General features: G+C 42.8%; 1 protein-coding gene and 1 pseudogene across 1 annotated transcript; both read left to right on the top strand.

Annotated features, from left to right (window-relative positions):
• The first annotated feature begins 1,638 nt into the window (after nt 1-1,638).
• On the top strand, nt 1,639-91,803 carry CHRDL2 (chordin like 2). The gene is made up of 11 exons (XM_020989570.2): nt 1,639-2,670; nt 18,690-18,802; nt 37,138-37,231; nt 39,439-39,581; nt 54,159-54,252; nt 64,756-64,811; nt 71,507-71,675; nt 73,799-73,993; nt 79,769-79,939; nt 88,420-88,512; nt 91,650-91,803. Exons 1-11 carry the CDS (start codon nt 2,589-2,591, stop codon nt 91,727-91,729), a joined length of 1,290 nt encoding a protein of 429 aa, XP_020845229.1. The 5' UTR covers nt 1,639-2,588; the 3' UTR covers nt 91,730-91,803.
• Nucleotides 82,837-87,495, top strand: LOC144454257 (E3 SUMO-protein ligase KIAA1586-like; annotated as a pseudogene).
• Nucleotides 91,804-121,896: the final 30,093 nt, after the last annotated feature.

The raw sequence follows: 121,896 nt of genomic DNA, 5'->3' as shown, positions 1-121,896 counted from the left end.
GAGCTAGAAGGAATCTTAGAATAAAGAAGAGAAATTGTCAATGTAAAGAGAGACCTTGAGACCACACAGTCCACTCTTTTACTCTACCAAGGCATTTTGTTTTATTTTGTTTTATTTTTAAAAGAGCTTTGGTCTTAGAGTTGGGACACTTGGATTCCATCCCTGGCTCCAAGACTTATTAAATTTCTATTATACTAGACAATCCATTTAGTTGCCATGTGACTCAGTTTCCTCACCTGTAAACTATACTCACACTACCTGCCTCATAAGCTTCTTATAAGGAAAGCAAATCTTAAAATACCATAGAAATGGGAGTTACATTAGGGCACTGGATGTAGACTAAAAGGATCTGGTACTTAGTATGGGTGTGACTTTCCTCAAGTTACTTCACCTCTGGGCCTTAGTTTTCCTGACTGTCAAATTAGAGGGTTGAATTAGATTGCTCCTAAGATTCCTTCTAGCTTTCAATCTATGATACCATTTTTACAGAGAAACTTAGACCCAGAGAGTGGCTTGCTTGCCTAGTGTCCTCATTTTCTCTCTTGTTAGCTTCCTAGACACTGAAAGCTTAAAAAAAAAAGATAACTCACTATGTAGACTACCCCTTTCCTCCCAGTTAGAACAGCATTGCCCTCTAGCCAGAAATCGCCCCTCTTCTTGCCTCAAATGGACTCCTCAGTCCGAAACAGATCACCTCTCCTCCTTCTCACCTACACAGATAGCGATCCTTTTTTAACAAAGATTTAAGAAAGAGACATGAGTAGGAGAGCTCATTACCCTGTGTATTTTCTGGTGTTGTCTAATCTGTAGAATTCCTATATATGGAATATATATATATATATATCCATATTATATATATATATATATGGAGAGAGAGAGATTAGAAAAACAGAGGAAAAAAGAAAAAAGGAAAAGGGGAAAAAGAAAGGAAAGAAGAAGAGAAAAAGAAGGGAAGAGAAAGAAAAAGGGAAGGAAAGAGAAAGAAAGGAAACAAAAGGAAAGAGAAAGGAGTGAAAGAAAGGAAGGACAAAAGTAAAGAGAGAAAAGGAGAAGGGAAGGAAGGAATGAGAGAGAAATGGAGAAAAAAAGGAAGGAAAGAAAATGGGTGAAAGGAAAAAAGAAGTCAAAAAGGAGAGGAAGAGAGAGAAGGAAAGAAAGAAAAGAAAAAAGAAAGGAAAGAGAAAGAAAATGAGTGAGAAAAGAAGGAAGGGAAAAAGAGAAGGGGAGAGATTAAAGGGAGAAAGGGAAGAAAGATCTTTTATTTCAGCAAAACTAACCAATCCATCAACCGTGCTCCGAGGGTATGCCCCTCAACCTTCCTCACTGGAAGTTCTACTCTCTGTCTAACTAGGGGTTACCACTCTCTTGACTATAGGTCAGTTCCCTCGAGGTCTTTCCTTGCTCCCCTCTCTTCTGAGTGTGGGTAGGAAAGGGTTAGCCTCGGTGGGGCTGGGGCGCCCCGCTGTCACTACACACACACACACACACACACACACACACACACACACACACACACACACACTCTCATACATACGCGCGTACACACTCTCTCTCTCTCTCTCTCTCTCCTCTCTCTCTCTCTCTCTCTCTCTCTCTCTCTCTCTCTCTCTCTCTCTCTCGCACACACACGCACGCCCAGGGGGCCGGGTTTGCGGGCGACCAGTCCCCAGAGTTTCTTCGCTTTCCCTGAAGGAGGCGCCTGAGCTGAGATCGCGCCAGGCGGCCGGGAGGGAGCTCCCCGCGGCAAGGTACAAATGAGGCCGAGCCCCGCGCCGGCCGCCCTTGGCAGGCGGACTCCGTGCGCGCTCCGAGCTCCCGCTGCAGCCGCTACCGCCGCCGCCGCTGCCGCAGCTCTGCCCGGCTCGGGAAGAGCTCCCCTGCCTAGGACAGTCTCCTCCTTCTCTCTCTCTCTCTCTCTCTCTCTCTCTTCTCTCTCTCTCTCTCTCTCTCTCTGTGCCCCCTCTCCCTTTCTTTTGCTCGCTCTCTCCTCCGCCTTCTTCTCTCTTCCCTTCTCTCATCTCTCTTTCCCTCCATCTCTCGCCGTATCCTTCCATCTCTTCCCCCGAGAGCTCCCCCCGCTACCCCTCCCCTTCTCCCCTGTCACTCTCTAGCCCTGGCTCTAAGTTAAAAGGGACCTCAGACACCATCTAAGTCTCATTCTTGAGAGCCAGAACAGACCTGAGAGATCGGCTTAAAGTCCCTCTCCTTTCTTTCTCACTTTCTGTCGTCTCTGTTTTTTTCTCTCTTCCTCTCCTCTTTCCACCGTCTCTCCTTCCCTGCATAGCTCTTCCTTTTTCTTTTATCTGTCCCCCTTTACTCCTCTCTCACACTTCTTAGATCTCCCCAGTCTTGTTCTCCCATCTCCCTCCTTTCTGTATCACGGAACTTGAGAACTAGAAGGGTCCTCTGAGATCCTCTAAGTCTCTCTCTCTCTCTCTCTCTCTCTCTCTCTCTCTCTCTCTCTCTCTCTCTCTCTCTCTCTCTCTCTCTCTCTCTCTCTCTCTCTCTCTCCTCACCTCCTCGTGTTCCTGGCCAGCTCTTGCTCTTTCCTCCTTTTTCATCTCTGCCTAGGGTCTGAAGGTGGAAGAATGGTTCCTGAAGTCAGAGTCCTCTCTTCCTTGCTGGGATTTGTCCTTCTCTGGTTCCCCTCGGACACTCATCCCCGGACCCGTGAGTAAAGAGGGGGCATGGCATAAAGAGAAGAGGTTTGGGGGCTGGGAGAGTAGACTGGGCTGGGGGGCAGCCCCATCAGTCTCAGATACTTTCAAGGACAAGGGATGGAAAGACAGCAGAGCTCACTCTCTGATCTCTGTTCTGTCATCTGGGGTTGGGAGGACAAGGGGGATCTAACAGTGGATAGGAGTGTGTGTGTGTGTGTGTGTGTGTGTGTGTGTGTGTGTGTGTGTGTGTGTGAGAGAGAGAGAGAGAGAGAGAGAGAGAGAGAGAGAGAGAGAGAGAGAGAATATGGGGTAGAGGAGAGATGATTCACTGGGAGGACCACTCCAAGGCTCAGAGGCAGGGAGATAGCCTGAAAGTCCTGGACAGGAATAAAGGAAATAACTCCAGGAATTTTGCAAAAGGAAAGCCCACTGTAGGGTTTAGTTGATCAAGGAAGGCTTCCTGGAAGAAGTGGGATAGGGCCCTGGGCTTTGATAGACAGACACAAGTTAGATATAGTAATGGTAATAGTTCTGTTTATTTAGCGTGTTAATGTTTCCAAAACAGTTTTCTCAAAACAGACAGATAACAATAGCCATTATTAGCCCCATTTTACAGATGAGGAAAATAAGGCTCAGTGACTTGCCCAATATCACACAGGTAGGTAGTAGCAGAGCTAACACTTGACTCAAGTCCTCTGTCTGCAGATGCAGACTTCTTCCCTCTCCACTGTGCTGGCGCCTTCCTAGAGGGTAGGAACCATGCCCGGTGCAGAGAGCACAAAAGAGTGGCATTCTGCACATACAAGAAGTAAGACTGAGAAATGATTTTTGGAAGTACTGGAGACATCAATGGAGAGAAGAGTTTATGTTGGAGAAGAGAAAGAGACCACTGTCTCTAGTAATAGAGAGGGCATGAAATGTTTAGTCAAAGGATCTGTGTTCAAGGATTGGCTCTGCTACTTACCATTTCTATGATCATGGGCAAGCCATTTTCCTCACATGTAATGTGAAGGAGGTTTAGATAACATGACCTCTCAGGTCCTTTCCAATCCTCTAAATCTTAAGATACTAGGGAAATGAAACTGGACTGGGAAGGAGTGCTGCTTGCTCTTGTCCTCAGTTTCCCCAAATCCATCCAAGACAGACAGTAAACCCGTGGGTCAAAAGGGAAAAAACAGGTCCACAAACCAATGAAATGTGAGTATGAGAAGAAAGGACCTAGGCTAGACCTAAAGAAGGACTTCCTGACTTTCTGAGGTAGGGGAAAGAGGTCAGTCCTGGAAAGTTGAGGTAGAAAACTAGAGACTCTCTGGTTGGGACTTCAGAAACCCCAAATCACAGGGGCAGCTAGGTGGCGCAATGGATAGACCACCAGCCTGGAAGTCAGGAATACCTGAGTTCAAATGCGGCCTCAGACCAAACACTTGACACTTACTAGCTGTGTAACCCAATTGCCTAAAAAAAAAGAAACCCCAAATCACCCATTTTAGATAGGCACTCTCCCTTTTCTAAACTACTTTTTAGCCCTTCTAGTCAATAAGACTCAGACAGTGCTTAGCATGTATCAGTCAACCAGCATTTACTAAGCTTCTACTATTCACCAGGAATAGTGCTAGGCACTGGAGATGCAAAGACAAAAATGAAAATCTTCACCAGCACCCCAAACTGGGAGTTTATTGATATTTTTAGGAACAAAGTTCAGGCTCTTCTGCTAGATTGTCGGCTCCCTGAGGACAGGGTCTAGAACTTGCTATTGTACTTCCACTCCATCCTGCACGTAAGGTTAGCTCTTCAGGTGGCTCACTTGGAAACTTCCCTGGACCTCAGTCTGTAAAAGGAGAGGGTTTTTCCTACCGTAAGCTTCCAGAATTTTATTATTATCTAAGGCACCTGCCAATGCCTACCTGGGTAACACCACTTGTGTGACCTCAGAAGTGCTAGAGAGGCAGCATAGCTTTGTGAATAGAGCTTTGGACTCTAAGTCAGGATGGATTGGGTTGGACTCCTGGCCAGGATACTTATGTAGCACTATGACTTTGGGCAAGTCATTTGACATCTCTTAGCCTTACTTTCTTTATCTGTAAAAGTGGGGATAACATCTATAACTTTTACTTGGTGGAGTTGAAAAACTCAATGACAGAGATTAAAACATAAAGCTTTTTAGCTACCTCTCTAGGTATTACCTCTCTAGGCCTCTTGCCTGAAAAAATGAAGGAACTGGAGACTGAGAGACACTTTCATTGGAAAATGAAGGAATTGTACAGTGGAAAAGAGAGGATTTGAAGAGGACTTGGGTTCAAATCTATTCATCTAACACTTACATGTCTGTACGACTTTGGACAAGTCGGTTAATCTCCTAAGGGCTCAAGTTCCTCATTTTCAAAATGTGGGGTTGGACCTCTGAGGTCTCTTCCAAATCTAAATCTATGATTCTATGACTTTTATGGTGATTGGCCTAGAGGCAGGGGGCTGGGCCAAGTAACTTCTCCAAACCCTCTGGGCTTCCTGTTGTCCTGTGTTCTTTGTTCCTTAAAAGAGCCTTGTCTAAGAGAGAGACAGAGACAGAAACAGAGAGAGCTTGAGAGAGAGAGACCAAGAGAGAAAGATGAGAGAGAGATCAAGAGAGACATAGAGAGACAGTGACAGAGAGAAACTCAGAGAGAGACAGAGACAGAGACTGGTCACAGTGGTCCATCTTTCTTTCATAAAGGCATTTTCAAGGCAGTTTTGCCAGAAGCCTTTTGGCAAGCTGGGTACTAGCACTGAGATGTGCCCTGGCTTGGCCTTACAGGGTTTATATACATTCCTCAAGATATGCCCCTCATGAGATGCCCCCCTCCTCCGGGTCTACCCAAAGGTGACAGGACTGGTGCTTAGAATGTCAGAACTGAAAGGGACCGTTAGGATCAGTCCTCTCATTTTGCATATGGAGATTGGGAGAGTCACTTGCCCAAGTTGATTAATCAGATTAGTGGCAGGATCTGAACCACAGTAGAGATTTCTTGAGTCAGGCTGCCCCAGGCTTCCCTCCTTTCAAGGCTCAGCTCAAGTCTTAACTCTTCTATGAAGCCTTCCCTGACTGGCTTCCTATACTATGATTTAGGGCTGCCTCTTCTTTCTTGTCACCTCAATTCAGAAAACTATAGCATCACTGTAATTTCATTATTTAAATCTGGCAATGTGGCCATGTGGCGAGGTACTTGGACTAGGAACCAGGAGACCTGAGTTCTAATCCTGGCTCTTCTACAAACTCCCTGTGTGACCTTGAGTGAGTCACCTCCCTTTCTCTACTTTGGATCCCCCAACTGTTCAATGAGAGGTCCTGTCTAACTCTTACATTAACTATTCTAACATGCCATGTTCTAAGGTCTCTTGTTGCTTTAACATTGTACTCTAAGATTCCTCCCAGTTCTACTATTCTATGTTCTAAAGTTCCTTCTAACTCCGACTTGCATTCTATCTTCTAAGGCCCTCCAAGACCTGTAAGTCTAATAAAATTCAAATAAGTGAAACCTTAATGGTAAAATTTCAGATGTTGCTTGATAGGTGATTGTGGAAATAATTTTAGGCAGGGTAGCTTTTTCTTTCCCTTTTAAGATCCCATGACTTAGGCAGCCAACTTCTTTACATTGGCATATTGGTCTTTGTCTGATTGTACAAGGTGCATCCCAGGATGCCAATGGTACAAGACTCCAACAGCACCTATCTCCCTCTGTGGAGAAACTGAGGTTCAAAGAGGCTCTGGCCTCTGAGTCACACAGCAAAGCACTGGGACTAAAGCCAGGGTCCCTTGCTTCGTCATCTTAGGGTAACGAATGAGGAGGACTAAATCACCATGAGTGAATCAGTCTTTCCATTTGTGACATAGGTAACAAGGAATGGAGTGAGGTTGCAAGATAGATCACAGATTGAATTCAATTTCAGTTCAATTCAATTCAATTCCACATAAATCTATGAGGTGCCCATTGTGTTTGGAGCCCAGAGGAGGCCTGAAGTATAGGTAAGATAAGATCCCTTGTTCTCATGTAGAGAAAGAGTCTGTTAGTACAGGGGAGAACCTCTCTAGAAGTCAAGGAATTGTTTTTATTCATTGGTCTTAACTAAAAACCCTCAGCACCTTAACACATGGTTCTTACCAAATGGCGGTGGAAAGAATCCTTAACTTGGAACCAGCCTTGGCTCTGAAACCAACTTGCAGTTGTTTGTGGGCTAGTCCTTTCCCGGTTTGCTTATCTGTAAAATGAGGATTGTTAGCATGATGTTCTCCAAGGACCCTTCTAGCCCTCACAGAAAACCACTTGCTGGCACTTCAGGTATAGGTCCCCTGTAACCTTCAGATGTTATAGCAATGGATGGTCAAGAATGTTGTGCTGTGGGGGTGATACCTCTAGTAGATAGGGGGTAGGTTAGGTTTTTCTTGAGTGTTCTTCCAATCCTTGGTTAGAATGGTGATGAGTGTACCGCCTGTCTCTGTTATTTCAAAGACAAACCCTCACCCCAGGCCCAGCCAAAGCACTGATCCTAGACTCACATGCTACAATGACTCCCTGCCTCCTTCCCCTCCCTACACTCTACCCTTGCATCCCCTTTCCTCCAAGACTGAGGCCAATCCCCTAATCACATCAGGGGTCCTACCAACTTGTACATTTGGTTGCATTAGAGAACCAGGCAGAAGGAGATTGTGAATGTTGTCTCCCTCATTTGAATATGCACTCCTTGAGGGTAGGGACCTTCCTCCCTTTGCCTTTCTTTGTACCTCCAGCACTTGACATAGTACCTGGTGTATAGGAAGTACTTAATGCTTGTTGACTGATTATGTTGGCACAGTCTCTCCTTGCTGTTGGAGAGACAGCTTGGAGCATGAGTAACACAGAGGAGGGAGTTGGGAGTCATGTTTCTGTATCAGTTTTTATTAGAATTCTCTTTCCCTTGAGAGGAAGGAAGGAAGCTCTACCCTGTAGAGGGAAACATGACTGGAGAGGAGACCTCAGTCGCCCCATTTAGGAATGGCTCCCTCCTTGTGAAATGTATGAAGGACCTAAGAGAAAGCTCACTGATTGCTTGGGTGGCTACCTTGGTGGCTGTTCCTTGAAGGAAGAGGGGAGGTTTAGCCTGGAGAATGAAACATTTAGGAGGGCTTTAAGTGGTCATTGGGAAACCTCTTGTCAGACATGTTGTAGATGTCTTCCCATTTAGGTATGGATTCGACCAGATGACTGCTGAGGCACCTTCCAACTCTGAGATTCTATCTGTGATTATCAGGCAGAGGGTGGACATTATGACCTCTCAAAGGCTCTGTAAGCAGAGGGCAATCTCAAGTGATATTGCTTTTCTAGTATCTAGCCTAAAGTCCCCCCCCCCAATTATGTGTCTCCCATTCATTTCCCCACCTTAACAAGGACATTGTGCCTTTGCTCCCCTCCCTGGTGTCTTTTCTCCCCACCCCCACCTCCACAAGGAACCCACTGTTTCTTGCCCAGAGATCCCATGTCCCTTCTGGACACTGTAGTATGAATGTCAGTCACTGGTTTCCCTCTCCAGGAAGCTGCAGGGAACCAAATCCTAGTTCTCACTGTGAAATAAAAGCTTTTGTCTTTTTAACCAACAGTGAGGTACTTGGGGAAATGGTTTTGCAGGCTGGATTGGAGTGGGGCACCAAATCATACCATAGGCAGCTATAGTGGCAAGACCCAAATTTCAGAGTCTGGAGACCTAAATTCCAGCTGTAGCTCTGCCACTAACCAAATGTGAGACCTGAGATGCCACCTCCTTTCTCTGGGCCTCAGTTTCCTCCTTTTGTAAATCAAGTCATCCCATCTTTTTTTTTTTAACATCAGCATTTTCTTGTGATGTCATTGGGCTTCGAGTCACAGAATATAACCAAGGGGATACCCAAACGGTAATGGAGAGGCTTAAGATGAGTGAGCAGGTGATTAAGCAGAAGTTGAACAAAGGGTGTCAGAGGAATGTATGCCTGGAAAAAATGATAGGTAGTAGTGAAGGACGATGGATGAACCTGTCCATGTGTCCCAGTGATATGCCTCCCCCAGCATGAGAAGAATGTGAGGAAGACTCCACCATTTTGAGTGTACTCTGTGGTAAACTTACAGGAGGCAATGATCAAGAGTCTCACTAGAATGGATGATTGTGGTTTGTACTGCTGGAAGGAATACTCACATTGATGAGATCACAGATCCATAGGAATTTTGGATGCAGGGGGTGGGGGGAAGAGTAGGGAAACCAGACTGTCAACTAATGGGCTGACTCTCATAGAGGGATAGAACAGACAGAGGTTGCAGTACAAATTGGGCGGCCTGAACCTGAGCATGGGTAGCAAGAGAGCAGGAGAAGCCTCAGTGTAAAGGAGGGAGCAGAGAAGCCAATTCCTGCCCTGTTGGCTCTCTCTCCCCCGGGCCTCCTAGGGATAGCGCTACTGGTTGACCCACCTCAGTCCCCAGATATATTCGTGAAGCAGTTGGGTGAGTATAGTGCTGACTGGATCTCAGAAATCTTTCCACTCTGAGCCTGACTTCCCCAGATGTCCTTACCAGGCCCAGCATAGGCCTCTCTTTTCTCTGGCCGGTAGAGGTCTCCATTACACACTCTCCAAAATGTGCAGAGCAGGCGCCAGCTGTTCCAGCTGTTGCACCTGTTCCCAGCTGCCTGGGCTCTCAAGTTCCCCCAGCCAGCCGCACTGGCGCCCGCCTGGGCTAGCTGGAGGAAGACTGTCGCTTTGAGGGGGGGCAGCTCGGGGAAAGGCAGGGGGTAGGGGGCTGCCACCCAGAGGGCGGGGGACATGAGACCAGAGATCATCTCAGCCATCCCTTTCTCACCAGGAAAGACCCCGCCCAAATCAGTCGCCCCAACTGAAAAACTGCCCCATATCCAAAAATTCCCACAAAAAGGTGCTTCTGTGGTCTTTCCTTCTTTTCTATGTGCTAGTAAGAGAATGTTCCTCTCAAATCCACCTGAATCTTTAAAGTGATTTCATGCCCTCCCATCCTCAGGAGAATGAGAGGAGAGGCTTCCAGCCAAGAGGCCCCCAGAGACCTAAAGACTAGCATTAGGGCTCAGCCCTGTGTTTGTGGGAATTTATGCATTTGGGTAGATCTAAGATCTAGGGCAAGTTCTTTCTTTCCCTGGGTCTCAGTTTACCTAGTAAAATAAGAGAGTTGGCCAAATGGTCTCCAAGGTTCCTTTTCAGCTCTGGAATTCTGTGTTCTTTCTGCTAAAGTCCTCTTTCCAGCCCTGACATTTGATGTTCTCAGGTCTCCCAGTGGAACTCTACTGTGAGTGCTTGGGAGACATTTGTGTCTGGCTGCTTTTGCGACTTTATTAGGGAAAGGTAGAAAAAAGGAGAGAGAGGAGAAGGAGCAATGAGGAGAGAGAGGAGGTCATCCTCCAGAGGGGCTGGACTACTACCAGGGGAACTATAGCTCAGGTGTAAATGGAACTAGATGGCCTCCAGCTATAAGATTCGATGAGGTGGTGTGGTGGGAGAGAGAAAAGGAGGGAGAGGGGAAAAGGAATAGAGGGCAAGAGGAGAGGGAAATGGGGAGAAAAGTAAGGGAAAAGGAGAAAGGAATAGGAGAGGGGGATTGGAATGAGGGTTGAGAAGGGGAGAGAGGAAAAGAGGAATGCGGATGAGAGTGAGAGAAGGAATGAGGATAGAAAAGGAGAAAGAAGTGAAGGCAGAGGAGAGGGAAGGTGGACAAGGGATAGAAGTAGGGGACAGAAGAGGAAGAAGGGAAGATGGAAGAAATAAGGAGTAGAGGGAGAAGGGAATTGAATGGGGAGAGGAGAAAAGGAGGGGGAGAGCACTGGGTAGAGGAAGGGTGAGAAGGAAGAGTAGGTGTGGGGAGAAAAGATGAGAGGAAGCAGAAAGTAAGCAGAGATACAGGGAAAGGGAAGGAGGAGACAGAAGGAGATGTGAAGAAAAAGGGAGGGCAAGAGAGGATACTGGGAGACAATGGAAGACAAATGGAAAAAGTGGCATAGAGGGAAATAATAGGGGAAGAGAATGGGATTGTGGGAGTTTGCAGGGACCCCAGGAGACAGAAAGTACATGTTCTTTTCAATGTAATCTAATTCTGCTTAGGACGCTGTCTGAGTGGAGATGAGTTTCCTTCATAAACTGAATCTTTTTACCCCTATTTCTGTCCTTAGCCTGAGCTTCCTTTCAGTGGAACCAGTTTCCCATGCTGACTGTAGGTTATGGGGCATCCAGGCAAAGGAAGAGAGTGTGCCTTTGTCTTCCAGGAGCTTCCTTTCAGTCTAGCTGGGGAGGCAGGAGAGTATACATGAGATTGTGCTAATTACACAGTAAAAACTCAAGAGCATCAGAAAAGGAAAAGAATGGTCTCTGGTTTTCAGGGTGAGCTCCCAGAGTAGGTGAGCTAAGGCTGAAAATTGAAGGAATGGGTATGAGGACATGGGCATGTTGTAAAGCTTTTGAGCCAGAAGACCAGGATTGTAATTAACCGTGTTTGATGAGGCAAGTCACTTCACCTTTCTAGGATTCCCTGTTCTCTCCTGTAAAATTAATGTGATCCATCACATTAGATGACTTTAAATCCTTTGATCCAGTTGTGAAGGACTTGGGGGACAGAGTCACCAAACCATACCAGTTGGACTCTCAGTGGAGACAATAGGATTATGTGGAAGGTTCCAACTTTGGTCAGCAGAGGGTGGGGGAGTGAAACTTTTAGATGGGGTCATGATAAATAAGTAGCTTGTTGGAAGTAGAATAGGGATACCATTTTCACCACCTACCTCACAGGGCTCTTTTGAGGAAAGTACTTCATACACGTACAAGTGCTATAGAAATGGGAGATGTTATCCCTATTAAATTGATTTACCCAAAATCCTCCGTGGCTTGGGAGAGAAATAGGAGCAGGAAGGAGATAAGGTAAGAATAGAGGAAGTAGAAGGAGGTCAAAAAAGAGGAGAGGGAGTTGGGGAAAGGAGAGGGAGCTAGAGAAGGAAGAGGAGAAAATGTAGACGACAGAGGAAGAAAAGATGGAGGAGGAAGAGGAGATGATAAAATAGGAGATGAAGGAAGAAGTGAATGAGAAGATGGAGGAACAAAAAGAAGGAAAAGGAGTGGAAGAGTAGAAAAGAAAGAGGAGGGAGTAGAGGAGAATGAGTCTTATGTGTTCTGGAAAGAAGAGGGAAATAGTTTCCAGGTCAGGTTTGGGGATGGAGGAGAGGTTCTGAGCATCTTGTAATGTTTTGTTGTTTAGTTGTTTGAATTGTGTCCAACTCTGAATGATCCTATTTGGGGTTTTCTTGGCAAAGATACTGGAGTGATTTGCCACTTCCTTCTGCAGCTCATTTTACAGATGAAGAAACTGAGGCAAACAGGGTTAAGTGACTTGCCCAGGGTCACACAGCTAGGAAGTATCTGAGGCCAGATTTGAACTCAGGAAGATGAGTCTTCCTGACTTCAAGCCTAGCATTCTATCCCCTGCACCAGCTTTTCTCACTCTACCATAGTGTCTTTTATATATGAATCTGACCCGATTCTTGTCCTCAGGAAAGCAACCATCTAATAGGGATGCACTCATAACTGAGCCCCTCCCTATATTCTATTCTATAAATTCTAAGCAAACTGGACTGTGCTCAGTCCTGTGAGTTCCTGCTTCCATTTCTTTGCTGGTTCTGTTCCCTGTGCCTGAACCTGCCTCATTCTTACCCTTCAACTGTTTAATTATTATTCTGCCTTTAAAGCCTTATTCAAATGCTGTCTCTTCCAGAAAACCTTTCCTGATCCTCTAATGGTGACTATAATCTCCCCCTTCCCCCAGGAACTCAGTTCCTACTTCTCTAATGTACTTATGATCGTGTTATTATTGTGTTTTATAGATACATGTTCTATGATAAACCCATAAGAGAATTATACTGTATTAATGCCTATGCCAGGGGAGCTTTGAAGACATCATGCCCACTCAGTTAACTTTCCTCTCCCCCTCCCAGCCCTGGCACCAACTTGGGTCACTGGCCTCTTTGGAAAGAGAGGTAGTCCTGAGTAAATTCCACACAGCTCCCCCCACCAATGCTTTCCTACTTAGATAGCTTGGGGAGGGGAGGGGAGAGAGACAAAGATTGTGGCAGTGGAGAGGCCTCCCAGGGGTGAGGCTAGTCCCCCCCAGCCCCACCCCCTTCCTCCGTTTCTACTAGTTCCTTCCCTCCTCCCCACCCTGGAGGTGGGGGTGGCCTGACTTGGGCATTGACTGAGGCACTCTCTCTGTCTTCACTTTTATGGAGGAGGAGTTGAGGGGGGGGGGTCCAGTCAAGAGGGCCATGCCAGTTGGCACCAGGGGCAGAGGCCTTGGGCCGAGTAGGGGCCGTCCCAGACGAAGGTGGGACTGTGTTCCTTCAGGCCCAGGCTGAGTCCTCTGCTGTGTTGCAACAGCTCCCTCCTCCACCCCTCCGCCCAAAGGGGGGAAGGCACAGAGAAATAAAGACATTATTCACTCCTTAGAGAGTTAGTCTGGCTTTAAACATGTGAACCTCAGGCCCAGCAGGCGGCCCCTTCCCTGCCAGCAGCCGGGCAGAGATAAACACAGCAAATTTGATACAGCCTCACTGGAAACAGGATCCGCTGCCTCCGCCTGGGCCTCCTCCCATGGGCCAAAGGGGTGAACCTGCAAGTCCCCTCAGTTGCCCCGAAGAAAACAGACTCAAGGGTGGGCAAATTACACTGTCTCCATGTCTCCAAGTGGTCCTCTTGGGCAAACATTGGGCTAGTTAGTGAAAAGAACACTGGACCTCAAATTCGCAGGAGTTTGAGTCCTACCTCCATGGCTTCCAAGTGTGTGTGACCTTGGGCAAGTCAAGCCAATTTCCTATTCAATTTAACAACAATTTATTAAATACAGAGATAAGTATGATACAAGATAAGTAAGGAATATTGGAGGCAAAAGAGAGACTCAGACAAAATGATTTAGAAACTTTAAGAAAGAAAAGAAAGATCACTTTCCTAGTTTATAGATAATATTTGCAAAGTACCTAGCACAGTGCCTGGCAAATAGTAGGCACTTAATACTTGTTTGTTACCTCACCCCAAGCCCAAATGAGGGACCATAATTTTAGAGGTGGATAGCTCCATGCATATTGTCTAGTATAACCCTCTCATTTTAGAGATGAGAAAATGGGCCTCCAAAGAGGTTAAGTGATTTGCCCAATGAGGCATAGTTTATAAGGGGCAGAGTCAAGATGTGAACCCAGGCCCTCTCTCCAAATCCAGCATTCTTTCCGTAGGAGCATGTCTGTCAGCTGGGAGAAGGGATGAGGAAGATGAGATGAGCTCCTAGAACCCTGCTAGCTTGAGTCTTCTGTGGTTCAAACATGGCATTGGAAATCAGGAAATGAGTACTAGACCTGGCTCTACCACAAATTTAATGTGTTTGAGGCCTTGGACAAGTCACTTTCCCTCCTTCTAGGCCTCATTTTTCCCATCTGTAACATAAAGGGGTTGGATTAGATGACCTCTAAAATCTCTTCCCTTACTAACATTCTATGATTCTGTTTGTGTGTCCTTCCCTTGCCCCACCCCCAGGCAGAACTGGGACCCATAAAAGGGGGAGTTAAAAAGAGGCCAGTCTGAGCTCAGTATCAGGAAGTTCTTCATTGATATCTGTGCAATGTCAAGAGGTCTGGAGAAATGCCCACCCACCTCCGCCATTAGAGCTTTTATGAGAGGATCCAGATTACACTGATATAGGATGAGAGCACATGAATGAGCTATAATCGGCATCATTTGAGGGAACTGATAACAGAAGGGGAGCACAGATGTCTTAAAGTGTCTAAATACAAGAAAAGACTTCCTAGCTATGAGAGAGGCAGATAGAGACAGACAGAGACACAGAGACAGAGACAGAAAGAAATAGAGAGCTATCTCATGGGAAAATGGTCTGCCTAAAGAGGCAATGAGATCCCCATTATTTGGGATGTTCAAATGAAGGCCATCGTCTCCTCCAGGATACTACAGCGGTGATGTCTGCATTGAAAGGGAAAACTGAGTTCTTTCTCCTAGTCAAGCGGTATTTGTTTATACCTCGGTTAGAGGTGAAGTGAAAAGCTTATTGGATTAGGAGTTGATAAACCTGTGCTCAGCCATGTGCTAGTAAATGTTTAACAACTGGCACTCCCCCCACCAAAAAAAAGTACACACTACACACTTTTAATTTTAATTTTAAATTTACTCACATTTTCTCCATCTCTTTCCTAAGTCTAGACAATTAACAAACCAATAAATCAAGCCCAGATTCGAAATGAGGTGTAAATACTCACATTGAAAATTTAACAATCAGATATCCAGAGCCTATTGGAGCCAGCTCCAGCATGCCCCTGTTCATCCCACCTTGTGAAGGATGCCTGTTCTAAACAAGGATCAAGGGAAACCCAGGAAATCTCTGAGTTGGAAGGAACCGTGGGAGATCATCTCTTCCAACTCATATCTAAATGGGAATCTTCTCTCCAATTCCCCAACAACCCACCAGAGCTCTCTGCTTCCAAAGCAGTTCAGTCTACTTTGGGGTCACTATAATTGTTGAGACCTTCTTCCTTATTTCTAGCGGACATATGCCTCTCTGTACCTTCCATTCTGTTCTCCTCATTCTGCCAGGTGGGGGCAGGTAGAATATGTTAAATCCATTTTCCACAAGACAACCCTTGGAATACTTGGCCTTGGCCATGTGTCCCTTCTGAGCCTGACACTTTAAGCCAGACCTCCCCAGAGCCTTCCATCTTAAGACACAGTCTCCAGTACCTTTACCATTTTGGTCTCTCTCCTGTAAGCAGTAATAATAAAAGCTAATATTTATATGGTACTTTTTTTTTTTGGTAATGGGGGTTAAGTGACTTGCCCAGAGTCACACAGCTAGTGAGTGTTATGTGTTCGAGGCTGAATTTGAACTCAGGTCCTCTTGATTCCAGGGCCGGCACTCTGTTCACTGCACCGCCTAGCTGCCCCTTATAAAGTTCTTACTATGTGCCAGACAGTGCTAAACTGGAGTATAGAATGTTAAAGCTGGAAAGGATATAAGAATATAATAACTGATAAATATTTGTTGATCAATTGACTGACTTTAGAATACACAATGTCAGAGCTGGAAGGGACCTCAGAATTCAATTCAGCAAATGTTTATTAAGCACCTACTATGTGCAAGGCACCATGTTTGATTCAGGGCATACAAAGATATGATAGTTGCCTTGCTATCAAGGAATTTACTTTCTTATGGTGAAAGAACAAATATACAATTAACTAGGAAAAAAGGGAGAACAATGAACTTAAAAAAGAGATACCCAAAATATTCCTCATTTTTGCTTCTTCTAATAATCCCTGGCTTCTGTCAGGGCTCAGCTCAGGGATCACCTCCTTCTTGGAGCTTTTCCTGGTCTCCATATTTGTAATTTCTCTTTGTCTCTGTCTCTCCCTCTCCTCAAGTTACCTAGAATTGTTAAAGGAGCATTTAGAAATGTACATCTTTCTGTGTGACCCTGGCAAGTCACTTAACCCCAACTGCCTTAGAAAAAAAAAGTGCATCTTTTATTTTTAAATATTTTTCATCTGTTTACATTCATTGTCATGTCCCCTCCCCCATGAGACCATGAGCTCCTTGACATTTTGACTTTGTATCCTTAGAACTCTGTAAGGGATTGGCTGTGTGACCCTGAACAAGTTACTTAATCTCTCTGTGTTCTAGGCAACTCTCTAAGACTCTTAAATTGTAAAGAACATCGTAAAGAACTGCATTGGTCCTTACACTGAAGTTCCCTATACCAATGAAATTATAGGTCTGGTTCCTTTTCCTCTTTCCAGAGCCTAGCTCAGTGCCTGGCATGTAGATGGAGACTTGTGTGTTTTTTTAATTGATGGAAGCAAGGAGATAAGTTAGAAAGCTGTTATAAATCAAAGAATCTACCAACCTGAATGAGAGTTCCACCTATAACATGCCTTACATGTCATCATCTAGTACAAGCAGATATGGAGGCTTCAGTGGTGATGACTACAAAAAAAGACTGATGGATTTGGAGTCAGAAGACCTGGGTTTAAATCCCAGCTCTGCCACTTATTATGTGACCTTGGGAAAATCACTTAACCACTCTGGACCTCAGTTTCCTGATCTGTAAAATGAAGGGATTTGACTAAATTGACTCTAAGGTCCCTTCTAGCTCTGTATCTATGATCCTGTGAACTTCCCTAAATTCACCAAATCGGTCCACATTAAAAGCAGACAGAATTCCCAATAAGAGTAAGGAGACAGATCATCCCCTTACACGTGGAATGATAAGTGATTGCACCAGGTGGTGCATGATCTATATTTGAGGGACCAAGCAAGTGCCAGGAACAGACAGAAAGTGCTATGGCAGTTTCAAGCATGAGAGAGCCCTGGCCTAGGAGCCTGGAGACTTGGATTTGAGTCAGAACTCAGCCAGTGAATTCAGCAGAGGGACCTTGGGCAAGTCATTTCCCCTCTCACCTTGATTCATCTCAGCAATAAATAGAGAGCACTGGGTCAGCTGACTTCACATAAACAGAACAGAACAGCTTTCTTCTGCTTGGTCCCAGAGAACAGAACACAGAGCTAAAGCTAGAAGCTTCAGAGAGACAGTTTTAGGCTTAGTTTAAAGAAAAAGATCTAGCAGTTAGAAATATCCACCGGTGGAGCAGACTGCCCCAAGACATGGAGAGACAGCTGTCTCTGGGAGGTCTTCAGTTGGACACCAGATGGCTAATTGTCCAGGAGAATAGTCTGATTTAGAGTAAGAAAGGGCTCCAAAGACGAGAACGTAGAATGTCAGACCTGGAAAAGACGTGGGAGAGGATCTATTCCAACCCGCTCCTGTTGCCAATGAGTAAAGCCAGTCTCAAAAACGACTTGCCTGTGTCCTCTCACCTCTAATCCAGAGCTCTTTCCCCTTTGAAATTACTTTGTATTTACTTTTTATATTCTTTTATGGGTACACATTGTCTCTCTTGATAGAGGGAAGATACTGTTTCATTTTCATCTCCGTAGCCCTGAAATAATGCCAAGCGCATAACAGGGGAAGGGAAGGGGAAAGAAGTAAGCATATATTAAGTACCTACTATGTGCCAGGCACTGTGCTAAGCACGTTACAAATCTAATCTTATTTGATCCTCACAACAACCCCATGAGGTAGGTACCATTATTGTCCCCATTTTACAATTGTGGAAACTAAAGCATTTCATAAGTGCTTATTGGTTGGTTAATTATATACCATTAAAGAGAGAATTTTTATTCAAGTGCCAGCATTAGTCGATCTCTGAGGTCCCTTCCAACTCTGGGATTCTAGGGTTTTATTATTTCTAAGGGCCCTTCCAATGAGATGCAGGTTGGCATAGTGGATACAGAGCTGACCTTGAAGCCAGGAAGGCTTGGATTTGAGTTCTGCCCCGATGCCCATTGGCCGTGTGACCCTGGGCAAGTCACTTAACCATTCAGTTACTCTGAATGTTCATACTCTGAACAACTCTCTAAGATTACAGGTTGCAGAAGAGGTGCTTACTTGCATTGATGAAGGGTATTCCCTCACCTGGAAGTTCCTTATACCAATGAAATCAAAGGTCTCTAGTTCCTATCCCCAAGGGCCCTTCCAGGAGATCCTGAGTTCTGTGATAAAGATCAGTGTAGACTGAACCAGTCAGGGAGGGCTCCCCAGAATAGGTGGGTCTCAAGCTGGAGACCTCAGGGATGGAGAGATCAAGCGATAAGCATTTATTAAATGCCTACTGTATGCTAGGCTCTAGGTACACAAAGTCAAAAATAAAACAATCCCTGCCCTCATGAAGTTTACGTTCTATTAGGGAGACATATGTATAAAGAAATGGATGCAAAAATATGTGATATATAAATACAAGGGGGGGGGGGAGGTGGGATCAGGAAAGGCTTCATGTAGAAGACTGAATTTTAGCTGAGTTTTGAAGTAAATAAAGAATTCCAAGAGTCTGGGGGAAGACACCATCCTAAGGACTACTAATGTGTGGCTGATTGGTCTTTCCAGGCCCTGACATGTTCTGCCTTTTCCACGGGAAGCGATATGCCCTGGGGGAGAGCTGGCATCCCTACTTGGAGCCACAGGGACTGATGTACTGTCTGCGCTGCACCTGTTCTGAGGTAGGTCAGTCCATTCTCCTCCACTGGGCCTGGAAACATGGCCATGGAGACTACCTAAAATTCCCCACAAAGCAGGAACCTCTAGAGATCCCGAGACCCTGCTCAGTCCTCAGCTGTGCCCATCCTCACAGTAGAAGCTCCTGTTCCTCTCGCCCTTGGAAGTTTGCAAAGTGATTTCTTCCAGTGGACCATAGGAGGTTGCTAGCTGAAATTAATATAATTTACAAAATGCTTTATTTATGTGACTTCATTTGATGAGGGGCAGGGTGCTATAATGGAAAGAGGCCTGTCCTTGTCTGTCACTTAGTATTTGAATGATCTTGCAGGTTACTTCCTCCACTCTGGGACTGAGTTTTCTCATCTGGATAATAAGGGAGCTGCAGCTCTAAATCAGGACAGCTAGATGGCACAGTAGATAGAGCGTCAGGCCTGGAGTCAGGAAGACCTGAGTTCAAATTTAACATCAGACACTTACTAGCTGGGAGACCTTGGGCAAGTCATTTAGCCCTGTTTGCCTCAGTTTCCTCATCTATAAAATGAGCTGAAGAAGGAAATGGCAAACCACTCTAATATCTTTACAAAGAAAACTCCAAGTGAGCTCACAAAGAGTCAGACCAAACAACAACAAACAGCATATAAGTGTTGGAGTTAGCTCTAGACCTGGGATTTTTAATTTCAAGTCAGGTGTTCTTCCCACTGCATCAGTACAGATGTTGTTTGTTATTGTTGTCGGTGTTACTGTTGTTGCTGTTACCGGCCTAGGACTTCAGCAGTCCAAGGAGCTCCCAACAAGGAACCTTCTCTGTAACTTGCACTCTTAGAGTTTGGCCTGGGGCACAGAGAGGTTAAAAGACCTGACTGGGATCACATAGCCAACATGTGTCAAAGGCAGGACTCTAACCCAAATCTTCCTGACTCTAAGGCCAGATCCCTGGCCACCACATACTACCTTTCTCCGAGTATTATTATCACCATTTTACAGACTCATTCAATTCAGTGTGGCATAGTATAAGAAGTGTTAAAGCCGGTCACATCCTACCTCCAACACTATCAGTTGAAACAATGTGCTTTGTAAACCCTAAGGTGTTATATGAATGTTAGACATTATTACTACATTCATTCAAAATATTTTGAGGTTTCATATTTCATTTTTTAAATTGCATGAAAATAATTTTTAACATTCACTTTTTAAAATGTTGAGTTCCAAATTCTCTCTTTCCCTCCCTCCCTTCCCACCTTTTTGAAAAGGCAAGAAATTTGATAAATCCAAACATCAATTAAGCATGTTTCAGGGGCTATACTTGGTTTTGAAGGAGATACCAAATTTAGATGAATCCCACACTCTATTATTGGGGTATGACACACAGAGCTAATGCATGGTAATATAGGAGAAATGCAACAGAGATTTACAAAACAAAGTGTTCTCTCAGGTCTGTGTGGGACTAATACTGACTAGTGGGTGGGAATTAAGCAGGAAAAGAGAAAGGGGGAGTTTAGACTTGGGAGTCATCTGTATAGCAGCAATTGAAGTCATGAGAGTGAATGAGATTGCTTGGGGGAGGAGAGGGCCCAGGATAGATGCTCCAGGAACATTTACTTTTAAGGTCTTGAAAAAGATGAGGATCTAATGAAGGTGACAGAGAAGCAACATTCTAAGAGGCAGAGGGAAAACCCGGGGAATGTAATGTCTCTGAAGCTGAAGGAGGAGAGGGTGTCCAGGAGAAAGTATTGATCAGCAATGTCAGAAGTGGCAGAGAGGTCAAGGAGGTGAAAAAATGAAAAGAAGCCACTGGATTGAATAACTTTTGAAAGAATAATTTTAGTTAAGTGTTGGGGATAGGGACCAGATTGCAAAGACTTGAAGAGACAGTGAGTAGTGAACAAGTAGAGCATGAGGTAGAGATTTTGCCCAAGAAGCTGGACAGTAAAGAAGAGGAAAGAGATGAGATAGGGGCTGGATGGGGTAAAATGGAAGCAGCATGGACGAGTGGCAAAGGGGTTGACTTTAGAATCAGAGGACTTTGGTTCAAATCCTGCCTCTGGCACTTATACCTGTGTGACTTTGAGCAAGCCACTTAATGTATCTGTGCCTCAGTTTCTTTATCTGTAAAATGGCTGGACTTGATGGCCAATCTCTTCCAGATCTAGATCCTGTGAAAGCTCCAAGGGATGGTTCTTTTCAGGGTTAGGGAGACATGTTTGTAAACAAATGGGAAGGAACCAGTAGAAAGGTAGAGATTCAAGCTGCATGAGAGTTAAAACATGATTCTGGAGAACATGGAAGGGAATCAATCAATCAACAAGTATTTATTAAGAACCTACTGTGTGGGGCATCTAGGTGGCATAGTGGATAGAGCACCAGCCCTGAAGTCAGGAGGACCTGAGTTCAAATCCAGCCTCTGACCAAACACCTGACCCACACTAGCTGTGTGACCTTGGGCAAGTCACTTAACCCCGATTACCTCACTTAAATTTTTTTTTTAAAAAAAGAACTTACTGTGTGCGAAGCACTGTGCTAGGTATTGGGGAATATGAAGAATGAAACAATCCATCCTCACAAGGAATTTTTTTTTAATTTTATTAATTTATTTTGATTTATCAGCAATCACTTCCATATGCTTTTGAGTTGAAAATTTTTCTCCCTCTTCCTCCCCCCCACCCTCCCCAAGATGGCGCACAATCTGATATAAGCTTTACATCTAAATTCCTATTTAAACATATTTTCACATTAGTGAAGTTGTAAGTAAAAATTAAAACCAATAGGGAGGAACCATCAGAAAGATGAAACAAAACTCAACAGAAGGTAAAAATAAGTGATAGCGATTCGACTTCCATAGTTCTTTCTTTGGATGTGGATAGCTTTTTCCATCCTGAGGCCTCTGGAGATGTCTTCGATCCTTTTAATGCTGAGAAGGGTTCAGTTTAACAATATTAGTCATCACATAATGTGGCTGTTATTGTGTACAAAGTCCTCTTGGTTCTGCTCACTTCACTCAGCATCAGACCATATAAGTCTTTCCAGTTTTTCTGAAGTCAGCCTGTTCATCATTTCTTATAGCACAATAGAATTCCATTACATTCATATACCACAACTTGCTCAGCCATTCCCCAATTGATGGGCATCCTCTCAATTTCCAATTCTTTGCCACCACAAAAAGAGCTGCTATGACTGTTTTTGTACATGTGGGTCCTTTTCCCATTTGTATGATCTCTTTGGGATATAGCCCTAGAAGTGCTATTGCTGGATCAAAGGGTATGCACATTTTTGTAGCCCTTTGGGCATAGTTCCAAATTGTTCTCCAAAATGGTTGGATCATTTCACAACATCACCAACAATGTATTAATGTTCCAATTTTCCCACATCTTCTCCAACATTTATCATTTTCCTGTTTTGTCATGTTGGCCAATCTGATAGGTGTGATATGATACCTCAAGGAATTTTCATTCTAATGGAGGAGATAATGAATACATATAAAAAATTGCTGTCTAAATGTAAAATTAATTAAAACAAATACATACAAAGAGATTAAATGTGAAGTAATTTGGGAGGAAGGGCAAGGTAAGTTGGGGAAAATCGGGAAAGACTTCATGTAGAAGGTAGTGCCTGAGCTGCATCTTAAAGGAAAAGAGCAACTCTATCAGGCAGAGATGAGGAAGGAATGCAGTCCAACCATCATGAACAGGCACAGAGGTGGGAGATTGAGGGCCATGCATACGGAACAAAGACAAGGCCAGTTTGGATGGACCATAGAGTGTAGGAAGATCCAATGTAGTAATGTAGTAGAGTGTAGTAATATCCAGTGAGGCTGGAATGATAGGTTAGAAATATAATCTAGTGCTTGGGTAAAGGGATTCATGAGAGTGGAGATTATTCTTGCGTGACTGAAATGAAAGGAGAGAGTATTTGAGGAATGGAGGAGGGAAACTAAGCTAGTTTGAGTTACATGGTGGTGACATAGCAATCTAACATTAACAATAATAGTAACTGACATGTACATAGCACTTTAAAGTTTGCCAAGTAGTTTATATATCATCTTGTTTGAGCCTCACCCTAACCCTTCGAGGTAAGTAGTGCAGGTATTATCCTCATTTTGTAGATGAGGAAACTGAGTGTTAGAGATGTTAAATGACTTGCTTGTGGTCACAGCTAATAAGTATTTGCTGTGAATGGGTGAGGAAAGAAGGGGTAGGGATAAGAATGCAGTTGGTGAAGAGAGGAGAGAAGAAAAAATTTGAAACAGCCACCATGTAGAATAAAATGCCAGTCATCATGGATAGGGGTAGGAAAATTTTTGTGAATCGTTGAGAAGCAGCTGAAGTTATGCAGCGTAAATTTATAGTGGGCAAAATCAGCTTGATTTCATCATTTTCTGCAGTGACACTCAATGGATCCTAGAGCAGGAGCCAGGTAAATCAGATGGCGGGAGTTGTCCAAGGATGAGAATTCACCATTGGAGTTTGGTTGGCTGTCAGGGGAGTGGGAAATTTGAGGTTTGTAGCTAGTGAAACACTAAAGCAATCAGCTGTGGAGATCAAGGCTGGGTATGGAAGCAGATGAAGCCAAAGTGGGGAAAATGGATTGGAACAAATAGGAACATTGGGTCCAGGGGGATGAAGGCTATGATAAAAGCACCAAATGGTTGGTTGTTTTTTTGTTTTGTTTTGTTTTGTTTTTGTGAGTGAATGAAAGAGTAGGAGAGTGAAAGGATGGGAAGTTGTGGATGGAGATGGACATTTCAAAGGATGCAATGTTTTTTGACAGTATGAAATAGAAAATTACGTATTAATTATTTGATGTATATACATAACATCAAGCAAGACGGCTCTAAAATATATATTAAACCATTCCTTTATCTCATGAATCTTTCTCCACTGATATAAAAATATTGGTTAGACTCAGTATGCATAAAATTATTGCATACATCAAGGAAAGAAACAGATTGAAGGCTTTCAGCATGAATCCAGAAGTCATGTTGAATCAATCAGCCAGTCAGTCAACAAGTATTTATTAACCTTTCCTAGGGCTTTGTCTCTTTTAATTATTTCCCATTTATCCTGTATATAGCTTATTTTGTAGATATTTGTTTGCTTGTTGTCTCCCCCATTAGATTGTAAGCTCCTTGAGGGCAGGGATTGTCTCTTGCCTCTTTTTTTATCTCCAACACTTAGCATAGTGTCTGGCACATAGGAGGTGCTTAATAAATATTTATTGATTGATTGATTGGTTAAGCATCTATGTGTCAAGCCCTATGTTAGGTACTAGGATATAAGTATAAAGAATAAAACAATCCCTAGTTGCAATGAGCTTACATTCTTTTTTAAAATTAATTAATTGTTTTTAGTTTTCAACATTCACTTCCATAAGCTTTTGAGTTTTCAATTTTCTCCCCCTCCCTCCCCTTCCCCCTACCCAAGATGGCATGCAATTTGATATAGGCTCTATATATACATTCAAATTAAACATATTTTCACATTAGTCATGTTGTAAAGAAGAATTAGAACAAATGGGAGGAACCACAAGAAAGAAGAAACAAAACAAAAAAGAGAGAGAGACAGCAAATAGCATGCTTCAATCTGCCTTCAGACTACATAGTTCTTTCTCTGGATGTGAACAGCATTTTTTGTTGTTGTTGTTGTTGTTGTTTTGGCAAGGCAATCGGGATTAAGTGACTTGTCTAGGGTCACACAGCTAGTAAGTGTCAAGTGTCTGATCTGAGACCAGATTTGAACTCTGGTTCTCCTGACTCCAGGGCTGGTGCTCTATCCACTGTGTCACCTAGCTGTCCCATGGATAGCATTTTCCATCAAGTGTCTTATGGAGTTTTCTTAGATTCTTGCATTGCTGAGAAGAGCTAAGTCTATCAAAGTCAGTCATCGAACAACATGGCTGTTACTGTGTACAACGTTCTCCTGGTTCTGCTCACTTCATTCATCATCAGTTATGTCTTTCCAGGTTTTTCTGAAGTCCACCTGCTCATCATTTCTTATAGCACAACAATATTCCATTACATTCATATACCACAACTTGCTCAGCCATTCCCCAATTGATGGGCATCCTCTCAATTTTCAATTCTTTGCCGTCACAAAAAGAGCTGCTATAAATATTTTTGTACCTATGCTCCTTTCCCCCTTTTTTTTTTTTAGCCAAAGACAAGGTTTGTTAGAACATGTGTTATATTGGGTAGACTCTTAAGGAGTCTGAACATTAGTAAGCTATTGGCTAAATTTTAAGAATCTAAGTCTCTTAATGGAGACAAGGTGGACCTTATGTACAGAAGGATCTAGGAGTGGCCAAGTAGTCTATGAGGTAATACAACTCCAGGGGTGGCCAGGAGAGAATGGAGCCTAGATAGGATTAAGGATGGGACCTTTCCCCTTTTTTATGCTCTGTTTGGGATACAGACCTAGTAGTGGTATTGCTGGATCTAAGGGTGTGTACAGTTTTATAGCCCTTTGGGAATAGGTCCCAGAATGGTTGGATCAGCTCACAACTGCATGAACAGCATATTAGTGTTCCAATTTTCCCACATCTTCTCCAGCATTTATAATTTCCCTGTTTTGCCATGTTAGCCAATCTGATAGGGGTGATGTGGTACCTAAGGCTTGTTTTGATTTGCATTTCTCTAATCAATAGTGATTTAGAGCATTTTTTCATATGGTTATAGATGGCTTTAATTTCTTCATCTGAAAACTGCCTATTCATATCCTGTGACCATTTATCAATTGGAGAATGACTTGTATTCTTACAAATTTGACTCAGTTCTTTATATATTTTAGAAATGAGACCTTTATCAGAGACATTGGTTGTAAAAATTCTTTCAAAGGGGTGCAATTTTAAGAGATGGTGAGGTATTAGGTGTGACAATGTTGGTGTGTGGTTATAATGGGGATGGAGAAGGAGGTGGCTGGACTTAAGAGGGCTGAGGAATTATGACATCAGATGGTTAGGTCAGTTGTCGATATGAATAATGAAATCCCTGGTTATATTGGCAAGTATGATCACGAGCCAGGTATGGAAGTCATTGAGAGGGCTAAGAGAATGAGACCTGGAGACCAGGGTATGACAGCAACAAGGATGGGGAGAGCATATTACAAAGAGGCTGTATGGAATTAAAAAAAAAAGAAAAGTTATTGAAAGCTGAAAGTAGAGGAATGATCCCGAAGCAGAGAATCAGCAGGAAGCAAGGCACATAAGAAAAGCTCAGAGAGCTAGAAGTGACTTGGTTAAACATATTCACCTGGCAAGTCTTAGAGCTAAGACATGACCCTGCTGCCATGTTCAGCACTCTTTCTATTCTACCAGTTGCCTCCAATGCCTACAAGTCACACTTGATGGTGATGATGCTGTTTAGATAGCTAGGTGGCACAGTGGAGAAAGCCTTGGATTTGGAATTAGGAAGACTTGAGTTCAAATCCAGCCTCAGACTCTTACTAGCTGAATGACCCAGGGCTAGTCACTTACCCTCTCTTAAGTTTTCCCACTTTTAAAATAGAGATAATAGCATCTACTTCTCAGGGTTGTTGTAAGGAAAGATAAAATGAACTAACATTTGTAAAGTGCTTTGCCAACTTGAAAGCATCATATAAATTCTGTTATAATGATAGTAGTGATGCTAATTAATACTGATTATTTTCTGTTCCACTTGTGTAGTAACTTGGTACTTTTGAGAGTATTCATTCATTCATCGAATTCCACAGTCATCCTGTGAAGGAGGCAGGTGGGGGATTATCCAGCTCATTTTATAGATGAGTCTCATAATCTGAGGTTGTTGAGTGTGGATTCCCATTGAGAGGCACCATGGTACAGTGGAAAGCTCACTGACTCAGGAGTCAGAGGACCTGAGTTCAAATCCTTTGCTTACTAATGGACCTGTCTGGCAATCAATGATCTGATGCTCACTACTATTGTACTTTGAGAACTTGGACACGTCAGGAATCTCTCTGGCCCTTGGTCTCCTCTAAAAGGAGAGTTAGACCAGATGGGCTCCGAGGTCTCTTCCAGCTCTATTTTCAGGATCCTATGAGTTAACTGAGATTCAGATGGATTGTTAGTTAGCCGAGGTCATATGGTCAATCAATAAACATTTATTAAGACCTTGCTATGTGCAAGGCCCAGCTCAAAGCGCTGAGGATATACAGAAAGACACAAACACAGTTCCTGACCTTCAGGAGCTCACACAGCTCATTAGCGACAGAGCCCCTAGCTTCAGATGTAGGCGTTTTCTTGTTAAAGAATTTTGTAGAAAGTCAAATCGAATCAAATCACACCATACCGTAACCTTTCCCTGGATCTTTTAAGCTCATCAGTGTGGACACTTCCTCCGACCATACAAATTACGACCCTTCCACACCTACTCACCAGCCACCACTTTTGTCCATTTGTTCTCGTTGAGTCATTTCATTAGTGTCCGACTCTTCATGACCCCATTTGAGGTTTTCTTGGCAGAGATGCTAGAGTGTTTTGCCATTTCCTTCTCCAGCTCATTTTATATATGAAGAAACTGAGGCAAACGGTGTTAAGTAACTTGCCCTGGATCACATAGCTAGTCAGTGTTTGAGGCCAGATTTGAATTCAGACCTTCCTGACTCCAGGCCCGGCACTCTATCCACTGCACCACCTAGCTGCCCACTTTTGTCCATATCTTACCACAAATTCACCCTAGGGGGTCCATCCAATGTGCTGAGGAGGGGAGGGGGGAAAGCAGAGGCTTCCTTTAGTTCATAGTTCATAGATTTTAGAGCTGGGAGGAATCTCAGAAGCCATTGAATCCAATTCCCTTATTTTATAGATGAGAAAACTGAGGTCCAGGGAAGTTAAGAGATTTGTCCAAGGTCACACACAGGCATCAGAGGCCAGATTAATTTGAACCCAGATTCCCCAAAGAACCAATATTTTTTGTGGGTAATCATGTACAAGGATTGTCCAACAGCTATTCATTGCCCTCGTGAAATGGTCAGTTCATTTATTTTTCTGATCACACCTTTATTTCTTTTTTTCTTTCTAATTATAGGTCATCTTGACATAGCATTTTAGGGTTTGCAAAGCATTTCACATATATTATCTCATTTGATTCTCATAACAATCTTGTAAAGTAGATATAATCATTATATCCATTCTACAGACAAGGAAACTGAGGCTTAGAAAGGCAAGTGAGCTAGCAAGAAGAGTCTGGGGCAGGATTTGAAATCAGGGCTTCCTGACTCCCAAGTACAGTATTCTAGTAGTCTAGTATACATAGCTGTCTTGTATCACAGACATAAGGTGGTCTAGACAATAGGCATTTTTCATCTACTTTTTTTCCTATGTGGATGGTTAAGCCAATCCAGTCCAATCCAATAAGCATTTATTAAGCTCCTACTTCATGGTAGGCACTGGGGAAAATTCTGGGTAGTGATTAAATATCTCAATTAAGAGACTCTGATCTTTTGAGACATCAGAACAACATTCAAACAAGGACAACTGAAAGCTATCCTCCCTTTTTCTTTTGGACTCCATGTCATCTCTGGGAACCACTTTTGGTTCCCACATTTCTTCCTTGATATTAATAGAGAATCATCAAACAAAGTCTTCTCTTTTTTTATCTTTTAAGGAATTTGGGGGGGATAAATGGGAATGGAGGTAGACCTCATATTTCAAAGATGTAGGCCAAGCTGCCGCTTTCTCAAGGATTTTTTTATGATCTCATCAACATCTCATCCTTCACAAACAGAAGAGAGTTTTTAAGGCTACATCTTGCTCTCCTGATCAAATGTTTGGCTTTTTTTTTTAATAGTCCACAAACAATAAGCGCGGTGGGACTTTGCTTTCTCAGTGCCTTCCTGTCAGGAGTGTATGACAGTAATGATACAGTCTGCTACAGAGGATTAACAAGCAGTAATTAAGCACCTCAAAGGTTCAAGGCAAATCATAGCTGACATTTCTATAATGCATAGAAGTTGGCCAAGTACGTTGTCTCATTTCATCCTCCCAACAACCCCATGAGGACGTTACTCAGATGTTATCCCTGTTTTCCCATTTTAAAGATGAAGACTCTTTAGGTCAGAAAGACTAAGTGAACTTAACCCACAGTCACCCAGCTTCTAAGTGTCAGAAACAAGGTCTGCAGCCTGGTACAGGCTCTCTCTACTCTCGCTTGAAACTACAATGGTAGGGTTCAGAGGGAGACTAAGACGAAGAAAACAAGGTCCCTGCCTTTAAGGAACTTAGGATGCCTTGTGTGCTGTGGCAGCACAAAATCATAGGAATTAGACCTGGATACCGTTAGCGGTTTTCGCATCTGCCCCCTCATTTTATTTTATTTTTCTCATATTTCAGTTTTATGGATGGGTTTTGTTTTTGCATTACACTTATAGATCACTCTTGCCTCCTGAAAGATCTCTTGAACCAAGTAATACAGTTAAGTAAAATTAAAAATACAGTGACCTCATCTGAAAGTTCATGTAATGTTTTATAACTGTAGCACCCCATTGCGGTCTATTTAAAAAAATTAACAGAAATCTATTTTCTCTCCTTTCCATTCCCCACCTTAGAGGACCAATGGTGAAATATATTATCATCCATTGTAGAGAGGTAATGGATTTAGAGTGCGCATGAGACATATGTGGGGGAGGGTAGGGGCACACTGGCTAGAGTGCTAGGCCTGGAGCCAGCAAGAACTGAGTTCAAATTCTTTCTCAGACACTTACAAGCTATGTGAGACTAGACAAGTCTCTTAACCCTGTTGGCCTCAGTTTCCTCATCTTTAAAATCAGCTGGAGAAGGAAATGCCGAATCATTCCAGTGTCTTTGCCAGGAAAATTCCAAATGGGGTCACAAAGAGTCAGGCACAACCAAACAACAGAATTTGTATACGACCATTGGGGGAATTTGTTTTTCTTGACATTCCCTCATTTTACAGAAGAGGAAACTATAGCATAACAAACACTTGGAGTCAGAAGATGTGGGTTCAAATCCTGGCACTGCTACTTACTGCCCATGGGGTATGAGCAAATCCCTTCTCCTCATCTTGTTCTCAGTTTCTTTGTCTGTCAAATGAGGGGATTGGACCAGAGGTTTCTGCTTTCAGTTGCCAGATCTGATGGCCATTTCTCAATCCCTATCTTTCTCGACCTCTCCTCAGCCTCTGACACTTTCAGTCATCCTCTCCTGGTTCCTCTCTCCCCTATTGGTTTTTGCGACGTTGCTCTCTCCTGCTTCTCCTCCAACCTGATGATGGTCTCAGAGGTCCCTTCCAGCTATAAATCTATGATTCTATGAAATGCTATGACCTCGCCACAGTGGCGACTTGCTGGGGGTGGGGAGATGGATACGATGACCTAACAAGATTCCCACCTCCCCCCCTTGCAGCCAGAGCTCTTTGGCCCCCTGCAGGAGGGCTGCTGCACCAAAGCTTGAAATGTCTCTTGGCCATAAGCCAAACCCATTTGTGACATAATTCCTGATGGTGTAATAGGCCCTGCTGTCTCTGTTCTCAGGGAGGAGGGAGTGGGTGGATGGATGGGTGGGTGAGTGGAGGGTGGGGGGTGCTGACGTCATCTCTTCAGACAAACAGCAGGTGTTCCTTAGCTTCGGACATCTGGGGCTGTGTCTCAGCTGGAGCTGGTCCCCTGAGGCACACGCCCCCTCTTCCTCTTGGTGCAACTTTCTCTTCAATTTGCATAAGAGACAGAATCCGGGAGATTCCCACTTATCTCCTACTCTGTTTTTGTCAGGCCAGGAAATAAATTGTTCCAGGAACACCACCACCCTCTCCCCTTTTTCTTTAGTCATGGAAATGGTAAGGTCCGGGAGTCTCCCTGCCCCTAACTTGCTCAGGTTGAATTCTCCACATCATCTTGATCCAGTCAATTGGTCAACAAGCATTTATCAAATGCTTAGTATGTGCCAGGCACAGTGGTAAGTGCTAAGGATACAAAGAAAAGCAAAAGCAGGGTTCCTGCCCTCAAAGAGCTCACATTCTAATGAGAAAGCAACATGCAATCAACTACGCACATGGGAGATCTAAACAAGATAGAGAGATGGAAGGTAATCTCAGAGAGAAGACACTGGATGGAGGCAGGGAGAGACTAGCAAAGGACTTCAGGCAAAGGTAGGATTTGAGGTGATTTTTGAAGGAGGCCAGGGAAGCTTTCTGGGTATGGGAGACAATGGCTAGTGAAGAGGCACTGAGTCAGGAGCTGGAGCACCCTGCTCTGTGAGTAACGGCAAGAACACCAATGCCACCGAACCTTAGAGGGTTGGGAAGGGAGTAAAGTGTAAGGAGAAGGGAAAGGTAAGAGGGGGCCAGGTTGAAAAGGGCTTTAGATACCAAGAAGGGGACTTTATATTTGATAGTAGAGGTAATAGGGAGGAGTTTATTGAATAAGGAGGTGATATGATCTGACTTATACTTTAAGAAGATCACTTTGGGAGCTGAGTAGAGGATGGACTGGAGTGAGGGGAGACTTGAGGCAGGGAAATAAATTAGAAAGCTATTGAAACAGCCTGGGTGTGCATCAGAGTAGTGGCTGTGTGAGTGGAGATGAAAGGACATATGGAAGAGACATAGTAAAATAGAAACAAGACTTGGCAAAGAATTGGCTACATGGGATGAATGGAAGAGAGGAGCTGAGGATGACACCAAGGATGTAAACATGGAGGGCTGGAAAGATGGTGGCAATAGTAGGGAAGTTTGGAAAAGGAGAGGGTTTTGGGGAAGAGTCTTGAGTTCTGTTTTGGACATGTTGAATTTGAGATGCCTATAGGGCATACAATTTGAGATGCATGACTATAGCTTGGGAGAGAGATGAGAGCTAGATATACAGATCTGAAAATCATCTATATAGAACTAGGTGGTACAGTGGGCAGCTAGGTGGCACAAAGGTAGAGCACCAGATCTGAAGTCAGGAAGACTCATCTTCCTGACTTCAAATCTGGCCTCAGACGCTTACTACCTGGGTGACCCTGGGCAAGTCACTTAATCCTGTGTTTCCTCATCTGTCAAATGAGCTGAAGAAATGGCAAACCACTCCAGTATCTTTGCCAAGAAAACTCCAAATGGGGTCAAGAAGAGTTGGGCATGACTGAAATGACTGAACAACAAATAACAATAAAAGAGATGATAATTGAAGCTATAGGACCTGGTGAGATTAACAGGTGAAATATTATAGAGGAAGAAGAGAAGAGGGCCCAAGACAGACCCCTGGGAGTCATTCACAGTTAATGGGCGTGACTGAGATGAACAAACAGCCAAAGAGACTGAGGAGAACCAGCAATGTCACCAAAACCAATAGAGAAGAGATTATCAGAAGAGAGTGATTGACAGAGCCAAAGGCTATAGAGGAGTCAGAAAGGATAAGGATTGAGAAAAGGCCATCAGATTTGGCAATTGAAAGATCACTGGTGACTTTGGAGAAATAGGAAGTGGGCTTAAGTGTCTTAAGGGTCTCACTTCTCCTAGGGTTTTTTCCAGCGCTTTAGATACAGTCCCAGGACTCAGTTTCACCCCCTCCACCTCCCCACCAAACAGGGCAGGTAGATCAGAGAATTAACCTAAGAATGCTCTCTGGAGAAGAGGGAATTTTAAGATGAAGCTGAAGGCCCAAGTGGGGTACAGCCATGAGATCTATGCCTTCATCAGAGGTGTTGATGAAAATATTGAGCAACAGCATAATGCTAAGAACAGAGCCCTGTGGCGCTCCACTAGAGAGCTCCCTCCAAGTTGATGTGGATAAATTAATGGATCAATGTCTTTGAATCTAAAAATCAAATCAGTTCAGAAATTAGCCTCAGTGGCACTATAATCTAGCTCTGGTTTGGCGTCTTCTCTACCAGCATATCACGAGACTTTTTCTACTACAATCCGGCATCAGTCTGCTGCTGTTGTCGAGTCCTTTCAGTCATGGCTGACTCTTTGCGATCCCATTTTTGGGGTGTTCTTGGCAAAGATGTGGGGTGGTTCACCATTTCCTTCTCCAGCTCATTTTACAGTTGAGGAAATGAGGCAAACAGGATTAGGTGACTTGCCCGGATTCATACAGCTAGTAAGTGTCTGAGGCTGGATTTTAACTCAGGAAGATGAATCTTCCTAACTCCAGGCCCAGCACTTTATCCACTGTGCCTCCTATTAGTCTACCTATCAGTCTAATAACTCTATCAGAAAAAGACATAAGCTTAGTCTGGTATAATCTCTTCTTGAAAAAACATGCTGGTTCTTAGCGATTGTTGCTTCGTTTTCTGAAAACACACAAGTGACCCCTTTAATAATGTGTCCTTGGATTTTGCCAAGAAAGTCAAATGCACCAGTCTGTAAGGTGAAGAATCTTTCTTTTTCCCCTTTTCAAAAATTGGACATCCACATGCTGATCCATTGTGTTAAGGGATGGAAACAGGCCTGATTAGTGGGAAGGGAAAAAGGCAAGTTGTCGCAGTCCTGGGAGCAGGAGAAGACGGCAATTGTAAAAGATGAAAATGGTGTTTAGATTAGTCTAGCTAGGACAAGGTATGTGGATAAGCAAGAATCTTGACATCGCTGCTAAGAGAGCTAATGCAGTCTTAGGATACATTAATAGAAGTATATGTTAGATAAGTAAGGGGGAGGGAGTAAACATTTATGTAGTACCTACTATGTGCTGGGCACTCACTTTGCAAATATTATCTCATTTGATCTTCACAACCTTGCTAAGTAAATGCTGTATCATTCCCATTTTACAGTTAAGGAAACAGGCAAACAGAGATTAGGTAAATTGTCCTGGGTCACACAGTGACTAAATAATCTTAGTCCTGTTTTTAAATCTGGGCTTCCCAACTTCAGGTTTGGCACTCTATCCACTCTATCCGCTTAGCTGCCTTGACTACAGGGCAGTTGTGTTGTGGGACCGGGAAAGCAGAAGCTGTTGCCAGCAGATCTAAAGGAAACATCCACCTTCTGAGGCTTGTTGCAAGCTATAGATAGTGTGAGGAATATCTCGGGTCTCTAGGCTGGTGGTCTTTAAAATAGTCATTGTGCCATGACTGCAAAACTGAGTGTGTCTGAAAGAGGGAGAGCAAGAGGCCTGGCTGGGGCAAAGCAATGCAGTTCTGGGGAGTCTGCTTTTTGTTCTATCCCGTGATCTATGTTTCTGGAGGGGTTCTATGTCTTGAACTGCGGTGGAAGGTGTCCGAGGTCTTGGGCACAGAGTCATCATTAATAGGATGAAATAATGATGGCGCTGTGTTACAAAATCAAGGGTGGCTATATCCTTGCTTAACAACACCTTCTGAAGATTTTCCCTTGATTTATATATATATACATTTATTTATTTATTTATTCATTCATTTATTTATTTATTTATTTGTGAGTTTTTTATATATATATATATGAGAGGTGGAGAGGCTCTGGCAGCTTATTGTCCAGGAGGAAGAAGATGACAATCTTCTTGACCTCTCTGAAGGTCACACTACATCTAGCTGACCTCAGTTCCCCCTATTCCATGACCACTGATGCTCACAGTGACACAGACCTACTCATATGTACCCATAAGCACTTCACCACTTGCCACTAGGCCTATGCTCTGGTCTATTGGCTTCTCCCCAGCACTCTCTTTTCTCATATGGAAGCTACTGGGGACTAAAAATTTTTACCATTTAGTTAACTCACCACCTTTTAGGGCTGGGATCACTCAATGAGGAAGGTCGCTAGGACTCAGGTTCATTAGATACCAGCAACCCAGGTAGGGGATTATCTAGCCCTGCCTCTGCCTAGCCCTATAACCTGCTTGCCTAAAAACCTAAAATTTATGAATAGACCACAGGCCTTGGAGTCAGGAAAACCTGAGTTCAAATCTAGCCTCAGACGCTTACTAGCTGTGTGACCCTGGGCCAGTCACTTAACCTTGTTTGCCTCAGTTTCTTCGTTTATAAAATGAACTGGAGAAGGAAATGGCAAACCACTGCAGTATCTTTGCCTAGAAAATCCCAAATGGGGTCACAAAGAGTTAGACATAACTAACAACAAAAAAAGGTGAGATCAGCATCCTGAATGTATTTGTTGAGTGATTATTACTGAGTCAGTGAAACAGAATGGGGATGTGTAAGAAAGAACAAGTATGGGATAGTTATTGAGTGAGGCTGATGTGGGAGTAGAACACTAGTGAGGGTGACAGAGGAAGGGCATTCATGGGCAAACCACAGGAGCTGATTCTTCGGAGTAGAATATGAGGGAATGAGTGCAAGGCAGGAAGAACGTCTAGTTATGGACCCTTGGAACTAGAGCTGATTTTGTATTTAGAATGACTGAATAAATTTTAGGTTTTTTGTTTGTTTGTTTTGGTGAGGCAATTGGGGTTAAGTGACTTGCTCAGAGTCACACAGCTAGTGAGTGTTATGTGTCCCAATGCTCTATCCACTGAGCCACCCCGCTGCCTCCTTGTAGGGAATTAATTAGGGAAGAATAAAAGGACAGCATTGCTACTGTGAGGGCCTAGTTGAAATTGAATGTCGTCATGAACGAATATGTACTTCTATACATATGAATGGATGGATGGGATTCCAGACACTTCAGAGCACAGAATACCAAAATGTCAGTTGAAAAGGATTTCCAGACATAGAATGTAGAATGCTCAAAAAAGAATAAATTTAAAGCTCTTCTAATCCAACTCACTCATTTGGCAAAGACAATGTTAAACCAAGAGAAAGGGAATGACTTGCCCAAGTTTAAATGTCATAAATATAAAAATAGAAACTAGAACCCAGGGCTCCCAGAACATGCGTTTTGGATGAATTAACATCTGGCTGCAGGTTGTAGGAGGGGTTAATGAGGGAGGAAAGAACAATTTAAAGGGAGGTCATTGTGAATTGAGGCAAAATAGGACATTGACCATGGTGACTGAGAAGAAGAGGGTGATGATAGCTGAGCTTGTCCCAGGATGAGAAGATCCCTGTTCACCAGCTCTTTCACTTCCCAGCTATGTAACCTTGGGCAAGTCATGACCCCTCCGAATCTCAATTTCTCCATCTGTAAAATAGGTCTTATAATTTCTGTCCTCTCTCCCTCATAATGCTGTAGAAATGCTAGCTATTATTATTCAGAGTTCCTCATTAGACCTGTCACCGTCCTCTGAGCCTTGGATTTCCCCCGCTTCACATCATAGCCAGGTTCTCCAAATAAGAGTGAATCTTCATCTCAGTGCTAAGCTATCAATAGACAGTAATTATTTATCTCCTTCCCCCTTCCAGGTAAAATATATACATTTTAATGGTAACTTTCTAGAGACAGACAGTGTCTTATCCTCCAGTGGGGACTTGGGCATGTTTATTGTTATTTGTTTTTTAGTCATGTCCGACTCTTCGTGACCCCATTTGGGGTTTTCTTGGCAAAGACACTGCAATGGTTTGCCATTTCCTTCTCCAGCTCATTTTACAGATAAGGAAACAAACAGGCAAAACAGGATGGAGTGACTTGCCCAGGGTCACGCAACCAATAAGTGTCTGAGGTCAGATTTGAACCCAGGAAGATGAGTTTTCCTGACTCTAAACCTAGTGCTCTATCTACTGCGCCACCTAGCTGCCCTGGGCATGTTTGCCCAAGTGGAATTAATGGTGAATTTTAGGAACCCTTATGGGGGAAGAGGTTAAAGGAGTCATACTAGCACTCCTCAGATGATTCCAAGTGGGTGAATCGTTCTCTTCTGCTAGGCCCTGGAGCTTACAAGTTTGGCTAGTTCCTGCCCTGCCACTGTCTACGTGAGTGCTTTTAGGTGAATGGCTTCCCCTCTCTGGCCACAGTTTTGAAATCTTTAAAATGAAAAGACTGGACCAGATAGCTTCTAAGATCTCTTCTAGATTTTACATAATATGTTTTATGGCTCCCATCTCTGACACTGTATTTCTGAGATCCCTTCCGAGCTCTGACATTCTATGTTCTGTGTTCTAAGGTCCCTCTCAGCTCTGACACCATCTGTTCTATCTGTTCCAAGGCTCACAGTTCTAACACTTGAAATTCTAACCTTCTCTCAGCTGAGGTCCCTACTAGCTCCAACATACTACATTCTACGTGGTTCTGAAGTCTTCCCACTTACAGTCTGTATTCTCTGGTAGAAGGCTTCTTTCAGCTCTGACATTGTACATCCCAAGGTCATTCTCAATGCTAACATCTGTGTCCTAAGGTCTCTCCTAGCTCTGATGTTCTAATGCTCAATGATTCTTTGAGTCTTGTTAGGTTTTCTTCCCTCATAATTTTGAACACAATTTCAAGGTCTTATTTTGGTCTGCAGGCCAATTCTTCCCAACCCAAACTGAGAAAGATGTATGTCTCTCCTGCCCTGTCCAGGGCTCTGTGAGGTACCAACCTCCTAAGCCTGCTCTCTCCCCTCCACAGAGTGCCCATGTGAGCTGTTATCGCCTCCACTGCCCCCCGGTGCACTGTCCTCAGCCTGTAACGGAGCCTCAGCAATGCTGCCCCCGGTGTGTTGGTAAGTAGTTTCAGCCAATTCCACATTTCCCCTTCCCTGCTGGCTCTAGGCTTTCCCTCCCCTAAATCAACCCGCCTTCCTTCCTCCTTCCCTTCCCTCTAACTCTATGTCTCTCCAGCCTCTCATTCATCTCCTCTCCCTCTAATCCCATGCTTTTTACCCTAGTCTGTGCCTTTCCCTTTCTCTATTCTGGTTTCCTCTCCCCTCAACTCTATAGTCTCCTCTCCCACATTCCTACAATCTCATCTTTCTCCTAACTTCACTTCTCCCCTCCCCTTTCTGTCTGTGTCTCTCTTTGCTCCTAATTCCCCAACTCCCTTTTCTTCCTCTAATCGACTTCCCCATGTGACCCCAGAGGGCAGAACTGAGCACAATGGGGCTGAGAGGAGCAGTTTCTGGGAGGCCAATTTCAGTCCACCATACGGAAAAATTTCCTGACAATTATAGGTATCCAACAATGGAATGGTCTCCTTGAACAAGGAGGGCTGTCATCAAAAAATATCAAAACAGAGACTGGATGATTCTCTGCTTGGAGGGCTACAGAGGGGGTTCCTATGCTAGGGGAACATGTATATTTATTTTCTCAAGGTCCTTCTAGACATAGATTCTAATAGAGGTGGGGGAGGGGTGGGTCAGAGAGGAGGAAACACCAAAATCTAGCTTGTAGATTCACTTAATTCCCTGTCCTAGTATTAGATAGTTAGGGATATAACTTCAGAGCAATTCTTATGAAAAAGATCTGGAGTGATGTAGTGGACCACAAGCCCAATCTGAGTCAATAACATGATGTGGCAGCCCCCCCCCCCCACACTTTGGCTCTATCAATTAAGTTACAGCATTCAGAACAGAAGTACTGGTCTTGCTCTTCTATGCCATGGTCAGACCACATCTAAAGTTTATTTCTAGACCCATTGTAGGAAAGACATTGATAATATAGAGCATGTCCAGAGCAGATCAAATATGATGAGGAGGAGACTGGAGACCAGGTCATAAGACGCTCAGTTGGGGAACTTGGAATGTTTAGCCACTAGAAAAAAGATCAGTGATATGAGAGATATTTTCAAGTATTTGAAGAGCATAGGAAGAAGGAAGAGAAATGTACATGTGGCCTCAGACTCCAGCAGTCTCAGGGTGGCTACTTTTTGTAGCGGCTGTGTGTTATCACAGAAAGGGTGATGGGATTGTACCCTGGACAAACTTGGGTCCAAGTCATGGCTCTGGCATAGCCAAGTCATGTAACCCCCCCCGAACCTCAGTGTCCTTATCTGTAAAGTAGGGGGGGTGATAATGTATATAATACCTCCCTTTCCATACTGTGGTGAGAAAAGCATTTTGTAAATGTTAAAGTGATATAGAAATGTGAGCCACTGATATAGTAGAAAGGGAGCTGGGTTTGGGGTCAGGGAAAATGAGTTTACATCCTAGCCCTAGTGCTTCTAGAGCTTGGAAAAGTCATTTGACCCATCTGTGTCTTAGTCTATCATCTGTAAAATAAGGGGTAGAACCTGGTGATCTCTAAGGTATCCCACACCTCTAAATCTGTGACTCTGTCAGGCCTAGACACAAGAGTAAAATAAACACTGATTTCCTTTTTCAGACCATCAGGCAGGAATAGATCCTCCCCTGAGTGGGGCTTCTGCAGGTCTCCTAGGTTGAGGAATAAGAAAGTACAGGTTTGTGGGCTCCCTTTCCCATCAAGGTCACCCAGAAAGCTTTAGGGAGGGTCTAATTGAGCTCCCACTCCCTGAAAGACAGGACCTCTTCAGGTCAGTGCTCCAATTATTCAAACCTATTTCATTCAACAAACATTTATTAAGTGCTTGCTGTGTGAAGAACACTTTGCTTGGTCCTAAGGGTGATAGAAGGTTTAGATAAAACATTGTTGCCATCCTCACGGAGGTTTTCATCTAGTACTGGTAGATAAGATATGTACACAGATGTTAGCATCATGGGGGAAAAGGTTCATTTCTGAAAGGGAGTAAGTGCAGCCAGACTGGCTCTGAAGCCAAGAAAGGTGGGACAGGGAAGGGCCAATCCTGATGAATTTAGGCCTCCTGGAAAATATGGGACCACAGAGGCTTGTTGGAACACTGGGAAGGAAGGAGATGCTAGCCAGCAAAAGCTATGGGCTCTCTGGGATGACTCTGGCTAATGTCTCAAATTGGATTTTTCTTTTCTTCCCCTTCTTTCCTGTAATCTTTCTGAAGAACCTCACACACCATCGGGGCTCCGGGCCCCCCTGAAGTCATGCCAATACAATGGAACCACCTACCAGCAAGGGGATACATTCACCACCCAAGAGCTCTTTCCCTCCCGTCAGACCAACCAATGTGTCTTTTGCAGCTGCTCAGTAAGTTTTTCCTTGAATCCTTTCCTATCAATCAGGAAACATTTATGAAGTGCTGACTATGTATTAAGTACTGTACTTAACACTGGTGAGACAGAAAAAGACAAAAGACAGTCCCTGCTCTCAAGGAGCTTATAATATGATGATGGGTGGGGGAGAAACAACAGTTTTCCAGTATGGGCAAATGGGGGGTGGGTTGTATAGGATGGGATTCACCAGGGGTGATATAAAAGGAAGGGGATACTGAGGCCAGAGAAGAGGGGCAACTAGGTGGTGGTACCCCTGAGTTTCAATCTGGCCTCAGATACTTACTAGCTGTATGTGTTCCTGGGCAACTCACTTAATTTCTCTCAGCCTCAGTTTCCTCATTTGTAAAATGGGACTGATAATAGTACCTCTCTCCCAGGGTTGTTGTGAGAAGCAAATGAGGTAACCAATGTACAGCACTTTGAAGACCTTAAAGCACTATATAAATGCTAGTTATTATTATTCACTGGGAAAGCAGAATGGTATGTTTTTTCCTTTCCCCTCCCCACTTAATAGTATTTTATTTTTTCCAATTAAATGTAAAGATAGTTTTCAACACTCATTTTTAATAAGATTTTGAGTTCCAAATTTTTTTCCTCCTTCCCTCTCTTCTCCCCTCCCCAAGACAGTAAGCAATCTGATATAGGTTATACATGTACAATCATGTTAAACATATTTGCACATTAGCCATGTGAAAAAAGAATCAGAACAAAAGGGGAAAACCAAGAGAAAGAAAAAAAGAAAACAAAAAAACAAAAAAAAAGTGAAAATAGTAAGCTTCAATCTGCATTAAGACTCCATAGTTCTTTCTCTGGATGTGAATAATATTTTCCATCATGAGTCTTTTGGAATTGTCTTGAGTCATTGCATTGCTGAGAAGAGCTAAGTCTATCATAGTTGATCAGTGTACAATGTTGCTATTACTGTGTACAATGTTCTCTTAGTTCAGCTCACTTCACTCAGCATCAGCTCATGTAAGTCTTCCCAGGTTTTTCTGAAGTCCACCTGCTCATCATTTCTTACAGCACAATAGTATTCCATTACATTCATATATCACAACTTGTTAAGCCATTCCCCAATTAATGGGCATCCCCTCAATTTCCAATTCTTTGCCACCACAGAAAGAGCTGCTATAAATATTTTTGTACATATGCTCCTTTCCCCTTTTTTATGATCTCTTTGGGATACAGACCTACTAGTGGCATTGTTGGATCTAAAGGTACACACAGTCTTATAGCCCTTTAGGCATGGTTCCAAAGTGCTCTCCAGAATGGTTGGATAAGTTCACAACTCCACCAGCAATGCCATAGTGTTCCAATTTTCCCACACTGATTATAACACTGATCATTTTCTTTTTCTATCATATTAGCCAATCTGATAGGTATGAGGTGGTGCCTCAGAGTTGTTTTAATTTACATTTCTCTAATCAATAGTGATTTAGAACACTTTTTCATATGACTATAGATAGCTTTAATTTCTTTATCTGAAAACTGTCTGTTCATATCCTTTGACCATTTAGCAATTGGGGAATGACTTGTATTTTTATAAATTTGACTCAGTTCTCTATATATTTGAAAAATGAGATTATTATTAAAAACACTGGCTATAAAAATTATTTCCCAGCTTTCTGCTTTCCTTCTCATCTTGGTTGCATTGGTTTTATTTGTGCAAAAACTTTTTAATTTAATGTAATCAAAATTATCCATTTTGTATTTCATAATGTTCTCTATCTGTTTAGTCATAAATTCTTCCCTTCTTCATAGATCTGACAGGTAAACTATTCCTTGCTCTTCTAATTTGCTTATGGTATCACCCTTTATGTCTAAATCATGTGCTCATTTTGATCTTGTCTTGGTATATGGTGTGAAATGTTGTCTATGCCTAGTTTCTGCCATACTATTTTCCAGTTTTCCCAGCAGTTTTTGTCAAATTGTGAGTTCTTATCCCAGAAGCTGGGGTCTTTGGCTTTATCAAACAGTAGAGTACTATAGTCATTGACTATAGTGTCTTGTGTACCTAACCTATTCCACTGATCCACCACTCTATTCCTTAGCCAGTACGAAATAGTTTTGATGATTGCCACTTTATAATTTTATAGTTTTAGATCTGGTATGGCTAGGCCACCTTCCTTTGCATTTTTTTTTCATTAATTCTCTTGATATTCTTGACCTTTTGTTCTTCCAGATGAATCTTGCTATTTTTTCTAGCTCCATAAAATAATCTTTTGGTAGTTTGATTGGTATGGCACTGAATAAGTAAAGTAATTTAGGTAGAATTTTCATTTTTATTATATTAGCTTGACCTACCCATGAGCAATTGATATTTTTCTAATTGTTTAGATCTGACTTTATTTGTGTGAAAAGTGTTTTATAATTGTATTCATATAGCTCCTGGGTTTATTTTGGCAGGTAGACTCCCAAATATTTTCTATTGTCTACAGTTATTTTAAATGGACTTTCTCTTTTTATCTCTTGCTTCTGGACTTTGTTGATAATATATAGAAATCCTGGTTTATGTGGGTTTATTTTTATATTCTGCAACTTTGCTAAAATTGTTCATTGTTTCAAGTAGCTTTTCAGTTGATTCTCTAGGATTCTCTAAGTATACCATCATATCATCTGCAGTTTTGTTTCCTCATTGCCTATTCTAATTCCTTCAATTTCTTTTTCTTCTTATTGCTAAAGCTAACATTTTTAGTACAGTATTGAATAACAGTGGTGATAATAGGCATCCCTGTTTCATCCCTGATCTTATTGGGCAAGCTTCTAGCTTATCCCCAATGCATGTAGTGCCTGCTGATGTTTTTAGATAGGTACTGCTCATTGTTCTAAGGACAACTCCATTTATTTCTATGCTCTCTAGTGTTTTTAATAGGAATGGGTGTTGCATTTTGTCAAAAGCTATTTCTGTATCTATTGAGATAATCATATTATTTCTGTTAATTTTGTCATTAACATGGTCATGTATGCTGATAGTTTTCCTAATATTGACCCAGCCTTGCATTCCTGTTATAAATCCCATGTCATAGCGTATTATCCTCATGATAAATTGTTGTAATCTCTTTGCTAATATTTTATTTAAATTTTTTGTATCAATATTCACTAGGGAAATTGGTCTATAATTTTCTTTCTCTGTTTTGACTTTTCCTCGTTTAGGTATCAGCACCATATTTGTGTATTAAAAGGAATTTGGTAGGATTCCTTCTTCACCTATTTTCCCAAATAGTTTATATAGTATTGGAAGTAATTGTTCTTTAAATGTCTGGTAGAATTCACTTGTAAAATTATCTGGCCTGGAGATTTTTTTCTTAGATAGCTCATTGATGGCTTGTTCAATTTCTTTTTTCTAAAATGGGGTTATTTAAGTATTTTATATCCTCTTCTGTAAATCTGGACAGTTTATATTTTTGTAAATATTCATCCATTTCATTTAGGTTGTCATATTTATTGGAAAAGTTAGGCAAAATAGCTCCTAATTATTGCTTTGATTTCTTCTTCATTGGTGGTGAATTCACCCTTTTTAATTTTGATACTGGTAATTTGGTTTTCTTTCTTTTTTTAATTAAATTAACCAAAGATTTATCTATTTTATTAGTTTTTTCATAAAACCAGCTCTTAGTTTTACTTATTAGTTCAATAATTTTCTCACTTTCAATTTTATTAATCTCTCCTTTGATTTTCAGAATTTCTAATTTGGTATTTAATTGGGGATTTTTAATTTGTTCTTTTTCTAGCTTTTTTAGTCGCATGCCCAATTCATTGTTTTCCTTTTTCTCTATTTTATTCATGTTTGAATTTAGAGTTATAAAATTTCCCCAAAAAACTGCTTTGGCTGCATCCCATAAGTTTTGGTATGTTGTCTCATTATTGTCATTCTCTTGGATGAAGTTATTGATTGTTTTTATGATTTTTTGTTTGACCCACTCATTCTTTAGAATTATATTATTTAGTTTCCAATTAGCTTTTAGTCTATCATTCCATGGGCCTTTGTTACATGGAATTTTTGTTGCATCATGATCTGAAAAGGATGCATTTAATATTTCTGCCTTTCTGCACTGGATTGTGAGGTTTTTATGTCCTAATACATACATAGTCAATTTTTGTGTAGGTACCATGTACCTCTGAGAAAAAGGCATATTCCTTTCTATCCCCATTCAATTTTCTATCTAAGTCTATCACATCTAACTTTTCTAAAATTCTATTCACCTCCTTAACTTCTTTCTTATTTATTTTGTGGTTAGATTTATCTAGTTCTGAGAGGGGGACGTTGAGTTCCCCTACTAGTGTAGCTTTGCTGTCTATTTCCTCCTATAACTCACTTAACTTCTCTAAATATTTGGGTGCTATACCACTTGGTACATAAATGTTTAGTATTGCTATTACTTCATTGTTTATGGTACCTTTTAGCAAGATGTAGTTTCCTTCCTTATCTCTTTTAATTAGATCTATTTTTGTTTTTGCTTTGTCTGAGATCAGGATTGCTACCGTTGCTTTTTTTTTGTCTTTTACTTCAGCTTAAGTGCAATATATTCTGCTCCAGCCTTTTACCTTTACTCTGTGTGTATCTTTCTGCTTCAAATGTGTTTCTTGTAAACAACATATTGCAGGTTTCTGGTTTTTATTTTATTTATTTATTTATTTAGGCAATTGGGGTTAAGTGACTTGCCCAGGGTCACACAGCTAGTAAGTGTCAAGTGTTTGGTCTGAGGCCGGATTTGAACTCAGGTCCTCCTAACTCCAGAGCCAGTGCTCTATCCACTGTGCCACCTAGATGCCCCAGGTTTCTGGTTTTTAATCCACTCTGCTATCCACTTCTGTTTTATGGGAGAGTTCATCCCATTCACATTCATAGTTATGATTACTGTGTATTTCCCTCCATCCTATTTTCCCCATTTATGCTTTTCCCTCTCTTTTCACCCTGTCCATCCTCACCACTGCCTCCCTCAATCTGTCCTTCCTTCCATAAGACCCCCTTCCCTTTTCTTTCCCCTTTTCTTCTTCTACTTCCCTATAGGGTAAGATAAATTTCTATACCCAACTCAGTGTATGTTATTCTCTCTTTGAGCTAAAACCAATAAAAGTAAGGTTCAAACAATGCTCACCCCTCCCTTCTTTCCCTCTACTGTAGTAGATTTTTTGTGCTTCTTCCCTATTCTTTTCCCTATTCTTTCTCTCCCTTCCCTCTTCTCCCAGTACAACCCTTTATTTCACCTCTTAATTTTTTTTTATATCATCATATCAAAGTTAACTTATACCCACACCCTCTGTCTATGTATACTCCTTCTAACTGCCCTAATTGAGAAACAGTTCTCAAGAATTGCAAGTATCATCTTCCCATGAAGGGATGTAAACAGTTTCACCTTATTGAATAACATGGTTTTATTTTTCTTTCCTGTTTATCTTTTTATGCTTCTCTTGGGTCTTTTATTTGAAGATCAAATTTTCTGTTCAGCTCTGGTCTTTTCACCAGGAAAATTTGAAAGTCCCCTATTTCATTGAATGTCCATCTTTCCCCTGAAAGATTATGCTCAGTTTTGCTGGGTAGTTGATTCTTGGTTGTAATCCAAGCTACTTTGCCTTCCAAAATATCATATTCCAAGCCCTGTGATCCTTAATGTAGAAGCTTCTAAGTCCTTTGTAATCCTGACTGTGGTGCCTTGATATTTGAATTGTTTCTTTCTGGCTGCTTGCAGTACTTTCTCCTTGACCTGATAATTCTGGCATTTGACTACAATATTCCTGGAAGGTTTCATTTTGGTATCTCTTTCAGGAGGTGATTGGTGGATTCTTTCAATGAGTATTTTACCCTCTGGTTCTAGGATATCAGGGCAGTTTTCCTTGATAATTTCTTGAGATGCTGTCCAGGCTCACTTTTTGATCATAGCTTTCAGGTTGTCCAGTAATTCTTAAATTATTTCTCCTGGATCTGTTTTCCAGGTGAGTTGTTTTTCTAATAAGGTATTTTACATTTTCTTCTATTTTTCATTCTTTTGATTTTGTTTGACTGATTCTTGATGTCTCATAGAATCATTCACTTTCATTTGCCTAATACTAATTTTTAAAGAATTATTTCTTCAATTAGCTTTTGTACCTCCTTTTCCATTTGGCCAATTCTACTTTTTAAGGAATTGTTTTCTTCAGTGGATTTTTTTTTCCATTTGGCCAGTCATATTCTTTAAGAAATTGTTTCTTGGGGAAGCTAGGTGGCACAGTGGATAGAGTGCTGGCCCTGAAGTCAGGAGGACCTGAGTTCAAATCTGGCCTCAGACCAAACACTTGACACTTACTAGCTGTGTGACTCTGGGCAAGTCACTTAACCCCAATTGCCAAAAAAAAAAAAATTGTTTTCTTCAGCCAATTTTTGTCCTTCCTTTTCTAAGCTGTTGACTCTCTCTTTTATAATTCTCATTTCTTTTCACATTTTTTCTTCTCCCTCTATTTGATCTTAAAAATCCTTTTTAAGCTCTTCCAAGAAGGCTTTTTGGGCTTGAGACCAATTTATATTTGTCTTTGAGGCTTTACTTGGAGGTATTTTGACACTGTTGTCCTCTTCTGAGGTTGTATTTTGATCTTTCTTGTTGCCGTAGTAGCTTTCTATGGGCTCTTTTCTACTTTTTGCTCATTTTTAGTCTATTTTGTGACTTTTAAAGTTGAGCTCTGCTCCTGTGGTCCAGGGGGCACTGTCCCAAGTTTCTTGTGCTAGGGACTAGGGGCCTGGTCACTAGTGGGATTTCTGTGCTGGGGTGTCAGGTGCTGGTGGTTTGCCCACTGCACTGAGGTGGCCTGGCCTAGTCGTCCCTATTGTGCCAGGGTTCCAGGGTTGGCAGTTTGCCTTCTGCAATGGAGTTGGAGGCCTCACAGCTGGCCTACCAAGCTGCTGGCCTGCTGAGTCAGGACTGTGGAGCCTCAGCTGATGATCTGTGCTGTGGCTAAGAGCCTCCTGCTGGCTTGTCTAGACACCACCTATGCCGGGCTGCTCTCCCTTTTTACTCAAGTGAGACAGATCTTTCCTGAAGTCCTTCTAAGTTATCTTAAGCTGGAAGATTGTTTCACTTTGTCTTTTTGTGGGCTCTATTGCTCTAGAATCCATTTAGAGGCTTGATTTAACATTGTTTATAAGAGAAACTGGGGAGTGCTCAGGCAACTTCCTGGCTTCTCTCCACTATCTTGGCTCTGCCCATCAGTATATTGAAGAGGGCACCAGACCCGGTTTTGACATTTGTAAGCTGAGTGACCCTAGGCAAATCACTAAACCTTAGTTTGTTACTTTATAAAAAGGAGGTAATGACCCTGCTACCACCTATCTCACAGAGCTGATAAGAGAATTTTGTATTACAAAGTACCCTAGAAGGGGGAGTGCTTATTCTTTTCTAGCCCCACCTGCTGCCTCCACATTTTCACCCCTCTTAGAGGAGTGAGTAAGACCAAATGAGCTCAGGGTTGGAGGGTCATTGGAGAGAGAATTATCCAGCAGAGACCCCTCTCTCCCACACAGGCTGTGCAGCCCTGGTACCAAGTACCATGCACAGAGAGGGCCACAAACAGGCTTTGATGAAAATCAAGGCAACGATGGGGCTCAGTGGACAGATTGCTAGGCCTGCCATCAGAATGACCTCAATTCAAATCCAGCCTCACTGCTTTGCTTCAGTTGCTTTCAGTCATGTCTGACTCTTTGTGACCTTATTTGGGGTTTTCTTGGCAAAGATATTGGAGTGGTCTGCCATGTCCTTCTCCAGCTCATTTTACACATGAGGAAACTGAGGCAAATAGGGTTAAATGACTTAACCAGGATTACACAGTTAATAGTGTTTGAGGAAAAATTGGAACTCAAGTCTTCCTGACTCCAGGCCCAACACCCTATCTGCTATGCCATCTAGCTGCCCCAGCCACTAGTGACCATGGGCAAGTCACTTAGCCTTAATTTTCTCAACTGTAAAAGGGAGATAATAATAGCACCTACCTCCTGGAGTTGTTGAGAGGATAAAATGAAATAATATTTGTAAAGCACTTAGCACAGTGCCTGGCACATAAGAGGTGCTGCATAAATGCTGGCTATTATTAGGTACACAATCATTAGGATTGTTGTGGCCAGGTTAGGGTCTCAGAGCAGGAGCCCTAGAGCTTGAGTTTGAGCACCATCTTTGCTTCCTAGTACCTCGATGACTCTGGAGCCATCACTTACCTGCTATGAGCCTCAGTTTCCTTGTCTGGAAAATGAAAACGTTGCTCCCACTTCTGGTATGTTTATGTTCCAGGCTTGAATCCCAACTATGCTGCTTGACTGACTGTAAGACCCTAAGCAAGTCACATCACCCCTCTGACCCACAGTTTCTTTATCAATAAAAGAGGAGTGATAATACTGACGCCACCCACCTCAGCAGGGCTGTCCAGAGGATCAAAAAGAGACGAGAGATGAAAAGTACTTGGTGAACATGAAAGCACTGTAGAAATGTCAGCTGTGATCATCATCATCATTATTAGTCTCCATTGTTTAGCTGGCCCCAGCAAGCCCTTCATCCTCTGCTGCCCGCCCACCCCCTCTTCCCTTGCCAGCCAAGCCCTTTGGATCCTGCCTTCCCCCATGCATCAGTGCTCAACATTTCCTTCCAGTCCTTGTAGCATACACAGAAATAACCATTCACAGGCATCCTCAGCTGAGAGCCCAGAGCCAAGGGATGGATGAGAACCTCTCAACCCAGGGCCCAGCCCAGCATGCTTCTCTGCAGACTGTCTGGATTCTGGCTCTAATTCTGCAAGGGCATGTGGGCATTTATTAGCTTTCTTAGCCAAGCAGAAGGGAGTCACTCTAACGTGAACCCCCAAAATGTCGGTCAAGCAATCAGGTACTGGGGACTGAGCACAAGTAGTTACAGAGACACAGCCCTTGCCTTCAGGGATCCCCCAGTTTGAGGTGAAGATGTGTCCTCTGCCCTTAAGGAGCATCTTTTCTCAGCAAAGAATAGGCTTTGCCCCCTCCCCATCTTTCTAGTTTTCTTACCCTTTGTTGTTCAGTTGTTTTTCAGTCATGTCCAACTCTTCATGATCCCATTTGGGCTTTTCTTGGCAGAGATACAGGAGCGGTTTTCCATCTCCTTCTCCAGCCCATTTTACAGATGAGGAAACTGAGGCAAACAGGGTTCAGTGACTTGCCCAGGGTCACACAGCTAATAAGATTTGAACTCAGGTCTTCTTGACTCCAGGCTCCACATTCTGCTGCATCACCTAGCTGCCCTAATTTACTCTTTACTCCCCTTCATACACTCTTCTGATCCAGCTCCCGTACTCTTCTTGCTGTTCCTTCAACACAGTACTCCACGTGACTTAGCACTGGCCCTGCCCCATGCTTGGAAAGCTCTCCCTGCCCATCTCTGCTTACTGGCTTCCCTAGTTTCACTTCAAATCCTGGGAAGGCTTTTCCAACGCCCTCACCCCCACCCTCTAAAATTACCTTCCATTTATTCTGTATGTATATTGTATGTAGTTATTTGCATGTTGTCTCCTCCATTAAAATATGAGCTCCTTGAGGGAAGAGACCATGTTTTAGCCTTTCTTTGTATCCCTAGCACTTGGCCCAGGGCCAAGGCACATGATGAGTGCTTAACAGTATGCTGACCGACTGTCTGACTGATGGACGGAGAGACACATCTCCTCTCTGTGACCCCCAGATGGCTCTAGGGAAAGCAGGAGTCTTTTCTTACTCAAATAACACTTCCTCTTGAAGACCAAACAGAAATTTATAGACCATGGATTGGCTATGGATTTTCCTCACACATCTCTCTAACTGTAATTCAGTTCTAAACCAATAGGATCCCCTGTCCATCTCCAGCCCCCTTGTCCCATTCTTAACAAAAGCCTCTAGGGAAGATGATGCTACAACCCTCCTTGTTCATCCATTCTAATCATGCGCTCAGATCACATGTATTTACTAAGCACCGTTTATATGCCAGGCCCCACGCTTGGTGCTGGAGATTCAGAGACAAAAATGAAACAATCCCTCTCTGTAAGAGGCTTCTAATCTCTAGAGCAGGGTTTCTTAACCTGGGATCCACGGAGAGATATTTAAGGGGGATCATGAACTTGGATGTAGATGGAGGGGGAATAACATTTTAAACTGCAGTCACCTCTAAATGAAATTCAGCATTTCCTTCAGTTATCTAAAAACATGATTCTGAGAAGGGGTTCTAAGGCTGTCCTAGACTACTAAAGGGGGCCAGGATACCCAAAATTAAGTACTGCTAGATGAAAAGGTTAGGAAGTTCTGTCTTCTATCTATTCAGGGTACGTTATGCTATAATTTAAAGCTTGTCTCAGGAGAATGAGAACAGTGGTCAATCTCCACCATCAGAAAGACTTCATTGTCCCTGAAGGCCAGAGTTCAGCCCTTCCTCCTTCTACCCTTCTTCAGACAGAGGAGTCCTACTTTCTTTCATCCATTCTGATAATACCAACCCATTTTTACAGTACTCAAAGGCTTACAAAGCTTTATCTTTAAAACAGCCATAAGAGGGAGGTAGTGCAGGTATTAATATCTGAGATTTACAGACGAGGAAGCTGAGGTACAAAGTTCAGTGACTTATCCAAGGTCTTATATGTCTAGTAACTGCTAGAACCGATTGTCAAACCCTGGCTTCTCTACTCTTGATACATTGTTTTCTCCACAAAAGTTCTTAACTGTTTTTGTGTTCTGGGCCCCTTTTTCAGTCTGGAGAACCCTATGGATCTCTTCTTAGAAGAATGTTTTTAAATGCATAAAATAAATTACTTGGGATGATGAAGGAAACCAATCACACTGAAATGCAGTTGTCAAACTATTAAAAAAAAAAAGTTCACAGACTCCAGGTTAGGAACCTTTCTACATCAGCCCGTGGTGCACATGAGTGTGCTAGCATGCACGCGCACGCGCACACACACACACACACACACACACACACACACACACACACACACACACACACACACACCCCATTATGCCCAAATGTGAGGCTCAAGCCCACACCCTTGAGGCTGACTTTCACACTGCACTGAATGAGGTAGCCACAGCTGAGCCTTATAGAGGTGAGGTTCTTGCCCATAGTAACTTGGCTAAGTGTCTGAGGCAGGGCTCAAACCCAGTGCTTCTGACTTCAAGATCTGTGCTATCCTAGCACCTAGCACAGAGCCTCACATACATGCAGTAGGTGATTTCTCAATGTTTATTCAAAGGATCACAGATCTGAAGCTTAAAGGGACCTTTGAACCCATCTTCTCCTGCCTAGTCATTTTTCAGTTGAGGACTTGTGGCCAACCAAGGTTAAGTGACTTGCTTGATCACATAAGTAGTAAGTAGCCCTCCACTGTTATCTCCTCCTGGCCTCCCCTTAGGTACAGTCGGGTGGAACAGTGGATGGAGCTACTGAGCCTGGAGTCAGGAATACCTGAATTCAAATCCAGCTTCAGAAACTTTTTAGCTGCGTGACAGGAAGTCACTTCACTGCTATCTGCCTCAGTTTCCTCAACTGTAAAATAGGGATAATAATAATAAAACCTATCTCCCAGTGGTATAGTGAGGATTAACTGAGATATCTGTGAAGTGTTTAGCACAGTGCATCCACATGGTAGGCACTTCATAAATATTTCCTTCCTTCCTTCTCTCTTCCTTCTCTCTCCTTCCCTCCCTCCTCCTTTCCTTCCTTCTTTTCTTCCTTTCTTCCTTCTTTCCTTCTTTCCTCCCTCCCTCCTTTCCTATCCCCTAGAAAATATTCCTCTAAGAAGGAAGGGCCTACAGAAAGTCAGTGATGAAGTAAATACTGAGCCTCCAGGTGTCAGAACCCATGGACTAAGGCTTTTTCTGCTTCAGGATGTTGGCCCTTCTCTTTGGCTTAGCTATTTCCTGGGGGTTGGTTGTAGTGAGGAAAGGAGGCAGGAAGACCTTGGGATTCAAATCCAGCTCTTCTGACTCCCAGTCCAGTGATCTTTCCATTGCATCCCACTGTCCCTTCTCTCAAGGTGTCCAAAAGTGCCCACTGAGCTAGGAGCAGGGGGCCTCTAGGAGTGACCTACTTTCAGACCCCTTGACTCCACTGGAGCCCGAGGGCCGAGCCGTGCCATAGTTTTGCTCTTCCAGAACGGGCGGCCCACTGGCACGCACACAGCTTACCGTTGTGCTGAGTCTCCCCAGATCTGAAGGGTCTGTGGGTGCCAGGAAGGCGCCTGGGTGAGGAGAATGTGGTGGCTCTGCTTAGAGAGCTATTCCAGAGCCTTGGGAAAGGAGAGAGGTGAAAACTGCTGAGTGTGGCCTCTCCTGGCCTCGGAAACCTTACCAATCTAAATATTCCCTGGTTCTGCCCTGCTCAGCACGTCCCAGTCTGGTGAAATAGATCACTCTGTATACACACAGCTCATGCCCGCACACACCATAATTTCACACCTGTAAGCTGCTCCTTGGATGAGAAGAAACCACAGATTTGGATAGGGGCACTTGGTGACTTTTTTTACTTAGACCATAGAATATCAGAGCTGGAAGGGACCTTAAAATGTAGAATATAAAATGTCAGCTTCAAGGAACCTTAGAATAGAAAATAGCAGAGTTAGAAGGAACCTTAGAACACAGAACATAGAATGTCAGAACTGGCTGGGCCCTTAGAACACAGAAAATGTCAGAGCTGAGAAGGCCCTTAGTACAAAGAATATGTCAGAGCTGGGAGGGCCTTTAACTTCATCTAGTCTTTTATTTTTCCTTCAGGTAGAGGCAGAGGGTTGGTGGAATGACCAGGAGCAAGTAGCTAATATATGAATGGAATCATAGTGTAATATAACTCATTTATGCCATGTGATATGGGAATGAGGAGCTGTTAGCACACTTGTAAGGCAGCCTGTTGTAAGACAAAGAGGAGACTGGTTTGGTTTTGAGCTGTGATTCTGATCCTTAGTTTCCTCCTTCATAAAGTGGGGATCAAAATCCATACCCTGTTATCTTTTGTGAGAATCGAAGGCAATAATGCATAACTAGACTATACCATATAAATGAAAGTTACTCTTATTTTCCAGATAAGTGAAGCTTATTCTTGAGTCAGCATAGTATAGTGAAAAGCATGTTGAGTCTGCAGTCAGGAGACCTGGGTTTGAATCCTGCCTCTGACATTTACTAGCTCTGTGACCATAAGCAAATCATGTAAACCTCTCTGAACCTCAGCTTTCTCATCTGCAAAATGGGGCTTATAATAATAATCAAGCTTCCTACCCCACAGGATTGCTGGGAAGCCAGAGCTTTCTAAGTCTTATGGTACTGTGGAAAAAGGAGTTATTATTCTTACTCCTAGGGGCAGGGCCAAAATTTCTTAATAACTTTGACAGAAATATCAAGTCACTGGAGCTTGTGGGCACCGCAGAGGTCATTAAGTCCAATTCCCTCCTTTCACAGACCAGGAGCCTCAGGTCCCTAGAAGGGGAATGGCTTGTCCAGGTCATAAAACAAGTTAGTGGAAGAAACAAGATAAGAGCCCAAGTCTCCGGATTCCTGACATGGTATCCTTCCCACCCTATTCAATAAGACACCTCTCTCTAAAAGGCAGTCAGTGCATCCCTGACTTGTTACATGGAGGCCACTAAATCTAAACAGGACTGAAAGTTTTCTGTAAATCTCAAAACCTGTCTTCATAACTGACCCATGTAGCCCTTTATACCCATGATCTCACTGGATAGATGATAGATATATAAGGCAGCTAGATGGCAATGCAGATAGAATTTTGGGCTTAGAATCAGGAAGCCTTGAGTTTGAATCCTGAGTCAGTCAACTGACTAAGAATAACTAATAATAATCAATTAATAAATTAAGCACCTCCCGTGTGTCAGGCACTATGCTAAACCCTGGGCATACAAAAAAGAAGCAAAAGGCAGTCCCTGCCCTCGAGGAGCTTACAGTCTAATGAGGGAGATGACAAGCAAACAAATATGTACAAAAAAAGCTATAGATGAGGCAGATAGGACTCAGATACTTACTAGATGTGTGATTCTGAGCAGCTCGCTTCACTCTTCCCAGCTGAAGTCAAATCAATAAGCATTGATTAAGCACAGACTCTGTGCTAGGTACTTTGCTAAGTGCTGGGGACAGAAATACAAGCACTTTCCTCATCTATAAAATGGGGACAATAGTGGCATAGGAAGAGGCCTTTAGAACACAGAATGTCAGAGCTGGGAAGTGCCATATAAATGCTATTTATTATTAATTTGAGCCTCATAACTACCCTGTAAGGTCGGAAGGCATCCATCCTCACATTTTACAGACAAGAAAACTGAGCCTCAGCTTGTGACTTGCCTGGCCAAACAATGAAAAATGTCAGAGTAGGACTTGGTCTTGGATTTTTCTGACCTTAAATTTAGCCCTCTGGCCACTTCTACCCCCCTCTGCCTCCCACCAGCTTCCTCAACATCCTAGAGGATCTCTTGGGCCCTTTCCAAAGCTGACATTCTGTATTCTCTGTTCTAAGGTCCTTCCCAGCATGGTAGAACATTCTGTGTCTAGTCTCCAAGGGCAGCAGGCCCAATCACTGAATTTGCTCCATGTTCTTTTTCCCAGGAAGGCCAAATCTACTGTGGCCTCATGACTTGTCCTGAAACCAGCTGCCCCACACCTGTCCCAGTGCCTGACTCCTGCTGTCATACCTGCAAAGGTAAGCCAAAGCCTGCCGATGGGGTTGCCCCAGATCATCAGTGCTAGAAGGGACCTCAGAACATGGAATGAAAGTGCCGGAGGGACCTTAGAACATAGAATGTTAGAGCTGGAAGGGACCTTAGAACACATTATGTCAGCACTGGAAGGTATCTTAGAACACAGAATGTCAGAGCTAGAAGGAGATTTTAGAACACAGAATGTCACAGTAGGAAGGAACTTTAGAACATAGAATGCCAGAGTTAGAAGGGATCTTAGAATATGAAATGTTGCAGAATCACAGAGTTAGAAGCAGTCTCAGAGACCATCTATTCCAACCTTTTCTTAAACATGAATCTCTTTTGTAACATACCCAAAAGGTATATCTGCCCTTTCCTTGAGGCTCTCCAGTGAGGGGCAGTCCACTAAACCCCAAGGCTGCTTTTGGATAGAACTAATTGTCAGGAAGTGTTTTTCTTATGTCAAACCTAAATTTTCCCTTTTTTCAACTTCTGCTCTTTTTAATTCTGCCTTCTGGGTTCAAGCTGAACAGGTCCAATCCCTCTTCCATGTGGTGGTCCTTTAAATACAAGTAGACGGCTATCATGTCTCCCCTAAATCTTCTCTTCTCCAGGCAAAACATCCCCGGTTCCTTGAACCAATCCTCATATGGTAAGATCTCTAGGCCTCACATCATCCTGCTTAACCCTCTGGATGTCCTCCAACTTATCAACATCCTTCCTTAAATATGGCACCCAGAACTATCCCTCATTCTCCAGCTGTGGTCTGATGAGGACACTCTAACCTTGCTGGTCCCAGACACTATGTCTCTCTCAATACAGCCAGAAATACTTTCTGTTGCCTTCGCTTTCTTGGCTCTTGTAATACTCTGCCAATTCATCCAGAGCTCACAGTTTACTAAGAACCCGAGACTTTTGGTGCCTTCGTGTTTACACTACACTCTTTTCCTGATATACTCCTCCCATTAATCCATCCCTCCCATAACAAAGAATAAGTTGAACAAAGCCTACTGACAAATCTACCACATCTAGCACCCTCTCTAGAATTCTGTCCCCATACTTACCCACCTCTCTACTGAGAGCAGTGAAGTGGGTCACGCTGTCAGTTTTCTAGGATGGAGATTCATCATTGCAGATTGTTAGCACCTGGGCATTCTTTACTGTTGTTTTCACTTGGCTTCCTCACCTCCTTGCTCTGTAGTGAGATCATTGGGTCAAAGGGTATGAACACTTTAGGCAGCTAGGTGGTACAGTGCATAGTGTTGACTTGGAGTCAGGAATATCTTCAAAACTTACTTGAGGTCCTTACTTGGTTATGTGACATCAAGCAAGTCACTTAACCGGGGTTTTTCCAGCCTCAGTTTCCCCATCTGTAAAATGGGGATAGTAATAGGGTTGTTATGAGGATCTAAAGAAGTAACCCATGTAAAGCACTTTGAAAACCTTCAAGCACCACATACATGCTTGTTGTTATTAACTTAGTGATTTCTTGCATTCCTAGGTCTTTTTCAGATGAACTGATGTTTCTATGCCTCTTCTATCTTATACTTGAGAAGTTGGGGTTTTTGAACCCAAGTATACAACTTTACCTTTATTCCTAATCTATTTTATCTTCACCCTGTTAGGTTCAGACCAATGTTCCAGGCTGTCTAGATGTCTTTGGACCTGACCCTTGATATGCAATGTGTCATCTCTCCCTCTCATTTTGGTATCATCTGCAATCTTGATAAAACAGATAAGACTATATCTAAGTCACTGATGGAATTGTTAAACAGAACAGGGCCAGCCATAGATCCATAACAGGCAGTGCACTAACAGCCTCTTTCCAAGCTGACGTCGGACCTTTGATGACCTCTCCTTGCGTCTACTCATTCAACCAAGCCCAATTAGTTGCACCATCCTCTTTCCAACTTTTCTACAAGAATACAATGAGGGACTTTGTCAGTTACATTGCTAAAATCTAGGTAATCTATGACTACAGCTGACCCCTGATCTATTGACCAGTTGAGTTGCCTAGTCAAGAAAAGAAAGGAGGTTAGTCTGGCATGATCTGTTCTAGGTTAAGCCATACTGGCTTGTCATGCTACTCATTATCCCATTAATCAGTGTTGCAAGAACTGAAGTCAAGCTCACAGGGCTATTAATCCAGAATTCCAATCGATCATCGTATGATATCTGTCTAGTTCCTTCCTTATCCTGATCACCCTCCTCCGGATGTGCTCTGATTTTACAGTCATTCCTAAAGTGTGGCTCCAGAACTGAACACAGAACTCCAGATATGTGTCTGGATCAGGGAGTTTGAAGGCTTCCTTCTCTTCCCTTTTTGGGGGAGGAAAGAATGGAGACAAACCAGAGATGGAAGGGCCCTCAGGCGTTACCTAGTCCAAACCCCTCATTTTATAGAAGCATTTTATAGAGGCTCATGATGTAGTAAAAGCTGGGATTTCTTTGAATTTGGAGCCAGTGTGCCTGAGATTAAGTCCACAACTCGGTGTGGCCTTAAGCATGTAATTTACCTTCTCTGAGCCTCAGTTTCCTCATCTGTAAAATAGTCATACTAATATCTACCTCACAGAGTTTACCAGCTGTAAAGTGTTATAAAAGTTGGAGTTATTGATTTAATGACCAAAATTCAGACAATGAATTAGTGGCAGAGCCAAGATTAGAACCCAGGTCTCCTGTTGTCCCCACCTTCCCCAGCCTAGGGATATTTCCACCACACCGTACTCTATCCCCTGTAGCGGCCTCTGGTCATCAACTTGAATTATATATAGAGAATTAATTCTCTGTCATTAAGATCAGGATACAACATCCCAGGAGGGTAAGTAGTACAAATATCCTCATTTTACAGATGAGGAAATGGAGGCCTAATGATGTGAAGAACTTGCCCAGAGTCAAGTCCCTATTTCCCAGTCTAGCCTCAGAGAACAGACCTACCATGCCACACCAGGGCGATTCACTCTTTCTCTTTCGAATCCACTCTCACACACACACACACACACACACACACTTTCTCATACAATCACTCTGGTTCTTTCACACATGTACATCCTGACATCCTGAACATTTCGAGAATAATTAATTGAACTGTTTGGCCAAGATCAGGGTAGGGGTGGTCAGAGAAGACTTCTTGGAGGAGGTGACTCATGAGCTGGGCCTCGATGGGCACTTTTATTTGAACCAAGTTGGGCTTAAGTTTAGGGTCACATTAGCTGTGGAATAAGAAGCTTCCTCACATCCATCACAACTATTGATTCAGGAAGTGGCCTCGGAGGGAGGGTCTGAAGTAGGAGTTTGCAATACATGGGGCTACCACTAGAGGACAGTGTGGAGCTTTTATCTAACACGTGCTCAAGAGGGACTTTTTCACCATTTTTGCCCTTGAGACTTTATTTGCCTTTGGGGTTGTTAGGGTACGACCTTAGAATGTGGGAAGGGGGTAGGACAGTGTAGGACCTTAAAACATAGAATGTAAGGACTGGCAAGGACCTTAAAATATAGACTTTTAAAGCTAAAAGGAACCCCAGAACATAAAAAGTCAGAGCTAGGAGGCATGCTATGATCAGCTAACTTTGCCTCTGAGTCAGTAATATAAACTTACCCCTAATGGCATGGCCTGCTTGAGATAGTAGATGCAAATTTTATGCATTTTCTTGTACTCCTCACATTTGCTTAGCCCTTGTCACTGCCTCTGCTGAGTGAGACCTTCCATCATAGAATATAGAATCACAAAATCTTAGAATCAGATGAGAAGGCCACCAATCCACCTGTACCCAAGCAGGCATCACCTCTATACTATGCCCACAGGTAGCCATGGATCCTCTGTGTCTGACCCTCTAGGGATGGGGCACTTACTATCTCCCCTAGCATCACATTTCGCTTTTAGACAGGTGTAATTGTTACAGAGCTTCGTTTAATACTGAGCCAAAATCTGGTGCCGTGCAGCTTCTGTCTTCTGAAACAATGCAGAAGGTTCAACCTTCTTGCATTTCTTCATTCCCCATTAAGTCTTCTCCTTTATAGACTAAACATCTCTAGCTCTTTCAGTTGATCCTCATATAATAGTCTCCAGTCCCCTCCCCATCCTGATTTCCCACCCCTGGATGTGCTTTACCTTATCAAAGTCATTCCTAAAACATGGCCCCAAAACACAGTGATCTAAATGTGTGCTCTGACCAGAGCAGAGGATACTGAGGTTAATAATTTCTTCTGGACATTGTGGTTTAACCTTTTCTGTTAACATATGTCAATGTTGACATCATCAAGCTTGAGGTCCACTAAGACCTTTGTATGGACTGTATTGTCTAGCCAAACCTATATATATATATATGCAATTCATTCAACCCATTTTTCAAGCTTTCTAAGAAATTTTAGGCCCTAATTCTGTCATCCAGCATAGCTGACCTCAGCTTCCTATCAAATGGGATAAAATAAACACTTCTTCTCTCCCCTTTCCTTTCCCCTTCCCCTGTCATACTCAAATTTAACAAGTATATTATTTGGCCTTCATGCAAGTTACTGATAAAAAAAAATGTTGATTATAACAGAGCCAAGGACAGATACTTTGGGATCTGACCAGGAGGGACCTCCTTCCAGGTCAACATTGGTCCATAAATCCCCTAGGCTACTGATCTGGTCATTCATTCAGTCACTTTTCAATCCACCCAACCTTGCTCACATTTCTCTATCAGGCTGACAGTAAGGAGAGAGTTTATAAAATACCTTGGTGAAATCCAGGTAGATCATGATTATTCCCTATTCCACCTTTACATAAATTGTCCCCATGTTTGAATGTTCTCTCTCCTCACTTCTACTTGCAAGATCCTTTGTTTCCTTCCAAGCTTGGCACGGGTGCCAACTTCTACATGAGGCCTTTTCTGATCCCCCAAATTGTTAGTATTTTCCACCTCTTGAAATGACTCCATACACACATTGTATTTATTTACTTGTATGCTTGTATTATACATCATATCATCCCTATCCTATCCCCAGCAGAATGTAAGCTCCTTGAGGGCAGTGACTATTTCCTAACTCTTTTTATCCTCAGCACCCAGCACAGGCACTTACATGTGTATAGAATTGAATCGAATAGCATTCCCCTCATCTACCACTCTAGTAACCAAAATGTGATGAGTCCAGCCAGATTTTTTTTTTTTAAGAACTCATGCTGGATCATGGGGATCACCACTTCCTCTTCAAAATGCTCACAGACCTTCCTTTTAATAGTATGTTATGAAATTCTGCCAAGAACGGCAGTCAAGCTTACTAGCCCACCTGTGAAGGAATCTACCTTCTTCCTATTTGTGAAAATAGGGACAAGCTCTGCCCACTTCCGTGCCGATGTGTGAGGAATCCAACCCTCTCACATTCTCCGTGATTTTTCAGAGATTGTCAAAAGCGAGCACACAATCACATCTACAGGTTCTTTCAGTGCATGGAATACTGTCCTTCTGGGCCTCACAGCTTGAACTGGTTGAAGGCAGCTTGATACTCTCTTACCATCTCCTGGGTTTCAGCTCCCCATTAACCATTTTCATTCTATCTTTACAAGTCATGAACACAAAGTCTGTGTCTAAAAATGTATGTTTCATTCTGCCACTTTAATGCACCACTTCTCTGTCAGTGTTAGTGGCAGTGGCAGTGTGTTGTATCATCAGTCCTCTAGAGTCATGGTTGCCCATTACACTGATCACATTTCTTAAATCTTTCAAAGCCTTTTTCATTGTCCTTAGCATTTCTTACAAACCTTGGCTCATTTTGAGCTTTAACACTACTGCCTCTATTCTCACAGAGTTGTGCTAATCTTTTGTATCGATCTTCTATTACCTGACTTATTATGTGCATCCATTCCCCAGGGCATACTTCTCTGGGTCTGTGATCTCCTCAATGTGGGTACTCTCTTAAACCATGTCTACCCATCCTGTGTGATTCATATTAATGTCCTTCCATAAATTCTACAAAAGAGGTCCATCCAACAGACTAGTGGCTTTTCTTTAGGTATCTTGAGGTTGCCTGGATACTAAGAGAACACACAGGCCATCCATGAATCATCCCTTTCTCTTGGTACATGACACGTTCAATTTTTTTTTTTTTGGTCTTAGAGCTCTCTGAAGACATCCTTTAAGCAACTTCTTCTATCCAATTCATTTGTAATATGGCTCACACATACCACGTACCTCTCAATTGCCTTTTGGATGACACTTAACTTTAATTTTTCAGATTCTCTGATTCAGTCATTTACAATCATCTGAAGAATTCTGTTGTTTAAAAGATGGACCTTTGTTTCAAGGGAAATCACAAAGGAAATCCAACCCCCTCTCCTCCTCTTCAACTCTGGGTTGAGCTCATTGTCATTTGCAGTGTCTGCCCAAGAAACGTGGAAGGATGGACCAGCTCTATGGGTCATCCTTCCAACCGCTTATCCTATAGATAATGTTCATTCGTGGTTTTTCCCATGTGACAGTTAGACAAAACTTTTTTGAGTGATTATGGGTCTTATTCTGCTACATTCTGGGGCTTGATGCAACCAGCGCAACATCACGCACAAACAAGAGCTTCTTGAAGATTTCACCGGTTGTAGGGAATCCCTCTTTCTTTGGTACCCCACAACGGACATCCTTCATGATAGTGGCAAGTAATAATAATAATAACTAGCATCTATGTAACATCTGCTATGTGCCAGGCACTGTGCTAACCTGTTTACAAATATTATGGCAACTGATCCTCGCAACAATCCTAGGAGGTAAGTGCTGGCATTATTTTACTCATTTTACAGTTGAGGAAACTGAGGCAAACAAACCAAGTGACTTGCTCAGGGTCTGACAGCTGGTAAGTATCAGAGGTCAGATTAGAATTTAAGTCTTCTTGACTCCAGGCCCAGCATTCTATTCACTGTACCACCTAGCTACCTCTAGTATCTATGGAAGGCATTCATCTCCCTATTTTATTCCTTGCTCGATAGTAACAACCAGAGGGTCATTGAGCAAAATTCTCTCTGTTATGCCATCTTTCAAGAAATTTTGAATGATTTTGACACATCCATGGGAGTTACCTTGTTGAAAGAGATCCTTTAAGTGATTTGCTTTACTAAATCAAATTATCTATTCAATCAAACAAGCTATAAGTACAGTGGAATCCTGTATTCTCTTCACCTTTCAATCTATTGTAACTATAAAAATTTGGTCCATTATAGAATATAGTTTGCAAAAGCTTGAAGGTTCCCGTCTCAAACCTTTATGTTCCTGATATCTATATAGATTATTCTCATAAAAATCTACTACAGATGGAAAAGTGGGCATCTGGGTCATTTTTTGTTTATGATTTCTCATTTGCATTTTTGTAACAATAATGTCTAAGATTTTCCTCAAGCCTTTGGTGTCATTTCTTTTTCATACATATCGAGAATCAGTTACTCAAAACCCTTAAAATTATGTTGCCTTCATCATGGACCTCCTTTTATATGCACTTGAGCTAGTCTAACTGTTCTTCCTGTATTTGTTTTCTTCTGTGCTGTTTCTACTTCCTCAAGTAGCATATATAGGATTGTAATGTTAGAGTCTAAGCATTATAAGAATCTTTACAAATTTTCACCATTTTTCTTCTGATTGTTTTGCTTATTTCATCTTGCCAGTTTCATCTTTAAATGTCCTCAGAACAACTCTGCTTGGTTAGGCTTCTTACCATACTTCATCTAAATTTGTTTTTTTCCCTCTGCTTGTTCTTACCATTTTATGCAGCTCATACTCTTCCACCATCCTCCTCCATAAGAGTTTACAATGAGTTTAAATTCCAAATCAGTGTTGCCCTAAGCTGCCATATCTCTCTGCTTGGAAAGAAGCTCAAGTTGTGGGCTGATGGAGGAAGTTTCAAAGCCCTTTTGCTCTCATTATGAGTAGTGATCTATGCAGCTTAATTTTCTTTAGGAAATAGTTAGAATCGGTATTAAAGTTTGTTCTTTTATCCATTTCCCATTTTGAGGCATCAACACTTTTGAGGCCTTAAAAACAGGTCAGATAGAAGTTGCCACAATTTGTATTTCTCTGGTTTGATGCTAAATTTGACATTTGTTCCAACAAGTCAAATAGCTGATTTAGAAATGATGCCCACATCCATGAGTCATCCTTGCTCTTGGTATATGACAAGTTCATTTTTTGGTCTTAGATCTCTCTGAAGACATCCTTTAGGCAATTTCTTCCACCCAATTCATTTGTAATATGGCTCACACATACCATGTACCTCTCAATTGCCTTTTGGGTGACACTTAACTTTAATTTTTCAGAGATTGGCATCCTCTGATTCACAGTCATTTTCAATCATCTGAAAGATTCATTTTTTCATATTTGTTAAAAGATAATTTCATTTGTTGTGATATTTGGTACTCTTTCTCAGGGAAGGCATTTGTGGGATAAAGGCATGAAGTTTCTTTGTAGTCTACAGGCTAATCTAGATTATCACATTTCTTACTCCTGAACCATATTTTCCAACTCATTTTCCTTGCCATACTCCCCTATGCCTACCTTTTCATCAAAGTTTTTATACTATATGACATTATATGTTGATATAATTTGAAGGAGATTATCAAGTTCTTCGTAGAATTTCTGTAATTCCCCATCCTCTAAAACAGATGTTGGCACATGTGAGCTGAGCTAAAATTATTTTCATACTGGTTTTTTTGCAAACCTATCATAAACACTGCAATGTAAATCAATCAGATGGCCCATAAAATGGTAGTTCTTGTTGGCTTTAGATACATGGTAAAATAGATCCCATCAACTCCTTTTATTTTTCAGTTCAAGAGAAATGTACATGTCTTCTCTAAATCTTAAGTTGGTAAGTTGTAAACCCATGTGGTCTCATTAACCAGCTCCTGTTTATTCTTCCTCATTGGAATCATTTGTGTTTGCAGCCTCAGAATTTCATTATTGAGAACCACCCATCCTTCTTGCTGGCCATAGGTTCCTGCCTCTATGCCTTCAGAACACTTTGGAATGTATTCTCCCCCAGTCTAGGTTTGTCAGGTCAGACTCGATGTCATTCACCCTTTCTTATCTATCAGAGACCTTAAGATAGGGTGGTCACTTCCTAGCGATCTTGTCACCTCCTTTTCAGCAGCCAGTTCCCTTCATCATTTCCTCCTCCTTTGAAAGACTCCACCTTATTATGACTTTTCCTTTCTTTCAAATCATCAATTTGCCCACAGCCCAGATACAACCTCTTCTGAGAGGCGAGGGGAAAGAGACAAACACTCACAGGAAATGTAGAAACATGTTTAAACTTGGTTCTTCAGTGCCAAAGGAGGAAGACTGAATAGTTTTAATCCTGGAAAGCCTGCATGGGACTCTAATTTCTCTAGCCCAGCAGAGCAGGTAGGAGAGAAGGGAGGGTTGTAGATGAAATCTGGGTGACCAGTGTGAGGAGGTGGCAGATGAAGGGATAGTACATATCCAAAAAATATTGGAGAGACTGCGGGAAAACAACCACACTAAAGTACTGTTGATGGAGCTATGAATGGGCAAAGCCATTCTGGAAAGCATTTGGGAATTATGCTGAAAAGTCACTAAACTTTTGGGACATAATTTGACCCAATGATATCACTACTAGGTCTACACCAAAAAGAGATCAGGGAAAGAGGAAGAGGACCCATCTGTACAAAAAATACTTAAGCAGCTCTTTTTGTGGTAGCAAAAAACTGGAAACTAAAGGAAGGCCCATCAGTTGGGGAGTGACTGAACAAATTATGTATGTATTGTAATACTACTGTGCCATTAGTATGTGTGTGTGTGTGTGTGTGTGTATGTATGAACCGTTGCAGAATGAAGTGAGCAGAACCAGAAAAGCAATTTATATAAAATCAACATTGTGAAGGCAAACAACTCTGAAAGATTTCAGAATTCTGATCAATGCAAAGAACCACCATGATTCCAGAGTAGCGGTGTCACATTTAAATAGAAACAGATCCTGGCAGGTAGCATATTGACTTAGAAAACCACAAACTGACATTATCTGTGTTGTATTGTATTTTCACTTATTTTGTTAAACATTTCCCAATTATATTTTAATCTAACTGGGGCAGCACTTGGGGAGTTTTGCTGATGTGTTCCAGGGGACTGTTAAGGAAGCCTCTACCCACATCCTGACAGAGAAGTGATGCACTCGGGCTGCAGATTGAGATATACATTTTCATGTGGTCAATGTGGGAACTTATTTTGCTTGACTATGTATATTTCTTACAAAGTTTTTGTTTTTGTTTTTCTTTTTTTTCTTCAATGGGAGAATAGAAAGGAGAGATAATGAATGCTTAAATGCTTGGTTTTTTAAACTTTATTTTCAGTTTTAAATTCTCTCCTTTCCTCTATCCCTCCCTCACCCATTGAGAGGCAAGATTGTTAATGTTTTAAAAAGAAAAAAAAATTTAAAAAAAGATTCATGACCAAAGAAAAATACCAGAAGCAATCCAGTTTGCATGCTCAACCACCAGAGTGTCTGTTTCCACCTTGGTTTTCCAGATGGATCATATGAGAAATCAGCTGAAGAGGAGACCCTGCAGTTATACCGAGGAGTGGTAAGTGAATGATTTTTCCTATGCTCATCTCCAGTGCAGCCTTGCCTGGGGAAGAAGAAGAGGGATTCAGAGTCCTGGCACAACCTGGCTCCTCATCCTCTTTTAGAACCTGCTACTCTTCCCAATTCCCTCTTCTCTCTCACCCTTCTACAAGAAACTAAGTATTGGTCTCTACCTCTTCCCTTTCCCTCATTTCCCCTGTCCAACCACAGTCACAAAGTCACTAAGACCTGTCCATTTGGCTTCAAGCTAGTTCAATTCAAGCATTGATTCAGCAGAAATATTATGGCTTAGTAAATAAAGAACTGGCCTCATTGTTAGGAAGACACAAGTTCAAGTCCTGCCCCAGACACTTACTGTTGTATGATGCTGGGCAAGTCATTTAACTTTTCAGTTTCCCAGATAACTATCATTTGCAGACCTCTATTGGTGCAGACAGCTTTCCTCACTGGGATCACCTTACACCCATGAAATTGTAATGCTGGACGAAAAAAATAAGTGGCCAGACATGAGTTTGACTCTGGGGAGACTAAGGTCTCTGATGTAAAAAGAGCTTCAAGTCAAATGGGGTGGGAAAAGCACATACACACAATAAAGACAATACAGGGGCACAGGGCATAGAGCACTGAGCCTGGAGGCAGGAAGACCTGAGTTCAAATCTGACCTCAGACACTTCCTAGTGTGTGATCCTGGGCAAGTCACTTAACCCTGTTTGCCTCTGTTTCATCACCTGTAAAATGGGGATAATAATAGCCCCTCCCTCCCAGGCTTGTAAGGATCAAATGAGATATTTTCAAAGTACTTAGCACAATGCCTTACACAGAGTAGATGCCATATAAATGCCAGCTACTGCTGCTGCTGCTGGTACTACTCCTAGATGGTCTCCAATGTTCCTCCTAGCTCTAAATCCATAATCCTATGATTCCCACAGCTAGAGAGGAGGAAGAGAGTGCTCCGTGTAGAATAGGCTAAATGAATGTGACATAGCAGGAGAGGGCCAGACACAGTCAGAGTACAGCTAATAGTTTCGTTTGAGTAGAATATAGAATTCATGAAGTATTGGAAGATAAAACTAGACAGGTAGGCTAGAGACAAATTGTGCAGGGCCTTAAGTGTCCAAATCGAGGGTTTCTATTTTAGCCTGGGAGCAATGGGGAAGCCACTGAAACTTTCTTTAAGCAGGGAAATGACATGGTCAGGTCTGCAGAAGGTCTCATCTTCTCGTCCATCCTCTCTTCTCCATCATGCACCCACTGCTCTGGTCTGGGCCTTCATCACCTCTTGCTTAGATTGTTGCAATGGTCTCTCTGCCCTTCTTCCTCCATGTGATCTTTTCCATCTCTAGTCAATCCTTGACGCAGCTTTCAAAATAATTTTCACAAAGGCCTGACCATTCCTTATCAGAACGGGAGCTGTTCCTTGTAAGTAGAGATTCTTTTATTCCTTGTACTTGTGTCCCCAGCACCTAGCACAGTGTCTGACTCATAGCTGGGGCTTAATAAATGTTTGTTAATTGATTAATTGATTGATACTACTCTGAAACCTTCAGTGGCTCCCACTATAAATTATCCACTTTGGCCCATAGGATTTGCTCTACTAATACCTCAGCTCGTCATCAGAACTGATCTCAAGAATCTTTTGCCCTCTGACCAATCAATCCCAACTGGAGGCCCTGAGACCAGTGGCCTTTGCCTTTCTGCCTGTTGGTATCCTTGGTTCAGATCTATTGAACCAAATCCCTAACCATCTTTGCCCTATTCCCACCATGGCCACTGTCATGGCCCCAAGGACCAGTATGGCGGTTCCTATTCTAGGAACTGCCATACCAATCTGAGATCTGCCCACCTTGGGGCTCAGGCCCATTCTACCAATCTGACTCCTGGCTCCTTTTTATAGCCTAGCAACTTCCCAATATAAGCTACAAACTGAACCCTTGTAACAAGGAAAAATCATTAAGTGAAACTTATCAACAAAGCCATGAAGTATGATGGGATTTGGCACTCCATCTATGTTTCTACTAAACTGGGGCTAACGAGGGCATTAGAGGGAAAAAGATGGGGGCAGAAAGTAAAAACTATCTCCTCCTGCTAGAGTGTTTCCCATCCCACTTCAGCAAAGAGTTCAGGTTACCCCCAAAGTCCACAAATGATAATAACAGCCACAGATCCCATTTCAATCCGTTAAGTATTGATTAAACACCTACTATGTGCTGGAGATGCAAGCGCAAAGAATGAAATGACCCCTGCCCTCACGGAGCTTAATTTCTTATGGGAAACATATGAGTAAGAAAGTAGATAGCAACAAGTAGCTATATAAATAGACATAGCGTAAGTGTAAAAAGGATAAATACAAATATATTCGAAGTAATTAAAAGCAAAGAGGTCCAGGAGGGAAGGCACTAGCCACTGGAGGGATCAGAAAAGACTTCCAGCAGAAGAAGGTGCTTGGACTGTGTCTGAAAGTAAGAGAAGGACTTTATGAGGTGGAGACAGGGGGTTATTCCAGGCATGTGATATGGCCAATGCAAAGACATGAAGATGGAGTGTCCTGTGGGAGAAACAGAGAAGGCCGGTTTGACTGAATTGCAGAATGTGAGAGGGGAAGTCTTGTCCGTTGAGACTGGAAATACATGTTGGGCCATGTTGTGAAGGGCTTTAAAAGCTAAAGAGAAAGCTGGCCAGGTGTGCTGATGAATGCCTATAATCCCAGCTGCAGGGAGGCTGAGGATGATGGAGCACTTGAGCTCAGGTTGTCCTATAATATAATATATTGTAATATATTGGTAGTATGTTGGTAGCAATATGATTATTATATTATGTATAATAATTCTTAAATTATTACAAATAAATAATATAATATAGCTAAAGCTGTTTGGGTGTCTACACTTAATGTGACCCCAATATGAAGAGTTCTTGGGACCAGAGGGCCACTAACAGGCCCATGGAGGGGCAAACCAGCCTGGATCGGAAAAGCAGAGATGGACTTAAGTTCCTGTGCTGATTAGAATTGGAATTACAGTGGTGCGCTTCTAGTCTAGGAGAGCTAAGCTGACCTAGGCTCACAAAAACAAATAAGCAAAAAAACCCCACAAAAACCCAGATGCGTTTTGTTTATTTTGTATCCCATAATATCATAGACCTTAGAAAGACAGAGTTAGAAAAGACCTCAGAGGCCATCTACTCCATCCGTCTCTTTTTGCAGATAAAGAAACTGAAGCCCGCCTGGGTAAAATGATTTGCCTGAGACTGTTATTGAGTCATTTCAATTTTATCTGGCTCTTCATGACTGCTTTGGGGTTTTCTTGGCAAAGATACTCGACCGGTTTGCCATTTCCTTCTCCAGCTCATTTTACAGATGAGGAAACTGAGGCAAACAGGGTGAAGTGACTTGCTCAGGGCCACGCAGCTAGTAAGTGTCTGAGGCCAGATTTGAACCCAGGAAGAGGAGGCTTCCTGATTCCAAGCCCAGAGCTCTATCCACTGCGCCACCCAGCTGCATGCTGAAATTTCGGAACTAGTTTTTACTTCTCGATTCTTCTTTCTTTCTTCTGTATCACTACAGGCAAGTTTTCCCATGTTTCTTTGAGCTCCTCATATTGGTAGTTGCTTACAGCATAGTAATATTAAGGTTTACAAAGTTATTTCCTTACAACAATTGTGTGAGAGTAAGGAGTGCAAATTTGATTATCCCCATTTGACAGGGGAGGAAACAGACCTGAGGGAGGTCAGGAGTTTTGTCCAAGGTCACATAGTGAATCGGTGTCAGGAGAGACGTTCGAATCCTCACATTCCCAACTTCCAATCTAATGCTCTCTCAATCACTTCATTCCTTTAGCCACATACACTCTTCCTGGCAGGTAGAGTCCAAACTCCCCCTTTATCTAATACTCAAAACTCCTTCTCCTCCCCTTCTGAGCACTCACCGCACATCCCAGCCTAGACCACATCCAGACAAACAAGAATCGGTAGGTATTAAAGAGAAGGTATGTGGACAGAACCCTAGATTGAGGCGTATGCTAGAGCCAGCTCAGATCAGTTCACGAGAACCAACTATTATATTTTTAGTGTAAGCGTCACACCTCAGAAATCAGCAAATGCTACCAATCAGAGCTTAATTTATTATTTTGTTGATTGTCTAAGCTTAAGAAAGCAATGGAGAAAATGTTAACATTGCAGACTACACTTAGAAGTGTCTCCTGCATTTTCGAAGAGCTGGTTATTAAACATTTACTAGCCCACCCAGTTTAGATCAGGAAATCAAGGGTCTTGCGTTTCAGTCCTGTATCCATCATTCATTTGCTTTACATTCTGGAGCAAGTCATTGCCTCTCTCTGGTCCTTGGTCTCCTTGGTAAATGAAGGAGCTGGACTACATCATCTCACCATTCCAACTCTGCCATTTATATTCATAGAATGACAGAATGATTTGCGAGTTAGAGGGGAAGCCGGCAGCCATCCAGTCTAACCCATCCCCATGACAACATAGTCCACCATTGGTCACTTAGCCTATGTTTGAGGACCTGCAATGAGGGGTGCCCATTGCCCCTCAAGGCAGCTTATTCTACTTTGGGATGTCCCTGTCAGGTAGCCTTTCCTGACATCCAGCCCAAATTTGTTCTTCTGCAAAGTCCACTCATTTCTCCTGGTCTTGCCAGTTCTGGGGCCAAAATGTAGTCCACAAATCTGTTGCCCTTCTCTATGAAGGCCTTTCATACACTTGAAGACCACTATAATATCTCCCTTTAATCTTCTCTTCACCAGAGTAAACAGGCTTCTCATCCTGGTTACCTTCCCTCAGATGATCTCTAGATGACCAATGTCCTTCTTAAATGGTGGCTCCCAGAACTGAATGCAATACTCCAAACATGGACTGACCAGGGCAGCATAAAGAGGGGCAAGCTATGTCTTTCTTCATGCAGCCCATGATCATGTTCATTTTTTTTATCTGCTATGTTATACTGCTGACTCATACTAAATCACTAAAAATCCTGAGATGTTTTTCAGACATATTCAGGGGTGTGGTGGTAAAGGTTTAACAACTGGCTGTCCAGAAAGCAAAATATACTTTTAGGTTTAATCAGTATTATTATTTCCTCCATTATTTTCTTATGCCTAGACAATCAGCAAAACAATAAATCAAGCTCTGATTTATAGTATTTTTCTAATTTCCAATGTATAAAAGTTCACACTGAAACTTTAACAATCAGCTCCCATGAGCCATTTGGAGCTGGCCGGCTCCACACTCCTAAACATGTTGCTATCTAAGCACATCTTCCCCATCTCATAACCGTGAAGCCAATTTTGTACATCTATGGCTAAGACTTTACATTGAACCTTATTAAATTCAGCCCAATTTTCTAGCCTCCCAAACTTACTTGGGTTACCAGCTCCATCCTCCATTCTGTTAGCTGCCCCTTCTAGCTTCATGTCATCTGTGAATCTGAAAAGGATGCTGTCTGTGCCTGTGACATCTTCTGTGTCTCAAGGTCCATTCCAGCTCTGCCAGTCTAAGATTCCAATTCGATGGTGAACTCCTTTATAGCCTAGAATGATGCAAAGACTGTGCTGGCCAAAGTGAGTGGACTGAATGTGTTGGACTCCAGTGTACCCTCTGTATTTTCCCCCTCCCCCTCCCTTTCCCAGGCTCCATTTCCTTAGTCATTTATCTTCCTTTGCCTTCCTTCCCTCCTAGTCACAAGGTGTTTATGAAGCACAATCATAGGCTACCAGAATGGAAAGGGCCTTAGAACCTAGAATGTCAGGGCTGGGAGGGCCCTTAGGACAGAGAATGTCAGAGCTGTGAGTGGCTTTAGGACAGAGAATGTCAGAACTGTGAGTGGCCTTAGGACAGAGAATGTCAGAGCTGGGAGGGCCCTTAGGACAGAGAATGTCAGAGCTGGGAGTGGCCTTAGGACAGAGAATGTCAGAACTGTGAGTAGCCTTAGGACAGAAAATGTCAGAGCTGTGAGTGGCCTTAGGACAAAGAATGTCAGAGCTGGGAGGGCCTTAGGACAGAGAATGTCAGAGCTGTGAGTGGCCTTAGGACAGAAAATGTCAGAGCTGTGAGTAGCCTTAGGACAGAGAATGTCAGAGCTGGGAGGGCCTTAGGACAGAGAATGTCAGAGCTGTGAGTGGCCTTAGGACGGAGAATGTCAGAGCTGGGAGGGCCCTTAGGACAGAGAATGTCAGAGCTGTGAGTGGCCTTAGGACAGAGAATGTCAGAGCTGGGAGGGCCCTCAGAACCAGAATGTCAGAGCTGGGAGGGACCTTAGAACACAGAATGTCAGAGTAGGGATGGGAGATAAATCCATTCCTGGTGGGAGGGAGCACTGAGCTGTGCTCAGAGAAGACAGAATGAGATCAGGGGACAGGGAGAAATCTAACGGGTCACAAACAAAGAACATGTGAAAGGGAGTTATGGGAAATGAAGAACTTTGCAGGGTCCTAGAAATGCAATGTTCTTGCCTGGTTACTCCTCACAGGGCTGGGAGATGCCCCAACTCTCCACGCCCACCTCTTCCCTCCAGCTGCCCCAGGAATTTGTGGCCAAGGATCTTTCCAGCTCCATCCAGCAGCCGTCCTCTTCCCAGCTTGGGGAAGCCTTTCTCAGGATCTCACCTTAGCTGCCTTTCTGAGGTCCCCATCTGGCCCAGGCTCTCGCCCTCCCTTGAATCAGCCTGATATTTTTTGTTTGCAGAGGCACTCCCAGGACCCATGTGTTAGCCAGAGTGGGAGCAGGCGGGCACCAGGAACCACAGCACCCACAGGCCTCAGCTCCTCCCTGGGCTTCATCCCCAGACACTTTGGACAGAAGGGGAGCGGCAGCACCACTGTCAAGATAGTCCTCAAAGAGAAACATAAGAAAGGTAAGTTCTGAGGTGGTTCTGGGAGTAAGTGCACACACCAACGAGTCAGAGCCATAGACTGTTAGAATACAAGGGGCCTTGGATCCTAGAATGTCAGACCAGAAGGGCCTTAGAATATAGCATGTCAGAGCTAGAAGGAACTTCAGAATGGAGAATGTCAGAGCTGGGAAGAACCTTAGAACACAGCATGTCAGAGGTGAAAGGGCCCTTAGAACCCAGAATGTCAGAGCTGGAAGGGGCTTTAGAACATAGAATGTTAGAACTGGGAGAGACCTTAGGACACAGAATGGCAGAGCTGGGAGGGGTCTTAGAATACAGAATGTCAGAGAAGGAAGGGTCCTTAGAACACAGAAGGTCAGAGGTGAGAGGAGCCTTAGAACACAGAATGTCAGGGGGGATCATAGTACCTAGAATGTTAGAACTGGGAGGGATCTTAGACTACAGAATGTCAGAGTTGGGAGGGACTTTAGGACATAGAATGACAGCTGGAAGGAGCCTTAGAACACAGAATGTCAGAGCTGAGAAGGCCCTTAGAACAAAGAAAATGTCAGAGCTGGGAGGGATCTTAGTACCTAGAATGTTAGAACTGGGAGGGGTCTTAGAATACAGAATAGCAGAGCTGGGAGGGGTATTAGAATACAGAATGGCAGAGCTGGGAGGAGTCTTAGAATACAGAATATTAGTGCTAGGGCAGGACCTTAGAACTCAGAATGTCAGAGCTAGAAAGGACCTTAGAACGCAGAATGTCAGAGCTGGAAGGGGCCTTAGAACACGGAATGTCAGAGCTGGAAGAAACCCTAAAAATCATCCAGTTCAACCAACTGATTTGACAGACGTAGAAGAGGATGAAGGCAGAGGAAGAGAGAGGATGTGCCAAAGTTAATACAGCTCGTTTGTATCTATGTGGCACTTTAAATTTGATCTCTTATAAGAACCCAGCACTCCAACCTCTCTGGGACTTTTCCCATACACCATCCTGCCTTGACCCATGCAGAAGGGTATTCTCTATTCCTTCAGAAGACTGGACACAGGGATGGGGTGTGCCCACTTGCCTGCAGGGAGGGCTAATATCACGCTCCATACCCCTCTTCATGAATCTAAGACTCCATGAATTTAAGATTATGAGGTTCTGTGACTCTAACATTCTGCAACTCTGATCTGGATCATCTAGGATTAGAATAGTGCTATTGCGATGTTTTATTAATCTAAGAGTCTATGATTCTTGGTGTCTGGCCTTCTACGATGCCGTCATCCTGAGGTCCCAGCATCCTCTCAGCCTGCCATCCTCTGATTCTAATCATTGCTGGTAGACCAGGGTGCTGAAATATGGGCAGGATAGGTAAAGAAAGTAAGAATATTTCTTAGACTGTCAATTTCCAAATGACCCTGCAATCTGAGAGAGGGAGGGGCTTCTCAGGGGTTTAGAAACTAAGAACGTTTCTCTAGAGCAGCTGGAAAAATCATCCTTATGGTCCAAGACAAATTGGGGAGACCCAAAGGAAATCAGACCTAGAATCACAGACTTTCAGAGCTGGGAGACACTTCAGAGGCCATAACCTCCCTCCCAGCGCCAGAATGCCCTCCAGAGCTTCCCTGACAGAACTTCAGCCAGCCTCTGCCGGATAGCACCAGTGAGGGAAGCTCACTCTCTCCCAAGGCCGCTTGTTCCATTGTAGTACAATTATGATTTGAGGAAGTTTTTCCTTTTCCTGAGTCCAAATCTGTGTTAGACTTCATTAGAAATTGAGTGCCCTGCCACAAAAAAAGTCATGGAGTGGGCCAAAGACACTCAGACCTAGAAGAAGGGTTCTTAACCTGGGGTCCCTGAATTTATATTTAAAAACATATATTTTGATAACTGTATTTCAACATAATACTTTTCTTTGTAATCCTATGCGTTTTATTTTATGCATTTAAAAACATGATTCTGAGAAGCAGTCTATAAGTTTTAGTAGACTGATAAAGGGGACCATGACACAAAAAGAAATGAGGAGCCCCTGATGTGAAGATGTATGTCCCCATTCAGACTGAGGACTTCCCCAGGGACAGGACCAGGCTTCCTTTGCTCTTTCTCACCACCCCTGAGGAGCCCAGCTCTGACTTCAGGCCTCTCTCCCCTCCAGCCTGCACGTACAATGGGAAGACGTATTCCCATGGGGAGGTGTGGCACCCGGCCTTCCGCTCCTTCGGGCCCCTGCCCTGCATCCTTTGCACCTGTCAAGATGGCCGCCAAGACTGCCAGCGGGTAACCTGCCCCAGGGACTACGGCTGCCTCTACCCAGAGAAGGTAGAAGGGAAATGCTGCAAGATCTGCCCAGGTACTGTGTGAGTGAGGAGGCGGGAGGTGTGGGACACACAGGCACCCAGACACCAGCTAAGACTTCCAGAGTCTCAGAACTGTAAAGGCCACAGACACTAGAAAAGAGTCCTGGACCTACTGGAGTTGGATGAGATCTAGATTGAAAACTTGCCTCTGGCACTTACTGAGCTATGTGACCATGGGCAAATATGTCCCTGTCTCTGAGCTATAGTTTCCTCCTTACCTGTAGTACCTACCTCACAGGGCTGGGGTTACTTTGGGGAGGCAGTTGGGATTAAGTGACTTGCCCAGGGTCACACAGCTAGTAAGTGTCTGAGGTTGGATTTGAACTCAGATCCTCCCCTCTGCAGGGCCAGTGTTCTATCTACTGCACCACCTAGCTGCCCCTCTCACAGAGCTCTTGTGAGGAGCAAATGAGATGATAAATATCATGTGATCAAAGGAAGTAATAAATCTTTTGCAAACCTTAACATGGTATTAAAATGTTGTAGACTGCTAAAACCACAGACTCAGAATCTTAGGACCACAGATCCTCTGAATCTCGGAACTCAAGTCAACAAGCATTCATTAAGCACCTACTGTGTGCCAGGCACTGGGGTAAGCCCTGGGGATACAAAGAAAGGCAAAGACAGAGCCTTCAAAGGCCCCCATGCATACATACATACATATATAAATATGTATAGATATATGCATGTGTATATGTGTATGTGTGTGTACAGAAGGACAGAATCCTAGAATCAAGGAAGCTTAGAACAATATAATCAGGAACTCTTAGAAGAATAGAATCTTAGAGCTGGGAGGAGCATTCAAGGTTATCCTCCAATGAGGGGGAAGTGATTTATCCGAGGTTACACCCCTAGTTAGTGACATCACAGGGAGCACAACCCAAGTCTCCTGACTCTTACAGGGATCTTACTCTGATACCCCCACTGCTTTCTTCTGGACAAGAGTGGGGCTGGGGATATTCCACTTCCAACAATGACAGGGCAAAGGAACATGGATTGGGAACTTCAGCAGATCAGATATAAGAAGGAACTACCTGGTAGCATGTGGGCCCAGGGGGCAAGTGGGGGCATGAGAAGAAAAGCTCCCAAAATGAGATAGATGGCATTCATTGGTTTAGACCCAAACATAAAATGTGAGGGCAAGAAGGGACTTTAAAGATCATCCCTGGGGCAGGTAGGTGGTCAGTGGGTACCAGCCCTGGAATCAGGAGGACCTGAGTTCAAATCCAGCTTCAGACACTTACTAGTTGTGTGACCCTGAACAAGTCATTTAACCCTGATTGCCTTCAAAAATAAAACAAAAATAAACATTATCCCTATTATTCAGAAAGAGAAATTGAAAATTAGAGAAGGAAATTGATCCAAGTGCATCTGGAGAGACAGGCCAGCGTTTTTTCCATGCCACTCTTCAGCCCTGTACTTAGAGGAGATAGATTTTGACTCAATATAAGGAAAAATTTCCTAGTGGTCAGAGTTGACCAAAAGAAGTGAGCTCCTTCTCCCTGGAATTGTTTAAATGGAGGCTGGATGATCACTTGTTGGGGATTTCTCATTTGGAGCAAAATCTGTATGTGAACTGTACAGAATCACAGAATTTCTGAGGTGCAACAGGCCTCCACGACCACCCCATGTAGTCCCTAGCCAAAACCAAATCTCCACTACCACACAAGTGGTCATTCCATTCAGCCATTACCCGAAGACCTCCAGTCTAAAGGAACCCACCAAAATCCCATTTCACTTTTAGATGCTTCTAATTGCTTGGAAGTTTTTCCTGATATCAGCCCAATTCTGACCCTCTGCAACTTCCATGCACTCCTCCTGGGTCTCCCTTCTGAGGCCCAAAAGAACAAATCTCATCCAGGTGACATCCTTGGACCAGCTGTCACATCCCTTCCAAGTCTCCTCTTCTGATACTTACCTAGCATGGACTCAAGGCCCTTCACAATCATGGTCGCCCTTCTTGGAACACTCTTCAGCTTATCAATATTCGTGGTAAACTGTGTCACAGAGCTAAACACAATACTCCAGGTACAGAATATAGGGAGATTATCAACTCCTTATCCTAAAAGCCAGGCTTCTTTTAACCAAGCCCAGGATTACATTGCTTTTTTGGGTTGCCCCATCACACCGCTGATTTATATTGAGCCTGCAGCCCACTAACCTTCCAGATCTTTTTCTGGGCAGACTGAAGTCTGCCCATGCCTCCCCCATCTTTATTTGTGAAATCATTTTTTAACCCAAATGTAAGACTTTTGGTTCAGCCCAATCTTCTAGCCTTTCAAGAGTCTTTTGGGATCTTGACTCTTGCCATCCAGTGTGTTAGCTAACATCCCAGCTTTGTGGCATCTGCACATTCTATGAGCATGCTACCTATCCCTTTATCGAAGTCCAACTCTGTCCCTGGGGCACTCCACTGAAGACTTCCCATCAATTTGTCATAAACAGCTACTTTTGGGGAGCAGCAAGGTGGCACAGTGGATAGAGCATGGGCCCTGAAGTCAGGAGGACCTGAGTTCAAATCCAGCCTAAGACCAAACAAACACTTCACACTTACTAGCTGTGTGACCCCAGGCAAGTCACTTAACCCCAATTGCCTAAAAAAATTAAATAAACAGCTGCTTTTTGAGGCTGACCCTTGATCCCATTACAAATCCACCTAATCTGTACTGTCATTTAGCCCACATCTTTCCTTTTTTTTACTCCAATAAATCAATTAACAAGGATTTATTTAGTGCCTACAGTGTGCTGGCTACTTTTCCACAAGAACAGCACAAAATAATGGAGTCGAACTCATTGGCCTTGAAGGTCCCTTCCAACTCTAAATTTAAGATCCTATGCTTACCTACCCATGGCCTCCATCTTCTGCATGTATTCTTTTAAAATTAAGTTGGATGGTGAGTTGTCTATGCATCCACATTGGTTTCTTCTGACAACTTCCTTTTTTCATTTCCTTTCATGTCATCAGAATTTCTGTCCTCCTCAGCTGACTTCCTCTTTGCAGAAAATTCATGGCACCCCACTTTACTTATTCTTCATCTGAATCCTTTGAAATCTGCTCTCCCCAAATCTAAGGTGCTTATCAGACCACATCCAACTTCATTTTCTTCCTCTATCACAAACTCTAAGATGAGGTGTTCACTTCTCCCCCTTATGGTTCCTATCATCTTCACCTTAGTATCCAGTTCCTCTTGGTAAGAATCAGATCCAGGGGGCAGCTAGGTGGCATAGTGGATAAAACATGGCCCTGGATTCAGGAAGACCTGAGTTCAAATCTGGCTTCAGACACATAACCCTTACTGGCTGTGTGACCCTGGGCAAGTCACTTAACCCCATTGCCTAGCAAATTTAAAAAAAAAATATATATATATATATACATATATATATACATATATACATATATGTATGTATGTATGTATGTATGTATGTATGTATGTATGTATATCAGATCCAGAATGAAATTCTACTTGTCAGCTTCCCCTACCTTTTGAAAGATAAAATTATCACTAGGACAGATCACAAAGTTATTAGTTGCTCTGCTCTTAGAGAGAACTCCAGCAGATATTTGGATAATTGAAGTCCGTAACACTACAATGTCATATATTAGTGCCAGGTGAGATCACCCAGTGGGAAATATCATTCACCGTAAACAAATTGTATGGTATATTCTAGTCTGACTAATTTCTCTACTTTTTATTTGCTCTCTGCTTGGACAAATGGATTTGCTCATTATTCACCATTTGTGATGGCATTTAGGGTAACTAGCATTTTGTGGGACCTGTTTCCCAAATTTCTCATCTATTTCCTCTTTCTGTGCAGGTGGTCTGTAGTATACTCCACTGATAGAATCATTTTTGTTTTTTCTCATTTTGCTCATCATCTAAATGTTCTCCACCATGCTACCCTCCTCTGGTTCATTTCCTCAAAATCCCACCTTCTTAATATCTCACCTCACATCTATCCTGTTTATTTTGGGTAAGATACACTCATCCAGAGACTTATTCCAGTTACATGTTTCATCCCACCAAGTCTCAGTGATACCTGTTTGTCTTGTCTTAGGACATCTGGTTTTTCTTTCTTTTTTGCCTAAATTTTGTGCATTTGTGTATGACCAATAGAGAATATGGTTTTTACCATTGAGTGTTTTCCCAGATTTTTATCCACCTGGATGTCTCAGCTGTTAGTCTTCTTCCTTCTCTGAAGGATGTGGTATAGAGAGAATTATAGCTCAGAAGTGATTCAGACTCCTACAGAGGTTCTTAACCTGGAGTCCATGAACTTGCTTGGTTTTTTTTTTAATTTTAATATTTAATATTTTAAGTATTTTAATATAATTGGTTTCCTTGGCAATCCTTTGGAAAGGAGAAACATTCTTCTAAATTTGTGCTTCAAAAAAGAACATATGAGGTTCTAAATTTTCTCTGAGGAGATAAAGGAAATAGACTTTGGAAGGAAGACAGGTAGGGGAAAGCTCGATTCTCAACATCTTTCCAGCTTGCCTCCCTAGACAATTATCTTGGAAAACAAAGGGAAAAGAATCTGCCTTCTCTTCAAAGGCTCTAGGTCTTCATGTGAGCTTGCAAGGTCATCATAATTTTCTCCACCAATAAGGAGAATCTTATGCAAATACTCCATGTTTGGACCCAACTGACAAAAGAGCTGAAGACCACAATTATGGCTCTTCTTTCTCCTGAGTCTTCTCTTTTCCAGGCTAAATATCTTCAGTTCTTTCAACCATTCTTCATATGACATAAACTCAATCTTTACCTAGTTTCTGTTCCCCTGATGTTTTGTAGCTTATCCATATCCTTCCTCAAACTTAATGGCCAGAACTTAACACCATACTCCAGGTGTGGTTTGACCAGAGCTGAGTATAGCGAGTCATTCCTGGATGCTACACCTCTCAATATAGCCCTTAATCACATTAGCTTGTCTCCCATCATATTTTGCACTGTTGACTCCTACAGAGCACACTAAAACCCCCAGATCTTTTTCAAACAAGCTATGTAGTCATGCTTGCCCAACTTGTATTTGTGAAGTCAATTTTTTTTGAACCCAGGTCTGAGTTTACAATATCCCTATTTAACTTCATTATTGGATTCATTCCAATGCTCTAGTCCAGAGATATCAAACATGTAGCCCATGGGCCCCATGAGGTTGTGTGGCCCAAACCAGATTAAAATGTAATTGGGAAATACTTAATAAAATAAATAAAATACAATAAAGCATAGATAATGTTAATTGGTAGTTTTCTAAGTCAATATGGACCTGCAGAAATCCATTTCTATTTGAGTTTGTCACCACTGTCCTAATCTGTCAACAACTTTTTGGATCTTTTTGGCCATGGACCTTTTCAGCTTGGTACAACCTGCTAGAGCTTATACTTCATTGGCATTGCCTTGGAGATCCCAGGGTTACCTCCATGTAATAGTGAGGCATTGGGGAGGGCCTTAGTGCAAATATCATTATTTCTCATAAATTATCATAAGTGATAATTTATCATTATCATTATTTAGATCAAGTATCGTTATTTACATCTTAGGTTTTCTTGCCGAAAATTCAAGGAAAAATTACAGTATGGAGGGGGAAGGGACAATTTTAAACCAAGGGAAAATGCCTGGCCAGTCGCAAGGAATATATCTGGGCTTTGGAGTGGCCCCTTGTCATCACACCTCCAAGGAATTCACCTTTTCCCATCATGCCTAGGACCATCCCTAAAAGTGAAGCATGGTAGAGAACATAAGAATTAATAAATCCTTTGTCTCTTCCAGAGGACAGGACCAACCCCAGTGATGAGGTCAGTACCACCAGATGCCCAGCAGGGCCCAGTCAGGTACTTGTCCATACCCTTGTCTCTCCAAGTCCTGAAAGCCTGCGTCGAATTGCCCTGGAACAGGAAGCTTCTGACTATGTGGAGATTTACATATGGAAGCTGGTAAAAGGTGAGCAACCATTAGTCAACCTGGCTTGGAGTGGTCACAGTACTGCTCTGATGAAATAATGGAACCTTAGAATCATAGATTCATAGGATCGTGGAACCATAGAATTTTAGAATCACAGACTTAAAGAATTTGAAGAGACAGTGTTCCCCTGCCTCACTAAGAGATTCCTCTCCCCCATGGACCCAGTAACATCATGCTATCAGTGTACTTAGAATATTTATCTGTAATGATTATTATGATCCGAATAATATCAGTGGCTCTGCCTTGTGAATTTTACTTTATAATCATTCCTCCAACACAAGTTGTATCTCCCTTTTCAAGGATGCTGTATGGAGGATTGCTATTCGGCTATTATTTAGAATAGACCCCCAAGGTCCCTTCCAACTCTTTAAGCCTTTTGTTTTGTGGCTTTCCATTTATTCCCATTATATTTTACCACAGACTTAGTCTAGACCTTCCGAATCTTTTGGACCTTCACCATGGCTTTGTGTCATCTGCAAATAGGAGAAGTGTAACAGTTATGCCATTTATCTGAGTCATTGATAAAAATGGCAAGCATTGGTTCCTCTCTCCAATCTGACAATGAGCTATTCATGATTACTTTTAGGGTCCATCCATTCAGCTAAATCTGAATCCATGTAGCTGTACTACCAGTTAGTTCACATTTCTCCACTTTGTCCACAAGGAGAGCAGGAGGGATTTTGTTTGATGAAATCCTACAACATTCCCTTGACCTACCAGTCTGGATACCCTGTCAAAGACAGAAGTGAAGTTAGTCTGCCATGACCTGCCATGATGATGTCATGTTGGCTCTTTGTTATCAGTTTCCCTTTCTAAATGCTTATAAATGACCTCTTTAAAATGCATTCTAGAATTTCTCAAGAAATTGAGTGAAGTCCAGCCCACAAACCTATAGTTTGCAGATCCCAGTGTTTCTATTTTTGAAATTTGAGACATTTAACTATCTTCAGTCTTATAGCATCTCTCCCATTTTCTCTTTTTTTTGGTAGAAAATTTTATTTTTATTTTTTGCATTTTATATCTCTCCCTTTCACTGCCTCCCCCACAATTAAACAGTAAAAAAAATTCCTGATGACAAATGTGCATAGTCCAGCAAAACAAATTCCCACATTGACTAAGTCCAAAAACACACCCCTTATTTTGCCTTTTAAATCCATTATCTCTCTGGCAGGCATCTCTCCCATTCTCTGAGATCTTTCAAAGATCACTAGCAGTCACTCAGCAATTGCACCTGCCAATTTCTTTAAGTATCCTGGGATATAATTTGTCTGGGGCAAGATAATTTAATTCATTGTGAGCAATTAAGTGCTCTCTTACCGCCTCTCTTCTTATCTCAGTGAGAACAGGAATATAAAGTAAGACACAGATTCTGCCCTCAAAGACTTTAACGAATCATTCACCCAGTTAGTAAATTATTAGGAAGGTAAGAACACTCGCAAACATCTGTTCAGCAACCATCTGATACAAGGCACTAGAGGGAACGTCCATGTAAATATAAATGTCCAGAGACAAATGATGGGTACAGAAAGTAGATACCATAGGGGCTTAGAAGACACTGGTGCCAATTAAGGCAGTCAAGGAAGGATTCATGGAGGAGAGGAGGTTTGAGTCGGGCTTTGAAGGACATGGAGGATTGATTACTTGCTCAGCTTGACCTCAGAAGGCAGAACCAGGAACAAATGGGCAAAGGATGAGGATGTAGGAACTGCAGAGAGGTAGATTTCAACTTAACTAAGACAAAGATTCCCAACAATTAGGGATGTACGAAGGTGGAATAAGCTCTCTGGGGAGTATTGAGTTCCCCTAGGGAGATAGAGGTGGAGTAGGGGCTGGAAAACCAATCAATCAATCAACAAGGATTTGTTAAGTACTTATACATGCCAGGCATTGAGCTAAGAACCGGAGAAAAAAAAAAAAGCAAGACCAACTCCTGCCTTTGAGGAGTTTACATTCCATTCTAATAGAGGAGAAAGGAAGATATAAGATACATACAAAATAGATCAAAGGTAACTCTAGAAGGGAAGTCTCTGGCAGCTGGTGGGAACAGGAAAGGCCCCCTGCAAAAGAATGGCATTTGAGTTGAGTGTTAAAGGTAGTCAAAGAAACTGAAAGAGGAAGACAAGGAGAGCATTCCAGGCATGTAGGACAGTCAGTACAAAGTCACAGAGACCAGAGATAGAGTGTTGTGAGCGAGGAACAGTATGGAGACCAACATGGCTGGATTGTAAAGTGTGTAGATTGGAATGGTGGGATGGGACCAGGCTGTAAAGAGCTTTAAATGCCCAAGGATTTTGTATTTAATCCTGGATTTGATAGGAATTCATTGGAATTTATTGAGGAGGGGGTGACATGGTCAGACCTACTTTAGGGAAAGTCACTTTGGCAGTTGTGTGGAGTACAGACTGGAATGGGAAGAGAGCTGAAGGAGGGAGACCAATGAGAGAGTGCTGTGATGAATTAGGGTGGTGGTTGTATGAATGGAGAGAAGACTGAAAGAAAAGCTGTTTCGAAGGTAGAGTCTCTATGTGAGGACAGATCAGATATGTGGGGTGAGTGAGAGTGAGGAGGCAGCGATGACACTGAGGCTGCAAACCTGAGTGACTGGAGGGATGATGGTGCCCTCAATGACAAGGAAGTTCAGAAGTCAAGGGGGTTTTAGGGAAGCAATAATGTGTTCTGTTTTGGATGTGTTAAATTTGAATTGCCAACGGGATATCAGGTTCAAAATGACTGGCTACATGATCTGGGGATCTTTTGCAGAGAGGTGGTCATTGAACCCCTAGGAGGTGATATCACCAAGGGAAATAGTGTAGACAGAAAAGAAAAGGTCCAGTTCAGAGCCCTGGGGCACAACCATAGTTAGGGGTATGGCATGGATGGCGGTCTATCTGAGGACAGGTCAGGCAGGCAGGATGGGAACCAAGAGTGAGCAGTGTCATGGGAGCCCAGGGAGGAGAGGGCATCTAAGAGAAGAGGGTGGCCACCTGTAGGGCATGTGCAAGAGGGGATTCCTATTGGACTAGATGTCTGCCGAAGAGCCTCCCAACCCTGGGATCATGTGGTTGTCTTGAAGAGGTGGAGAAGAAGGGGGAGGATGTTCGAAGTGGGAGAAAAGATGTGAGGAAATGTAAGCACGAGTCTGCTTTGTTCAGGACACATTGAGGCTGGCCTGACTGGCTACAAGGTTTGTATGAGCAAGCTGTAGGAAATACAGTGAAAAGGGGAGATTGGAGGTAGAGTCTGAAGGGCCTGGAACGTCAGGCTAAGGAGCTCATGCTGCACCCTGTAGAAAATGTGAACCAGGAAAAGATGCAAAACTTTGTCTTAAAGGATGGTTTAAGGGACCTGGAAGATGAGAAATCTTGTCAGGGAATGGAGGATATAATATCTGTCTTCAAATATCTGAAGGGTTATCATAACTTAGAAGGATTCAGGAGTCCCTGGAAGTAGGAGGATCACGTGTGTGGAACAGTGCTTGTAGGAGACAATTTGGGAAGATGGAATCAGGCCAGTGCATACACAGGGAGTAGGAAGGAGGGAATCCTAGAGATGTCACTTTTATATTTGTATGTCTGCAGTGGTTAGATCCCCTTTCCTCCTGTACGGCTCTAGGAGGCAGAATCAAAATCAGCTGTGGAGGATAGGGTGGGGGGTGGCAGGGGAAGTCTCAGGGAGGTAGTTTTAGTCTGGAGAAAAGGAAGAACTTTTTAACCATCAGAGCTGTCCTACAACTGAATGGACTACCACAAGCAGGAGTGAGTTCACAGTCACTGGAAGTATCCAAACATATACTAGATGATTCCTCTGTCCAGAAGAACATAGAGTAGAATTCTGCTCTGTGTGGGCCATAGACCTTTTGAGAGTCTATGGGGTGGTGATTCGAAGAGGGACTAAATACGGGGTGAGGAAGCTGTGGCCCTCCCTGTGCTAGAAACATAGTCTAAGCCACAGGGTCCCTTTAGCTAAAAGGGGGGGAAACACAAAAAATGAGGCAGAAATAAGCTAATGCAGCATTTCTATAGAGCCTTTAAGATTTACAAAGTGGTTTATGTCCATTATCTGTTTTGATCCTAACCATGAGTCTATAAGGTATCCCCATTTTAGAGATGAGAAAACTAAGGTTCAGATGAGAAAACTACATACTCCTGATGTAACTAGCCCAATGTCTCACAGCTAAAAAATGGCAGAGATAAGACTAGAACCCAGGACTCTCCCACTAAACTCAGGGCTCACTCCTCCATCCCAGCTGCCTCTCTAAATCTTCTTTTCCCCTACATCCATCCCCTGTAATGTCCATGAAGCTAGGCCCAAGGTTGTGAATATCCCTTAATCTGACTGAAGTCCCACCTACCTCCTGGCTAACGCCTGGCCCAGGCCCCAGATTCTGAGATAAGAACCACATGCCTGTAGGCTGCATATTTGGCTTACAGGATGCTGAATACTAAGCAAAGAGAGTTTCAAAACCAGTGTTACAAGAACTGAGCCTTGGGGGAGGGCAGTGATGATGCTGGCTATATCAAGGAGGGGATGATGGGTACAAAGGGAGGGAAAGATGAGTGAGAAGGAAGGGGAAATGAAGAGGTGGCATACAAAGAGCTTTCTACCAGTACGAAGAGGTGATGAGTCCAAGGGAAGAGGTGATGAGTCCAAAGGAAGAGGTGATGAGTACAAAGAAAAAGAAGATGACAGGGTAAGAGATGAATGAAGTGAAGATGGAGCTGGTTCACATTTGGGGGCTTCATCCTGGCATGGAGAAAATAATCCTTGCCTTCATTTCTTCATCAGGCCATTATGAGGAAAGTGTTTTGTAAATCTTAAATAGCTGCAGGAAAAGGAGCTATCATTATTATTATTTCTAGGTGCTGTGAGATGGCTCATAGGAGATATATAAAAGCCATGGGTCTGGGGTAGGACCCAGGTCCTTCTTGGCACTGGCATCTTCAGTCTGTCCTCCTGAGTGCTGGGGATGGGGGAGGAGGGAGGTAGGTAACCCCAAGGTTCATCTATGTATTCAACAACCATTTACTACTGAAGGTGAGCTGTGTGTTCAATAATGAAAAAATCAGGAATGAGGCTGACTTGTATAGTAGGATATCTATCTCAAACAAGGCAGGTCCCCTAGTCCACTGGTAAGACCTTAGCTGGAGTAACATGTCTATTTCTGAATACTATGGGGATGGACATTGACAGAAATATAGCCAGAGGAGAGTAATTAGGATGGTGAAGGATTCACCACCATGATATATAAGGATCCATTGAGATCAACAGGGATAGTAAGTGTTGAGAAGAGTTGAACTGGGTTCAAATATTGCCTTGGCCACTTACAACCCGTGTTATCTTAGACAAGTCACTGCCCCTCTCTGAGTCTCAGTTTCCTGAACCGTAACTTGCAGGGGCTGTCCTAATTGATCTCCTGACTCAAGTCTCTCCCGTCTTCCACACAATTTCCAAAGTGATTTTCCTAAAGCACATATCATTCCCCATCTTAGCCATATCTAATGGTTCTCTATGACTTCTGGAATCAAATATAAATGCTTCTGTTTGGCATTTAAAGCCCTTCAGGCAAGCTGATGCGAGCTTTTCATTGTTGTTCAGTTGTTTTTCAGTCCTGTCCAACTCTTCGGGACCCCATTTAGGGTTTCCTTGGCAAAGATACTGGAGTGGTTTGTCATTTCCTTCACCAGTTCATTTTACAGATGAGGAAATTGAGGCAAATAGGATTAAGTGACTTGCCCAAGGTCACACAGCTAATAAGTGCCTGAGGTCACATTTGAACTCGAGTCCTCCTAACTCAAGGCCTGACCACCTAGGTGCCCAGTATGAGCTTACTCCAGTATAACTTGGAACATCTTGACACTGGATACCAATGGAACATGTGAGCTTCCCATTGGTGATCCCTCTCTCTCAATCCATAACTGGCCCACCTTCTCTTCCAGTTCCACATTCTTTCTAATGGCATTTTTTATGCTCAGTGTTATACTAGAGTCAGCTCATACCAGCTTGCAAAACTCATTATTAAATTATAAAATTAAATGTAGTGAGCCAGTTCTTAAACACAGTCCATGCCCAATTTGATCAGTTCCTGCACCAGTAATGTCATTTGTTGCATTAAAAGAATTGATGTCAGCCACAGCAAAGTGTATTTTCAATACATTTTTGTCTACTTTAAATGATTGTGGCTTTAATAACAAATATTTGAAAGTGAACTTAATTGCATTTTGTTCTGATGATGCTAAGACAATGCTGGGAAGAAAGTCTGGACCAATTGCAAAGTTGTTAGAAAATCATCCTAAAATCATCATAGTGGTGCTTAAATAATCACTTGATGATTCAGTATCTGAGATAAAACAAATTAATCAACTTAAATATTTCTGGCTAATATTTATTCTATTTATCACTAATCCAATAAGCTAGAAACTATAGCTAAGGAACTAGAAAATGAAATTATTAAAATTGGTCAAGTACTGGGACTAAGATGGGTTTCCCATAGTTTACTTGCTGCTGCTGCTGTAAAGGTCACCTAACCCACATCACATATGTTGCTTATTATTATTATTATTATTATTATTATTATTATTATTATTATTATTATTATTATCCTTCTTCTCCTCCTTCTCCTCCTTCCCCTTCTTCTCCTTCTCCTTCTCCTCCTCCTCCTCCTCCTCCTTCTTCTTCTTCTTCTTCTCCTCCTCCTCCTCCTTCTTCTCCTCCTCCTCCTCCTCCTTCCCCCCTTCTCCTTCTTCTCCTTCTGCTTCTTCTCCTTCTTCTCCTTCTCCTTCTTCTCCTTCTTCTCCTCCTCCTCCTCCTCCTTCTGTTTCTTCTCCTCATTCTTCTTCTTCTGCTGCTGCAGTAATTAGCTAATGTTAATTTCTTGCAAGACCTTACTTTGATGATTAACATTCTTGAAGAATGTTCATCAATTCCAACTGCATTGCAGTCAAGATCAGCTAACATCCAGAAGGCACAAAAATTAAACATGCTATGAGAGCTTTGGAAAATTTAAAGATTGGTACTAGGAAGCATGAATCTCAAGTTGAAGATTTGATTCAGTCAGATAAGTTTAAATACATTCCATTTAATAAAAATAGTAAATGTAATGCTCTGCATAGGAGTGTGTTACTAGAATATCATATTCAACATATGCACTTATGTCTTTTATCAGACAGAAACGAAGATCAAAGAATTTTTAATTATTTTGATTTATTAGAACCATCTACTTGGTGTCATGAAGAATTAACTTTGCCATGGATAGCTGGTGGGAAAAAAATTCACTTAAGTGAAATTTTAAAACATGAAATTGATTTGAGCAATTTTAGATAGTGTGGAGTCAAACAATATTCTAAGCCCTGCAAGTATTCAAAAAAGCTAAAAAGATAGCACTATTGTAATCAGTAGTATGGATGCTTAGAGGTTCTAGTTTAATGAATATAATTTATACAAAGATGAGAAATAGTTTAACGTTAGGTCACAGATCAAATTTCATGACAAACTTTTGGGAAAAGAGTCAGTGGGTTAAGATCATAAGTGGACTATAGAAACAAGAGTTTGGCAGAAATCAACAAAAACATTTGTGAGGGTCAATAGGAATTTACCCAAAAAAATGTATTTTTATTATTATTTGTGAATTATGTACTTTAAGTCCTTTATATCAGTAAAATGTATAATAAAGTTAAGTGTTTATATACATACATACATATGTAATATGCACATATATGCATACTTTTTTTTTTCAGAGAGATGCTGCTGAATATTTAATAATACACTATGTTTGTGCCTCTTCTCTTGTGCGATATTTTGTCAGCTACACACACTGCACTTCTCTTCATTGCCCTTTGGATGAATAGCCATTTTAATTCCTCAGGTTGTGGTTTTCCATGAGTTTTAGCCATATAGCTTCATGGAAATACTATTGATTTAAAAAAAAAAAGATGGACCTTTGTTTTAGAGAGGAGCTTGTGGTTAGCCTGAGTTTGGTCTAATTCACATAGGACAAAGTAAGTGGATGAAAAATGCTTATAATCCTGTACAGATAGATGGATAACCCATAGACCTGGTCCATGAGTACAAATATCTTGGACAAAGTGCAGAAGGACAATGAACTGGGCCCAGAATTGAAGAGGAGAAAGAAGGCAGGCTAGATTGCCTTTGGGAAATTTTGCAATGCTTTTAAAATCCCTGTGCTTCTTAAAACTCTAATGCACTTATCATCTTATGAATATTAATCATTTTATGTGTTATCCCTTCATGAGGGCATCTTATCTAAACTGTGTATATCTCTCAGGACTTTGTTCAGTGCTCTGCACACAGTAGGTACTTAATAATCTTTGTTGAATGGATGGCTAGGTGCCTGGAAACAGGAGACTGGGCACACAACAGGTCTTTAATCCTTGTTGGTGGGTTGAATGACTTGGGAAGTCTCCCCTGGGAACAGCTGCTCATACTAGCTTCTCTGTCCCCAGGAATTTTTCATCTGATTCAGATCAAGAAAGTTCGGAAGCAAGAATTCAAAGAAGAGGCACAAAACTTCCGACTCATCACTCGGACAAACGAAGGTGAGCAAGTGCCTGATCTTAGGACCTTCCCATTCTGAGGGGATTCATAATGCCTACACTCAAGTAGGTCCTAGAGAATCCTTGGTTGGAGGAGGGGCCAGATGTGGCTTCTGCCATTATGGAGCCCTTGGTCTGAGAAGGGAGATAAGGTCACTAACTTCAGACAACACCCAGTCTAAGAGAGGAGATATAGCCTCTGCTGTCAGGGAACCACAGGTCCTAGCCCCAGGTGCTGGGGGAAGCTTTGGAATCTTCATTTCCTACTCCTAATGTGCCAGCACATTTTTGTTTGTTGTTCAGTTGTTTCAGTCATGTCTGACTCTTCATGACTCCATTTGGGGTTTTCTTGGCAAAGATAACTTGAGTGATTTGCCATTTCCTTCTCCAACTCATTTTGCAGATGAAGAAACTGAGGCAAACAGAATTAAGTGACTTGCCCAGGGTCACCCAGATAGTAAGTGTCTAAGGCTAGATTTGAACTCAGGAAGATAAGTCTTCCTGACCCTAGGCCTGGCACTCTATCCACTGCACCATCTAGCTGCCCCAGCACCAGCACATATATGATCACAAAATGCAAAGTGAATTTAGAGAACCAAAGGAAAAGATCTCAGGCAGGTGGGATAAATCAAAGGAGTCTTCCCGGAGGAAGCTGAGCTCTTGGCCAAGGAAGGGAGTAGAGCTGTCCAGGTGGTGGGAAGTGAGCCTGAGAGAATAAGCAGGACTGGGAGGGGAGACCAGGCCTTCCCTTTGGAGTAGTCCCAGGTTGCTGGTGAAGAGGCTGGGGGGATGGGCCGTCCACTGGCCCTGACGTCAGTTCCCAGCACAGAGATCCAGTGGAAGGCCCTAGCCAGGGATTTCTCAATGAGAGAGTGGGCAGTCCACATTTTTCTGTGACAAGAAGGTTTTAACCCTGGGGGATAGCCAGGGGTACAGAGGAGGCCTGGATGGTAGAGGAAAAATCCATAGATTTTAAATCAAAAGAACAGGATGTAAACCAATCTCTGATACTCTTTTGTATGACCTTGGGCAGCTCACTTCCTTTCTTTGGGTCCCAGTTCCCTCTTCTGTAAAATGAGGGAATTAGACCAGATGGTCTTTACCACACTGCAAATCCTATAAGAAAACTGTCAGTCAGTCAACAAATACTAGTTGACTATTAGTCAATAGCCTATAAACATTTATTAAGCACCTACTACATGCCAGGTAGCGTTCTAAGGACTGAGGATACAAATGTGAAAAAGGTGGTTCCCTTCCCTCAGGGAGCTTATGATCTAATGAGGGAAGAAAACACACAAGGAAAACTGAAAAACTGGTGGGGGGAGATACCCAGCACAAGAGGATGGTAAAGTCAAAGAACTCTAAAATGAGTATAGCCTGGTGGGAAATGAGGAGATGTCTGATAATAGCTAGCATTTATATAGCACTTTAATGTTTATTAAGCACTTTACAAATTCTCATTTGGGACCTCAAAACAACCTTGGAAAGTAGGTGCTATTATTATGCCCATTTTACAGATGAGAAAACTGAGGCAAATAGAGGTTAAATAACTTGCCCAGGTCACACAGCTAGTAAGTGTCTGAGGCTAGATTTGAACTCAGGTCTTCCTGACTCCAGACCCTACACTCTATCGACTGCACCACCTAGCTGCCTAGAACAGGAAGATACCTGAGAAAAACATACCTGAGTTGGAACTGATGAAGCTGAGGATTCATGCCAAGGAGCAGGGGAAGGAGATGGCCGGTAGAGGAAACAGAGCATAAGTAATGATGATAACTCCAATTTAAATAGCCCTGTAAGGTTTACAAATGCTTACCCCACAAGCAGCCCTGTGAGGGCAGAGGCACAGGTACTATTATTCTCATTTAACAGATGGGGAAACTGAGGCTCAGAGTAGTAAAGCTGATTTGCCTAAGATTATATAGCTAGTATGAGAGGTAGCAAGACAGAGAGAAGAGAGGGCCAGCCTTGGAGTCAGAAACGCGTGGGTTCAAGTCCTACCTGCCTCTGATGTATCCTGGCCGTGTGACCCTGAGCAAGTCACTCTCAGTAACCCAGGCATCTCTAAGACTATAAGTTACAGATGAATTGCCAATTTACATCAGTGGAGGAGTTTCTATACCACAGGATTCCTGTATCAATAAAATCATATATAGGGACAGACCTCCCCCCGCCCAATGAATATGTATATGTAGATGTGTATATGCACATCTACATATATCCATACATACATATAAATAATATACATACATACCTATAGGTATAGATATATAGGCACACAGCTAATAAGTGGCAGGTAGGACATAAATCCATGTCTCCTGACCCCAAGGTCTGCTCTTATCTGCCATCTCACCTTCTTTCTGAAATATCTTCAGAAATCTTTGAATGGGGTGGGAGGGAAGTCCCCAAATCATACCAATGGAAGCTATTCATGTACCCTTTCATTGGTGAAAGAGAAACATACCTGAGTTGGTCAAGACTGGAGGGACAAGTTGGGGGTGTCACAAGTAGAGGAGAAGTATAAGGAGAACCAACATACATTTCCTGATCTGATCCTCACAATCACCCTATGAGGAAGTCATGTGAGGCAAAGCATGATGAGCTCCATTTTACACAGGAGAAAACAGTGGCCCAGAAAAATCCAAGGACTTTCCCAAGGTCACACATATAGTAAATAACAGAGCCAGGCTTTGAAATCAGGTGCTCTGACTATCAAATCCAGTGTTCTTTTTACGTCATTCTGCTTTCAGGGGAAATTACTTTTCCAAAGTCAGTCAGTGGAGGTTCTAGCGTTCCAACCCAGATCTAAAAACAAATCCATTCCTTTTCCGACCATCCTGGAATCCAGTCTCACTTATGCCTTTGGAGAGGTGGGGTTTGAACCCTTAATCATGAAGGCAATATCTTAATCCAGGAATCTTAAAATAATCCAAACTCCCAAATTCTATCCCACCCTCCCACCAACAATCTACTCTTTTCCATCTTTTCCATTCTTCCCTACTAGACTGTGAGCTTCTTAAAGTCAGAGGTCATTCCTTATATGAGCAGTCTTTCCCCCAGGGTCAAGCACAGGGCTCTGTCCACAGTAAGTAGTTAATCAATGTCAATTAAATTAAAGTTATTCAATTTCTTCCTTCTAGGTCATTGGAATGTCTTCCGAGCCCAGGCCACAGAGCTGAAGGTGACAGCCAGCCCAGACAAAGAGACCGAGACCTTATAATAGAGCCTTAGATATTTGCATATATGAAATCTATATAATATTATATATTAATAAAGAAGTTGCATTATCATGGAGACTGGCCCTGAGAAGAGTTGGTATTTGTTCAAAAGCCTTGATGTGGTCTTTCCTAGCCCAGCACAGCCCCCAAACATCCCTTCTCCATCCCCAGACAATGGGAGGGAGCAGGCCCTATTTTAATGCAGTGTGAGATATTACATGTCAGAGCTGGTAAAATCCTTAGAATGTAGAATGTCAGAGTTGGAAAAGACATTAGAACATGGAATATAAAATGTTAGAACTGGGAGGGATCTTAGAACATGGCATATACAATGTTGGAACTAGGAAGGTTGTTAGAAAATGGAATACAGGATGTTAGGACCAGAAGAATTTTAGAACATGGAATATAGGATGCTAGAACTAGAAAAGAAGCTAGAATATAAGTTTGTAGAATGTCAGAGCTGGGGAGATACTTAGAATACAGAATAGCAGAGATGGTAAGAATCTTAGAACATGGAACAGGATCTTAAAGCTAGAAGAGACCTTAGGACATAGAGTATAGAATGTCAGAGCGGGAAGATCCTTAGAATGTGGAATGTCAGAGCTGGGAGAGATCTTAAAGACCATTCAGTAACAGAGTCACAACCTCGGAGTTGGAATGAACCCCAAGAGGCCAAATAATCCCTAAAAAGGAATTCCTCCCAACCAACATCCCCAACCAGTTGTCATCTAGACTCTCCTGGAAGACTCCCAAGGCCCACTACTTCCCAAGGTGGCCCCATTTTCACTTTTGGACAGCTGGGATTGTTAGGAAAATTTTCCCTCTATCAGAGCCAAAATCTGCTTCTCTGGGGCCAAGAAGAATAAGTCTAATCCTTCTTTCAGAGGCTAGTTTATCAAATACTTGGAGAAAGCTATCACCCCCCTTTCTTCCCAGAGGAGGAAGCCAGGGCCCAACAAAAGAAGTGGTAGAGCTGGAATTTGAACCCAGATCTCCTAAATCTCCAGTGTTCTAACTACTGGGCCACTCTCGCTTCATCAGTTATTCCCGTGTGGTTAATGCTCCTCCAGATCCTTTCACTATCTACTTCTGAGGACCAGAAATTCAAGTTAGAGATTTTTAGGCTCTGGGTGCCTAGGGTAGCAGTGATGGAATTTATGGAATCTCAGAACTAGAAAGGAGCCCCAGAGAGCATCTACTCTAATCTCTTACTCAGTACAGAAGGAAAGATAGAGGAGGCTGCAAACTCTAACCCAGGGACATTTTCTTTGATTCCTGGTAAAATTCTGGAATGTATTTTTAAATGCTAGACAAAGAAGCAGTGACCACAAAGAGTCATGCCTTCATCAAGAACATATTACGGCAGGGTAAGAGAGGGCCAATCTGGGGAGTCCTTAATCAACCCCCTCCCCTTATTCCAGACTGATTTCGTTTCCTTTTTTTGTAGGATTACTAGACTGGTAGATTAGGGCAATACTGTAGATATATTCTGCATAGATTTTAATAAAGCAGATGAAAATTTTCTTTTTTTTATTCTTGTGGACAAGATGTGGAGATATGGACTAGAAAATAGTGTGCTTTATTAGATGGATTCAAAATTCATTAAAGGTTTGGACCCAAAGAGTAGTTATTAGTGATGACAGGTCAACTTGGAAAGAAGTCTTTAGTGAAGTACTCTAAAGATTGTGCCTGGCCTGTGCACTTTAACATTCTTACCCATAACTTGGATGAAAGCACAGATGGTATGTTTATCAAATTGCAGATGACACAAAGCTGTGAGGGATAGCCAGTATGTTGGATGGCAAAATGTGAATCCAAAAAGATCTTAGCAGGCTAAAACTTGGTGGCACAGTGCATAAAGTGCTAGGACTAGAGTGAGGTAGACTCATCTTCCTAAATTCAAATCTGGACTCAGAAGTAGCTGTGTGAGCCTGGACAAGTCACTTAACCCTGTCTGCCTCAATTTCCTCATCTGCAAACTGAGCTGGAGAAGGAAATGGCAAACCACTCCAATATCTTTGCCAAGAAAACCCTAAATGGGGTCACAAAGAGTCAGACACAACTGAAAAATGACTGAACAACAAAAACAAAGAATCTAAGAAGGTGAAGTTTAACAGAGGTAGTTTTAAAAAAGCCATCCCCTACCCCTATCTTCATCCCCCAGTAGTGCTTTACCTATTGACAGTTTGCATGGATTTTACCTTGGGTGCAAAAATTCCTAATTATAGCTTTACCTGCCACGACCTGTTCTTGATGAAGCTATGCTGGTTTTTAGTGATCACTGCTTCCTTTTCTAAATGCTCACAAACCATCCCTTTAATAATGTCATAGAATCTCAGAGTTGAAAAGAACTTAAGAGGTCATCCAAAGTATCACTTCCATCTCCAACATTTCCAACACATAGTCATCCAACCTCTATTTGAAGACCTCTAGTGACAGGGGACTCGTACTGAACTAGACTTTGAGGAATTACCTCACCTAAACATTCTATTCTTAAATAACTTGAAGGACAAAGACTCCAACACCACATACATTTTTAATCAAACTATCTTTATTGAGCATATACTATCTGTCCACTCCTTCAGGGGATATCAAAGGGAATGACTAGTCATTTTTTTCTCTCTCAAGAAGCTTAAAATCTAAATGATCAGTCAGTCAAAAACATTTACTAAGTGCCTACTAAGTGTTCAGTCACTGAGCTCAGTGCTAGAGATACAAAGAAAAGCAAACAACAGTCCCTGATCTCAAGGAGCTCACAATCTAATAGGGGGAGACAAGTAAACAACTATATACAAACAAGTTATATACAGGACAAATTGGAAATAATCAACAGAGGGAAGGCACTATAATTATGAGGGATTGGGAAAGGCTTCCTGTGGAAAGTGGGATTTTAGCTGGGACTTGCAGGAAGCCAGAGAAGCCAGGGGACTGAGATGAGGAGGGAGAATGTTCCAGGCATGAGACTGCTGAGGTGTGATCTATACACGCTGCACCTAGAGTTAGTAGAGGTGGATTTGAATTCTGGCTCAGCTGCCCACTAGTGATGTGACACTGGGTACATTGCCTAACTGCTCTGAATTTCAACTTCCTTGTCTCCAAAATGAAGACAATGCTATTTATACTACCTTCCTCACAGGGATGTTAAAAGTACCCTGCACACCCTAAACAAATGTAAGCAATTATTTTTATGAAGTGTATATATATACCCTTCTCCAAAGCGCTTTTCTCATTCTAATCCCTTGAAGCTGGTAGGGCAAATCTTATTCACCCCTTTCTAAAAGAGGAGGAAACCAGAGCTGAGAAAAGGTTAAGAAAGAGGCAATAATAATCCTGGGTTTTTGAATGTAAATAGTGGCACCGATGACTTATGGGGAAATCAGAACGAAGGGCAGGTTTCGGATAAAAAAGCGTAAGTGGGTGTTGGTCATCTTGAGGTCAGACATGCAAGTGGATATGTCCTGTAGAAAGTTAGAGATGTGGGTCTCAAACTCAGAAGAGAGGTCAGGAGTGGAAACAATAGGTATATTCTGCATAGGAGATAGATAGTCAAGGTTGTAGGAATGAACGAGATTACCAGAGGACGGGTGAAGAGAGAAGAGAGGATGGCCATGAAGGACATGCCTTAAGAGATCAGGGAAGGAGGATGAGGAGTCAGCAATGGAGATGAATGTAATATTTGCTCTGGATCAAATCTTTCTTCTCCCTGTGTAGAATGCTCCTTTGTCTACATTCTTGGGGACTTGGAGTTTTCACTCATCTTTTCCTAGCCAAGATGTTGGGGCTGTGGAGGGATTGCTCAATCCTATGGGAAGTATGGAAGAGATGGAGATGTCTGGGATGGGGCAGGGACCAGGGTAGTGCAAGAGAAGTGAGAGCATGCTGATATTTAGGACTGTGAACCAAGGGCTGAGTAATTGGGCTGAGTAATTGCTCTACAATCTTGTTGCCTTGGCTAGGAAGCTGCACAACAACTCCAAGTCTTCAAGAGCTTAGCTGAGAGTCAGCTCATTCCTTCTAGCCTAATGGGGAGGGGGAAGAACCTCTCCTAAAGGGCATATCATACAAAGAAAGAGCAGGTAGAAAGGTAGGAGGAGAACCAGGATAGTATGATGTCTCCAAATCTGAGAGAGGACAACATCCAGGATTGGGAGAGATGGTCAAAAGTAAGAAATGTTGCAGAGAGCTCCAGGAGGATCAGGACCATGGAAAAGGGCTATTGTTTGGATTGAATGAATCAGATCTGGTATCCAAGTAACTTCAGAAAGCAGTTTTGGGAGAATGGCATGGACTAAGGTTCCCTGGAGCCTAGTTCGACTATCTAAATTCTCTCTGGGTCCTTCTAAAGTTTCTGCTTCCTTCTAGATCCCAGAGGAGAATGTTACCCTTCCTTCAGACAAGCCTAGACCCACTTTAAGATGTGCTCACCTGGGTTTCCTAAACAAACATTATTGGTCCTCTCTTCCAATTCTAGAGCCACTCTCAGCCAACAAGGAAAGCTCCTGACAATTTAAGAAGCCTATGATCCTCCATTCATAGTATTAAGTTAGTTAGTCCCAAGCTAAGCCTAATTGTACTTTCAACTGCCCAGCACCAAAGAAAAGACAATAAACTGATCAAGAGAACAGTTCCCCTCCCTCATGAACAGAGAGTTCAAAAGTGAAATGGGAGGGAGGGAGAGAAAGCCCAACTCCTAAATTCTTTTATTTTTTGGTTTGTTTTTATCTAAGAAGGCAATCTTTGGACTGGGAAGGATAGGTTAAGATAATATCAAATAATCAGTTGAAATCCAAGATGAATGAGGAGATGGTGAGAGAGCACTGTCTGAAACTCAATGAGTTCAAGCCATCTGTCCCAGATGAGATGCATCTCAGAGTCCTGGAAGAACTGGCAGATGTTGCTGCCAAGTAAGCTATTATCAATGACTTTTCAAAGATCAGAGAGAATAGAAGAGTTACTACAGGATGGAAAAATGGCAAGTGTTGTTTTCATTTTCAAAATAAAGAAGGGGGGAGAGTAGAATTCATAAACTGGGAGTTTGATTTCAATTCCTGACAAAGTTCAAGACATAATAATAAAGGGGTAGTTTGTGAGCACTTTAGAAAGAAAAGGTGTTTACTGCACTACTGATTCTCCAGACTTCTCCACCTTGTTCCACACTCTTTTCAGCTCCATTTTATGTTATATTCCTCCATTAGAATGTAAGCTACTTGACAGTAGGGACTCTCTTTTTACTTGTATTTGTATTTAGCAGAGGGAAAGCACTGGAATTAAGAGGGGTTAGGAGGTGGGATTTTAGTTGGGGCTATAGTGGAGATTTTGCCTCTGATGCCTACTAGCTGTGTGACCCCCAGCAAATAGCTTAATCTTTCTGCTCTAGGCATAGATAGAGTTTAAATAATAAAAGTTGCCAATTAACATTGGTGAAGGGAGTTTCCTCACCCATGAGTTCCCTATAACAGTGAATTCACACTCAGGTCTCTATGTCTGTCCCATCTTGGATAAAGGGGACAGACTAAGAACATTGGGGAGACAGATGTTGCATGGAAGGTCAGGTTTGGGCTCAATGTAAGGAAAAACCTCCTAACATTAAGAACCGTCCAAAGGGCAATGGGTTACTTTGGGAGTCCCATAGCAAGCTCTCCCTCATGGAAGTATTTAAGCAAAAACTGCATGATGATCTCTTGCTGACATTGTAAAAACTCATGTTAGACTCAACACCCTTTGAGTTCTATTCCACATCTGGAATTCGATGATTTTCACAAACAAACCAATTCAAGCCCAATACTCAGATCATCTCCAAGGTTCACATCACTCACTCCTGCCTTTACAATCCCTCTCCAAGAAGGCCCTGAATTACCCTGGCTCCAGCTACTAAAACAAGGCCCTGAGGCCAAATCAATGGCTTTGAGCCATAGCTTGGGGGTGTCCCTTTTTGCCTTAGGCTCCTTTAAAATGGCCTCCCTGTCCTGGTCCCCTACATCCCTGGGGGTAGAAGGGATACAAAGAACAACACTTCCAAGAAGTCCAGGCCTGGGCTGTGGTTTGTGGCCAGCCTGGGGTGAGGGAAATGCCCAGGGCCCAGTCCAAACACAGTAGCAGCTCTTCATAGACTCATAACATCATAGCATCTAAAGCTGAAAAGGACTTTAGGTATAATTTCACCCAAATCTCTCATTTACAGTTGAGGAAACTGAGGACAGCCTAGAGCAGTAACTTGCTCAAGATCACAGAGATTCTAATGGCTGAGTCAGGATCTAAACCAAAGTCTCTTGACTTCACATCCAGTCCATCATACTGTCCCCCATAGCGTCAGATCTGAGAACCTAGAATGTCAGAGCTAGAAGGGACTTTAGAACTTAGCATGTTAGCTCTACAATGAATCTCAAAATATAGAATGTTACAAGGGATTTAAAGACCATTTGAGTCAACTGCCCCATTTTATACATAGAGAGCTGAAACAGGAGTGGGTGGTGGAGAAAGAGAGAGAGAAAGAGAGACAGAGAGAGACAGAGACAGAAACAGACAAAGACAGAGAGAATTTATTAAGCACTTATTAGGTATAAGCCACTATGCAAAGTGCCAGGAACACAAATTCCAGTGAACAAGACAGTCCCTCCCTTCAGGGAGCTTACATTCTAATGAGGGAAGACACTATATTTAAGGGGAATACTAAGGACTATGTTGTTATTTGCCCTTCATTTTCGAAGAGGGCCAACAATACCACAGGTGATGTCTTGACTTGCACATGAATTGGATTTAAGTGAGGCAGAGTTGTTCGAAGTTGTCAGCCTCACTCTCTCCCAGGCACTGAAGTCCAGTGGAAAGACAAAAGTCAAGACAAAAGTCAGGAGGACTGGCAATGGCCCGGGGATGCAGTGAATGACCTCAGCATCTTCAATGTGTGACAAAGCTCTACTTACTCCACAATGCCTGCTGCAGCCTTTATGGCCATTGAACAAACTGTTATCATCTGCCCATTCCACTGGGGGACATCTTCACATGCGTGGGGTAGACATCCCCTTAACTCCCTGACAGGTTCGAGGCCTGTCAATTACTCTCAATCTGGTTTAACCCATCTGCCAGGGTTTTGCCAGAGTGTGGCGGCTGCACGTGCTACAGCTTCTTGGAGTCAGGACAGGCTCGGAGGCAAGCCCCTGAGCTTGAGCCCTTTGGAGCTCTGAAGTTCTATGAACTCTGTTCTAAGGCCCCTTCCAACCCTAACATTGTACGTTTTTGTGGTTGTTTGTTTTTGCGAGGCAATCGGGGTTAAGTGACATAGCTAGTTAGTGTTAAGTGTCTGGTCTGAGACCGAATTTGTACTCAGGTCCTCCTGACTCCAGGGCCAGTGCTCTATCCTGACTCCAGGGCCACCTAGCTGCCCCCCCCACCCCACCCCAACACTGTGTTTTAAAGTTCCTTCCAGTTCTAGTATTCTGTATTCTATGTTCTACAATCCCATCTAACACTGACATTCTATGTTTCTGGGAGCTTTCTGTAGAATTTTTAATGTTGTAAAAGGGCTAGAGACCAGTAATGCATCACCACATTGATTACAAATGTACACAGAATGTCAGAACTGGAAGCAACTGTTAGATCATTGAAGGACTGAACTGAAAGGGACCTTAGAGCCCAGAACATAGAATTTTAAAATCCCTCCCAGGTCTAGATCCTATGTTAGAGCCTGAAGGAAGCTTAAAGATTCTCTAGTTCAAACCCTTTATGGTACAGATAAGGAAATTGAGGTCCAGAGAGAGGAAATCATTTGTCCAAGGCCACACAGAACTACGGCTAGAACCCAGGTTTCTTCTTCACTCCCAGAGCTTCTCTCCACACCATGCTGTCTATTAATAGCTTGGACCATCCCTCCAGAGCAGGAATTTTGGATCTGAGAAAGTCTAAGGGGCAGAATCCAATTAAATCCATTGCCAGGAGCTCACATTTTCATAAATAATATTTCCTATACTAAGACTCAGTTTACAAAGCCCTTTCATTACAATGCCCCATGAGGTAGATAGCATAATTATTACTATGTCATTATGGAGGAAGAAACAAGAGTTCAGTGAAGTGATCATAAAATAGCCAAGAGTTAAACCTAAGTCTCCTGACTCCTAGCTTAGTGATCTTTTTTTTTATATCTTTAGTCATTATTTTAATTGACAACTGTTTTCACCTCAGTTCAAAAGGCTATCAGTGAAAGCATTTGTCTACACGTCAAGAAATTTTGTTTATGCAGAAATGCTATTAACATTTATACTAAAGAAACAAGTTCACCAAAATGCCGCAACTCATATACAGTTAAAAGAATAATAATTTTAAGCTGTCAGGCATCTCAAAAAAGAGAATTTTCAGTTAAAAAGTAGTTGAAAAGAACATTTATTAAAGTGAAAAGAAGTCTTATATATTCCATTTGATAAATATATAAATATATTTATTAAAAGAAAAACAATTTCAGTGCTGAATGGAGAAAAAAAAGAGACAGATGATTTGCTGCTAGTGGAAAAGTCAAGAAGTGATTGCTCCTGGGTCCAGTGGAGAGAGGATTGGCTTCTTCACCTTTCTTCTGTTCATGACTTAATTTCATTTGCATGCCAATTAAATAGGGTATTGGGAGCTAGGTTCACCACAGTTTCCCAGACTCCATATAGCTCCTATGGTTTTGGTTGATTTTATTTATGGGTTTGTTTTTTTTTTTTACTAGAGTCCTCAAAATAGCTTCCAGGGTTCAATAAAAGGATTCTAGCACCTTCTAGTGAGATTAGCTTAGTGATCTTTACCCTCTACTCTTTGTCTGATATCGGGCAGTGACTTAAATCCTGCCAGCTCTTTTTCTATCCCTCCTAGAAAAGGCCCACAGGGATAGGGAGCTTAGAGACTGCAAAACTGGGGTGGGGAGGAAGAGAGGAGGTGGGCTGGCCACAGAATTATTCCTAGCTTCTGATCTGGCCAGTTCTGAGTGATCCCTGTACCCAAGCCCCAAGGCAAATCGATTCTGCCCCCTCAAGCCAAGAGCAGTGATGTCAGATTGGCACTGGGGGATCAAAGCAACACCTGTTATCCCAGAGAGGATGCCCAGGGGAACAAAAGCCAGCTGAGGTCAGCTGAGGGAGGGGGAAGCAAAGAGGGAAGATAGAAGAGGGTCAGTCACCAGGTCTGGATCTCTCCCAAACAAGATTGAGAAGCACACTTACACACTAGAAGCAGAATGGAGTACTGGATAGTACATTGAATTTGGAGTTGGGAAGATGTAGGTTCAGATCTCGCCTCTGACACCAGCTGTGTGACACTGGGCAATCATTTAACTTCTCTGGGCCTCAGTTTCCTCATCTCTAAAATGAAGGAGGTGGACTTGATGACCTTCCAGCTTTAAATCTGTGACCACTGACAGACGAATAAATCGGTCCTATCATTCTGGAAAACAAGTTGAAATTATGTAAGTCAATAAGCTATTTTGGAGTCAGACAACTGCATCTGCTACTTACAACATGTATAACATTATGCAAGTCATTTTATGCCTCTTGGCCAGTTTCCTCAATGGTAAAAGGAGAAGACTGGACTAGATAATCTCTCAAAGGTCCCTTCCACCTTTAAATCTCTGACCTAGCTATATCACTACTGGACACATCCCCAAGGATATCAAAGACAGAAAAAAAAGGTCCCATGCACACAAAAATACTCATAGCAATGTTTTCATGATGGCAAAACCAAAATAAAACCCTAGAAAAACAATGGATAGCGATGATGAATAGATCATGGAATGTAAACATAATAGAATATCACACCATGAGAAATGAGGAATGCAGAGAAAAGTGGGAAGACTTGTAAAAACTGATGCAGTGAAGTGAGAACCAGAAGAACGATATCTACAACTTCAATAAAACTTCAATAAAAACTTCAATAAAAAGCATTTTTTTTATCAATAATTAGTGCATTTCCCTAACTGTACAAGTGAGAAAACAAAACATTAAGGGATACAGGGTCACACAACTAGTAAATTAGCAGAGACAGAATTTGATGCCAAGTTTCCTAAATCCAAGTCTAGCCTAGCCAGCTAGGATGGATAAAAGGCTGGACCTGGAGTAAGGAAGATTTGAGTTCAAATCCAGCCTGAGACACTTATTAGCTGTGGGATTTACTGGGAATTACTGGGAATTACTATGTCCCTTAAAGTCTATCTGCTGCAGTTTCCTTATCTTTAAAATGGATATAATAATAGCACCTATCTCCTAGGGTTATTATGAGAATAAAATGAGATATTTGTAAAGCATTTAGCAAACCTCAAGTGACATATAAATGCTCACTATTATTATTATTATTATTATTATTATTATTATTATTATTATTATCAAGTGAGGGATGACCGAATAAATTGTGGCATGTGAATGGAATGAAATATTATTACACTATTAGGAATGGTGAATGTGAATGAAGAGAAACACAGGAAGACTTTTATGAACTGATGCAGGGCAAAGGAAGAACCAGAAGGATGATATTGATAAGAACTTGATTGCTATCCATTGTTTTTCTAGGGTTTTCTTTTGGTTTTGCTATCATAAAAACATTGCTATGAATATCTTAGTGTGCAAGAGACCTTTTTTCTGCCTTTGACATCCTTAGGGATATGTCCAGTAGTGATATAGCTGGGTCAGAGATTTAAAGGTGGAAGGGACCTTTGAGAGATCATCTAGTTCAATCTTCTCATTTTACCATTGAGGAAACTGGCCAAGAGGCATAAAATGACTTGCATAATGTAAACAAAAACATTACTGAAAGACTGCAAAACAGATTAATTTCAATGACCAATCTTGGTTCCAGAGAACAGATGATGAAATGCACTTTCCACTTCTCGGGCAGAGGGAGTCTATGGAGAGTGAAGGAAAGTGGGAATAAGCTTTATTAAGCACTTGCTATATTCTAGGCACTGTGCTTAGGTCTTTTCAAACATTTTATCATTTGGGAGAGGGATGAGAGGATCAGTGACGGGGATGAGATTCAGTGAAAGGATAAGAGTGCGCTAAAGAGATAAGGGGCTCAGTGAGAGAATAGAGGGTGGAGGTCAGTGATAGGGATGTGGATACCATAAGTGGATGAGGAATCACAAAACTTCAGGGTTAAAAGGGATGTCAGCAGCTATTTGGTCCAATCTTGATCAGAAAATTCTACAACATACCAGACAAATGGTCATTAAGCCTTTGCCTGAAAACCTCCAATGAGAGGGAGCCTGTTATCTCTAGAGGCCACTCATTTCCCTGTCAGTTAACACTAAGCATTAGAAAGTTTTTCCTTACTCCAAATATTCAAACTAAGCCATGATCTCATCAATGTAAACATTCTCTCCAACGATCTAGGTCACAATGCATGCATGCTGATCCATCCATAGATCTTGTCCATGTCCTCCAATAAGCACTGATGAAGCTCAAGATTTTTCCCATGTGTTGGTTATTTATCCCTCAGTGAGCTCAGAACTGTATTTCTTATATTTTGACCTTCTCTGTCTGTACCTGGTCTAATCCAACTAATTTAAATAGTAATCAATGTAAAAGTCTTACACTTGGGTTCAAAAAGTCAACTTCACAAGTTGAGGGAGGGCAAATTTAGAGAGCAGTTTCTCTGAAAAAGATATTGAGGCTTTTAGTAGCTTGCAAACTCAATATAAATCAATGGCATGATGTGGTAACCAAGACAGCTAACATCATCTTGGGCTGTATTAAGAGAAGAATAAATTCCAGGAATAAGGAGGTAATGGTCCTGGCCCTATGACCAACTTGTGTCAGGAACATTAGATCCTGTTTGGGGGACAGAGCCCTACTTGAGTGGTGTCAGGCTTTTACTATGGACCTCCCCCACCACACCACCATGCAGATTGGGCAGACCAACTTGTGAAATTTGAGAGGGAGATTGGGAGAGCGCTAACGGCTGTCCAGGCAAATCCAGCTGTCCATGCAAATATGCACTCCAAGGGTGGTGGGAGGAGGGGTGGACAAGACCATGAAGAGTTGTGGGTGTGGCTTTTGAAACATGAGATTGACAAGAAGATAAATGACCATCAGACTATGGTGCTGTTAGTAACACTAAATTAGGTTATCCAACACTGAGGCAATGCCCTGCTTAAATTTAGGATATCCCTGAAAGCCTCCATCCCACTTGGTTACTCTGAGCCACTTAAGGGTCTATACCTAGAACTTAAGGAATTCTTGAAATAAGTGACCCTAGGGTAAAGGCCAAGTTTCCCCTGGAGCTCCAGATATTCTACCTATAGGACCATGATGGCCATATACCCAAATCATAGTTTGGCACAGGGATGTTACCAAATATAAAAGTTGAATATCCATTAAAATGTAAATTCATTGAGAATAAGGATCATTTCATTCTTTTTATGTACTTGTACACCAACACTTGGTACATTGCCTGTCATATGGTAAACATGATAAATACATGTTGATTGATTTATTGATATTATACTTTGGGACCTTCAATGAATCCAAAGGGTCACCTCAGCTTCCATTTGGGATTTGAAGACACAGACCACCAAGGGAAGGGAATTCTTTCTTAAGTAAAGGTGGACAGAAGACCCCCACATGGTTATAATGAATTTAATTTTGCACATGTTGAGTTTAAGACATTTATAGGACATAATATATCTCCACAATAAATCATATATTAGATAGACAGACAGATAGATAGATAGATAGATAGATAGATGATAGATAGATAGATAGATAGATAGATAGATAGATAGATCGATAGGTAGGTATGGTTACTCTGTTTTCTCCAGGTTTTTATGATATTGCTGTCTCCCGATTCTTCTTCATTTTGTACTTTTCTTGGTTTGCTTTCTTACCTCTTCTTCCAGGTCTTCCTCACTAATGATGGGCATCCTCCAAGGCTCTGACCTAGGCCATATTCTTTTTCCCTGTCTACCCTCTTACTTGGTTTTCTCATCAATTCGCATAGTTTCAACTATCATCTTATGCAGATAGTACCCAGATTTATATATCCAACACCTGAGCTTCAGTCTCTCATCACCAACTACCCTTTGGACATCTCAAATTGGCTGTCCTATAGGTATTTCAAACTCAACATGTCCAAACAGAGCTTTTTTATTTTTCCCTGAAAACCAACTTCTCTATTAGTGTTGAGGGCACCACAATCCTCAATCGCCCAGGCTTGTAACCTTAGTGTCATCCTAAACTCCATATCACACTCACTCCACATGTCCAATCTGTTGTCAAATCTTGTCATTTCTACCTGCACAACATTACTTGCATACATCTCCTCCTCTCCACTCACCCTGATACCACCCTGGTAGAAGCCTTCATAACCTCTTGCCTGGATAGCCTTCAGGTTGGACTCCCTGCCTCCTTTCTCTCCCCTCCAATCCACCCACCACTCAGCTGCCAAAGTTATTTTCCTAAAGAATGTGTTTGACCAAATCACTCCCCTACTCAATAAACTCCAGTGGTTGCCTATTACCCCTAGGATTAAATATAAATTCCTCTATTTGGCTTTTAAAATTCTTCCCAATCTTGTCCCTTCCTACCTTTGCAGTCTCTTTAACACTTTACTCTTCTCCACAAACGCTATGGTATGGCTACAGTGACATACTTATTGCTCCTCAAACAGGACCCTCCATCTCCGACTCCAGGCATTTCCCTTGCTCTCCTGCTTGCCTGGAATGCTCTCCCTCCTCACCTCTGCCCCTTGGTCTCAAGACTCAGCTCAAATCCCATCTTCTTCAGGAGACCTTTCCCAGCTCCCTCCCTGCCCCCTCCCCATTGCTAAGTACTTCTCTGTCTAAGATGATCTTCCACTTACCCTACATATGTTCTATTTCTACATACATATTTGTATATGTTCTCTGCACTTAGACTATGAGATCCTTGAGAACAGGGACTATGTTTTTGCCTTTCTTTAACCCAATGCTAAACACAATGCCTGGCTCATAGTAAGTACTTAATAAATGTTTGTTGACTGATTAGCTGAATGTTGGTTAGGTTTTTTTTAACTTTCTTTTCTGTTTTTATTATTTTTATAAATATAAAGGATGGTTCTCTGGGAGGGGGTGAAGAAAGAGATATAGTGAGAAATGTAGGGGATGTAAAAACAAGCTATCAATTACTATTTATTAAAGAAGCTACTTTGTGCGGCTGTGAATACATTTTGCAGTTATCTATCTCTGCACACGGTATATTCCATACCTCTTCTCTCCTCTTCTTTCCCTTCCCCCTACAGAATATAATCTCCTTGATGGCTGAAAACGGTTTGGTTTTGTCTTTGTTTCTCTGGCATCTAACATAGGGCCTTGCAGATGCATAATAATTATTGGTTGAATTGAATTACTTATCAGCTTTACAGAAGTCTAAAGTTTGCAAGTGTCACAAAACTAAGAGAGATAGCTAATATACTGGCTGATCCAGTCAGGACCCAACAAGATCTTGGCAGACTAGAGCATTGGTCAAGATAACATTTAATGAGGATTGAAACTTAGAATTATGCAAATAAAGTGACTAAGATGTCCATTCTCTTTGAACAGAAACTCTATTATTGGAGCATATGCCCAGTATACTTCCTCATACCCGAAGGAAGCTATCAATGAGGAGAAAGTCCCCATATACACTAAAATATTTATGGCAGCACTTTTTGTAATAGCAAAGAATTAGAAACAAAGCAGATGCCTATTGATTGGTGAATGTCTAAACAAATCATGGAACATGAACGTAATGGAACATTAAGGTGCTCTGAGAATTGATGTAGGTGATGAATATAGAGAATCATGAAAAGATCTACTTGAACTGATGAAAAATGAAGTAAGTAGAGTCAAGAGAGCAATATAGACTCTAACAACAATGTAAATGGAAAGAACAACAAAAAACGCCAAAAAATCAAAAACGAATTTAACAGAATTATAAAGAGCAAGCTGGATCAAATGAAGAGATATGAGAAGACACCCCCAACCCACCCCTTCATGGTGGTTGGTGGTCCAAGGGGTCACACATTGCACATGTTTTCAGACTTTTTCAATGTATTGATTCAGTTGGGTTGACTGTTTTTCCTCTAAAAAATACTATTTGTTCTATGAGATGGGTCTCTAGGATGTGAAAGGGGAAAGATAATGAAGACAACTATGATGACATAAGAAATAGAAGACATCAATAAAAACTTATTTTAAAAAATAAGAAAAAATTATTTAATTGGGATCCATGTAAACTCTTACAATAGGGTTCTAAAAACAAAATTCAGAGGTACAAGTTAGAAGGGGCTTGGCTAGACTACAATGTGTCTGAAAAATTTCTGGGGGTTTTAGTGGACTGCAAGGTCAACAAGAGTCAACAGTGTCATATGGCGGACCAAGACAGTGAATGTGATCTTTGGCTGTGTCTTAAGGTATAGCAGACAGCACTAGGAAATCTTACTGTACTCTAACCAGATCGCCTCAAGTATCATGTTCAGGTCCGAATGGCACGTTTTACAAAGGACATTGACAAACTGGAGTGTGTCCAGAGAGGGGCAATCAGATGACAAAAGCCACATGAGGATCAGATGAGGCAAGATGTCATGGCTAACGGGAGTATTTGAAAGATGCCAAAGGGATTCGATTTGTGCTTCTTGGCCCCAGAGTTCCAAAGAAGGAACAATGGCTGGAAGCTGAAAGGAGCCAGATTTGGACTTTGTAAAGCCAAACTTCCTAACAATTAGGAATATCCAGACGTGGAATGGACTTCCTGTGGTGGGGTTTCACTCACTAGAGATCTTTAAGAAAAGGTTGACTGACAACATGTGGGTATGTCATAGAGGGAAAAACCAAATGGCCTCGGGGGTCCCTCTTAACTCTGAGATTCTGTGATTCTGTAAGGAGCAATGGGGACCCAATGAGGGGGCTGGGGATTGGAATTAGGGCAAGAGGACGGGGACTCTTTCTCAGTCCCTGAGAGGAATGATTGGTGAGGAGAGTAAGGCAGGAAGCTGAGATTGAGACAGAGAGAAACATGCCTGTCAAGGCAAGAACAGGAGATTATGAAGATTGGGTTTCATTTTTATGTCTCTCACCACAAACTCCATCCCTCCCCCCTCTCTCATGCCCTACACTGGGAGCCTGCCAGATTTCTATTCCCTGGACTCCTGGGTTCTCTGGGTGGTGTAAGGAAAGCTGCCTCCCCAGACTGTCCAAGGGCTTAAGCCACTGGTTCTCCCTGCTAATGCAGACCAAGGGCTCATCAGGTACAGGGGCATTGCCTCAATGTCCAACTAGAGTTTACCTGTAGGGCAAGAAGAGCTTTCCTCCTTCAGCTTCTTCACTGTTCCCCACTCCCCAAACGGCTTTGCAACCTGAAGTGGGCATAGAGACAGGGAAATGGGACTCCTTGGGGGCTGCAGGGGGAGTGGTCTTTCATAGAGATGAGATGAAGGGATGTATAGTACCTATGAGATATAGGGAAGAAAAGGAAGGTAACTGGGGGGAATCGTGGGAATGTGTGGAGGAGGGATTGGTATGGGGGGATGTGGGAAAATGCAGGGACTGTGGAGAGTAGAAAGGAGGGTGGGGAACTATGGGGTGTGGGAAGAAGTTATGGTGGGGGGATGTTAGTGGGTACACTGGTCTCCCTAGAATTTAGGTCAGGGATGGAGGGGCTTTGTGAGGGGTGGGTTTGGTGGATTATGGGAGGGGTCTAAGGGATTACAGGGTGGGAACTTTGGGGAGAAAGATAAAAGAGATAGGGGAATGTGCAGGAGCCATGTGGTGAGGAGAAAAGTGAAGAACTGAGAGATGGGGGGCCCTGTGAGGCTCTTGCTCCCTGCCCCCTGGAAGAAGGGGGGCTTTGATTCGCTTGGGGCTCTCCCGCCCTGTGGATTCCACATCTGCCCAGTCTGTAACCAGACGCTAATTAAAATCGCATGGGCCTCGGGGACTTGGGGGGGAGCTGAGGCCAGGGACAAAGCTGGCTTTGACAGCAGCTCTGGGAACCGATGGCCCAGGCCCAGACGCCCCAGCCTCTCCACCCCCTCCTCCGCCACTACCACCAGCCAGCCAGCCAGGCCGGGCCTGCAACTGGATCTGTGGGCGCTGACGGGGGGCAGTGGGCTGCGAGGGGGGAGAACAGGGCCAGCTTGTTGGACCTGTTTATTTTTACTCAAAAAGCAAAAGCTGAGTGTGGGGGGCAGGGTAAGAGGGCTGGCAGGAGCCTGAGGCCACTGGCCGAGCTTCCATACCCTTCTCACCCACCCCCATCCCCTAGGGTGTTAGGTCCAATTCTGGGCCACATTTTTAGGAAGGAATGAAACAGGCATTTATTAAGCACCTACTATGTGCCAGGCCCTATGATAAGACTTTTACAAATATTTTCTTACTTCATCTTCACAAAAACCCTGGTAAATAGGTGCTACTATTATCCTTGTTTTACATCTGAGGAAACTGAGACAAACCGAGGTTAAGTGACTTACCCAGCAGTCAGTCAGATAGTAAGCATCTGAGGCCAGATTTGAACTCCAGTCTTCCTGACTCCAGGACCAGTGCTTTCTGTCCACTGCACAACTCTGAAGATCAGTGTAGACAACCTTGGGCTTAGAGTCTGGAGGCCTCAGTTTAATGTCACTGCCTTGCTAGGGGACCTTGAGCAAATCATTTCCTCTCTCTTTTCATTTTTCTGCAAAATGTGACAGTTGCACCAGAAGACCTTCGAGGTCCTTTCAGGTGCTGATATTCTGAAGTTCTGTGATGAGCTGGAACATCTCCAGGGGAGATGAATCAGGTGGCCTAGAAAGAATGTAATACAAGAATCGTCCAAAGAAACTGAGGAAAAGAAGATGTGGGGGAGGGGGAGACGGCAGGCAAAGGGGGGATGGTCATCATGTCAGTCAATCACAGGACTTAGAACCAAAAGAGACCTTAAAGATCCTTTAATCTTCTTGTACAAATAAGGAAACTGAGGACCCAAGATGGGACGTGACAGCTATCTTCAAATATTTTGAAGGTGTGAGGAAAGATCTTGTCCTGATTGGTCCAGAGGGAAGAATCAGGACCAATGGAGAATGAGAGATAGTACAGACAATCAGAACTGTGAAATTGGCTGTCTCACAAGGTAGGGATCCCCCTGTCACTGGAGGCATCCAGCCAAAGATTGGAAGACTTCCTGTTGGAACTGCTGTGGAGTCCTGCAATGGGAAGGATATTAGACTAGACTGAGGTCCCTTTCAGCTTGGAAATTCTAGAATTCTCACCTACAGAGGATTCTAGATGGGAGAGGAGTCATCTCTGATATAGTGATGCCCCTGGGATGGAGGTGGGGGGGAGGGTTCTATATGACCTAATAGATACCCCAGAGGGCATCACAGATATAGCATCTGCTTGGCTCTCAAGCCCTGTTTTTGTTTGGCCTTGGCTACGGAAGTCCTCTGTGGGCAAGCAGCAGCAGCCAGGAGAGAGAGTGGAGTCCTAGTTCAGATCTGATCTGAAGTTGCTATGTGCTCTTAGCAAAGTGGCTCAACTCTAGGGACCCCAATTCTTCTGTTAAAAAGATAACACAATGCTACTTTTTCCTTATGCTTATAAATCAAGGTGCCAGGCACTGCACGCCTATTATGTGCCAGGCACTGCGCACCTACTATGTGCCAGGCACTGCACCAAGTGCTTTACAAATATCATCTCATTTGGTCCCCACAACAACTCTGAGACATTGGAGCTGTTACTGTTCCCATTTTACAGATGAGAAAACTGAAGGAAATGGAGGCTAAGTGACTTGCTCAGGGTCACAAAACTAATGTGACTGAAGCTAGATTTGAAGTCAGGTTTTCTTGACTCCGGGCCTGGTGTTCTACCACTAGCTGCCTGACACAATGGGATGTGCACTGAGTTGTGATCATTCTATAATGGAAGCTCTCTGAGGACAGACACTGTTCCATTTTGACCTTTGAATCCCCAATACCTAGCACAGTTCCTGCCTAAGAATAGGCATTTAATTAATCTGTTGCATTGAACAGCAGTGAGGACAGAGTACACCAAGCCATCCCTACTCTTATTCAGTGTGTTTGAGATCACACATACATACTATTTCATGTGGGTCACACTGCATCATACATACAAATATTTGCATGATATTGTATGTTGTGAGCTAGAAAGTCCAGATTGGGGGTTCAGTCTAGAGTTGTATTTAGAGATGGGGTCAGGGCTTGACCTCTGCCTAGGGTTAGAGCTCAGTCTAAGGCTCAATTTGTGTCCAGGTTCAAAACTCGGCCCTGAGCCAAGGTCTGGGTTCAATTCAGAGACAGGGTGGGATTAGGACTCAGTCTGGGACTGGAGCCAGGGTTAGGGTTCATTCTGATCCATTCTGTGTATGTCCTGCCTCTCCCATAGGCAGGGGGCCCCTGGAAGTGGAGGAACTATGTCTCCTCCCTGTATTCTTCTCTCACACACAGAAAAGTTAGGGTTTTGACCCCAAGGCCCCTCAGTCCAGGATGGACAAAAGGGCTGATTTTTGCCACCTGTGCTGAAGAGGAAGGGCTCTGAAACTAACACTCTCTCTCTCTCTCTCTCTCTCTCTCTCTCTCTCTCTCTCTCTCTCTCTCTCTCTCTCTCTCTCTCTCTCTCTCTCTCCCCCCAACTCCAGTTCCCCTTCCCCCCAGCTTCTGGGAGCCAAGCCCAGGGACAGAGGCACTATTAATACGAAACCTGCAAACACAACTTCTAAAAATAGCCCTGGCTGGAGGTGCCCAGGCTCTACATACCCACCTGGCACAAACAGCACCTTCTAAGCCGACCGCCTTGCTCCCCCACTGTGCTCCATCTGTCAGCCTGTCAGCCAGTCTCTCATTCCCTCCACTCCCGCCTTGTCATGAGCATCCCTGGGGGATGCCAAACCCCATGCATGGTCCCGTGGGAGGAGACAATGTGGCCCCTGTCCCCAGAGATTCTCCCTTTGAGTGAAGGAGAGAAAGGCTCGGAGGATCTTACATCTAGAACTGAAAGGCGCCTCAGACGCCATCAACTCCAACCTCCTCATTTTACAGATAAGGAACTAAGAGATTAGACTAGATTTAGGTAGAATCAGGTTAAATCAGATTATTATATTAGATAAAACATTTATTAAGCACTTACTGTGTGCCATATATTTACAAGTATAAACAAAAAGAGGAGTCTTACCCTCCAGAAGCTTACATTCTAAAGGGAGAAAACAATACATCCAAAAACTGGAAGATGATTGGGGGGTAGAGAAAGATACCCAAATGGGGGCAAAGTAGAAAAATAGTCTAGAAGAGAGAGAGTCAGGGGCTGAGCTGGGTTAGAAAAGGCAAGTGACTTTCCAGGGTCAGAGAGCTAGGAAGTGTCTGAGGCTGGATTTGAATTCATGATGAGTCTTCCTGATTCCAGTGCTCTGTCCACTGTGCCACCTAGCTGCCCAGTGAAAAGGATCTTAGATACACTCCAATCGGAATCCCTGCTAGAGATCCCAAGTTCATTTAGCCTTTGCTTGAAGACCTCCTAGGATGGAGACTTCACTCACGACTTCCCAGCCATCATCTGGAGAAGCAACTCCTGTGGGGAAGGGGACAGCCATCCTCACCAATTGCCAGCCATCTGGCACACACAGGGCAGGCAAATCAGCCTGGCTGAATCCATAAGGCATAATGTGCCAGGCAAGTCAAACCATCACCCCTTGACCACTTGAGATCTGATGCTTGAGATGCTGATAGGGATAGCCCAGGACTATAGCACCGCATCTAGCCCAGAGTCCTGAGCCGTGGGAAGCAATCTCTGTGGAGAAGCAGCCTGACAACTGCCCCTGCAGGTGCCGCAGCTCCGGCTACTGAACACCCAGAAAACAAAGTTCTTGCCACCAAAGTCCTTGGCATTGTCAGATGGCTTAACACCAAAAACAGATATGATTTTATCAGTGGAGATGGCATTAAAAAAGAGGCATGAAAAAGAGCTGAAACCTTCCATAGATTTTGTCTCCCCCATTAAAACATGAGCCTTTTGAGAGCAAGGAGTGCACATAGCATTCGTTCATTCTTAGTTCTGAAAAGACATACAGTTGTGTCAACATGAACAAATGTGCCCAGGACAAACAGAATGTATCAGGACTGATGGTAATGCTGAGGGCCTGATGAAAATTTCAAATCAGTTCAAATAAGATAGCTATATACAGTGTCTGCAAATCCTAACACACTATATAAATGCTAGCCATTGTCATTAACTCAACATGCCTTCATAGTGCCTTATAGAGAATGACTAGTTATGTATGTTGAAGGCTTTGTGTTCAGTGTCAGAGATTTAGAGACGGATATGACACAGGCCTACCCTCAAGGAGCATGCACTCTAGTGGAGGGAAAGGCAGGCACAGAAGTAACTACAACAGCTTATGTTTGTATAAATGCTCTAACATTTATAAGGCTCTTTGTCTACCTTGTCTCATCTGATGCTCATCGTTCTTGACCCATCACTTCCTTTTCTGATCACATATCTCTTTGGTGCTCTCTCTCATACTGTTTTTTATTTTAATTCCTGATATGCCTGTTTATGTCTACTATACCTCTCCACCTTGCCCTATCGGTGACTAACAATTTTGATTTTTCAGAGAGTTTGGCATTCCATGATTCACTCCCTTCTAGCATCACCAGAAGATGTTCATGAGATGGGTCTTTGTTTCAGGGAGAAGATTTGGGTCCTTGGGAAAACTATGTGATTTTTCTAAAACAATGCAGCTCAACTACTTCCTTCTATTCAATTCTGGCCCCAAACTTGTCCATCTGCAGTGACTGTAAATATTGATGGAGAAGTTCTACAGGCTATCTATCCAACCATGCACCATCATCTGGACAAAAGACGGTCTTTTATCTCCTTGGTTTTTTTCCTAGGTGGATATTTAAGCAAACTCTTTTGAGTGGTAGAAATCTCATTTAAGAGGCTCTGCAAATTTCCCATGGCTTGATGCAATCAACCCGATTTCATTCCTAAATAGATGTATTTGGAGGAGTTTATTGAGTTCCCTTTAGTAAAAGTTTCTTGATGATTATGTCATTTAAAACAAATCTAAGCCTTAAGCTATTGCTAGGATGAGAAAGATCCCAGAAGGCAGGCGACCATCTTAGCTATTCTCTACTAGGTCAGAGCCCTCCACCTATTAACAGTTTGTTTATGGAATGGACACGAGTGACTTGGAAACTGGGATTGGCAGAGGATTGACTTAGATCAGGAGCTGGAGAGGCCACTGCTGTATTTCAAGCCTAGAGAGTTGCTCTCACTTGGCCCAGCCCTGAAATCACCTGTGAGACTTGCTCTCTGAACCTAACCCTTAGAGTCTCTATTCCTGGGTTGCCTTGATCCACCATCTTTTCCCTCAGTGCTCTGCTCTGGCTCCAGGAGGAATGGGGGAAATTATAGAATCAGAGGATTTAGAGATGGGAGGAACCTAGGAAGTTATATAGAGGGGTAACTCCCCCATATACCATTTTGCAGAAGAAAAAGCTGAGGAAGCCCAGAAAGGAGAAAGGGATTTGCTTGGGATTGCTCAGCTAGTGACCATGAGAGCTAGGATTCTAACTCTGGTTTCCTGACGCCAAAGCCAGAACTCTTTCCAGCCCATACCCTGTAGGGCAGGTTCTGTGTTATTTTGTCTGGTATTCACTACCAAAACACCTGGAGCTTCAGCGTGTGTTAGATGGATGGATGGATGAATAAATGAATGAAACTGTAGGGAATTCCTCTTGGATTCTCTGTTAGTCATCCTCCATGATAGTAACAAACAACTTTAGCAAGCATAGGCCTTACTGTTGTATGCCTCATTTGACATTAATAATTCACAATACAACCGACATTGCCTAAGCGCTTGTCACACTCTGTACGGTGCTTGCAAATCCCAAAACACCATAAAAATATAAAACACTAACAAAACATATTAAACACCATTAAAAACATATAAAACTCTATTAACACTCTACATAAAATACTATTAGTATAATTAATTCAACAAGCCTTCATAGTGTCCTTTAGAGAGTGCCTAGTACGTATGTTTAAGGCCTAGGAAAGACAATTGCCCTCATAGACATCCCAAGCTAGTAAGGAAAAAACAATGGAAATTGAGGTATAGGTTGTGATTTTAGGTTGACTCCCCTCCTTCCATCTTCATTTGTAGTGTGAATCTCAGTGACCATGTGGAGACTACTGAGGTTATAGACCTTGGTCACAGTAACAACAAATCCCATTTGTAGAAAACTTTAAGATTCCTCTTTCCTCAAGAGGGTGATATGAGGTAGTTTGTACAATGGTTATTATTCCTACATTATAGATGAGGAAACTGAGACTCAGAGACATAACGTGACTTGCGCATGGTCACACAGCTAGTAAATATCATTGCCACTGTTTTAACTAAGTTCTCCTTACTTTAAATCTGGCTTTCTTCCCCCTATACAAAGCCATTTCTTAATAGCCAGAGAGGAAGCCTCTTCCTCTCTCTAGACCTGTTTCCTTATCTGCAGAATGGTCAATGCGATTGTCTCTGAAAGCCCATCCATCTCTATGGCCTACAATTCTATTACTTTATCCAGGGAGTATGACAGGAAAGGAACCATTCATTTTTTCCTTCCTTCCTTCCTTCCTTCCTTTCTTTCTTTCTTTTTTTTTTTTGAGGCAATCAGGATTAAGTGACTTGCCCATGGTCACATAGCTAGTAAGTGTCTGAGGTTGAGTTTGAACTCCAACTCGTTCATTCCTCACTGAGTTTTCTTGGTTCTCCTCCTCTATGCCAGATTACTCCTTTTCTATCTCTTTGGTTGGATCATTCATTTGACATCCCCTCAATCACGGACTGTTCCCAAGGCTCTGTCCTGGGTCCTCTTCTCTTCTCTCTCGGTGAGCTCATCAGTTCCCATGGGGTCGAATGACACGTCTATGCAGATGACTCACAGATCTATATATCCAACTAGTCTCTCCCCTGAGCATCAGTTACATATTGTCAACCACCTACTAGACATTTCACATTGTATGTTCCAGAGACATCTCCAAGGCAACATATCTAACTCATTCTTTCCCTCTGGACTCGCCCCCTTCTGAACTTCTCTGTTACGTCAAAGTCACCACTGCCCTTGCAGCCACCCAGGTTCATAACTCCGCCACCAGCCTTGACTGCTCACTCTCACCCCTGGCCAAATTTTATCATTTCTACTACACAACATTGCCCACATCTGACCACTTCTCTCAACCCACATAGCCAACTACTCTTTTTCCTGGACTATTGCAATAGCCTCCTACCTTGTCTCTCCCCAGCTAGGTAGAACAGTGGATAGCACACTGGACCTGGAGGAGGAAGACCTGAGTTCAAATCTAGCCTCAGACACTTAGTAATTGTGTGACCCTGAACAAGTCATTTAACCTCTGTCTGCCTGTTTCCTCATCTGTAAAACGGAGGTAATAACAGCACCTCCCTCCCAGGGTTATTATAAGGATCAAATAAGTATTTGTAAAGCACTCAGCACAGTGGCTGCCACATAGTAGGTGGCATAAATGCTTGTTTCCTTCCTTTACTCCACCCTCCACACAGATGCCAAAGTGATTTTCCTACAAGTCGCTCCCCTGCTCAGCACCCACCAGTGGCTCCTTGGATCAAATATCAGCTCCTCTGCTTGGAATTCAAAGCCTTTCACAACCTGGCCCCAACCTGCTTTGCCAGTCTTGGTACACATTGGGAAGCCCTACGCTGCTGTCTCGCCAAACTGGCACACCATCTGCCATCCCTAGACTTTGCACCGACTGCCTGCCATGCCTGGAATGCACTCCCTCCTCCTCCTCCTCTGCCTCTTGGACTTTCTAACTTCCGTTAAGGTTCAGCTCATGTGTCACCTTCTGCACAAACGCCCTTTCTGATGTCTTCGGTCACTGGCGTCTCCCCTCACTCCCAGCCAACCTCCAATCGAGGCTAATATGTCCGTGTCGTCTCTCCTACCTCGATTACAAACTCCTTGAGAGCAGGGATTGTTCACGTTTCCACCCACTTAGCACAGTGCCTGGCAGTCATAGGTATTTAGCAAATGCTTATTGAATGATTGGAGGCCAGGAAACAGAGAGGAGGGGCACCCAGCTAAAGACAGGAAACTGAAGCTTAAGCCTGCCAAGCAGGAGCACAGAGGTTATCCTTGGGGGCAGGGGATAAGGTGCCGCTGAACCGAGCTGCTACGAGCCAAAGACAAGTTACAATTGGAAAGGAGACGTTGTACATTTTTGGTGCCTATTGTAGCCAAATCTTTCCCAATTTCTTTTCCAAATCACAAAGCGAAGTCACTTTCTGGCCCACTCCAGTTATGCTATTTTACTAAAACCATCACCTCCCCACAAGTAATCGGGCCTCTGTCAGCTTTACTGATAGGCCAGTTTTGGCCTTATCTCTCAAGGGCTCCGGCCTCCAGGTCACTTCTTATCCAAGACAAGTAGATCTTTTATGTGCTGTCATCCCCAAAAAGAATATAAACATCCTGAAGGCAGGGGCCATCCTGCTTGTTCGTATTTGCATGCTCAAAGCTCAGTACAGTGGGGAGCATATAGCTTGTGTTTAATAAATGTACCATCTCTAGCTCGATGACCTCTATTGATCTATCCTATTTCCAGTGTCCTGACACTGACTCCTCCCACCCTTTTCCAGGATCATCAAATTCAGTACTCTTATTTGACAGATGAGGAAATAAGCAGAGGGCAAGTGATTTGTCTAAGACCACAGAGCTCCTGATTGAAAGGTTGGAGATCTTTCAACCACTTTGATCAACTATTTCTTGAGCCTATTCCTGAGTCTTCAGGCATTACCATCTGCCCTCTAGGGTCCCCCGTCAGCCTCAGCCCCTCAGGCCAGGCTCTTGCCAGCTGCTGCCAGCCATGCCCCTGGGGTGCTGTGTGCCATAACTGGCAGCTTGCCCTGCCCGGAGCTGAGCCAGCATGAGCTCATGAGCCTACTCTTTCCCCCTTATGGCTCTGCTCCACTGGGCTCAGGGAGTGAAGATCTTGGGGGGGGTGGGGGTGGAGACCTGGCTGCAGAGGTCTGTGACTCATGCACTGAGCTCACAGACATGGAGGGTACAGTGCTCTCTTCTGTGAGGAAAAAAGGGGCAGGAAGGGAGGGAGGGAGACTGAGAGAGATCAGAAGAGAGATGAAGATGGGGAGAGAATTGGAGGAGGGGAGGGGGAGAGCAGGAGAGAGGGGAAAAGACAAGGGGGAGATGCAGAGTCAAAGAAAGAGAGTCAGGGAGAGATGGACAGATCAAAGAGATGGGAGAGATAGGAGAAAAGAAATAGGGAGGGAGAGAGACTTCAGATGACCTCTGAAACCTCTTCCAATTTTACAAGAGATATGGAGTACAGAAGAGACAGAGACAGAGATAGAAAGAGACAGAAACGCAGAGAGAGAGAGAGAGAGAGAGAGAGAGGAAGATGAGAGGGAGGAGAGAGAAAAAGACAAAGAGATGAAGAAACAAGGAGAAGGAGGAGGAGGAGATGGCATAAATACAGAAAGTAAAGAGAGAAAAATCTAGGCGCAGGAGATAGACAGAGATGGAGACACAGACAGAGAGAAGTAGTAGAAGGCTGGGGGGAGGGGTTGGAGAGATAAATAAAGAGACAGAGAAACAACAGAGAGCTACCAAAGGGGAGGAACTGAGACACAAGGTAGAGTATCTGAGAAATGGGTACAAGCCAGGCCAGCCTCCCAAACAGGAAGACTCCCTTAGTGGGGCTTTCACCAGGCTTGGGAGCTTCTCTCATCCTGGCCCCAACACTTCCTCCTCCAAGCAGACACATCTTTCCTGCCTCCTCCAAAGGCCATTCATTAGCGGGTCACCTCCAAGCAGGCCTCATGTTCCAGCAAGAAACACAGTAGAGACTCTCTCTGCTACCACAAACCGTGTCTCCTGTTCTTCATGTCCTCCTTGATCTGAATCCATCACCAAAAGGAGGTATCATGGTACAGGGGAAAGGTCGGAAGACTTCAAATCTCTTCTCTGATGCATCCTTGAACAAATCACTCAACTTCCCAGGCCTCAGTTTCCCCATCTGTAGAGTGAAGAATATGGCCTCTCAGCTACCTTCTAGGAGTGGGGAAAGAGGGGAGAGAGTCTCTAGAATTAGAAAAAACATTAGCACAAAGACAGTCAGCACTCGAAGGGATCTTAGAATACAGAACAACCAGAAATAACTTTACAAAACATTACCAGAATTGGAAACGGCCTTAAAACATAGAATTCCTGAGCAGGGAAAGACCCTGGAGATAATTTTCATTTGACAGAGGATGAAGATTGCTGAACCCCTTCAACAGACTAAATAAACTGATGGGTTGGGCCTTGCCCTGGGCCACAAAGGAATTAGTGTCGATACAAAAAACAGACTCCTGATTCCTAGAGCTCTGCATTTTTCACCATACCAAGGGACCTCCAGTTGGAAGAGAAGGAAAAGAAGAAATAGAGAGCCTTCCTGGTCAGACTTACGTGTTTTGTTTTGGGACTCTCTCATTCACTTAGTTAGAATAGTTAACGTTGTATAACCAGACAGGTTCCACTTCAGATTAATATCACGATCTGAACTAGGCTCTCACTGTTGCAGAGCAATCTTTTAATTCTTCCACGTTTGATTGTGCCATCCCTTCAGGCATTCCAAACTTTCTCCTCTCTCCTCAAGCACCCTCTGCCTCCTCCCTTCACCTTCTTTCTGATTAAGTGACCTTGCTTTACTGAGAAGACTGCGTTCCCTCATCTTCCCTACTCTTCACCTCAAAGCCCCTAGACAGCCTCCCCTTTCCTCATCCTTTGTTTTAGTTTCTGAGGGAAAAGTGTTTTTTTTCTCCTTATCAAAGCTAACCCCTCTCCTTATACCCCAGATCTCCTTTCCTCATTTCTTATTCCCCAGTGATATTTTGGCTGGGGGGAGGAAACTCCATCCCCCAATTTGCCCCAATGCTTATTGCCTTCCTCTCTGTCATCGTTAACAAGACCCTTTCTGTTTAGACCATCCTTTATGCTTACAAACATGCCTGGGTCCCCAGTCCTTTAAAAAAAACTTTAGTTGACCTGGACATCCCATCAAGCTATCATCCTATGTTTCCTCCTTTTTACAGTGAAGCTCCCAAAGAGTTATCTGATCTCAATGCCCCCACTTCACTTTCCAACATACTTCTGACCTCCTTATAATCTTTTTTTGTAAATAGTATTTTATTTTTTCCAGTGACATATAAAGATAGTTTTCTACATTCTTTTTTTATAAAATTTTGAGTTCCAAATGTTCCTCCCTCCCTGCCCTTTCCCCTCCCCAAGACGTCAAGCAATCTGATACAGGCTATACATGTGCAATCATGTTAAACATAATTCCACATTAGTCATGTTGTGAAAGAAGAAACAGAGCAAAAGGGGAAAACCACAAAAAACAAAAACAAAAAAACAAAAAAAAAGAGAAACTAGGATGCTTTGGTTTGCATTCAGACTCCATAGTTCTTTCTCTCCATGTGGATAGCATTTTCTACAATCTTACTTCTGACTACCCTTCGACTGAAATTGCTCTCTCCAAGGTTGCCAATTTTTTCCATGCTCCTAACTCACCAGAGCTAGCTGACCCCAGACCATGCTTCATCTTTCATTTAGGCCCCCACTAGGACACCGGGGCCTACTCATTGGCCTGGCCACCACTTGAGATATCTGCCCTACCCAACACTTCTTTTCTAGTTCTTGCTCTGGAAACAATAATCAAATCGATACTACCATTGTTACTGGAAAGAGCCCTTTGGCTCCACTCCCAATCTCTGGCACTTCCTAGACCAGAACCATCTTCCCTGACTACCACTGCAGAAGAAGTGTTACATCCTCCTCTATTAGACTAGATGTTCCTTGAGGGCAGGAACTATCTCACATTTGTATTTATATCCCCTGTGCCTAGCTTAATAAATGTTTGTTGTTGATTGAATCCAACAGCCTTTTCTCAGACTTTGCCCCATTTGACCTTGATCTCTGGAGATTTCGAGGCTGGGGACCACCCCTTCCTGGATAGTCTCTTCTCTTTCCTGGCACTGATTTCTTCTGATTCTCCTAATCTACAGTACCTGTTCTTTTTTCTCCCTTGTTGGTTCATCATTATCTCCTGCCCACTGAACATGGGTATCCTCCAAGATTCTGTCCTGGGCCCTCTCCTCTTCTTTCTTCACACTGTCTCCCAAGGTGATCTCATCAGCTTCTATGGTTTCAATTATCATGTCTACACTGATGAGTCCCAAATCTAGACATACGAATCTAATTTGTCTTTGAAACTCCAGCCTTGAATCACCAACTGCCTGCTAAACATTCCACCTGGATGTTTCATCAGCATCTCAGACTCAACATGTATAAAATGAAACTCATCTTCTTTTTCCCTAAACTCACCCTTCCCCCTCCCCAACTATCCTATTTCTTTCTAGAATACTCTTCTCTCTCCCCCATACTCCAATCACCTGGTTCTTTATTTCTGAGTCATCCACCCTCATTCTCTCCCTCATTCACCACATGCAATTAGATACTAAATCTTGTGGATTCTGCCTCTACAGTATCTTTTGCACATGTCTCCTCTCCACTTACACACAACCACCACTATGGTTCAATTCAACCAACATCAACGTATTTATCTGTTTGTTTATTCATTCATTTATCTATCTACTTATTTATTTGTTTGTACATTCATTCATTCATCTATCTACTTATTTGTTTGTTTGTTTATTCATCATTCTGGATCTCCTTAGCTGGAAATATGGCAGCCACTCATGGCCCAACTCCAGTGTTGAGTGGTATGGGAGCTTTGACCTTCTCTATTTCTGACCTGGGCTAGTTGTCCCCTCCTTAGGCAGCCTGGTGATTCCTTCACTCCTAGGGATTTATACTGGCACCAAGACATGATTGGCTTCAGTGCTCCTATAGCTCAGAACTTCTGAGCTCAAGCAATTAAAAAGCCTCAGCCTCCCAGTCAGCAAGAATTATAGACATTCACTGCCAGTGCTCATGGACCACTCTCTATTAAGCACTGATCCTGTGCAAGCAAACATGCCCAGTCCTGGAAAAGAGGGGGGGGAAAGCATAGGCCCTCACCACTTCTCCCAGGCAACCGTAGGACAGGGATAGGAACGGTATCTGTTTTAGACTGTCATACTAGCCTCCCAGTTCCCCTCTCTAGTAATCCAGCAAGCCAGCATTT

The sequence above is a fragment of the Phascolarctos cinereus genome, unplaced genomic scaffold (assembly GCF_003287225.1).
Source record: "Phascolarctos cinereus isolate Bilbo 61053 unplaced genomic scaffold, phaCin_HiC Scaffold_726;HRSCAF=1367, whole genome shotgun sequence".
Classification (NCBI taxonomy): Eukaryota; Metazoa; Chordata; class Mammalia; order Diprotodontia; family Phascolarctidae; genus Phascolarctos; species Phascolarctos cinereus.
This window is presented reverse-complemented; position numbering and strand designations above follow the sequence as displayed.

Excerpts from the sequence above, each read along its gene's own strand:
- CHRDL2 (XM_020989570.2), top strand. The coding sequence starts at position 2,589 with ATGGTTCCTGAAGTCAGAGTCCTCTCTTCCTTGCTGGGATTTGTCCTT. Across the intron at positions 64,812-71,506 it reads TGCAGTTATACCGAGGAGTG|AGGCACTCCCAGGACCCATG; the intron begins GTAAGTGAATGA and ends TTTTGTTTGCAG. Across the intron at positions 88,513-91,649 it reads CATCACTCGGACAAACGAAG|GTCATTGGAATGTCTTCCGA; the intron begins GTGAGCAAGTGC and ends TCTTCCTTCTAG.